This window comes from Hyperolius riggenbachi, chromosome 2 (genome assembly GCF_040937935.1).
Source record: "Hyperolius riggenbachi isolate aHypRig1 chromosome 2, aHypRig1.pri, whole genome shotgun sequence".
In the NCBI taxonomy this organism is placed as follows: Eukaryota; Metazoa; Chordata; class Amphibia; order Anura; family Hyperoliidae; genus Hyperolius; species Hyperolius riggenbachi.
Window position 1 is genome coordinate 295,245,086 of NC_090647.1, and position 144,179 is coordinate 295,389,264.

Here is a 144,179-nt window from a genome sequence, read left to right on the forward strand (position 1 = left end):
ACATTGTGATAGGGACATAATTTTAACTGTGTAATAACCGGGACATATGGGCAAATACAATACGTGAGTTTTAATTATGGGGGCATGTATTATTTTAAAACTATGATGGCTGAAAACTGAGAAATAATGAATTTTTCCATTTTTTTCTTATTCTTCCTGGTAAAATGCATTTACAGTAAAGTGGCTCTTAGCAAAATGTACCCCCCAAAGAAAGCCTAATTGGTGGCAGAAAAAACAAGATATAGATCAGTTCATTGTGATAAGTAGTGATAAAGTTACAGGCTAATGAATGAGAGGTGAACATTTCTCACGTGAAAACGACGGAACCTGAATGGGTTAATCTTTTCACCAATTGTACCACTTCTATCGCCTGAAAATTTTGAAGTACCACCAGTGTGCCTCCGCAGTAGAGAGGACTTGCTCCAGCTCAGCTGCTTCTGCCGGAGCCCGAGCGGAGAACTGCTACTGCGCATTTACAAACGCCTACAAGCCCTGACAAGGAGATCTTTGGGGGGTCCCATCACTGGATCCCCTCTACTGAGAAGGAAGGTGGAAGCCTCTTTAAGAGCAAGAGGCTTCCCCCTCCCATGGTAAGTACCACCCAGGGGCATTTTTTCTGAGGTCTGAAGTATTCAGGGCAGCACAGTAAGCATCAAACGAGGGGGAGCAGGAAAGGACCAGGACAAGAGCAGACGGGCAATTAAGTGGCAGGCAAACCTATCATGTACCACCTGGCCAAGAGCAAAGTACCAGGTTGAAAAGCCCTGCTAAGGGTACCAAAATGTGCACACAAAAAAAAATTCCGTCACAACATTACACCACCATCAGACTGAATTGTTGACACGAGGCAGGGTGGATCCATGTTTTCATGTTGTCTACACCAAATACTTTTTTAAAAATATTTTTTATTTAACACCATTTTCAAATTAAATACCAATGAATTATATTACAAAAATATTCCATATATCAACAAGTCATCTAACATTAACATTAATATAAGTCTACACCAAATTCTAACCCTATCATCTGAAGGTCACAGCTGAAATTGAGATTTAGCAGACCAGGCAATTGTTTCACAATCTTCTCCAATTTTGGATAGCCTATGCATATTGTGGCCTCAGTTTCCTGTTCTTAGCTGAACAGAGGTTCACCCGATGCATTATGCTGCTGAAACAGCAAGGTTGGATGCGTTGTGTGTTCAGAGATGGTGTTCTGCCTACATGTCATGGTCATTAATCTTTATGAGACTGGCCACACTACTCAGGGTGCACCATGATGAGGCAGTAGTGGTCACGATAAAGCAGAGGCGACACAGACTCTGCAGTGAATTGCCGAGTGGTAACCGCATCTGCCATTTGCATTGGAATCTTTGGCACTGCAACAATTATTTAGATGGCTACCGTGGCACGTACATTTGAAAAGGTCGCCTGGAAAAAAGGGCGCCTGGTGTAGCCCATATGCCAAATTCGGCTGCAAAGGGCGCCTGGTGTAGCCCATATGCCAAATTCGGCTACAAAAGGCGACTGGTGTAGGTGAAATGTCAAATTCGGCTACAAAGGGCGCCCAGTGTAGCCCATATTCCAAATTCGGCTACAAAGGGCACCTGGTGTGGACCTTATGCCAAATTTAGCTACAAAGGATGCCTGGTGTAGCCCATATGACGAATTTTGCTACAAAGGGCGCCCGGTGTAGCCCATATGCCAAATTCAGCTACAAAGGGTGCCTAGCGTAGCCCATATGCCAAATTTGGCTACAAAGGGCACCTGGTGTAGCCCATATGCCAAATTCGGCTACAAAGGGTGCCTTGTGTAGCCAAAAAGCTAGTTTTAGTTTATAAAAAGGATGCTGTTATAGGCAAAATTTGTTGGGCTATAAAAGGGCTCTGGATATAGCCGAGAAAAGTGATTACTATAACCTAACTTCTCCCTACTCTCACACAGAACCCTCCCCTGATGGTGCCTAATCCTAAGACCCCCTCCCCCTCGGTGATTACTATGACCTACAGTGGCTTGCAAAAGTATTCGGCCCCCTTGAAGTTTTCCACATTTTGTCACATTACTGCCACAAACATGAATCAATTTTACTGGAATTTCACATGACAGACCAATACAAAGTGGTGTACACGTGAGAAGTGGAACGAAAATCATACATTATTCCAAACATTTTTTACAAATCAATAACTGCAAAGTGGGGTGTGCTTAATTATTCAGCCCCCTGAGTCAATACTTTGTAGAACCACTTTTTGCTGCAATTACAGCTGCAAGTCTTTTAGGGTATGTCTCTACCAGCTTTGCACATCTAGAGACTGAAATCCTTGCCCATTCTTCTTTGCAAAACAGCTCCAGCTCAGTCAGATTAGATGGACAGCGTTTGTGAACAGCAGTTTTCAGATCTTGCTACAGATTCCTGATTGGATTTAGATCTGGGCTTTGACTGGGCAATTCTAACACATTAATATGTTCTGTTTTAAAACATTCCATTGTTGCCCTGGCTTTATGTTTAGGGTCGTTGTCCTGTTGGAAGGTGAACCTCCTCCCCAGTCTCAAGTCTTTTGCAGACTCCAAGAGGTTTTCTTCCAAGATTGCCCTGTATTTGGCTCCATCCATTTTCCCATCAACTTTGACCAGCTTCCCTGTCCCTGCTGAAGAGAAGCACCCCCAGAGCATGATGCTGCCACCACCATATTTGACAGTGGGGATGGTGTGTTCAGAGTGATGTGCAGTGTTAGTTTTCTGCCACACATAGCGTTTTGCATTTTGGCCAAAAAGTTCCATTTTGGTCTCATCCGACCAGAACACCTTCTTCCACATGTTTGCTGTGTCCCCCACATGGCATGTGGCAAACTTCTTATGCTTTTCTGTTAACAATGGCTTTCTTCTTGTAACTCTTCCATAAGAGCCAACTTTGTGCAGTGCACGACTAATAGTTGTCCTATGGACAGATTCCCCCACCTGAGCTGTAGATCTCTGCAGCTTGTCCAGAGTCACCATGGGCCTCTTGACTGCATTTCTGATCAGCGCCTTCCTTGTTCGGCCTGTGAGTTTAGGTGGACGGCCTTGTCTTGGTAGGTTTACAGTTGTGCCATACTCCTTCCATTTCTGAATGATCGCTTGAACAGTGCTCCGTGGGATGTTCAAGGCTTTGGAAATCTTTTTGTAGCCTAAGCCTGCTTTAAATTTCTCAATAACTTTTATCCCTGACCTGTCTGGAGTGTTCTTTGGACTTCATGGTGTTGTTGCTCCCAATATTCTCTTAGACAACTTCTGAGGCCGTCACAGAACAGCTGTATTTGTACTGACATTAGATTACACACAGGTGCACTTTATTTAGTCATTAGCACTCATCAGGCAATGTCTATGGGCAACTGACTGCACTCAGACCAAAGGGGGCTGAATAATTACGCACACCCCACTTTGCAGTTATTGATTTGTAAAAAATGTTTGGAATCATGTATGATTTTCGTTCCACTTCTCTCGTGTACACCACTTTGTATTGGTCTTTCATGTGGAATTCCAATAAAATGTATTCATGTTTGTGGCAGTAATGTGACAAAATGTGGAAAACATCAAGGGGCTGAATACTTTTGCAAGCCACTGTAACTTCTCCCTACTCTCACACAGAACCCTCCCTTGGTGGTACCTTACCATAAGTCCCCCCCTAGTTGTGCCTGACCCTAAGACCCCCCCCCCCCTGCTTGTGATGCCTAATCCTAACCCCTCACCCCCGATTCAAAAAAGGCAGTTGTTCCATCCAACTGCAGCGAGCACAGAGGCTGGGCAGCATCTTTTTACAAATGTTTTTCCGGGAGTGTGTTTATAGAGAATAAAGGCCATGCTGAGAGTCCCCTATGGAGAGATGGACTAGTTCAAAACCTGTCGGTAATGTCAGATTTATACTACCTACTGTAAGGCCCCATTTAAACTTAATCAGTTGCTCTCAGTTAAAACTGAAAGAAAACTGATTTTCAAAGTAATGCCCATGTTTTCCAATGGCACCTTTCACACTTAACGCGTTTTAACTGAAATCTTCCCAATGCACTGCTATGGAAAAAACGCATACTAACGCACACTAACTGATTAAGTGTAAACGGAGCCTTAGTGACAGCAACATAGGAGAAAAGTAATTCTACATTTTACTTTGGAAGACACATACTTCTTACTTGTATTTGTTTATATGTATTTTAAATTTTATGATTTTTGCGATAGTGGTCCTTTAACTGTTTGAATGCTGTCCTGCTACAATTTTTTTGTGGTAGACTAAGTTTAATGGTTGTAAGTAATCTTTTAGAGCACAGAAGAAATATTTCAGGCCACTTTAAAGGACCACTATCGCAAAAAAGTAGGCAGTTAAAATCTGACAGAACCGACAGGTTTTGGGCCAGTCTATCTCCTCATTCTCAGGGTTTTCTTTGTTTTCAACAGCATTTCCTGAAGTGCAGTTTAAAGAGAAACTGTAACCAAGAATTGAACTTCATCCCAATCAGTAGCGGATACCCCATTTCCCATGAGAAATCTTTTCATTTTCATAAATGGATCATCAGGGGGCTCTGTATGGCTGATATTGTGGTGAAACCCCTTCCACAGTGTGATGTCAGGACCATGGTCCTGACATCACACTGTGGGAACCTCATTGCATTATGGGAAATAACTGTCAAAAAAAAGCAAGCAGCATCTCCTTCCATCACCTGCCAGCAGTAAAAATGTCACCATGTGATAAATGTCAGAATGTAAATCAGGGAGATGAAAAATTTTACAATGGGCAAACACCGACTAAATCATTTATACATAATTATTGTAAGAATGAACCACTTTTTTTATTACATCATTTTCACTGGAGTTCCACTTTAAAGGACCACTATCGCGAAAAAGTAGGCAGTTAAAATCTGACAGAACCTACAGGTTTTGGGCCAGTCCATCTCTTCATGGTGAATTCTCAGGGTGTTCTTTGTTTTCAACAGCATTTCCTGAACAGTGGTTTAACTGCCAAAATAGTAAGATACCAGCCAGTCTCCGTACTCACTTGCACACTGTTTTGTCAGTTAGACTTTGCATCTACAGTTTAGGAAATGCTGTTGAAAACAAAGAAAACCCTGAGAATCCCCCATGAGGAGATGGACTGGCCCAAAACTGTCGGTTCTGTCAGATTTTACCTGCCTACTTTTTTCGTGATAGTGGTCCTTTAAGTTACGTTACACTGCATGTCTTTCGTTGGGACACTGTAGTCCGTTGGAATGCCTCGCACTGGATGCATTCTGAATGTTTTAAACTTATTACTGCAGTTTGACTTTCAGTGTTAAAGCGGACCCAAACCAAACATTTTTTTAATTAAAAATATTTAGTTGCACCACTCTGACACATACAAAGATAAATAAACACTCCTTCAAACCTATGATCATTTCAGTGCATGCTTTTCACCCTTCTCTTTTCATAGCTAGGGTTATACTGGGGGCAGTCATTAGCAATTCCTCCATTGCCAGACACCATCTACTTCACCAGTTTGCCGGAAAAATCCCGGCAATTTGAAAGGAAGGGAGGGGTTCCTCCAATAAATGTAAAATATTGTATATTTGTCATCATGCAGCTGAAAAAAGGCTGCTATTTATTACTATAAGTTGGAAAATAGATTTTATTTCTGAAATCTTGTATTTTTAGTTTGGGTCCACTTTAAGATGCCTCCATAAGGTTGCACCACAATGCCCCACCATGCCTCCCAACTGTCCCGAACCCTGCGGGACTTTCACAATTTGGGGGGGGGGGCCACTCCCGCTATCCCACGCCACCCCCCGATCATTTTGTTTTCGCCTCCTCCCATCCCACGGGCACCCTCACCCTCCTCGGGCACCCTTACCTTCCTCCCCACATTGTTTATTTAATTGTAGGGAGAAATATTAATTTAAAAAAAAATGTTTCTTAAAAAACTTTTTGGTGGGAGTGACTAGGGGTGTGGCCTAAGTGTCCCGCTTTCTGATGTAAAAATGTTGGGAGGTATGCCCCACTGTGAACTTATCCTAGTCAAACTTTCAGCTTCTGCCTAGAGGTTGCGACCGCACTGGGGCCCCTAGACCAGAGGGCCCAACTAGGGCCCTCCTTCGTCCATCCTTTATAGCTTTTCATTGAAAATTCTAAATCTCACACTGGGGCCCCTGGCTCCCTAGCTAAGCCACTGCACATAAGTGTAACGCTTCAGCACACACGAAATTCTAAGTGGTCCCCACCCACAAGCTGAATCACCACAGATATTGCATTTCAAGGACAACTGTAGCGAGAGGTATGTGGAGACTGCCATATTTATTTCCTTTAAAGAGGAACTGTAACGACAAAACATCCCCTGGGGGGTACTCACCTCGGGTGGGGGAAGCCTCCGGATCCTAATGAGGCTCCCCACGCCGTCCCTCAGGGGTCTCGCTGCAGCCCTCCGTGCAGCGGTGACGTCAATATTTACCTTCCCGGCTGCTGCGCAGGCGCTCTGACGGCTGTCGGCTCCGAAGTAGGCGGAAATACCCGATCGCTGTCGGGTCTGCTCTACTGCGCAGGCGCAAGTTTCCGGCGCCTGCGCAGTAGAGTGGACCGGACGGAGATCGGGTATTTCCGTCTATTTCCGAGCCGAAAGCAGCCACAGCGCCCCCGCTGGAGCCAGCAAAGGTAAATATTGAATCTACAGTCGGCTCTGTCGCCGGCTGTTCGGAGGGCTGCAGCAAGACCCCCGTGGGACAGAGGACGGCGTAGGAAGCCTCATTAGGATCCGGAGGCTTCCCCCACCCGAGGTGAGTACCCCCCAGGGGAGGTTTTTCATGTTACAGAGTCTCTTTAAGCAATACCAGTTGCCTGGCTGTCCTGCTGATCAACCTCCACATACCTCAGTCTCGCTACAGTTGTCCTTCAATTCAAAACAAAGCTACTGTGGGAGAAGGAAGCCTAGACAGTACACCTACTGAAGCACTGCACTGCACTAGTGCACTGCACCTTGCCTATCACTAGAGCAGAGCAGTTTCTGCTCCAGCTAATGACGTCTATGCGCTATGCGCGTGACTGTGAGACCGCGCCCCCGTCTACCGCATTGCCTTGTGGGAAGCTGGTTGCTGCGTGAGGAGATCCAGCCAAGATGGACGCGGGCTTCTTCCGCGTGAGTAAAACGGGTCACAGCGGGATAGCAGTCCACTGATATGTGGCCTGTTGTGGGCAGCTCTTATGTTGGCAGTAGCGGGCGGGTGACGGCTGTGGCTCGGGTGGAGACGGCCTGCCATAGAAGGATCAGTGTTAGGCCGCGGCCTGTGTGCCTGCAGGCTGCTGTGAGGGGCCTCGTGTAGCGTTATACTGCCCGGCTGCGTACGGGGGAAGCTCCACTCTCACAAGCCTCGGGCTCCTTCTGCAGTGGCAGAGGCGCTGGAGTCCATCCCGAGCCACCCATCACCTGTGCGCAGTGCACGTAGTCTGCATGCGTGTATTATTGTGCTGTGCACAGAGGCGTACCAGCTCGTGTAATATAGCCTTTGCATGTACACCTGTTGCAGATACATGCACAGACCGTTGTAACAAAAATGATCGTGTCAATCTACTAAGGACAACTGAGAGGTATATGGGCGCTGCCATATTTATTTCCTTTTAAACAATACATGTTGCCTGGCAGCCCTGATGATCTGTTTGGCTGCAGTAGTGTCTGAATAACGCTATAAGCAAGCATGCAGCTAATCTAGTCAGATCTAATAATCTCAGAAACTCCTGATCTGCTGCATGCTTGTTCAGGGTCTATGGCTAAAAGTATTAAAGGCAGAGTATCAGCAGAATACCCAGGTAACTGGTATTGCTAATAAATATGGTAGCCTCCGTATCCCTTCAGTTGTCCTTTGAAGGAATACTGTAATCCTGAAAAGAAAAAAAGTTTGTTACCTGCAGCTTCTACCGGCCTCCTGAAGACATCCTGTGCCGGGACAAAATGATTCCCTGCCGCGGCTTGCTTCCAGTTTTTGCAAGTTAATTGTCACAAGCCAGTGTGCCGGCACAGCTATGGCTGTGCGTGCAGCTTGCGTCGCTGAAAGAGTCCTGTGCGTAGGCGCAGTACGCTTTCAGTGATGATGCGTGAAGCATGGGCCACGCAGGCACAGTGGCTTGCGACATTAAAGTCGCAAAAAATGGACGCGAGCTGCGGTGGGGAACCGGAGGATCATTTTGTCCCAGTGTGGGCACAGGACGTCTGCGGGGGACCGGTAGAAGCCCCAGGTAAGTTAAACTTTTTTTGGGGGGGGGGGGCTTACAGTATTCCTAAAGGTGCCCACTAATGATACAATCTTGATTGTACGATTTTACCTAATCTGTGTAGTAGAAGAGTAAACTAAGTGAATATACTTTGAAAGGATACTTAAGATAGTCCTCCATTAATGCATAAACATGGTAAGGTTGTAAGTTTAAGATTGTATCATTAGTTGTCACCTTAAAGTTCTCTAAGTAGGTATTTATCAAATATGAAAAAATATGTGCTCCTGTCGTCATGCTGGCATTAATCATCTTTGGGTGACCCGCAGGTGCCATTTGTTAAAGTACCTGTGGCGATGTTGCCCATGCTGCTTGCTGGGGGATGTACTCCCGTCAAGACTACATCTCCCAACATGCACTGTGGTAAGGGGGACCCCACAGCGAGCACTACAAACTTGCAGCTGTGGGTCTCCCTGGAGAACATGGATGCCAGCACAGGAAGGTTAGTAATTCTTGCTATCCACCTCCCACAGGACGCTCCATTTACTTTATACATTTTGATAAATAGGTGCATTATTTTTTTTTATTATTATTGAATTTAATTCATTCAATGACATACAATCTGATGGTTGGCTCTCGGCAACAGTTTACTTTTTGCTTCAGCTGTCTTTGCCTATTCTTTAAAAAATTGGTACCATAGACTTTTTGGGAAATACTTTGCATCTTACCTGCACTTTCATAATTGGTTTGCCAATTGGATACTGTAAATAATCATGTGGAGGCTGTTGCTTAGGTTAAAAATTGAAGATTTCTATGAACACTGTTCAGCAGTAAAATTGGAAAGTGTTTGTGCAGAAATATGTATACAGCTATAAATGTGGATTTTAATGGTAAATGAAATGGGCAGTCATGCTTTTTGATGGCTGTATCCTGGAATGCAGTTGTTGAACATCATACATTATACCATGGATTAGTTGGCTGTTTCTAAAGGTGGCCATATATCAGGCGATTTTCCAGGCTGATCAGTGCCACTACATGGCTGCCTGATCAGACTTGCTGGAAAATCTTGGTTGCAAGTGCTCGATATTGTGGCGACCTATGTACGCGACGGACCCCTGGCTGGTGTCCCCCAAGTGTGAAATGTCTTTGACTAATGTATAGGCACCTTAAAATATGCTCTTTAGTGGTTAGACTGCACAATACAAATAGTTATGTCAATTGATCAGTCACATGCCCATAGCTTGACAGTTGTTAATTACCAATGTCTCAACAGCAGCTCAACAACCGAGTTATTAATTTCGTTTTTCGTGTTTTTTTTTTCTTCTTTTGGGGAGGGGGGGGCGACGACAATAGTGTGAGCAGACACATACTAGAAGTGGACAATTAGGGTGAGAGTTTGCCTTGCTTATATACTTAAAGGACACCCGAGGTGAAAATAAACTAATTAAACAATTGTATGTATCATCCATCTCCTAAAAATTAAGATATTCCACAGTTTTTTTTTATATTTAAATCTACTTTTTAAGTTTTTTTACTTTTTGGTTCAATGTCACATTCATTGAAGTATGCCAGAGCTAAAATCTATGAACTATTGACCCTTTTTTTCCCTCTTTCCTGCTCTCAGAAGTAGGGCTGCTCAAATCCGGATCCGGGAGACACCCGGATAGTTGCTATCCGGATATCTCCCAGTAAACATGGGCGGGGGGGGGGGGGGGGTCAAGCTTACCTGTCTGACGTCTACTTTATCCGTCCCTGGCGCCTCCCACGTTGCGGTCCACGCGCATCACGTGACTACAAACACTAACTCCTTCAACCCGGAATGAGGAAGTGTTTGTAGTCACGTGACCGCCACGTGGAACGTATCGTGGGAGGCGCCAGGGACGGACGAAGAAGACGTCAGACAGGTAAGCTTGACCCGCCCACCCTGCACAGGTTACTGGGAGATATCCGGATAGCAATTATCCGGGTGTCTCCCGAATCCGGATTTGAGCAGTCCTACTCGGAAGCCTTTTTCTCAGACAGGAACTGCCACACTTACATACCTGATGTGTAATTCTTTTAGGCCCCGTTCACACTTGCGTTTTGGCAAATAAACGGATTGGATCCTGACCAGAGACGGTTCCGATCCGGATCTGGTACGTTTGTATCAGGCATGCATCAGGCTGCCATCCGGATCCGTGGGCAAAAAAAATAGTGAAATTTGAAGAAAAAAAAAATGTTGGGGTCAGCAGAAGGTGCACGTGTAGAATCAGGTTCCTCCGCTGTAGGCCTCACCTCCACCTCCGACATTCTGCCAAACAGCTCCAGCACGTCTGTCACTGCTGCTTCTCTCCAGACATGCTTGGCCTATGTGTCCCCATCCGAAATGGCCGCTTGCATACGCATAGGAAGTGGGGTAGAACGTCAGGTTTTTGTAGGCAGTGTGTTCTGTGCCTTCCGTTCCCCATTGGTTTCTGTGTTCCTGATGGTGCTGTCAGGCTCAGGTCCGGCTCCGGTCCGGGTGCGTGGGCCGGAGATCCGGACCCAAAAAATAGTGCATGTTGGAAAAGAGTCCGGATCCGATCCGGCTCCGTACGGAACGGACGCGTGTGAACGTCCGCATAGACTTTACATTGCTATGCGGAACGTACGTTCCGTTTGTACAGTATGCGGTCCGGATCAGATCCGGATAGCGAACGCTAATGTGAACCGGGCCTTATGCTGGGAATACACGTTTCGTTTTTGCCTTCGTTTTAGCCTTCGATTCGTTCGTTAAACGAATCGAGTGTTGAAAACGTATGTGAAAATAGTCATAATCTCATTATCAACAAACCCGTAATTCCACTGCGCTCAAACGTAATCCAACCGCAAGGATGCGACAGGTCATTCACCAGCAGCTGCTCCAGTATACTCTGGGACCAAAGTATTAGGCTGATAAGGGACAAACAAAAAAAAGGAGCGCTCTCTGGTGCATTAACCCTTTTAATCTTTCTCTCTTTCGCAAGATATAAAATAAAACGTACACAATGTAAATGTCAATAAAACTTGTCACACTCTAGGTGTATATCACCATGTCCTGGAGATGGTATCTCTGCTTAATCGCCTCCACGCTATGGCCAGTAGCAGCAGGAATCCGGAATTCCGGTAGCGTCAGCGGGGCCAGGAACACAGGTGATGTCGGCAGCTGCCCTGCGCCTAGTACGTCATGACGCGTTTCGGCGCTCTACGCCTTCGTCAGATCTGACGAAGGAGCGCCGAAACGCGTCATGACGTACTAGGCGCAGGGCAGCTGCCGACATCACCTGTGTTCCTGGCCCCGCTGACGCTACCGGAATTGCGGATTCCTGCTGCTACTGGCCATAGCGTGGAGGCAATTAAGCAGAGATACCATCTCCAGGACATGGTGAGATACACCTAGAGTGTGACAAGTTTTATTGACATTTACATTGTGTACGTTTTGTTTGTCCATAATCTCATTATAGTTTCGATTAATAGACCCCAAAAACGAACGACTAGTGATCGAACATGTTTGATATTATCTCTCTTTATCCATCTAATCGAGCCATTGGTAGGCTTGATGGCTGTTCAGATCGATTATATATTCGTTTATGCCGTCCATCCCTGTACTACGTTTCGTTTCTTTGCAGCCTTCGATCATTGGAAAAACGAAACCATCTGAATCGAAAAAACCCCCGAAACCGTGGGTGGTGATATTAACCGTACGGTCGATTATTTCGGGATCGAAAAGGACAAAAGCCACAATCGAAACGAAGGTTTAAACGAAGGCAAAAACGAAACGTGTATTCCCAGCATTAGGCAGAAAAAGAAAAAAAAGGAACACAGCATATTTATTTTGTGTGCTAGGCACTGTACATACACATCCTATCTCATCATGCCACATATCACCTTGGGTATCCTTTCATTCAAATTCCATACAGCTTGGAGTTGGGCAGTTGCAGCTAATTTTGATAGGTCAATTTTCATTCTGCATGTAAGTTAGAAAAATTGGCATCTCATTGTAAATTGTCAAAATGTAAATAAAGAACAAGAGACAAAGGCCCCGTTCACACTGCACGCGTTCCCATCCGCGATTCGGGAATGCATGCAGGAGGCTGACACGCACGACATAAGACAGTGCATAGACTGCACTGTCTGATGTTCACACTGCATGCAGTCCAGGAAAGCATGCTGCACGCAGTTTTTCCAGAAACGCACGGCTGACCCATTCACTTCAGTGAATGGGATCAGCCACGCAACGCATACAAACGCAGATGGCGTGCGTTCGTATGCATTGCGTTTCCGAACGCACGGCCGTCCGCAATTGCTAATGTGAACAGGGCTAAAGAAATACATAACATTTTCTTAGCATATCAAGCATAATACACCAGCAGTGGTTATTTCTGATTTGTCAGCAACAGAATTAATTTCTGATTCACAAGCAGGTCACTCATTTGATAAGTTTGAAATTAATATTAGCCAGTGTGTAGTAGGCCAAAAGGATGCATGTTTGATACCAGGGCTGTGGAGTCAGTACATAAATCATCCGAATGCCAACCTCCATGAAGGATCGTAAGTAGTGCTGCAGTAGCGGCATCCCCAAGCCGCCCAGACCTCGTGCAGTGTTCTCCCCAGGCTCTTTTAGCCGGGTTCTCCACCCGGCTAGATTTGGTGACCACCCGGCTGTCATTGGCTCACCTCCTCACATCCTCCTATGCTGTAAGCATAGTTGCCCTGCATTTTCATCTCAACCCACCCGGCTACTTTTTCATGCCACCCGGCTACTATTTCATGCCACCCGGCTGGAAAAAAATTCTGGGGAGAACACTGTCGTCTACCGGTTTCGCCGATAGATTCGGCTCATCGGGACACAGACCGCCAAGTGTGCATGTCAGGAGCGGTCTCCATACGCCTTAAATGGCGTTTACGTCGCGGAGGCCCAGGCCGCGTGACTTCCGTGGGCGCGGCTTCTGCGCTCCAGTGTGGTCCGTCCGGCTGGAACTGACGCATGCCCAATGCGTACATCGCGCCGTTCCGGCCGGTCGCCTGGCAACAAAGTGGGCAGGGCCAGGGGCCAGACAACACCAGCCGGTCCCGCCCCTCCCCTTGCCAGGCTAAGTGCTGGGTGTAAGGGCTAAGATTGGAGCGGACCCTAAAGGAAAGACGGGGGAGGGAGAACAAAAACACACATACATTGAGGGAAGGGGAAAATAAAGAGCATGCTCCAAAAAAGACGCCCCCACCCAGCACAACGGACTCTTAACCACTTAAGCCTACAGGGTTGAAATTTTTTTTACATCCGAGCAACTTTCACCTCCCATTCATTTGCCAATAACTTTATCACTACTCATCACAATGAATTGATCTATATCTTGTTTTTTTCCGCCACCAATTAGGCTTTCTGTGGGTGGTACATTTTGCTAAGAGCCACTTTACTGTAAATGCATTTTAACAGGAAGAATAAGAAAAAATGGAAAAAAATCATTATTTCTCAGTTTTCAGCCATTATAGTTTTAAAATAATACATGCCTCCATAATTAAAACTCATGTATTGTATTTGCCCATATGCCCCAGGTATTACACCGTTAAAATTATGTCCCTATCACAATGTATGGCGACAATATTTTATTTGGAAATAAAGGTGCATTTTTTTCAATTTGCGTCCATCACTATTTAGAAGCCCATAATTTATTAAATCATATTGATATACTCCTTTGACATGCATATTTAAAAAGTTCAGACCCTTAGGTAACTATTTATATTTTTTTTTTATTATTGTATTTTTTTTTTTTATTTTTTTTAATTTAAACTTGTATGTGGGTATTTTTTGGTGTGGGAGGTAAACAGGTTTTTTTTTAATGTATTTAAATGTGTTTATTTAATACTGTGTGTTTTTGGTGTAATTTGCTATTCGGCCACAAGATGGCCACAATCAGAAAGTCCTGGGAGAGATCGATCTCGCTCCCAGGCAGAAGGAGACCAGAGCTCAGAAAAGCCACAGCGTTTGAAGAGACGCTGTCGGCTTTTCTCCGGGGGGGTCCGATCAACGAAAGGGATTTATAATCCCTTTCACTGATTGGTGGGCTAGCGGCCAGCAGCGGAGGCGCACACGGGGGGGGGGGCGCGGGAGCACGCGCGACCTGCGGGAGTGTGCGCAGCGTTAGGCTTAAGTGGTTAAAGGAGACCTGTCCTGAAACAAAAAATACTATATTAAATCAAAATATCATATTGGCCTTACGTGGATAAAGTAAGAAACATCAACATACATTGTCATTATGAACATCTCATATCAAAAAAGCGTATTTTCACTGCAATGATACTATAGAGAAAAATTTGTATATATAAAGCAAAAAGATTGACTGCAAAAATAAAAACATATATAAAGTGCAGCCCTAAATTTGGGTGCTGCAGCCGGCCCCCCCACCCAGCCAAAAAGTCCCAAACAGGAGTGGAGGGAGCGCCAAACCCACCCCGCCCACCATTCCCCACCCCCCATCACCATGGCCCCTATATGTACATACCACCTTCATAAAAATTATATATAGCTCACAAAAAAGGAGCATATTTTAAACTGTGATTAAGTCCTGGGTATTTAATTGCTTTAAGGTTGTAAATCCAACGACACTCACGTTGTGTCAGGATCTTATCAAAGTCTCCTCCTCTCAGAGGTGGATGTATCCTATCCACAGCACTGAAAGAGATTATCTTCAATAAAATCTCTTTCAGTGCTGTGGATAGGATACATCCACCTCTGAGAGGAGGAGACTTTGATAAGATCCTGACACAACGTGAGTGTCGTTGGATTTACAACCTTAAAGCAATTAAATCCCCAGGACTTAATCACAGTTTAAAATATGCTCCTTTTTTGTGAGCTATATATAATTTTTATGAAGGTGGTATGTACATATAGGGGCCATGGTGATGGGGGGGTGGGGAATGGTGGGCGGGGTGGGTTTGGCGCTCCCTCCACTCCTGTTTGGGACTCTTTGGCTGGGTGGGGGGGGCGGCTGCAGCACCCAAATTTAGGGCTGCACTTTATATATGTTTATATTTTTGCAGTCAATCTCTTTGCTTTTTTCTTTATATATACAAATTTTTCTCTATAGTATCATTGCAGTGAAAATACGCTTTTTTGATATGAGATGTTCCTAATGACAATGTATGTTGATGTTTCTTACTTAATCCACGTAAGGCCAATATGATATTTTGATTTAATATAGTATTTTTTGTTTCAGGACGGGTCTCCTTTAACCTCCTTGGCAGTCTGATTCTTTCCAGATTTTTGGGTCTAAAAGCGGTGCAATTTTTTTTCACTCTTTCAGACCCTAAAACCTGAAAAAAATCATTCTGGCAGGGAGATCTGCAGCAAAATTAAAAAAAAATTACCTTCCTGGGCTCCTGGGCTGCAGTTTTCTCTTTGCCCACAAGATGGCGCTAATATACATATAAACAAACTTCTCTATATTTCTCTAATATAGAGAAGTTCGTTTTCAATGTTAGCCCCGCCCCTGATGACGTCACGCTGCCACCACCGCTCTGCTGCCACCACCACGGCTGCGCTGCTCCAACTGGCTGCCGGGTCCCCGGAAGAATAGCGGGGACATGGGGGATCCCGGCGGCCAGGGAAAGACCCCACACTGCCGGGGAGAGAGGCTGGAGTCCCGCTGCGCAGCGAGATCGGGCGCGGGACTCCACAACTGCAGGTAAAGCTCTGCAATGCCTACCCCGACCTGAGCTCGGGATCACCGATAGCAGCTGCTTTTTTCTACCCCGAGCTCAGGTCAGGAAAACCGGCAAGGAGGTTAAGAGTCCGTTGTGCTGGGTGGGAGCGTCCTTTTTGGAGCATGCTCTTTATTTTCCCCTTCCCTCAATGTATGTGTGTTTTTGTTCTCCCTCCCCCGTCTTTCCTTTAGGGTCCGCTCCACTCTTAGCCCTTACACCCAGCACTTAGCCTGGCAAGGGGAGGGACGGGACCGGCTGGTGTTGTCTGGCCCCTGGCCCTGCCCGCTTTGTTGCCAGGCTACCGGCCAGAACGGCGCGATGTACGCATTGGGCATGCGTGTGTACGTCAGTTCCAGCCGGACGGACCACGCTGGAGCGCAGAAGCCGCGCCCATGGAAGTCACGCGGCTTGGGCCTCCTCGACGTAAACGCCATTTAAGGCGTATGGAGACCGCTCCTGACATGCACACTTGGCGGTCTGTGTCCTGATGAGCCGAATCTTTCGGCGAAACCGGTAGACGAGGTCTGGGCGGCTTGGGGATGCCTCTACTGCAGCACTACTTACGATCCTTCATGGAGGTTCGCATTCGGCATCTATACAAGGACATGTAAGCTTGCAATAGCCCCATAAACTCCATTCATCTTATGTGTTGAGGCCTATTCTATTGCCTCACATTGGGACTTTTACAAATCACTCATATTGAGCTAAAATTGATCCCATGGATGCCTTATTCCTTCTAATGGCCCATACTCATGGGCTACAATTGTCGCCGCAACACGCGGCGCGCGTGTGTTGCGGCGACAGGTCGCCCGTGAGTATGCGCCGTCGCACGGGTGTGCACCCCGAACTGTCGCCCATCGCTGATGTCGCCATGCGATTGAAAGTTTCAATCGCCTGGCGACAGTCTCCGCCGCAACTGTCGCTAGTCCGCGTGAGTACGCGGACTACCGACAGCAACCTCCATTGAGGTATACGGAGCTTCCAGCGGGGGGAGGAGGAACGTCGGCGACAGCTTCCGTCGCACCGCTGGTCTCTCTTCCGCGTGTGTACGCGGAGGGACCTGGCGAGGAGCTGTCGCCCACACGCTCACGTGTGCTGGCGACAGGCCACTTTTGCAGCCTGTGAGTATGGGCCATAAATGATGCAATGAATATATGTGCCATTGTACATTAATGGTGGATACTGTTGAAATATCCAAACCAACTACATTATCTACATCAGTTGCCTGCTTCTGGACAGGAACTCTGGATTGCCTTTTCATTGCTACAATACTGCTTTTCCAGGACACAGTGCCCCATTATTGCATCTTGAGATCCTTTTGATATACAGTTGCCTGCTTCTGGACAGGAACTTTGAGCTGAACCTTTGTTGCCATGACGCTAACTCACCATAAATCTGGGCTCCATCACGGCCTATAGGTAATCCTTGATCCTCCAAAACCATCAACGGCCTACTTGTGGATAGGAATTCTATGTACAACCAGTTTCCTGCTTTTGGTCAGGAACTCTGTGCCAACCTATTGCTGCTATTATATTTCCCTGCATCTTAGCATCCTTACATCAAGGACTCTTTAGGTTACCCCCTAATATTTGGGGTGCATTGCTATTTTTCCTTGTTTTGAATCACGTTCTATTGCTGTATACTTGCTGCTGTATATTGACTTCTTTTTCCCTCAGCTGCCCAGACACTCAGATCACCTAAAATTGTATGACCAATATTAACTGTTTTAAGTGTATTAATAAATGGTATTTTTTATCTATATATACCCCTGGTGTTTGACTCATTGAAGTACTATTTATATCTATATCTATCTATCTCTATTTATATATATATATATATATCTATATATATATATATCTATATATATATATATCTATATATATATATATATATATCTATATATATCTATATATATCTATATATATATATATATATATATATATATATATATATATATATATATATATATCATGAGGTTAAATAAGTCCTTATGAATAACCAGGAAAAAGTCCACTGTGATGGCACTTATCTAAGAAGGAATCATATGGTAATATGAAATACGCTCACCAAATTCAATTTGCGGTTAAGATCAGCAAACACAGGCTTAGTCATATATAGGATCCTTGCGACCACTTGTTCTTCCTAATAATGGCTCAAACAGACAAAAGGCATACATAGCGTAATCATGTTTCAGAAGAAAAAACTTAAAGAGAACCAGAGATGAAGCACCCTCTTGTATTTTACCTTATAAATCAGTGGGAACATGACAGTAAACACCTAATCTGCCCTTTGTTTCATTGTTCTCTGTGTAATCTGACTGTTATCACGTCTGATAAGAATCCCCGACTGAGAAGTCAGGCTGCTCTGTCTAGCTTTGCTACAGAAAGATTATAGCTAAGTCTGTATTCTGTGCTGTTATTTCAAGCCCAAGCCTGCCCCCTTGTGGCTTTGCTATAATGACTCAGCTATAATCATTCCCAGCAAAGCCAGATTTAATTGCTCAGTCTGGGATTCTTGTGACTGCTGTTAACAGACACTTTTAGCAGTGAGGAGGAAACAGAGAGCATGGTAAGTGTTTTCTCTAATGTTCTTACTGATATACATGGTAAAATACACAAGGGTGCTTCGTCTCTGGTTCCCTTTAACTTTCTCCTGCACCATTGCAAAACTCACCGTGCACACTCTGTGTAATAACCTCTCCTTAGTGCACAATGATCTGAATACACGTTCACCAAATGCAATGGCTGACCCTGCAACAGACCAACTTTATGCTCCTATAGGTGTAGTCACTATCTTCAATCCCTCAAGTGCGGTAGTCCTTTAAAAACTCAAAGTACAGGCTGCCATAGCATAATACCGTTTAATCAATAAAAGAAAAAAAAATACAACAGTGCACTCACATTTCAATAAAAGTAATGCGCATATCTTAAGTCTCAGTCGCGGTGCTGGAGACGCTGAATGAGAGTGGCAGCGGTGAGGACGTCCCATGTACTTTTAAGATATGCGCTTTAGTTTTGTAGAGTGCTGTACCACATTCCGCCATACACATTTAAATAGGGTGGCGATACCTCCCCATAGTATAGTGACCAGTCGGAATCATGTAGTCAGAGCAGTTTTTGGGTACCTGGAGTCGGGGGAAAAATGCACCGACTCCTAATGAATTTGAACTGTAATTAAAATAGAAAATATGATAAAACGTTCTATTTCTCAGATAATAGTCATCACAAATAATTTATACAGTAATAGCTCTTCTTAGTCCACAAAAATGAAATAAACCAATCAAAAAATAGTTACTTGTGCTGCTTCAATAAAACAGTCCCCGTATTTTTAAAGTCAGATATTCATATCTTATTGTGACTGTATATATGTGTACACAGAAATCGATTCAAAATCTGTGTGCAGTAATGGGCAGCCAATGTGATCAGATTCGATCAGAGTGATCTATCTGATAAGGCCGCGATGCTCCTTATCAATCGAGCCGCTGATGCGGCTCGATTGATAAGATCCGACAGGACGGATCTTGCTTCTGCCGATTCCCTGCTCGCTCCCCGCGAGGGGACAATGGCAGGGAATCGTGCGGGAGATAAGCGGGGAATCTAATGGGACGCGGCGGGCACGCAGAAGAGGCGATCCGGCGGCTAATCCAGCTGCCGGATCGCTGCAATATGGCATGGTGTAGATGGGGCTTTAGTCGATCTGGTGGCAATCGACCAGTGTATGGCTGCCCTAGTAATTCAGTCCTGTTTTAAAATACATTGTTGCCAATAGGCCTGCTTTTACACACATGAACATTGACATCCCATTTAATATGGAGTTGGTCCACCCTTTACAGCTATGACCGCTTTATCTCGTTTGGGAAGGCTTTACACAGAGATTTAGAGAATACCAAAGCAGTTCGGGGTGACCCAAAACTGCTAGGAAAGTATAGGGTACTAAAAAGCCAACACTCAGTGTAGTTTGCCTTCTTAAAACAGAAGGTATTTGTGGTAATTCAGCTTTAAGTGAGCGACTGTAGTCTCCCACAATGCATCACTACTGTATATGCAAATCATATTTTTATACCCCTAACTGTTTTAGGAGTGTTATGAGAATTTTGACCAGTCTTCCAGAAAATCATTTGTGCGGTCAGGCCTGGCTCGCAATCACTGCTCCTATTCATTCCAAAGGTGTTCTGTCTGGTTGAGGTCGGTAAAGTTTCTCCACATCAAACTCGATCATCTGTGTCTTTATGGGTCTTGCTTTGCGCACTGGTGCGGTCATGTTAGAACAGGAAGGGGAACATCCCCAAACTATTCCCACAAAGATTGTAACATGAGATTGCTCCAAACTTTGTGGCATCAGTTTATAAATGGTGCCTTCCTGTTTTGTTCAAAATGTCTTGTTAACCGTTTTCATGGTACACACCATGCAATTTCCCCTAAGACTGGTCGAAACAATTATTTCAGATAGGTCTCATCTGATTTCCCATCGTTTTTCTGATCGATTTACTGATCACTTCTATAAAAAAAAATCAGAAAAACAATCGGAAATCAGAAGTGATCAGTAAATCAATCAGAAAAACGGAAATCAAATCAGACCTGTTGGAAATAATCGATTTGACCTGTGTATCTGACGGGAAATTGCATGGTGTTGCAGGCAAAAGACAATCGGAGCTCTTTTCACTGAAGCTAAGGGGCCAAGCCCTGAAAAAAAAATCCCCACAAAATAATTCCTTTACATAGCTGTACTCTCATCCATGGACTACATCTCCTGGCATGCTATGTGGCGCATGGCTCTGCTGGGAATAACAAAAGCCAGAATCCAATGAAAATCTGTGGCAGAAATCGATTCTTCTCTGAATTGATTCCATGCGGGAATCTATTGTTTTGCCACAGCAAGTGGCAATCTGGAAGTATATGGGTACAATCGCTGTCCAGAAAAACAGAAAGGGACATTAGACAATTTCCTAGTACTGTATGTACCTTTGTTTATCTCGTCCTCCTGTCATGTCACTTCTTGTACGCTTCAAACCTGTAGCAGCTGAAAACCATAGCAACAGTAAAGAGTTGGTACTCAGAACCTCCCCAGAATTTTCATTTCTGTGCAGTGTTGTCTTGGGGTTTAACCAGAGGTGTGCAAATATTAGTAGACACATTTTTGACCATGCTCTGTGGAATGGAGTGGGTGGCAAAATAGTGAATGGGGAGAGGAACAGACAATCCGCAGAATTCTGTGGATCCAGCTTGAAAATACTTCTATCCTTAATGGCTGCAGCCAAATTGCATGTTATGTCACTATGGGGAGGGCATAAGGGATGATGGAGCAACTTCCAGCAGACAGGTCGAGGATGGGAACAATACATTTTATGAGTCACTATTTTAAAAGGACTCAGAGCTCAGGGCAAGAAAAAGATTTATACATACCCGCTTCCTCCAGCCCCATCCGCTCGGATCGTTCCCACGCCACTGTCCTCCGATGTCTGCAGCTCCGATACTGGGTCCCCGCACTTCCGTCAGTTGACTCCAGTCTACGCAGGAGAAGTATGCTTTTTGCGTATCTCTCCAGCAGCTGCTGGAGAGATACGTAGAGGGCGCACTTCTCTTACGCCATACTGGCTCCGACTGACTGAAGTGCGTGGACCTGGTACCGGAGGTGCATACAGTGGAGGACGGTGGCGTGGGAACAATCCGAGCGGATGGGGCTGGAGGAAGCCCCGGGTATGTATAAATCTTTTTCTTGGCCTGAGCTCTGGTACACTTTAAAGATCAGATGTGCCATATCTTAAAGGATACCACAACTGACATGTGACATGATGAGATAGACATGTGTATGTACAGTGCCTAGCACACAAATAACTATGCTGTGTTCCTTTTTTTCTTTCTCTGCCTGAAAGAGGTAAATATCAGGTATGTAAGTGGCTGACTCAGTCCTGACTCAGACAGGAAGTGACTACAATGTGACCTTCACTGATAAGAAATTCCAACTATAAAACACTTTCCTAGAAGAAAATGGCTTCTGAGAGCAAGAAAGAGATAAAAAAGGGGGAAATTCTTATCAGTGAGGGTCACACTGTAGTCACTTCCTGACTGAGTCAGCCACTTGCATACCTGATACTTACCTCTTTCAGGCAGAGAAAGAAAAAAAGGAACACCGCATAGTTATTTGTGTGCGAGGCACTGTACATACCCATGTCTATCTCATTATGCCACATGTCAGTTGTGGTATCCTTTGAAGTGAATGTTTACCTATTTAAAAATAAAAACTCAGATACTCCCCTAAGGGAGAGGGAAGGCTCGGTCCTAATGAGCCTTCCCTCTCCTCTCCCGGTGCCCGGTCCCGCACAGGATCCCTCGTGACAGTATTCGACCAGTTCGGTCAAATACTGCCACTTTCGCAGCCGAAGGGAGCTTTTGGAAGCCTTCGGGAGCACTCGGGCTCCCGAAGACGGGCCGCTCCATACTATGCATGCGCGAGTGCCCTCTATGATGCACTCGCGCGTGCGTAGTATGGAGCGGCCCGTCTTCGGAAGCCCGAGTGCTCCCGAAGACCTCCGAAGTCCCTGCGGCGGCGGACGCGAACGGGGGGGCCAGCGCAGCACCGAGGACACCGGGAGAGGAGAGGGAAGGCTCATTAGGACCGAGCCTTCCCTCTCATTAGGTGAATATCTGACTTTTTGGTTTTTAAATAGGTAACCACTGGCTTAAAAGAAGTTTGGGGCCACCTGTATACACACCAGATTCTGGGTTGAGAGAGCACCGAATGGCTTCCTTGGCTGAGATCTATCTAGCATGTGTACAAAACTTTAGATATGTTTTTCTATAGAATACAGTATATGTAGAAGCCAAGCTTCCGTTCATAAATATCTTAACCACTTTACCACCACAGATGCGTGTATCTAAGCCCCTTTTAACACCCTTTCCCTACCAGGGGCGTAGATACACGCACCTACGCCGATGTCCACACTCCCGCTCGCTCATGTGCACGCTGCCGCCCTCGCGCCCGGAGATCAATGAACGGGAAAAAACGTTCCCGTTTGTTGATCTATGCCCTCCAGCAATGATCGGCTGCTTCTATGATAAGCAGCACGGTCATTGTGAAAAAAAAGTTTCCCAGTCTCATTCAACTTCCTGTAAGCATACTTCCTACGCTTACAGGTCGCATGAACAAAAAATTACTGTGACCATCTTGTGGCCAAAAAGTAAAACTACACCCAAAAACATTTTTCATATATAAATACATAGTGTTGTATTATAAATTGACTCATTACCTCCCACACTCCCAATTTTTTTGATTTTTTTTTTGTAATAAAAAGGAAAAAAAATTACAATTAAAAAAAATACATAAATAGTTACCTTAGTGACTGAACTCTTTAAATATTTGTCAAGAGGGTATAACACTGTTACTTTATAAACTATAAAAACAAAATACACCAAGAGCCCCAATAGTGTAATATGTACTGGTAAATGGTTACTAGATAGAGTAAATATTAATGCTCACAAACCAGGGTTACCATTAGGCAACCACTGTAAAGGCAGGTGGGGAGATTTTCCTGACCCCACTCAGGAATAAGAAGTTGCTCTCTGTAGATGAGAAAATAGGGGGGTTCAACCCTCCACCCAGGGTGGACTCAATATTATGCAGGAGAACAGAGGCGCCAAAAGGATAAAAGGACGCTAAATGAGCTTAAAAAACAAATTCTTGGTAAATAGAGGAGGTAGTGGGGGACTTACCTCCTCCAAGTAGACACACAACGACTGTAGTAAACACAGTCAATATATTTTATTTATGAACTCCAAATATGCAACGCGTTTCGCAGGTTTGATCCCGCTTCATGTGAGGTGCCTGGCTCTTCTACTGACCACATATACTATTGCTCCGTTGTTATTGCCTGATGAAGCGGGATCAAACCTGCGAAACGCGTTGCATATTTGGAGTTCATAAATAAAATATATTGACTGTGTTTACTACAGTCGTTGTGTGTCTACTTGGAGGAGGTAAGTCCACCACTACCTCCTCTATTTACCAAGAATTTGTTTTTTAAGCTCATTTAGCTTCCTTTTATCCTTTTGGCGCCTCTGTTCTCCTGCACTTTATAAACTATGGGCTTGTAATTAGGGATGGACGCAAAACTGGAAAAAAATGCACCTTTATTTCCAAATAAAATATTGTCGCCAAACATTGTGATAGGGACATAATTTAAAGGGGAACTTCAGCCTAAACAAACATACTGTCATCAAGTTACATTAGTTATGTCAATTAGAATAGATAGGTAATATAATCTCTTACCCACCCTGTTTTAAAAGAACAGGCAAATGTTTGTGATTCATGGGGGCTGCCATCTTTGTCATGGAGGCAGCCATCTTTTTGGTTGAAAGGAGGTGACAAGGAGCAGGAGACACAGTTCCAACTGTCCTGTGTCCTGATTATCCCTCCCAGCTGCACACGCTAGGCTTCAAATGTCAAATTCAAAATGTAAAAAAAAATTTTGGGAAAAATTGCACCAAAACAGCAGAACAAGAGCAACAAAAGCAGAAATCCCATCATGATTTGCACAGCATCAGGGGAAAAAAGCCCGGGCAGTTTTCTTCTGTGCAGCTAAAAATGAGGCTTGTATAAGAGAAACAAAGTTCTGATGCTGTGAAACTGTTAAAGAAACACCAAGCGTTTTCAGTGCTGCTGAGTCGATTTTTAGTCCGGAGGTTCACTTTAAACGGTGTAATAACCGGGACAAATGGGCAAATACATTTCATGGATTTTAATTACAGTAGCATGCATTATTTAAAAACTATAATGGCCGAAAACTGAAATTTTTTCCCCACATTTTTTCCTATTTTCCCATTAACCTCCCTGGCGGTTTGTTAAAATCCGCCAGGGGGCAGCAAATACCTTTTTTTTTTTTTAATTTTTTTTTTTTTCATGTAGCGAGACAATGTCTCGCTACATGATAGCCGCTGCTGAGCGGCATCCCCCCAGCCCCTCCGATCGCCGCCGGCGAACGGAGATCAAGAGATCCCATTCAAAGAACGGGATCTCTTGGAGGGCTTCCCCCGTCGCCACGGGGGCGGGGCGGGATGACGTCACCGACGTCGTGACGTCAAAGGGGAATCCGATCCACCCCACAGCGCTGCCTGGCACTGATTGGCCAGGCAGCGCACGGGGTCTGGGGGGGGGGGGGGCGGCTGCGGCGACGGGTATAGCGGCGGATCGGCGGGAAGCGGCGGCGAGCGGAGGTTACACGCAGCTAGCAAAGTGCTAGCTGCGTGTAACAAAAAAAAAGTATGCAAATCGGCCCAGCGGGGCTTGAGCGGTGCCTCCCGGCGGCATAGCCCGAGCTCAGCTCGGGCTTACCGCCAGGGAGGTTAAAACACATTTAGAATAAATTAATTCTTGGCATAATGTCCCACCTAAAGAAAGCCTAATTGGTGGCAAAAAAACAAGATATAGTTTATTTCATTGCGATAAGTGATGGTAAAGTTATAGACAAATGAATGGGAGGAGCGCTAAAAGGTTAAAATTGCTCTGGTGCTCAAGGGGTAAAACCCCTCAGTTGTGAAGTGGTTAAAATACTGTTTGAAGGTAAGAATGGGCTTTGCTGCTGGAGCTCTCTAGCCAAGTCGCATACAATAAGGAGTATGATCACATGACAGTCCCAGATTGATTGCATGCTTCCAGCTCACACCTGGAACAGGTCTGACTACAAAGACAGTCGTCTTTGGAAGTAATGCATTGTTGAACGATGTAGCCTGAGTAAACCTATCCTGATAGGGATATGGAAAGGACAGTACCAGTTTTACCTTCTCTGGTCCCTGATGAGGGTAAGCTCTACCTAAGTGGGGGAAATGTGATGTTTTTTTGTAAATGCAATTGTATCAAACAGGGTCAGCCTGTCCCGTTTCGCAACTATGAGTTTGCAACTGGCTGTATTCTGTGTGTCGAGCATAGCACCATGGCATCTGAAAAAACATTTGTACAGTGTCCTGAATGACCATATACTGTAGCACTTTTTAAAGTTGTATGTACAGCTGCTGATTATGGAAAGACATGCTCTTTTGTTTGCTTCCATAAATATAAACTGGCATTGTTTCATTACTTTGTTTCAACTTTAATCTATTTCTAGTCAAGAGAGGTGGGCCCATCTTGCACAGAATGTGCTATTTGCAGTCATACAGGTACCTTCACCTTGGCAGGACTGTTCATTGTGGACAGTGGTCATTTTGCCAAAACGGACTTTTTAAGGAATGTTTCAGCCTCTGGTTTCATACATGTCTTTTGCAATATTTGTTATCACTGTGTTACTGTTGAATTCCATATTGCTTTAAATTTACATAGAAAAGGCAGACAAGCACTAAAACAGTAGACATTCTTTTCTGCACATCCAAGCTAATGAACAAGCTACATGCCATACTGACAGAATTTACATTGTTTTGGTTATTTTTGCAACATGTCTGTATGCAATATAAAGGCAAATTGTCAGTTACTTGGATATTTTAGTGTAAGGTGTTCTCACCATATTTCTTTCCCTTTATTCCCCTCCGTATTTTCTTCCTACATTTACTACAAATAATACATAAAAGTAAAATTACTGCTTTTTGTTAAATTCTGTTCTTTTTATGCCTTTGTTTTCTGGTTTGCAGGGCACAAGTGCAGAGCAGGATAACCGTTTTAGCAACAAACAGAAGAAGCTTTTGAAGCAACTAAAATTTGCAGAATGTCTGGAAAAGAAGGTATGGCTTGTTAAATCGGGTCACTTACGTCAGATAAAAAGGCAATTCAAAGTTTGTCATTAACTCTTAATAAAAAAAATTGCCAGCAAACAATCAGTAAAATGAATTTTCCACTTTCTTGCTTAACTTGATTTAAGGGGAAAGAAAGAGGTCAAGAAAGGTAAAGTGAGGACTATAGTGGTGCCCTCGAACAAGTTACAGTAGAATCCCTTTTATAATAAACTCCAAGGGACTGGGAAAAGGGGTTTACTATATCAGAATGGTCATACTCAAGCACATAAACTATACTATAGTACTGGATCTTAATTCAGTCAATAATTTTGAGTTGTTGTTTTTTTTTCAATACTTCAGCAAGCAAACACAGTGTCTCAATATGCTAAATATGCAGGGATTTGCATGCAATAATCACTCCACAGCTTGCACAGGAAGCATAGGTCTCATCAGTTAATGCAGGTACAGTACTGATAGTGGGCTCCTCTGTCCACAGTACTGTGCAGGCTGGATGATACTGTAATGTTGCAGCCATGCACAAGCAAGTCACGGATGATAGGCAATTCCTTTAGTAAATGAGGCAGTGCTTACACAGGAAGCATAGGTCTCACTGGCTGGTGCTTTTGAGGTAATCCACGCAGGACTAGATTAGTGTGCAGATGGCGAGCAGACTACAAGTTGCTGCCAGCCCGACCATGGCTCATTGGTCTCTGACTGATGTATGACGCATGTGTCCACCCACTTTCCACTATAATCAGATACAAAATGCTGCAGGGGCCGAGAGACAGGTTTACTATGGCAGAAATTCTATTATATCCAGGTTTACTATACTTTGCTCCCATATACTCATAATGGTGCTTGGTCATGACCTGTTTAATCGATTAAGAAATGTGTAGTGATTTTTTTTTAGTCTCCCTTCACAAATCTTTTTGTTCAAGGCCCGTTTCCACTCTCGCGGAAACGGCAGCGAATCTGCAGAGTTTCCCCGCAGGCAAATCGCGCGGGGAAACTGCAGTAGCGATTCGGCCGGAACCCCCTACAGAATTCGCGGTGGAGGCTGTGATTCCCATAGCCGTGCATGGCACGGCTCATGGGATTCGCCTGCGATCCCACCCACCCGCTCAGTGCCGGCGTGCGTCTCGTAGACGCACGCCGCACTAGTGGAAACTAGCCCTCAATCTACCAAAGACAGGGCTTGTACCTTTTTTTTTTTTTTTTCTTTTCACTGTATTCTCAATGAGCACAACAAGCAAAGTAATTTATAATTAGCAAAATAACCCTGTTTATGTTCTAGTGTAGCAAAATACCAAAATGCTTTTTTGTTTTTTTTTTTCAGGTTGAAATGAGCAAAGTAAATCTGGAAGTGATTAAGCCATGGATAACAAAGCGAGTGACTGAAATTCTTGGGTTTGAAGATGATGTTGTTATTGACTTCATTTTCAACCAGCTGGAAGTGAAGGTATTTCTCAATGAAGCTTTAGGGTGGTGTTGTTTAAATATGTGAGAGGCAATGCTTTTGTATTAGCTTGTATATTGTGTTACCTTAAAAGCCAGTGTTGGTGGTATAAGCATAGATGATGGTACATGGTATTGAGACTGCAAGTCAGAAAGAAGTTAATGTTTTGCTGTGTGAAGTGATGGGTTAGATGGCAGTTTTCTAATGATGATGTGATTTATGATTTAAAAGGCCTGAACCAAAATGGAAGTTATTCCTTGCGTGTGAAGTATAGCACCATCACCTAATTAGGGCACAGCAGAGTGAGTGTCCAATGTCGCTCTGACCCAACTCTTGATGATGCAATGTTTGTTCTGGAGGTGAGTTGTGTTACGGTGGATGAGCAAAAACAAAACAAAAAAGCACATTAAAGTAATGTATAAATAAAATAATTTGTTCTTAAGGAAATCAGCCTTTTTAACTAGCATAAAGTATGTGCTAGATAAGACAATTTAATTTATTAAGCTAAAGGAATAGGTGAAGGGAGATTATGGTATATAGAAAATTGTAAACATATGCCTCTAATGAATATTGACTTGCAATATTATAAATTCCATGGGGCTTTTCACTACACAGTACAGGCCAGGGAAAAACAGATTTCCCTAGTTAGGTCAGCTGCTGACTGAGATAAATAAATGGCTTTATAAGTATTAACTTGAAATTCATGGACAACTGCCTTAATGTGGAACTCAGAAGGTTGCATTCCCTTCAGTTATGCTCTTTATATTTCAAGGATTAATGGCAAACCTTATTTCAGCTTTCATTTAAGCATGTAAACACGGTTATTCCACAGGTTTCTCTACAAAGACTGATATGGGAATATCCATGCCTGCCAAACACTGGATTAGTCTAGCCAGAGGTGCCCACATTTTTTAGGCTTGTGAGCTACTTAAAACAATTAGCAAGTCAAAATGATCTACCTATGTACAAATTTAGGAGCACACTTGTATATACAGAATGGAAAATGTAGTGGGGTCCGGATCTACCATGAAGCCCTTCATGATCTACCTAATGGGCACCCCTGATCTAGGCGTAGTAATGGGTAGCTTCAACTCTGTGCAGTTAATTACTTTTGCAGTAAATTCTAGGCTGACCGTACGCCATAAAGGGGGTGCAGATTCCAGGCCAGCAAAGAAGAGAAATTTAAACTTCAGTCAGTTTTAGAAATGTATAATTGCCTGTAAATTAGAATTGAAAGATACTCTTATAATAGCGTTAAGTTTTCATCAAATCAAAAGCATTGGCGCTCATAGTAGTTTTTTTTTTGTGAAATTGGACTTTGTTTAATGGCTCCTCAATGACAATGGGGATCGATTAGGAGTGAATCACACCAATTGAATATTGGTAAAATAGAGCACCAAACTTGTCCTAAGGAATGAGGGTGAAGCATTCACATTGACTCAAGATTCATAGCAAAATGTACAAAATGTAGCAGTAATGTGTATATAATTCTGTTTTAAGCAGACTTGTACTAAGACAGATTGCAGAAATCTATTTTCTAAATTATAATAATAAATAGCAGCCTTTTTTCAGCTGCATGATGACAAATATAAAATATTTTACATTCATTGGAGGAACCCCTCCCTTCCTTTCATATTGCCAGGACAGAATCTGGCAAACTGGTGGAGTAGATGGTGTCCAGCAAAGGAGGAATTGCTAATGGCTGCCACCTGTATAACCCTAGTTATGAAAAGAGAAGAGTGAAAAGCAAGCACTGAAATGCTCATAGGCTTGAAGGAGTGTTTATTTATCTTTGTATGTGTCAGAGTGGTGCAACTAAATATTTTGAATTAAAAAAAATGTTTGGTTGGGGTCCGCTTTGAGAGGGCCTGCATACTGGTTATGGGAGAGGGCCTGCATACTGGTTATGGGAGAGGGCCTGCATACTGGTTATGGGAGAGGGCCTGCATACTGGTTATGGGAGAGGGCCTGCATACTGGTTATGGGAGAGGGCCTGCATACTGGTTATTGGACTGTAACTCAGTAATAAAGACCGCAGCTTTCCTAATCTCCAAGTAGTTGTGAGTATGAGGAAGTTGGAGATGTAGTTACAATAACAAAACTACATCTCACTGCGTGTTGAACCAAGTTCAGCCCCCCCCCCCCCCCCCCCCCCCAGTGGCCCACACCACTTATGAACTACCTTTTTTATATTATACTTAAAAGGCTGCTCAGATCCCTTGGGCTGGAATTACACTTGGATGCGGTGCATCCCATTGCCAAAATGGGACGCAACTCAACACAATGCATTAAGTGTACATAGGGCCTTGAGGTCATTGTAAGTGTTGCACCCTGTGATACGTCTTGAAGCCAAAGGAAACCTAGAAATCAGTTTCTTACCTGTGGCTTTCTCCAGCCCCTGGCAGCCTATGTGTCCCTTGCCGCAGCTCCGCTCTCAACCGGGGTCCCCTCCATAGCAGCGGCTGACCCAGCCAGGTCCGGGTGACTACTGCGCTTGCGCGCGCTCGTGTCACTTGTGATCACGCTGACGTGACCGGGAGCTTTGTGTACAGGCGCAGTACTTCTGTGCAGAACCCTCCAGGCTAAGGATTGCGTGCCGCGTCGGCTGCTACGGAGGGGACCTCGGGAGACCGGCTGTGAGCGGAGCGGTGGCGAGGAACATACAGGCTGCCAGAGGCTGGAGAAAGCCCCAGGTAAGTAAAACTTTGTTTTCGTCTTTCCTTTAAGGAATCTTTTAGACGAAGCTTGGTGGGCAGTTCAGTGTCCTGACTACCGGCCATGAGTGCCATTTGTGTGCAATTTAAATGCAGCCGGTTGTCAATAACTGTAACACCATGCATGTCAGTGCTAGACATGCAGTGGTGTTACCGACAGGCAGACAACAGATATGCATCTTGTCTGAGCACAGCTGCTCAGATGTGACTCCATGGGGGACCGCATGTCTGGCTCTGTTAATCTGGCTCTGTTAACAAGGACCTGGCCTTTGCAGGAGAGCAGAGTAGTCTGAAAGAGGCGTTTCTCACATCTGAGGACGTCCGTGATTCGATGCGGCATTATGCTTTTTTTTTTTTTTTGTGGCTGCTGGGTAACTGTACTGTGTATAAAATGCTGCCACACATATGGGGTTACAAATGCTTCAGTGTAAAAGAGGCCTAAAGCTCTGCTGCCTTTTATTTACTGAATGCTCATTGTGTTCTCAACATTTAAAATATTTTTATTTTACACCTCAGATCTGTAGTATTTTGTAAAAATGATTTTAAGCATATTTGCTTTTAACATTTTAATACTAATTCAGACATCTGCGTGTTTATAACAGATTGTTTAGAGACATATGAATTTACTATTTGAAACATTCTTGTTAAGAGCCCCAGGGGGTTTATAAGTATTGCATGTTTACATTTTAATTTCATTAATCCCATTGGCTTCACATGTTTATATGTATTGATAATGGTGAATAAAATACAATTGCTTAACTTAATAAGGTTAGAGACATTTTCAACAAAAATATATTCTTTATTTAGTCTAGTTGTCTGTAGGCATGGTCAATGAGATGCAAATAATTGAGTTGATGCAGGATTATTCAAATAATGTATGCAAATTTATGCAGTTTGAAAAAATGGACTTATCAAATTCCATCTCTGCAGTATTTGATGGGTCCATCTTCAAACTGCATGTACTTAGAAACAGAATTTGCCAAATGCTGCATTACTTGGAATTATTTGCATCTCTTTGACCATCCCTAGTTTTCAGTAATAGTTAGCAGTTCAGTCTGTATTTACTGTTTAAGTGCTTTTTTGAATGTGATTTGTGCTCTGTATTCCTCATTTGAGGTGTTTTTTTTCTTTAACCACTCAACTGTTCAGTGAAAAAGTTGGTCCAGAGATCATTTGGATATTTGCAAGTCTGTGTTTCAAATGTATGATTGGAGGTTATCTGCAGTATGCCAAAACAGTCAGTGTAACTGGAGATAGGCTGAAGTAGTACGCCATGATAAGTTGATGTAGTGCGCCATTTTTATTTTTTTTAATTCAAAATGTATCCTCACTGGTTATGGTTAATATACAAATCCAAGTTGATGCAGGATGGAAAGTTTGTATGCAAATTTATGCAGCTTTAAAATAGGCCAAGGTAGAATTTGGTCCATTTTCAAAATGCATACAGAATTTACATAATCCTGCGCCTACTTAATTAAATGCATCTCATTGACCATACTTGGTAAGTAGGGATGATCAATGAGATGCAAATTGTTACGAAATTATGCAAATTTTTTATGCAGATGTTTGCAGTTTGAAAATGGACCAATCAATTTATACCCAGGTTTAACCACTTCGCATCCAGACCTTGTTTTCCCCTTATTGACCAGAGCAGTTTTGACGCTTTAGCGGTGTCCCTTTTTAATCAGCAATAACTTCATCTATACTCGTGCCACTTAAATTATCTATCTTTTTTTCAAGACAAACTAAGCTTTCATTGGGGGGTATTTGGTACGAAGTACAATGTTCCTCTCTATGCATTTTAATGGGAAAAATTGGGAACATTTTAAAAAAATGCATTTTCTCAATTTTGACCAATTCCTGTTTGGAAATAAAAAGTGCGATTGACATAAAAACTGTGCCACCAGTTAAAGTCGCCCCAGTATAGTATATCCAGATGTGTCCCCAGTATCACCGCCTCCCCCAGTATAGTCAGATGTGTCCCCAATATCAGCCCCCCTAGCATAGCCACATGTGTCCCAGCGTTGACAGCCCCAGAATAGATTGACAGACGCACCCCCAGGAATAGTGCACACATATGGCTATAAAGAGGGGCACTATTCCTGGGCAGCACTAATCCTGGGGTACATCTGCCATAATGGGGTTAATCTAGATGTACCCCCAGGATTAGTGCTGCCGCGCCCCCCCCCCCCCCCCATTATAGCCAAATGTGCCCCCAGTATATGATTACTGCCCCCCCCCCCCCCCCCCAGTTGCCCAGATGCACCAAATTAGTAAATCCCCCGCCCCCTCCCCTTAGTCAATTAGATGCTCCCAACAAATATGTAACCCTCCCCTTTTATTTATCCTACCCCCACCCCCCAGGATCGATAGCCTGATGCCCCCCCCCCCCACCCCATGAGGCAGCCCCCTCCGTGCAGAAATCCTAAAAAAATCCAACAGCAAGCAGCCTCACTCGCCTTACCTCGGTCCTGCGACTGTCCTGAAGCCCGATCCTCTGTTCTCCGCTCTGCAATCAAGCCGGGACCCGGGGTCCGGCAATATGCGGCTGAATGCAGAGCGGTGATCGGAGGATCAGGCTTCAGGATCGTCGCAGGAAGGAGGTAGGTGAGTGAGGCTGCTTGCTGGATGATTTTTTTTTTTTTTTTTTTTTTTTTTACTATTTGTGCGCCGAGGGGACAGATGAAGGATGGCTGCAGTAGTGAACTGCAGCGATCCTTCATGGGAGGGGGGTGGACTAATTGGCCAAAAGGGAACATGTTCCCTTCCACCAATTAGTATTGCAGCTGACCGTGCGGAGGGTGCGCTCTGAAGCGCACCCGATCGTGCACAGCAGGGCTGCAAGGAGGTCAGTATATCTAACGTGACTGTGGCTTGGAGGGTGCCACAGCTGACGTAGATATACTGTAGTGGTGGGGAAAGTGGTTAAATTGATTGGTCCATTTTCAAGCTACATATATTTGTATAAAAATGTGCATCAACTCGGAACAATTTGCATATCTGTGATCGTCCCTATTGGTAAGGATCAGTGTAGGTTTTTCTTCGCATGTCTACTTCTACCGCGATTTTTCTGTTTTTTTCCATTGATTTATTCTTTTCTTTGCAATTTTGTGTTTTGTGCGTGTTTTGTTTGTGATTTTTCAGATTGAGAGTTCCTTGCATACTAATGAAGTTAATTTACATTGAAAATGTATATAATTAACTTCAAAACTGGATGCTACTTTTCTGCATTTTCAGGAACTGACATTACATGCAAATCATACACAGAAAAAAAGTAACACTGCAGCGCAAGTAATCGCAGAAAATTTGCAAACCACATAATAAACAAGGGGCAAATGAAATTCCATTGAAATGCATAGATGTGCATCAAATGCAAATTCTAAGAAGTGTGAATGGCCCCTTAGTGTTTATGACCTCATTAAAGAGTACCTAAGGTAAAAATGGTAGAGCCTTGCATGATGGTCTGTCTCAATATGGGGGGGGGGCGGGGGGGGGGGGGGGGGGGGGGGGGGGGGGGGGGGGGCTAGGTTAAAGTGTATCCAAGATAAATACTTTTTGTTTTGTTTTAATACTCTAATTCCCTATAAACTAAACAAGCCTCGCCCACAGCTTCTCCAGAGTGCCTTGGCACTCTAAACCTTATGCTGCATACACACTTGAGATAAAAGTCTCTGGAAAAGGCAAGATCACAGGACCCAATTTTTACCCATTCCATGTAGTATGAGAGCCATACTCTACACAGTCTATTCTATGGAGCTGCACTCCCCATCAGATAAAATCTTTGCAAGATGCTGCACACAAAGATGCCCTTACACATTCAAAAGATCATTATCTGCAAAAGATCTCTTCCTGCAATAGATCCATTCCTGCAAAATGCATGCATAGTCTATGAGATCTGCAGATCCTCATAACCACACCTTGTTTAACAGACTTCATCTGCATATCTGGCAATCATCTGCAGATCTGAAAATCCATCCTGGTGGATCTGATCTGCAGATGATATGCAAATGATTGCCTGCTAAACAAGTGTGTATATGATGATCTGCAGATCTCATAGACTATGAATGCATTTTGAAGGAATGGATCTATTGCAGGAAGAGATCTTTTGCAGATAATGATCTTTTGAATGTGTACTGGCATCTTTGTGTGCAGCATCTTGCAAAGATTTTATCTGATGGGGAGTGCAGCTCCATAGAATAGACTGTGAAGGTATGGCTCTCATACTACATGAATGGGGTATAATTGGTCTGTGATCTTGCCTTTTTCCAGAGACTTTTATCTCAAGTGTGTATGCAGCATTAGTAGCAAGGGCTTATGGGAGCTCAGTCTGGCAGGAGGAGGTGTTCCTAGCCAGATATTTCAGAGGAGGGAGGAGGAGAGGTTAGTGAAGTTTTCAAGGCTGAGGGCAGGAGATACAGATCAGCTTGCCTGTGTGTATGTAAACTTTAGATAAGATATATACACAAGTTACTTGTTATGGTGAGTTTTTCATCTCGGGTCCGCTTTAAATACTTACCTGTTCTCCAGGGAGGTGATTGCTCCACCCCTCTTGGAGAGTTGGTCCTGCCTATTTTTTTTTCTTTAAATCGATGGTGTGACTCTTGCCACCCCATCTGTGTTGCTGTAACCCACCCCTAGCTTACCAGGCACTACCTAATTGGTGGGCTACGGCAATGCAGGTGGAGGTTCTTGAAGAGCTTCAGCAGACTTTGTAACAAGTCAATCTGTTATCCTTAAGGCGTATGTATGTATGCGTCGCCGGTAAGTTGGGCGGGTGGGTGAGCTTAATTACGGCTGTCCTTGCTGCTGCAAAACTCCCCGGCGGCGTTAAATACCATTCCCACCTCTGAGTCGTCGCAACTCGAGGGGAGATGTAATTTGGGGTCCGAATTACCCCTACTTGCTCGGTGCAGTATATCATTGCTGTTATGGGGAGCCCAGGTTCGGTACATGAGCGCCGTGGCCTGAAACAACGTGATCGTTAGAGACTCTGTAACAAAATTTTCAGCCTAGTTCTTCTATCCTATAAGTTCCTTTGCCTGTTCTAATGTGCTCCTGGCTTACTGCTGCCTTTCCTAGTTGCACAGTAGCTGTGTTATCTGTGTCTTATGATCTAATCTTCTCTCATCTGTCATCTGAGGCTGGAATGTGTGGAATGTGCTGCACTGCTTGTCATTGGCAGAAGCTATACACACCCCCTTCAGACCCCCTGCAGGCTCTGTATGACTCACACACTCTGCTTATGTGAGCCTATCACAAGCAGGTTAGTTTGTTTGTAAACCCTGCCTAAAACTGGCAATTACAAGTCAGGTTTGCAGCAGAGAGTGGGCAGAAACAGCACAGAGGGGCCCAGGAGAACATAATCAATAGAATGGTATGCTTTTTGCTGTAAAAAGTTTTAGAGTACAGATTCTCTTTAAGGCAGACCCTGTCATTTTTACCTTAAGCACTCTTTAAAAGGCAATCTCAGGAGTTGAGTTCAACTTAACGGTACTTTCAAAGTCATTACCTGTAAATCTATGGGCCCGTTTCCACTCTCGCGGAAACGGGCCGCGAATCCGCAGCGTTTCCCCGCAGGCAAATCGCGCGGGGAAACTCTGCCATAGGGGACAACGGCGCCGCCGGCCGAAATCGCTTGCAGTAGCGATTCGGCCGGAAACCCCCACAGAATTCGCCGGCGGAGGCTGCGATTCCCATAGCCGTGCATGGCACGGCTGATGGGAATCGCCTGCGATCCCCGCCCACCCGCTCAGTGCCGGCGTGCGTCTACGAGACGCACGCCGCACTAGTGGAAACGAGCCCCTATGGGATGTTTTGACATGCAGATTTCTAAAAAAAAAAAAAAAAAAAAAAAAACTCAGACCTTGGTGTAGTTTTTTTTCTCCATAATAGGATCAATTTACACAGGACTGTGACAGGTTTGTTTTAAAGTAAAGCATGAGTTTAAAGAGTAGATTTTTGCTAATCTTTACCTTTGTGGCTGTGTACTCATTATTGCTTGTTCATTTTTTGCAATTTAGATAAATGATATAACATTAAACTCAAGGTGGTTGAGAGTTGCTGTAGGCAGTCGGAAGCAAGCCAAGCGAACACCTTTCTCTCCAGAGATACTTGGAGATACCCCAAACCTCCCCCAAGGTTCCAAGAAGAAGCTGAAGACTGCTGGAATGTGTACTTTGTGCTCTTGCATTGGGCTTGTCACAAGGGTCAATATGCCTGACTACGTACATAATGATTCTCACAACCTATTAAGCCTTTGTGGACTATACCACTTTTCAGTATGTTGTCAACTATGATAATCATTCAGCTTAACACACTGTAGGGTCATACATACAAGAAATCTGTAGTCTGAAAAGTTTTTAGTGAGTTAGTATAAAATGTATACTGTTATAAATGAGTATGTAGAATAGACTTCACAAATCCAGTTGAGCAGGATGCAAACCTTACGGAAACATCCACAAAGGATTAACAGGCTCTTTTCAGTAAGGCAGTATATTTGGCAAAATGTGCAAGTTTAATGAAGCTTAGTTTTTCATACTGCAAGAAATAGATTATCTATAGAAAATAACACAGAAAAAACACAAACCTCAAAAAATATAGGTTTCAGTATTCACCTGTATGTCTTTCTGTGGTCTTTTTTTCAGAACCCAGACTCCAAAATGATGCAGATCAATCTGACTGGCTTTCTAAATGGCAAAAATGCTCGAGAGTTCATGGGAGAGTTGTGGCCACTTCTTTTGAGTGCCCAAGAAAATATTGCTGGCATCCCAACACCATTCCTTGAACTAAAGAAAGAAGAAATCAAGCAGAGACAGGTTAGGTTTTTTTAATTTGCGGACAAGTACGTATTTGTTTTTTTTGGACATATTGAATAAAACTGTTCCTAGAATATAGAACACTATTACATCATATTAAATTATGCCCTTTATGACTTTGAGAGAAGTGTGCATAGAGGTACGGATAACACCACCACCTCTTCCATTCGTTTAAAAATGTTATTACCACCGTAAACTCCCTTCTTACAACTATTCCTTGTAAACAATGCATACAAATTGCCAACTGCAAAATGATAAATTTAGAGCTGGGCAGTTAACACTAGTTCACGTTTTATAAATAGCAGCATGTTGAAGCTGCCTTTAGAAACTGATGCTCTAATTGACTGAAACATTGCAGCAAATAAAGATTTGTTGCCTGAATCTTATCTGATATTCAATGATGCAATGTATAGACCAGGAAAAAATAAATATGGAATAAAAATGTATACTGGAGGTGGGGACTATTTGGAAATGGCATTTTCAAAGGAAACAGTGAGTGAGAATAAATGTTACTATTTGCTTTACCATTTATATATGCTTTGCTTGCATGTCTTGCTGATGCTTAAAGGGAAGGTTCAGGGACTGTTTAAAAAAAAATAAAAATCTGCATCCACTTGCCTGGGGCTTCCTCCAGCCCGTGGCAGGCAGGTGGTGCCCTCGGCGCCGCTCCGCAGGCTGCCGGTAGCCGACCCGACCTGGCCAGGTCGGGCTCCTTCCGCGTTCCAAAATGTGCCTCACGGCGGCGCGCTGACATCATCGGACGTCCTCCGGGCTTTACTGCGCAGGCTCAGTAGTTCTGAGCCTGCGCAGTAAAGCCCGGAGGACGTCCGATGATGTCAGCGCGCCGCCGTGAGGCACATTTTGGAATGCGGAAGAAGCCCGACCTGGCCGCCGGCCTGGCCAGGTCGCGTCGGCCACCGGAGACCACCGGCAGCCTGCGGAGCGACGCCGAGGGCACCTCCTGCCTGCCACGGGCTGGAGGAAGCCCCAGGTAAGTGGATGCGGATTTTTATTTTTTTTAAAAAATCCCTGAACCTTCTCTTTAAGCTTCAGGATATCTGGCTGGCTTTCTAGTACTGAGTCATAGAAGCGACTTGGGCCACCTGCAGTTTCCTCTTTGGTAGAGGCAAGGTGCAATGACTAGTTTAGTAGTGTCAACACTGTTCATGCTGATATTTTTCATAATTTAGGGGGTGATTGCTCTGCCTTTTCAGACACTTAGCAGTAACTTTGGAGAGAATGGAGCTGCTGCTCTCTAGTTTAAGCAGGTCGTAACTTCCATTGACTGTTTGGCAGTGCATGCCATGTTTCTTTTGTGAGCTATAGAACCTTGGGAACTAGGGAACAGCAACATTGCCCTAGCTCTAAATTTATTGCTTAGCACTTTAGAGTATAAGATGCTGCACTCCCAGCTATTCAGAGTGGACTTTAACAGCAGGGATCAACCAAGCAAATGGCATAAAAAGGAAATCAGGAGTGCTCACCACACTCCCATGGCTGGTATATTCATGTTTTTGCTTACAGATTGAATATTTTAACTGCTTTCTTACTTTAACAAACATTAGTTTGCTGTTTAGCAACATAAAATGAAAATATTATTTTAGATAGAGCAAGAGAAGTTGGCATCCCTGAAAAAGCAAGATGATGACAAAGAAAGAAGGGACAAAGATGACAGAGACAAAAGAGATCGATCCAGAACTCCAAGAAGGTATTTGCTCTTTAATATTTGCATTTCAGGCTCTTGGAATAATACATTCCGCTAACCATTTTATGTATTTTCTAACTAGTGCACTTTGTGTCTAACCATCTGATAAGGACCATAACAAATGGAAATTCAGACGCATATATCATTTTAAACACCTAATTTATCAGCAGTTTATTTACTGGGCCATGTACCTTATTTTTAATTGCAATGCAAACTTCATTCAGAACACAGTGTGGGATATTAAGACAATAGTTATTATAGCTGCACAATATGTTTTACAAGCAAATAATCCACATTGTTTTATCTGGCTGTAACCCACACACTTTCTTGCAGCCTAAGCACCTCATTTGGGGTGGGGTGGGGTGGGGGGGGGCGCGCATTTGTTTAGTTACCAACTGGGGTCTTCTCTGTAGCTCTCTGTGTATGAGCAGGAATCCCTTTTGCTTGTTACTGCCTGAGAACCGCAGGTTTGAAGTGCTTATGGTGATGATGTGCATCCCCCATAGCAGTGCATGCTGGGAGATGTATTCCACTAATGTTTTAAAAGCTCCTCGTCTGGAGATGTAATCACCTTAATGACTACATCTTCCACCATGCACTAGTGGCTGAGGATGTCACTGCTCCGCATCACTGCAGGCGTTTCAAACTTGCGGTTCTGCAGCACCAACAGCAGCAAGATAGATGTCCTCATATAGACGGGGCTACAGAGCGGCTCCCTGAAAGAAAGTACTGCCCTACCACAAAAGCCCACATCATTCATGGACCTCCCTTAGAGAAAAGTTTATTTATTTTTACATATTTTCAAAATGAGGTGCTTTACATGGCTTGGTTTCAGTACTTATCCTAGTATATTGGTTAAACGCAGTGAGGGGAGTGTCTGTTATTGACACTATCTCAACTGCAGTCTGTGCTGGGACTGAAAGAAACATGACAAGTGCTCAGAAAAGTCAGAGATGCTTCAAACTGGAATTCACTTTTTGCGCCATAGTTTGTAAACGCTATAACTTTTACCCAAACAAAAAAAATCTGATAAGTGTCTATTGATCAGACATGTAGCACAATAAATTTAGACACAAATTTATATAGAAATTTAACTTTATTTGAAAAATGTCATTACAGAAAGTTTTAAAAAAAATCATTTGTTGACAATTCATGTCGTTTTTGATTTAATTAAACATAGCAGCAGCAATCAAATAGCACCAAAAGAAAGCTGTATTAGTGACAAGAAAGGGAGGTAAAATTCATTTAGATAGTAGGTTGTATGACCGAGCAATAAACCGTTAAAGCTGCAGTGGTCTGAATGGAAAAAAAAGTGTCTGGTCCTTAAGGGGTTTTAAGACTGCAGTCCTTAAGTGGTTAAAGTAATGGTCCAAGGTATTTGAAAAAAAAAGATCCACTTACCCAGGGCTTCTTCCAGCCCGTGGCAGCCGTCCTGTGCCCTCGCCGCAGCTCTGGAGGCTCCCGGTCTTCTCTGTTGCAGAACCCGACCTCGCCAGGTCGGGTTCTGGGTCGGCCTCTTCTGCGCTCCACAGCGCGAATCATGTGGTCCCTGTGACATCATCAGGACGGTACTGCGCAGGCGCAGTAGTTCTACGCCTGCGCAGTGCCGTCCTGATGATGTCGCAGGGACCGTGTGACCCGCACTGTGGAGCACAGAAGAGGCCGACCCGGAACCCGACCTGGCTAGGTCGGGTTCTGTAACGGATAAGACCGGGAGCCTCCAGAGCTGCGGCGAGGGCACAGGACGGCTGCCACGGGCTGGAGGAAGCCCTGGTTAATTGGATTTTTTTTTTCAAATACCTTGGATGTTTCCTTTAAGCCGTTTTGACTGCCATATATACAAGGTTTATTTTTTTCTTTAACCTCCTTGGCGGTAACCCCGTGTGTGACACGGGGTAAGCCGCCGGAGGGTGCCGCTCAGGCCCTGCTGGGCCGATTTACTTAATTTTTTTTTTGCTGGACGCAGCTAGCACTGTGCTAGCTGCGCCAGCACCCCGATCGCCGCCGCCGCGCGCCCGATCGCCGCTATCCGGTGCGGCGCGCGGCCCCCCCCAGACCCCGAGCGCTGCCTGGCCAATCAGTGCCAGGCAGCACCGAGGGGTGGATCGGGTCTCCCAATGACGTCCCGACGTCGGTGACGTCATCCCGCCCCGTCGCCATGGCGACGGGGGAAGCCCTCCAGGAAATCCCGTTCTTTGAACGGGATTTCCTGATCGGTGATCGCCGAAGGCGATCGAAGCGGGCGGGGGGATGCCGCTGAGCAGCGGCTATCATGTAGCGAGCCCTCGGCTCGCTACATGATAAAAAAAAAATAATTTTTAAAAAAAACTGTTGCGCTTCCCCCTGGCGGTATTTTTCATACCGCCAAGGGGGTTAAAAAAAAAAAAAAAGCTGTCAAGCCATACTATCTCAGAAAACACACACATCTATAAGTAGATAAATACCTGCTCTACTTACATAACATACGTATTGCACTGTCCACATTTTGATTTTAGTGATATTTTTTTTTCTATAGTAAAGATTCCCCATTTTAAGGGCTCGTTTCCACTATTGCGTTGCGAAATCGCTGCGGCAAAATTCGCATGCAGATGCGAATTTTGCATGCGTGTGCATGCGAATTTTCGTGCGAATTCGCATGCGAATTCGCACGGATGATGATGCATGCGAATTTAACCATGGCAATGCCGGTGTGCTTTTCCATTGATTTCATGCGAATTCGCATGCGAATTCGCATGAAAATTCGCATACCAAAACAGCATGCGAATTTCCTATTAAATACATTAGCGGCGATTCGCATGCGTTCCACTCTCAGGCGAATTCGTTGGCTCTTTTGTGCGTTTTTTCACCGCTGAAAAAAACGCACCTCAACAACGCTACAGTGGAAACAGGCCCATCCACTTGCATTACATGTGCGAATCTGCATGCGTTGGACGCATGCAGATTCGCGATAGTGGAAACGAGCCCTGACTGTCTGTCTTAAAGCCAATCATGATGTCATTTCCTCCCTTACTCTCCTCTGCCTGATTGTGTATGCAGTGCCCGCCCTCCTCCCAGTCTTCAGGCACTCCCACCCAGCTCTGCAATAGACAGTGCATTGTCTCAGCATGGGAAATATTGACAAATCGGAGAGGAACAGGGATGTGGGAGGGTAAAACAGGAGGGAAAGAAGCTTCAGCCAGTCGGGCTCCATTAGTTAAGTATGAGAGGAAAGAAGCAAAAAATGACAGCCCAATATGCCCTGCAACTTCCTTTGTGCGGCAATGTACCAAATAAGTCGGGTAAACTGGGGAATAATAATTTATCAACAAGAAAAGTAATAGTGATTTTTAACTTTTGGATTGCCTGGTTAGCATCCTTATTACCTTTTTTTACCAGATAAAAATAAAGAATTGATTTTTTTATTTTATGCCCGAAAGTTACACTTTAAATGGCACTATGTTGAAATCATCATTTTTAAATTTGAATAATGCAGTCTGTCATTTATTTTAAAGGCTCATACACACATCCAACATAATTCATGACTAACTGCAAGACAAGTTGTTTACACTACAAATATTGTTGGTTTTGGTTAGGAAATGGAGACTCGTGAGAATCCTCATACCTATTACATTTTCATTGGGCTACTGAGGATGTTACTACAGCTTCAATAAATTGTCCTGTTTGGGTTTTAATTGAGAAGTCTTAGTAGATATCTGTTCAAATATTTACATATGACTTTGTTGTGTTTTTTGTTGTTGTTTTTTTTAAGACGCAAATCCAGGTCATCCTCTCCCCGGCGAAGATCTCCAAGCAGGAGAGAAAGGAAGAGAAGCCACTCACATTCGCCCAGGCATTCGCCCAGGCATTCACCCAGGCATTCACCCAAGCATTCACCCAGACATTCACCTAGACATTCACCTAAACATTCACCCAGACACAAGACTAAAAGCCCAAGCCCTTCTCCTCCAGTTTTTGAGAAGATTGAGGTAGAAGTTCAAGAACCAGAGCCCTCTCTTCCAGTGAAGGAGCCATCTGTTCAAGAAGCAACGTCTTCAAGGTGATTGACAGAAACTATTCTGTAGTTAGCTAGTTTAGATTTTACAGAAGTGTGCGCTGGTGCTCCCACTGTTGCTGGCCTGCTCTGTAGTGATTTAGCAGAAGCTAGCAACTTTCAACTGAGAGCTACTGTTTGTGCAGGAACTGAATTGGCTCACATGTTTTTCTCCTTCTCTCTGTATAGCCAAGAGCCAAGCAGTGTGTCTTTACAGTGCGTTTTCCCTAAACTGCCATTTCTAATGAAACAATAGTTTCAGGCAAGATTTACATAAAGTATATAAATATCTATGATCGGGTGCCTGAGTAAAAAGTTCATCCATCTACCTAGACTCAAATGGTATACAATAGGGTATGTATAACCTGTTTGTCTACATAGATGAACTTATATGCATGAGTATAAGTGGAGTATATGCCAAGTGGTAACAGGTTCTGCAGAAAGAGAGGAGATGTGCATACTTTAGCCTGTTTAGCTGGTCTGTACCGCGGTCAGCCACGTTCTCTGGTGAGCGTGCATGATTATTCCTTGGAGTGATGGGACTGGGGAAAGTGTGTGCAGATCAAACATCGACATAACATCTTGCATAAAGCACTAGTGGTGCAGTGAAGGACTTGCACATAAAAAGAATAATGCATTACAGTATAATCCCTTTATATTAAACTCAAAGGAACCAAGAAAAGTAGTTTACTATATCAAGTGTACTATATCAGAATTGGTCATACATTGTATATTTATACAGATGCATTTGCTGTGACTTGAGGACTGAGTTTACTATATCCAGAGGTTTACTATAACGCGGTTTACTGTATTGCATTTATTCTGTTTCCTTTTGAGGGATATAAGAAGTGTTGAAGCCAAAGAGGATTCTGAATTGAAGAATATATAGGAAATAATGTGGTATATATGGCCAAAAGCATAGGTAAAGCTGGCGTAAAGAAGATGCCAAAAAGACTGGGCTCTGTGGTACTCCAATAGAGTTAGGATGAAGAGTAGGAGATTGTTTCAAAATGGGCAACGCAGAGCATCTGAATTTTAATGTGTAGTCAAAGCTTAACCTCCTGAGCGTTACACTGCTCAGGAGGTGATGCAACTTTGTGCCCTTCTGCTAGCACTAGGCTAGCTAATAAATGTGTACTGCACCCTCTGATCCCCGCCGCTCCCCCGTTTATACATTACCCCGCCTGGATCCAGTGATCGGCGCAGCCTCCATGGACAGCTCCGGTCTTCACTATGGGGAGGATCGCACATGACGTCACCGACGTCATGCGCAAACCCGATCCTCCCCATAGAGAGACCGGAGCTGTGCAGAGAGGCTGCGTGATTGCTGGATCCGGGGGGGGGGGGGGGGGGGGGGGTGTTTATGTATAAACGGGCGGATCGCAGGGGACCGGAGGGTGGAGGACACATTTACTAGCTAGCCTAGTGCTGTGTTCTCCCTAGAATTTTTTTCCAGCCGGGTGGCATGAAATAGTAGGCGGGTGCCATGAAAAAGTAGCCGGGTGGGTCGAGATGAAAATGCAGGGTAACTCTGCTTACAGCATAGGAGGAGGTGAGCTGATGACAGCCGGGTCGTCACCAAATCTAGCTAAAAGAGCCTGGGGAGAACACTGTGCTAGCAGAAGGTTTTGCAGGTATTACAGCACATTTATTCAGCGGGGGGCACTCAGGAGGACAGATAGCGGTATGCCCGACACAGTGTCGGACATACCTCTAAAGTGGTTAAAGGAAATATCCGAGCTGGGGAAAAAATAACCTCTACTTACCAGGGGCTTCCTCCAGCCCCTGGCAGCTGGCATGTCCCTTGCCACAGCTCCGGTGTCCTGGGATCTCCTCCGTTCGCGATGACGACCTCGCCAGGTCGGGATCTTCTGTACCTGCGCAGTACACTCCAGACCATGTGGACGTGATTGACAGCGGCTCTAGCGCAGGCACAGAAGATCCCAACCTGGTTGCCATCATGGACAGAGGAGACCCTGGGCCACCGGCTGGGTATAGAGCTGTGGTGAGGGACAAGTTGGTTGTCAAGGGCTGGAGGGAGCCCCGGGTAAGTAGATGTAATTTTTTTTTAACCCAACTCAGACATTTCCTTTGACAGGTCAAGCAGAATGAGAATAGTAGCCTTAATATTTAGTAAGTTATTAGTTACTTTAGTGAACAAATCATGCAGTCACTGTTTGCCCATTGTAAAATCTTACCAGCCTGGATGCACATTCTTAAATTTTATTAGTGGTGCCAGCATCTTTACTGCTGGCAAGGTGGGAGAGGATGGGATCTACCGAGCAGGTAGAAAAGTGTACAAAGGATAGTTTTTGATTGCACGGTTGAAACTAGTTTGGTGGAGATTGGGAGAAGAAGTTGAGAAGGAGATTGGGTTATACAGTGACATTACTTCTAACGTTGTGAATTTTGTGTTTGAAGTACCTTGTAAAATTGTCAGAGGCACAGGTTGTCCTAGAATATTGACAATACTGAAAAGCATTATGGGGTTATGAGAGTGTGATGTTATACAGTAAAATACCCTTATAGTAAACGTCAAAGGAACCTGGCCAAATAGTTTACTGTATCTGGATTGATCATACATTGTATGAAATCATACAGGTGCAAGGTCAGGACCTAGGGACTGGGTTTACATATCAGTTTCTCATAACAAGATTCTACTGATACTCTGCTATAAAGAGATTGCATTTTGCATATTTGGAAATCACTTGAGGGATTGGTGTTGTAATGAATTTATGCTTGTTCAAGGTTGGAGGAAGAGTGCATAACTGAATAAAGGGTGTAAAGAACTTGAATGACTGCAGGTCTTGAGTGCATAGTTTTCTGCTTGTGTGTGTGCTTTGACATTGAAGGACAAGCAGGAAGGGATGTAAGGGAAGTATTTAAGGAAAATCTGGTCAGATAGTGGGAAAGGACAGTTAGAGAATTTGGATAGGGAAGAGTGATGTGTAAAGAACAGGTCAGATGGGTGGCTGTAGCAGTAAGGACCAGCTGAGACACACCAAAGGTAAAATTGAGACAGGAGTTTGGTAATAGCCCCATTTGTGTTAAAGTGGACCTGAACTCAGAACTTCCTCTCTGCTCTAAAAGATGAGCAACAGCATAACAACCTTTTAACGTGGACCCGAGCTCTTGCAAATAACAAACTGAAAAGTGTTCATTCCACATAGAACTGCTGTAGAAATAAGCTGTACAAGCTGTGTTTATTTAGTTATAGTAGAGTTTAACAAGTGTGTAATCAGTAGGCATGACTCTCACCCCTAGACATCAGCTGTACAGGAAAGACAGATGCTTTATCCCTTCCTTTGCTCCCTGAAAGTTCATCCTGTACATTTTAAGGGCTTTTTTTAATCATTGTAACAAATACATATTTTCCCTGATTTTCATACTGCCCCTAATCTTTTAGAGCAGAAAGGAAGTTCTGAGCTCAGATCCACGTTAAAGAAAAGCATTTCTTTCTTACAGCTCATAGAAATTCTGCAATAAATCTGCAGTGTCTTCTTCCTGAACATAAAAGCTGTTCCCATATCTCAAACTGTACTGAGAACACAAATGTTTTAATCTGAGTAGTCAGTGCTGTGAACCCTGCTTTAATCTTGCTGTCACTTTCTTATGTAAACCTTTCAGCCCAGAGAAGTTTAGAGACAAAGATCAACTGTTCAGAGTCAGATGCAGGTAATATCATTTTTAGAATTTGCAGAAAGCAAGATGGTGGACCCTATTACTCATACGATGCATTCAGTAGTAGTTGCCAGCTAGGTTGATGTCAGTGTGCATTTGGCATCTTTATCTGAAAGGTTTATTGTCATGTCTGAAGTCAAAATTCATAAGCTGCTGTACATGTTTATACAGTATTTCACAAGTGACTACACCTCAAACATTTTTGTTTATAATTTATCATATCTTTGCATGGATCAACACTGAAGAAATTACATTTTGATATAATGTAGTCTGTGTATTGCTTGTATACAGTGTAAAGTTGCTGTCTCATCAAAATAACGCACAACATAGCTAGTCTTGTCTAAACTGCTGGCAACGAAAGTGAGTACACATTCTGCCCAATTAGACATTTTCCCTTGCCAGGTCATGATGCTCATTAGTGTTACGACATCTCACGTGTGTTAAATTTGGTGTTATCGCTCTCACACGCCTCATACTGGTCACTGGTAGTTTAACATGGCACCTCATGGCCGAAAACTGTAGGGATTTTTAAAGTAAAGAATTGTTGCTCTACATCAAGGGTTTTAAACTCGCGGCCCGCGGGCCATTTGCGGCCCTCAGTACAATATTTTGTGTCCCGCGCTGGCAAAAGCAAAAGAGACACAGAAGCGAACTATTTTACCTTACAGTTTGCTTCAGTGCTCCCAAGTAATCCGCCGCATCCCCGCCGCTAAACGAGGGCTGCAGAGCCCCCAAATCCCCCGGGCAAACATCCGCGGCTGCGCTGAGGGGCAGAGCTTCCAGATGTAGCTCTGCCCCTCCTGACGTCAATCGTCGCACGGATCGCCGCCTCTCCCCGCCTCTCTCTGTGTAGGAAGAATGAGAGGGGCAGGCAGAGGCGGTGATCCGCCACGATTGACGTCAGGAGGGGCAGAGCTGAAGCTGAAAGCTCTGCCCCTTCCAAGAAATGCCGGCGGATTACCCCCCGGGTGATTTGGGGGCTCTACAGCCCTCGTTTTGCGGCGGGGACAGGGCAGATTACTTGTAATGGAAGCACTGAAGCGAACTATAAGGTAGGACACTTCATGTTCAGAAGAAATAATTAAAACTGTTAATGACATTTGAGGACTTTTTTTTGTAAAATCCCTTATGCGGCCCAGCCTCATCCTGACTTTGCATCCTGCGGCCCCCAGGTAAATTGAGCTTGAGACCCCTGCTCTACATAATGGTGGCCTATGCTATAAGAACACCCTGAAACTGAGCTGCAGCACAGTGGCCAAGACCTTACAGCGGTTTAACAGGACAGGTTCAAAACAGTACAAGCCTCGCCATGGTCTACCAATGAAGATGAGTGCACATGCTCCGCTTCCTATCCAGAGGTTGTCTTTTTCAAATAGACATATGAGCAGGACTGTGGAGTCAAGGAGTCAGAGACATTGTTGGGTACCATGAGTCTAAATTGAGGGTTTTATGAATTGAGTCAGATGATTTTTGTAGCCACTCCATAGTCCTGCAAGGGCTACGGAGTATGAGCAAGTGTTGGGTACCTTGAGTCAGAGGTTTCATAAACTGAGAAGTTGCAGTCGGAAGATTTATGTACCGACTCCACAGCCCTGCATATGAGTACTGACAGCATTGATGCAGAGCTTGAAGGGGTGGGGGTGTTCAGCCTGTCAGTGCTCAGACTATATGGTGCACACTGCATCAAATTGGTCTGCATGGTTGTTGTCCCAGAAGGAAGCCTCTTTTAAAGTTAATGCATGAGAAAGCCTACAAGCAGTTTGCTAAAGACTAGCAGAAAAGGACATGGGTTACTGGAACCATGTCCTTTGGTCTAAAGAGACCAAGATAAACATATTTGGTGGTTTAGACGGTGTCAAGCGTGTGGTGGCAGTTAGATGAGAAGCACAAAGATGTGTCTTGCCTTCAGGCCAGCATGTTGGTGGCAGTTTCATGGTTTGGGGCTGTATGAGTGCTGCCTGCACTAGGTTTCTAATGTCCATTAGCTTTGTGATGGCATGGAGGAGTGAAAGAGGATTCCAGTGGCAACCTGCTAAGCTCTAGTGAACTCCATGCCTAAGAGAGTTAAGGCCATGCTGAAAAATAATGGTGTGCACACAAAATGTTGACTCTTTGGGAACAATTTTGACATTCTTCACTTAGGAGTGTCACTTAGGAGTGTTATTTTGATGAGATATCAAATTTACAATGTTATACAAGCTGTGCACTGACTACTATACATTGTATCAGTGTTGTCCCATGAAAAGATGTAATAAAATATTTACAAAAATTTGAGTTTTACCGACTTTTATAATGTGTTTATAAAACATTTTTTTCCTGTTTTTAATCACGCTGGTTGTAAATCTGTTGACCACAATATCTCATCACGTGATTGCCACATAAAGTGCAATGTTTTTCATTGCAGATTGTAAAGATTCACTTTGTGATTTTTATAAAATTCCAGTATAGTAGCTGTGTGAGACATTTACATGTTTTTATTTTTTTCTCCCCTTCAGTGACATAGTGACCGTTGTCAAACCAGAACCTGTAGAAGAATTAAAGGAAACCTCGCCAGAACCAAATTCTCGTAAACTAAAAGAGAAAGAAAGACATCGCCACAGGACTCGTTCACACAGCAAATCAAAGTCTCATTCGCCTTCCCATTCTAGAGCACGGAGGCGTCATCGATCGAGGTCTAGGTACTTATGGCATTACAATTGTGTTTTTATTCATCAACTTCAAGGACTGGCACCACACAGTGTATTTATAGCTCAATGCTCTTTTATTGTGTCATGAAAAAAGTGACAGGCAACAGTTGCCTGTCACTTTATTTTCATGACACAATAAAAAAAGCATTGAGCTATAAATACACTGTGTGGTGCCGTTCCTTGAAGTTGAGGCATGTTTGTGACCCCTTGGTACTGGTGAGAGGACCTGGGCACGCCACTAAATACTTTTTGGATTTTTTGGGCGCTCCTGGATCCATGTTTTTGAATTGTGTTTTTATTATAATTCATACCATCTTTTTTTTTAAAACTATAACTGAAAATGTGGCAGATATTGTGGTAAACAAATGTTTTTATATAACCGTTTCCTCTGGGGCACAGCCCATGACATGCAGTGGAAATGGGTATGGTAAGCAGACAGAAGGCATTGTAGGACAGGTGGGGGGTGGGGGGGGGGGGGGGGAGTGAGCAGTAGTTGTGGAGGTTGGGACTCAGGATTGTAGAAAGGGATAGAAGACATAGAAAGTGGGTTGATAGAGAAAGTGTGAAGGGAATGTAAAAACATTGGGGGTGGAAAGTGCAATAGTGTGGACAAGTTTAAAGGGATCTGAGCAGTATTAAAAAAAAATTAAAAAAAAAAATTGGACAAACAACTGTTCATGCGGTGGGGAATAACACAAGCATTTCCTTACCTATGGGGGCTATATCTAGTGGGGCTGCTCTATAGCCCATATAAAAGCCTCCATCTTCTCTCTCCCCTGCTGCACAGCCGCATGTTCCAGCTGGTTGTTAGTATGTCACCAGGCATGCAATGCATGCCGAGAGATACCATTCTCATTTATGTGAAGCAATGAGCAAGGGGTTGGGTATAGTAAGGTGATGGTATAGGTGAAGAATGCATAGGCTGTTGTATGAGTCAGCACCATATATTAGGATGAGTGAGGGTTAGGAGAGGTGGCATGATTTGAAAGGAAGAGGAAGGTTAAATGTTGTAGAAGTGAGGTAGGAGAGTTGACCTGGCAATGGAAGGGTAGTTAGGGGTCAGGAAAGGTAAAAGGAGGCGTGGGGGTTTTGAAGGATAAGCAAGAGGTGAATAGGTGGTACAGAAGTGACATGGGAGGTGGAAGAATAGAAGATGTGTGGGTGGCGATAACAAGTAGATGCTGTGGTAGGTGATAACAAGTAGTTGTTGATAGTGTAAAGATGATTGGTGAGTAGGTGAAGGTCATAAGGGGTAACTTTGGGTGAAAGGTGGGCCGGAGCCAGTGACATGGAAGGATATGATTGTTGTATTTATAAAATGCCAGCATATTACAATAGGCGAGGGAGAGGTTGGGGTTTAGCACGGCAACATGTGGGCTATGTTTGATGGCGTTGAATGAGAAAGTAGTGAAATGGTAGGTGAGTGTAATGGGAGTTGACATTACATTAGGTGGTAGCCAAGATGATGACATTTGTAATGAGGAAAATGTGATTTAAAAAAAAATGTAAAGTCTTAATTCTAAAAGGTCTTTCCAAATGCGGTTTATGTATTTTTAGGTCTTACAGTCCAAGGAGACGACCCAGTCCCCGCCATAGACCTTCTCCAAGGAGGAGGAGCCCCCCTCGTCGTATGCCTCCACCGCCTAGGCACAAGAGAAGCAGAAGTCCTGTTAGAAGGTATGCTACCAGTGGAGACCTCAATAGAAATGTCATAATAATGTGAAACTCCTTTGCCCATATGCAATTAACTTTTCCTCTTAAAGCGGAATATAACCCTGCATTTCAACTTTGCTCTAAAACATTATTTACAGTATATTATATGCAACCAGCATTTTTTTTTTAATAGACCAGCATTGGAAGGGTTACACAGGGCTTTAAAGTTCCTGGAGATTTCTGCAGAAGCTGAAATAGATACATTTTGTTTACATAAATGTATCTAAGTGTTGAATGTTACACACTTTGGCTGTCCTCCAGATCAGTCAGAGAGAGTGAGTCACATTCAACACTTAGTTACATTTTGTTTACATAAATGTATCTATCTGAGCTTCGGATGCGTCTGCAGAAATCTCCAGGAACTTTAAAGCCCTGTGTAACCCTTCCAATGCTGGTCTAGTAAAAAAAAAATGCTGGTTGCATATAATATACTGTAAATAATGTTTTAGAGCAAAGTTGAAATGCAGGGTTATATTCCGCTTTAAGTTTTCTCTACTTTTTGGTAGTCTTTTAGTTGCAGAGTGCTGAAAGTTCTTTTAAAAAGTTGAAAAATTTTCTCCTATGAGAAAAAGTTAATTTCATATGGGGCCGTGTGTTTATAGGTGTAGCTAAGAGACCTTTTATTTTGGAGAAATTGACTTTTTTTCTTTTGCACTGATGACAATGGTAGATGGGGCCTGCCTGAAGGATTTCTGTACTTCAGATTAAATCATTATAGACTTAGTGAGGGCCCACAGTTTATATATTTTATGTTTTCTCACCTGGACTATTTTTGCTTGAAGCACCAACAGGATAAAAAACAATAAAAGAACTTTAAAACCCATCTTGGTAATAGAGGAGGTAGTGGTGAACTTAACTCCTCCAAGCAGAACATACGACTGTGGATTTTCAGTCAAAACAATTTTATTGGATACTCCAAATAAAGTGCAACACATTTCGCGGGGTACAAACCCGCTTCACCAGGCAATAACAGATAGGAGCAAACAGCATCTGCCAGTATCAATGCTGAGGCGCCTACCTGTTATTGCCTGGTGAGGCGGGTTTGTACCTTGCGAAACGTGTTACACTTTATTTGGAGTATCCAATAAAATTGTTTTGACTGAAAATCCACAGTCGTATGTTATGCTTGGAGGAGGTAAGTCCACCACTACCTCCTCTATTACCAAGATGGTTTTTTAAGTTTTAGGGCTCGTTTCCACTATCGCGAATCTGCATGCGTCCAACGCATGCAGATCCGCACATGTAATACAAGTGGATGGGCCTGTTTCCACTGTAGCGTTGTTGAGGTGCGTTTTTTTCAGCGTGAAAAAAACGCACAAAAGAGCCAACGATTTCGCCTGCGTCGGGAATCCGTGCGAATCGCCGCTAATGTATTTAATAGTAAAAACGCATGCGTTTGTTACATGCGTTTTTACCCGCGATTTCGCGTGCGATTTCGCACCTTTTTCAATTTTATTTAGCCCTGGCAGTGTCATGGTTAATTTCGCATGGCACCCTGCCATGCGAAATCGCATGCGAAATCGCGGGTAAAAACGCATGTGGAAACGCATCCGCATGCGTTTTTACAAGCGTCGGAATGCGGCCGAAAACGCGTCGCAACAGTGGAAACAAGCCCTTAGTGTTTTTTTATCCTGTTGGCGCCTCTATTATCCTATTATTTACATCAAGTTCACCCTTGGTGGAGGGTTGTACCCTTCCTTCTTCTACTACAGAGAGCGACTTTTTAATCCTAAGTGGGGTCAGGACAATTGATAACTTTGGTTTGTGAGTATTAAATTAATATAATTACTCTTCCAATTATACATTATCAGTACATACTACACTATATTGGGCTCTTGGTGTCCTCTCTTTTTCTTATTTCTGCTTGAAATTAAAAAAATAAATAAAAGGTACTTACCTTGGCAGGGGAAAGCCTCTGCATCTTGATGAGGCTTTCTTCAGCCTCCTCTGCAGCCCCGATTCAGCACTAGCATCCCCAAAGAAAGGGGAAAAACAGCTCCAGTACCCAGTGTGTGCAGACAAATCATTGGTTTCCCGATCGGGCTCTGGCGGAAGTAGCAGAGTCCGATCGGGTTCATTCTACTGAGCAGACGGCTTGCATCTGCCCAGTAGATCAGACTATCGGGCTTTGCTATTTCTGCTGGAACCTATTGGAAAGCCGCTATTGCGTCTCTTCGCACCACTGGCAAACCCTTGTCGGTATATCTTCTGGGGTCCTAGCACTGGAGCCCCACTGGTGAGGAGGATATGAAAGCCTCTTTAGGATCCTGCGGCTTCCCACTCCCGAGGCAAGTATTCCCTAGGGGCACATTTTTCCCACCTTTAGGGACACTTTGAGCTTGTTCACCTTGACACATTGTTCGCCTTGACACTATTTAGACCTGATCCCTATTGTTCCCGGTGTTCAGATTAACTTTATACAAATGTTAATGTGTAATAATTGCTTCCGTCATAGTAAAGTGTAGTGCTGGACATAGCATACCCCTTTATTACCCTGGTAGACCACATATAATAAGAAGCACTCTGTTGTTTCACTTACTCTGCTCCTTCTAGTCTAGTACATGGGTTTATTAACTTGTAGATCTTTGAACAGAAGGAGGTACACCAAATGGCATGAACTTGCATTCAATTTAGTAGCACATCTGCACACTACGTTTCGAGACAGGCCCTTCATCAAGTGTCATACACAACCACCATTCTTAACTTATTCCTTTGCAACAGGAAGTACTATTGACCACTCCTCCCCACTAAAGGTGGAGTTGCATGGTAACCTTTCATATGTAGTTTTATTTATAATTACAATTGGAAAACTAAATTAAATTACATCTCTAACACAGGGAATTACCTATGGTCTACACTGCGATGACTTGTGATAGTCCCGTGATTTCTGTTTGTACTATCTATCAGCATCACTGCCGTTTTTTGTTTTACTTCCTCCTGAAAGATAACTCATCAGACGAAACATTATAAGTCATTTTTCGCATACGTTTTCTCCTAAGAGATAATTTTCGCCTTCTGTTCAAAATAACGTATCAGCACTCTACTTTAATAAGTACCAAAAAGTAGGTGAAAAGTACTGTCAAAATTATTCTGAGTATTTTCTTGCTTGCTGGTGGCTTAACCACTTGAGGACCACAGTCTTTTCGCCCCTTAACCCCCTTGGCGGTATGAAAAATACCGCCAGGGGGAAGCGCAGCAGTTTTTTTTTTATTTATTTTTTTAATCATGTAGCGAGCCGCGCGCCGCACCGGATAGCGGCGATCGGGCGCACGGCGGCGGCGATCGGGGTGCTGGCGCAGCTAGCAAAGTGCTAGCTGCGTCCAGCAAAAAAAAAATTACGTAAATCGGCCCAGCAGGGCCTGAGCGGCACCCTCCGGCGGCTTACCCCGTGTCACACACGGGGTTACCGCCAAGGAGGTTAAAGTGGACCCAAATTCAAAATACAAGATTTCAGAAATAAAATCTATTTTCTAAATTATATTAATAAATAGCAGTTTTTTTTCAGCTGCATGATGACAAATATAAAATATTTTACATTTATTGGAGGAACCCCTCCCTTCCTTTCAAATTGCCGGGATTTTTCCGGCAAACTGGTGGAGTAGATGGTGTCCGGCAATGGAGGAATTGCTAATGGCTGCCCCCAGTATAATCCTTGTTATGAAAAGAGAAGGGTGAAAAGCATGCACTGAAATGCTCATAGGTTTGAAGGAGTGTTTATTTATCTTTGTATGTGTCAGAGTGGAGCAACTAAATTTTTTTTATTAAAAAAATGTTTGGTTTGGGTCCGCTTTAAGGACCAGAGCCTTTTTTTTCCATTCAGATCACTGCAGCTTTCACAGTTTATTGCTCGGTCATACAACCTACCACCTAAATGAATTTTACCTCCTTTTCTTGTCACTAATGCAGCTTTCTTTTGGTGCTATTTGATTACTGCTGCGAGTTTTACTTTTTAGTATATTCATCAAAAAAGACATGAATTTTGTCAAAAAAATGACTTTTTTAACTTTCTGTGCTGACATTTTTCAAATAAAGTTAAATTTCCTATACATTTGAGCGCGAAAGTTAGTCTGCTACATGTCTTTGATTAAAAAAAAACATTGTGTATGTATATTGGATTGGGTAAAAGTTATAGCTTTTACAAACTATGGTGCCAAAAGTGAATTTTCCCATTTTGAAGCATCTTTGCCTTTTCTAACCACCTGTCATGTTTCATGAGGTGCTAAAATTCCAGGATAGTATAAATACCCCCCAAATGACCCCATTTTGGAAAGAAGACATCCCAAAGTATTCAGTGAGAGGCATGGTGAGTTCATAGATTTTATTTTTTGTCACAAGTTAGCGGAAAATGACACTATGTGACAAAAAAAAAAAAAAAGTTTCCATTTCTTCTAACTTGCGACAAAAAAAAAAATAACATTTGCCACGGACTCACTATGCTCCTCTCTGAATACCTTGAAGTGTCTACTTTCCAAAATGGGGTCATTTGTGGGGTGTGTTCACTGTCCTGGCATTTTGGGGGGTGCCTAATTGTAAGCACCCCCTGTAAAGCCTAAAAATGCTCATTGGACTTTGGGCCCCTTAGCGCAGTTAGGTTGCAAAAAAGTGCCACACATGTGGTATTGCCGTACTCAGGAGTAGTAGTATAATGTGTTTTGGGGTGTATTTGTACACATACCCATGCTGGGTTGTAGAAATATCTCCGTAAATGACAATTTTTTATTTTTTTTACACACAATTGTCTATTTACAGAGATATTTCTCCCACTCAGCATGGGTATGTGTAAAAATACACCCCAAAACACATTATACTACTTCTCCTGAGTACGGCGACACCACGTGTGGCACTTTTTTGCACCCTAACTGCGCTAAGGGGCCCAAAGTCCAATGAGTACCTTTAGGATTTCACAGGTCATTTTGCGACATTTGGTTTCAAGACTACTCACGGTTTAGGGCCCCTAAAATTCCAGGGCAGTATAGGAACCCCACAAATGACCCCATTTTAGAAAGAAGACACCCAAAGGTATTCTGTTAGGAGTATGGTGAGTTCATAGATTTTTTTTTTTGTCACAAGTTAGCGGAAAATGACACTTTGTGGAAAAAATACAAATCAATTTCCGCTAACTTGTGACAAAAAATAAAATCTTCTATGAACTCATCATACACCTAACAGAATACCTTGGAGTGTCTTCTTTCTAAATTGGGGTCACTTGTGGGGTTCCTATACTGCACTGGCATTTTAGGGGCCCTAAACCGCAAGGAGTAGTCTGGAAACCAAATGCCGCAAAATGACCCTTGAAATCCTAAAGGTACTCATTGGACTTTGGGCCCCTTAGCGCAGTTAGGGTGCAAAAAAGTGTCACATGTGGTATCGCCGTACTCAGGAGAAGTAGTATAATGTGTTTTGTGGTGTATTTTTACATATAACCATGCTGGGTGGGAGATATATCTCTGTAAATGACAAATTTTTGATTTTTTTTAACCACTTGAGGACCCACCCTTTACCCCCTCCTTAAGGACCAGCGCTGTTTTAGCTGATCTGTGCTGGGTGGGCTGTGCAGCCATTAGCACAGATCAGGCTGCAGGCAGAGTGACCAGATCGCCCCCCTTTTTTCCCCACTAGGGGGATGATGTGCTGGGGGGGTCTGATCGCTCCTGCCTGCACCTCAAAGCCCCCCTCCGCGGCGAAATTCCCTCCCTTCCCCAGAGATCGGAGGCTGCACAGGAACGTATCTGTCCTGTGCAGCCTCTAACAGGCTCCTGCCTGTCATGTGACAGCGATCCCCGGCCGCTGATTGGCCGGGGATCGCTGATCTGGTACAACGCTGCTACTGTTAGCAGCGTTGTACGGATGTAAACAAAGCGGATTATTTCCGCTTGTGTTTACATTTAGCCTGCGAGCCGCGATCGGCGGCCCGCAGGCTATTCACGGAGCCCCCGAGCGGCTGCTTCCTGATTAATTAGCTTGCAGCCGGCGACGCAGAACTGCGTCGCTGGTCCTGCAGCTGCCACTTTGCTGACGCGCGGTATGAGTGCGTGGTCGGGAAGTGGTTAAACACATTTGTCCATTTACAGAGAGATTTCTCCCACCCAGCATTGGTATGTGTAAAAATACACCACAAAACACATTATACTACTTCTCCTGAGTACGGCGATACCACATGTGTGACACTTTTTTGCAGCCTAGGTGCACTAAGGGGCCCAACGTCCTATTCACAGGTCATTTTGAGGCATTTGTTTTCTAGACTGCTCCTCACGGTTTAGGGCCCCTAAAATGCCAGGGCAGTATAGGAACCCCACAAGTGACCCCATTTTAGAAAGAAGACACCCCAAGGTATTCCATTAGGTGTATGGTGAGTTCATAGAAGATTTTATTTTTTTTGTCACAAGTTAGTGAAAAATGACACTTTGTGAAAAAAACAATAAAAATCAATTTCCGCTAACTGTTGACAAAAAATAAAATCTTCTATGAACTCGTCATACACCTAACAGAATACCTTGGGGAGTCTTCTTTCTAAAATGGGGTCACTTGTGGGGTTCCTATACTGCCCTGGCATTTGACGGGCCCAAAACCGTGAGTAGTCTGGAAACCAAATTTCTCAAAATGACTGTTCAGGGGTATAAGCATCTGCAAATTTTGATGACAGGTGGTCTATGAGGGGGCAAATTTTGTGGAACCGGTCATAAGCAGGGTGGCCTCTTAGATGACAGGTTGTATTGGGCCTGATCTGATGGATAGGAGTGCTAGGGGGGTTACAGGAGGTGATTGATTGGTGTCTCAGGGGGTGGTTAGAGGGGAAAATAGATGCAATCAATGCACTGTGGAGGTGATCGGAAAGGGGGTCTGGGGGGGGTCTGAGGGTTTGGCCGAGTGATCAAGAGCCCACACGGGGCAAATTAGGGCCTGATCTGATGGGTAGGTGTGCTAGGGGGTGACAGGTGGTGACAGGAGGTGATTGATGGGTGTCTCAAGGTGTGATTAGAGGGGGGAAATGCAAGCAATGCACTGGCGAGGTGATCAGGGCTGGGGTCTGAGGGCGTTCTGAGGGTGTGGGCGGGTGATTGGGTGCCCTAGGGGCAGATAGGGGTCTAATCTGATGGGTATCAGTGACAGGGGCTGATTGATGGGTGATCAGTGGGTGATTAGATGGCAGAACAGATGTAAAAAATGCACTTTGGAGGTGATCTGAGGGTAGGTCTGGGGCAATCTGATGGTGTGGGTGGGTGATCAGGTTGCCCGCAAGGGGCAGGCTAGGGGCTGATTGATTGGGTGGCAGTGACAGGGGGTGATTGATGGGCGGCAGTGACAGGGGGTGATTGATGGGTGGCAGTGACAGGGGGTGATTGATGGGTGGCAGTGACAGGGGGTGATTGATGGGTGGCAGTGACAGGGGGTGATTGATGGGTGGCAGTGACAGGGGGTGATTGACAGGTGATCAGTGGGTTATTACAGGGAAGAACAGATGTAAATAATGCACTGGCGAATTGATAAGGGGGGGGTCTGAGGGCAATCTGAGCGTGTGGGAGGGTGATTGGGTGCCCGCAAGGGGCAGATTAGGGTCTAATCTGATGGGTAACAGTGATAGGGGGTGATTGATGGGTAATTAGTGGGTGTTTTAAAATAGAGAACAGATGTAAACACTGCACTTGGGAGGTGATCAGATGTCTGATCTGCGGGCGATCTATTGGTGTGGGTGGGTGATCAGATTGCCTGCAAGGGGCAGGTTAGGGGCTGATTGATGGGTGGCAGTGACAAGGGGTGATTGACAGGTGATCAGTGGGTTATTACAGGGGGGATAGAGACATACTGTACATGGGGGGGGGGAGTCTGGGGAGAATCTGAGGGGTGGGGGGGTGATCAGGAAGGAGCAGGGGGCAGTTTGGGGTTAAAAAAAAAATAGCGTTGACAGAAAGTGACAGGGAGTGATTGATGGGTGATGAGGGGAGTGATTGGGTGCTAACAGTGGTCTGGGGGGTGGGGGTCTGAGGGGTGCTGTGGGCAATCAGGCGGCAGGGGGGCGGAAATCAGTGTGCTTGGGTGCAGACTAGGGTGGCTGCAGCCTGCCCTGGTGGTCCCTCGGACACTGGGACCACCAGGGCAGGAGACAGCCTGTATAATAGGCTTTGTATACATTACAAAGCCTATTATACATACGTGCAGCGGTGATCCAGGTGCTAGTAACCCGCCGGCGCTTCCGAACAGCCGGCGGGTTACAGCGCGAGGGGGCGGAGCCAGTCACCGGCAGCTGATCGCGTCACGAATGACGCGATCGCCGCATAACCACGCCTGCCGCCGCCGATGGGCGTATTGCGGTCGTTTAGGCCCAGTCGTTGCCACCGCCCATCAGCTGGGGGCGGTCGGCAAGTGGTTAAAAGGCATTTTATTGATAAGATCTGAAATATCACCTAGGAGAAAACTTAGAAGAAAAGTGAATTGGATCAGGCCCAAAGTGTTCATTCAGGCATCTTGGGGGAGTCCAGAATTTCCCTTTGTAATAGAAGCCTATCACAGTATGCTCATCTTTTCAACTTCTCTTTCTTTTCTAATACCATCCACCTAACCTAAGCTGCCAAATGGCCTACAGCTTTAAAAAGTCTGGCTACCAGAAAGTCCCTAAAGGCAGTACCCGTCATGAGTCCCTTTATGTAATTCTTATGCTCTTGTATCCGTGATTTCACTTTCCTGTTGTTTTTACCCACATACATCATTTACATCGTAGATGACAAAGATAATGGCACTTGATTGGAATTCTCTCTCTGGTATAAGGGTGTGGGCATATATCCTTTTTGACGTGGTACTTGGACCAAGATCCTTCTTGCCTACATGTTCCCCCACAATGCCAACTTGCGTGTAACAAACACTGCAAGTTCTTGAGAATAAATGTTCTCTTGGTCACCCTGCAGACAATCTTAACATCTTTAGACTGGTTGTCTAACTGTAAAATGTGCAAGATTCTTTTAGACATTCATCTATCCCTGCTTTGGAATATTAAAGAGATCCTGTTTAGTTGATCTACCTGATCTCTGATGGTTAGGAGACTGGAATGTTTATAGTTCTGCTTCAGAAATTTGACTAATTTTGGTGCAAAGTGTATTGAGTTAAATATAATTGTACGTGGTTTTGCATTCTTAAATGCTTTACTTTACAGAAAACTTTGCTAATTAGGAAATCTCAAACAACTAATATATATTCACAGGAGAAGACGGTCTTCAGCTTCTGTGTCTGGAAGCAGCAGCTCCTCTTCCTCATCACATTCACCCCCTCCTCCAAAGAAGCAGCCTAAAAGAATGTCTTCTAGCCCACCGCGCAAGCCTCGTCGTTCTACCCCATCTGCAAGTCCACCACGAAGGCGATATAGACAGTCTCCTCCACCAAGCCCACCTCCAAAAAGGCGTTCTCCTTCCCCACAGTCCTCTCGGCCTAGAAAAATTCATGGATCAATTTCCCCTTCTCGGTTTCAAGGTATCTGAGTTTTATTTATTTTTATTTTTTTTTTCCTTACTATCAACTCTCATTTACAGGTAACCCGATATGAGAGGATCATGAAGGCTGCCATCTTCATTTTCTAGAAAACAATGCAAATTGCCCAACTTTGGTACTGATGCTCTGCCTCTAGTACTGTAATGCTAGGTACACACCATACAATTTTCTGTTAGATTCTTCTGTTAGATTTACCTACAACATGGAAAAAAGTTATCTGGCAGGTAAATCTAAGAGAAAATCTAACAGAAAATTGTATGGTGTGTACCTAGCATATGTCACTGGTCCAAATTGAGCATGTAGATACTTGGACTCTGGTCTGACTCCACTGGCTGCATGCTTGTTGCAGGTGTGGGCTCAAAAACCGCTAAAGCCAACAGCTGGGAATAACAGGCAACTGGCATTGTTTATAAGGAAATGAATATGGCAGACTGTATTCCTCTCTGTTCACAATGTTTCACTGATGTCCTAGTATTTTCGGGAATGTTATATCAGCTCAAGGATGTATCTTCTCTTACAGCAGCTTCGGTATGCAGAGTACGTTCTGTTTTAAAGACAGAGCCTTTCATGTAAAGTTCTGTCTTAATGCTGCCAGGATCGGTGGGTCTTAGATGGGTCTTATGCTGGATACACACGTTGCGTTTCCGTGTGCGACGCGGCCGTCGATACGCGTCGATTCGATTATTTCCGACATGTCCGATTCAAGCTTCGATGGATCATTAGGTCGATTTGCCATACTTTACATGGCATTCGACCTAAAAATCATCGAAGTTCGTTCGGAAATGTTCGGAAATAATCGAATCGACGCGTATCGACGGCCGCGTCGCACGCGGAAACGCAACGTGTGTATCCAGCATTAGATGCTTGGCAGTATTTCATTAGAGAGGTGACACCCTCTTCAGAAAAGCCACTGTGGATTTTTTTTTTTTTAAATTGCTGAAACCCTGGGCACCCCCACCTGCATTAACGCTGCCTGCCTCAGCTTAAAGTGGACACAAATTAAAAATACAAGATTTCAGAAATAAAATCTATTTTCTAAATTATAATAGCCTTTTTTCAGCTGCATGATGACAAATATAAAATATTTTACATTTATTGGAGGAACCACTCCCTTCCTTTCATATTGCCAGGACAGAATTCGGCAGACTGGTGGAGGAGATAAAAACAAAACACAGGCTGCTACTGATGTCACAGGGGAGGTGATCTCAGCTTGTGTGAGATTTCACATAGACGACGCCACTGTGAGGGAGGGTAGCTGATGACAAACACATCCATGATCTAAAACCTCCTACTAAGCTCAGAAGTAATGGCTGCCACCTGTACAACCCTAGTTATGAAAATAGAGGGTGAAAAGCATGCGCTGAAATGTTCTTAGGCTTGACGGAGTGTTTATTTATCTTTGTATGGGTCAGAGTGGTGCAAATAAATATTCTGAATTAAAAAAACGTTTGGTTTGGGTCCGCTTTAACAGCTGTGTCCTAATCAGTGGCTGCCAAGCTGGAGGCAGGCTGCGGTAACGAGGGTGGGGGTGGCCACAGCGTGTCGAAAGACTTTGGAAATTGACTACAGCTATCCTGCCGCTGGAGGTGATGGAGCTTTGCCTGTTTCATGAAGCACAGACGAGCAGGTAAGTTGTTAACCCTGAGACCGCGAAACTGCAGCATTAAGGACAGAGCCTTACATGACAGGCTCTGTCTTTTACACTAGAAGTACTCTTTACATTTATCTTTCACACTGATCCCATATCATGCAACCAGATACATTTTGTTAAAAAAAGTATGCCTTATTAACCACTTCACACCATGCATTGACAGGTTAAAATCAACATGTGCACACATACTCTCCCACGGTGCACATGCATTTTGGCCGAATGGACATTTATTAAACAACCTATTTGCACTAATATGTGCACAAATAGAATGTTTATAAATGTCCATTTTCCATGAAGTGGTTAAAGAAAAACTTCAGTGTGGGCTTTTTCAGTTTTTTAAAATGGTATCTTTAAAGGAATCAGGGAAAAAATAAAAAAATCAGCTTTACTCACCTGGGGCTTTCTCCAGCCTTTTGCAGCCGACTTTCCCACGCTGACCTTCGCCGCCGGCACGGTGCAGAGGTTAACCTCGAGGTTGTCCTTACAGTAGTTCTGCGCCTGCACAGTGCGCCGCGGATGACGTGGCCGTGATTGACAGCTGCACTTCACGCAGGCACAGAAAGGACGACCTTGGGGTCCTCCTCTGCACCGTGTGGGGAGCCCAGGACGGCGGCGGAGCGCCTCAGCGTGGGACAGTCTGCTGCAAGGGGCTGGCGAAAGCCCCAGGTGAGTAAAACTGATTTTGTTTTATTTTTTCCCTGATGATTCCTTTAAAGGAACAATATCTATCAACATGTTTTTTTTTTTTCAATTGAGGTAGGAAATGTTTGGGAAGTGCTGCTAAGTACTGGTGTATACATTTGAATCCTTATCTCTTAGTTTACTGTGATCTACTTCCTTTCACATTTTTCTGATGGTATTCTGCTGTAATCCAGACAGGAGAATGAGCCATGAGAGGAGGGGGAATGACCTTACAGTGTATCGGTTAACCCTGTGTGCAGAGAGCTCAGTTAGAGACAGGCAGAGCTTTCTCTCACAGAGAGCAGAGGAACTGTATCTTATGTGCAACATAAACATTTGTAATTGTATGTGTGAAACCTGATGGGCTTTTTTCATATAACTCCGCTTCAATATTATACTGTTCTTAGCATGTCAGACTGCAGAGATTCACCCATGCAAATGACATTCCAAACGTAGCTAAAATGTACTCGCAATGAATTACAGCTTTTGCCTCTGATATTTAACATGTATTAAAGGGACTCCGAGCAGTGCAGAAACTATGGAAAGATGCACATCATTTTAAAGCTCTCTTTCTCTCATCATACTCCAGGACAGCTCCCCTGAGATTACCATTGAGTCCCTCCCCTATGGAAACAAATGCAAATTAATTCAATTAATCGATCCGCCCTTGGTCTCGCCCTATATAGCCAGTCCCCTCCTTCCCATCATCAGTTCTTCATTTGTTTCCACTCACCCATGGACTAGTGCAGTAGTTTATTATTTTATACACTGTAGGGGAGCGTGCTATAGCACCTATGGTGGAGATAGGGCTTTTTTTTCCCCATGAGGGAGCAGTCTATGCTTGTGTGGGCAGGACGGATGGAGGTGTTGGAACGCCTGGGGAGGCAGAAAAACACTACCTGTCGGCGCTGAAAGCTCTGGAGGAGAGCCGGAGGTGTCCTCTCTCATGGCCGCCTGTTTAAAAGCTAGGTGCGGCGTCTTCCTGGCCGAGGCTGGAGGTCACGTAGGCGCGTTCCGGAATCCGGAAGGGAAAGCGGAATGACACGCGCGGAAGCTCCGCCCACCGCAGTACGAGTGGTGGTTCAGCCGGAAGGGTTTCTTTGACCTCGGGAGGCGGGGCTGAGAGCGGAGATCAGCTTTTAAGCTGCGGAGTACACGTGGACGCTGACACGCTGTCTGTGCGGACATGGAACAAGCGGAGGCCACCGCAGACAGCAGAGTACCAGCTGCGGATGAGACAACTCAGCAGACTCAGGTACAAGACAGCTCTGATCCCTGCACAGGTTACAAGAAATGGTTTGGCAGGGTGGAACTGACAGAGATTGTTTGTGTTTTTTTCTCTTACAGAAGCATGCAAAGTCAGCTCAGAAAACAAACAAGTGCTCTAAATGTGGAGATGTTTTACCACCTACTTGTTCTAGATCCTCATGTGACAAGTGTAGGCATAAGGGGGATTCTAGCACAGATACTAATGTGGTAATGATAGATTTAATGAGGTCAATGAAGAGAGAATTGACAACCACATTTGCAGCCTTCAGAGCTGCTTTCCCCACGCAGCCACAGCCCCAGCCTCAGGTGCAGGTACAGCCCCAGGCCCTCCCCCCACCCCAGGCAGTAGTGGTCAGCACTGATTCAGTACCAATACAGGGTCGGACACAGGCTGAGGAGCAACCACTGGTACAGGGTCCGCAGCAGCCGTCACAGGTGTTGCCTACGGTTTTTGGACTTGTTGAGCCTGACTCTCCCAATGAATCTTTGGAGGAGGGTTCGGGGGAATCGTTTGAGGATGGGGAGGCTAGAGATGCAGAGGGCCAGACAGCCTCCACATCTAAAATGGCCAGGTATCTGTTTAGTGTGGAGGATACAGCAGAGCTTTTAAAGGCTGTATACGAGTCCGAGAATATCCAGGACTCTACTCCAGCCACATCGGTTCAGGATGATATTTACAGGGGACTGGAGGAAACTGGTACCAGAACGTTTCCGGTGCACAAATCTATTAAAAGTGTGATATCAGCTCAGTGGAAGCAGCCTGAAAAAAGATTATTCATACCAAAGTCGTTTAAGAGAAGGTTTCCCTTTAAGCAGGAGGATCAGGATGTATGGGGAAAGTGCCCTAAATTAGATGCACCATTAGCCCAGTACTCTAAATCAGCAGACTTATCCTTTGAGGACGCAGGCAGTTTAAAGGATCCAATGGATCGTAAAGCAGAAATTCTTCTGAAAAGGGCATGGCAGGCAGCGGCCTTTGGGTTTAAACCCGCCATTGCAGCCATCTGCCTGACGCGCAATTTGGAAAAGTGGATGCGGGGGTTAAAGGCACACTTAGTGGCAGGTACCCCACATGAAAAGATCTTGGAATCCCTACCAGTCATGTCCAGGACAGTAGCTTTTTTGGCCGACGGGGCCACTGAATCTTTAAGGTCCACAGCCAAATCAACTGCTCTCATAAACTCAGCTAGGCGCGCAGTGTGGTTGAACACGTGGGAGGGCGATGTATCCTCCAAACATCGGTTATGCGCTATGGAGTTTGAGGGGCAGTTATTGTTTGGCATGGACTTAACTGACATACTTGAGAGGTCCTCAGATAAAGCCAAAAAGTTCCCAGACAAAAGGAAAAGGGGTACAAATAGGTCCTTTCAGGGGAAACGTTATTTTCCCAGACGAGATGGAGGCAGACAGAGCTCGCAGCAACCACAGCACCAAAGAACAAGGAGATGGACTTATAATGCAGGCAGGGGAAAGTCTACCTTCCTGTTCAATAAGCCACAGCCAGCCTCTGCAAAGCCTGACAAATGACGGAGACTTACAGGTGGGGGGAAGGCTTCTTTATTTTTTTCAAGCCTGGCAGAAGATAACAGGGAACAGTTTTATTTTAGAGTTAATAAGGAATGGATACAAAATAGAATTCCGGGCCCAGCCCCCCAGAAATTTTGTAATTACAGGAACTCCCAGGGACCCAGAAAGGGCGGTAGCTATTCAATCCTCTGTGATAAAGTTGTTACAACAGAGGGTAATTCAGAGGGTTCCGGTTCAGGAATATTGCAAAGGGTTTTATTCCCGAGTATTTGTAATTCAAAAACCGTCAGGGAAATACAGAATGATCCTCAACTTGAAACCTCTGAACCCTTACATTCTGGAGAAAAGATTTCGGATGGAGAGCGTCGCATCGATCCGCAATTTGGTTTGGCCAGAAGCGTTCATGGCCACCTTGGATTTGGAGGACGCTTACCTCCACATCCCTATCCATCCACAATTTCAGAAATTCCTGAGATTCGCGGTAATTATAGGGGACGCGGTATGTCATTATCAATATCGCGCCCTACCATTCGGAATATCCTCGGCTCCGAGGATATTTACGAAGGTGGTAGCGGAAGCCGTCGGTCATCTCCATCTCCAGAATGTAAGGGTCCTGCCATACCTAGACGACTTTTTGGTTCTGGCAAATACAGAACAAGCGTTAAAAGAAAGTTTACAGCTCTGCATCCAAACCCTGGAGACTCTAGGATGGATAGTCAGCAGAGAGAAGTCATGCTTACAACCCACTCAAACAGCTCTATTCCTGGGGTTAATATGGGACTCAAGGCAGGAAAAGATTCTGCTACCAGAGTCAAAGGTAGACAAGTTGATGACGATGGTGAGAGACTACGAATTAGCCCCGACAGTTTCCTTACGACAGACAATGACCCTGTTAGGTCAGATGACGGCAGTAATCCCGGCGGTAGAGTGGGCGCAAGCTCATATGCGGGAATTACAGTCATGGCTGCTACAGACATGGGACAAACAGAAGGCCTCCTTGGACAATCACTTTGTCCCCCCACAGCCAGTATTACAGTCACTCCATTGGTGGTTGGATGCAGACCGGCTAGCCAGGGGGCGTCCCTGGATGCAAAAAGATCCAGTAAAAGTTTATACGGATGCCAGCGCATGGGGTTGGGGAGCTCACTGTCAGGGGCATCAAGTGCAGGGGCAGTGGTCTCCGCAGCTCAGTCAGAAGTCATCAAATTTCAGAGAGCTGATGGCTGTCAAATTGGCACTACAGTCGTTTCAACCTCAGTTACACAACAGAGAAGTAACGTTGTTTTCAGACAATATGGTCACAGTTTCCTATATCAGAAAGCAGGGGGGAACCAGAGTACAGAGTCTCAGAGAGTTAACCATGGAGATCTTAGTCTGGGCAGAGGAACAGGTGACGTCACTGACGGCAACTCACATACAAGGGACCCAGAATCGTTGGGCAGATGCGCTCAGCAGGTCAACCCTGACGGAGGCAGAGTGGCAACTGAATCAGGAAGTGTTCGATCAGATAGTAGCCCAGTGGGGCAGACCAATATTGGATCTGTTTGCCACTCCACAGAACGCAAAGACAACAGATTTCTGTTCCCTACATCCTTCCTCTTCAACAGACCGGTTGGACGCACTAACAGTAGAATGGCCGACAGGCCTATTGTACGCCTTTCCTCCGTTCAACCTGATCCCAAGAGCCCTCAACAAGTTGAGACACTCACGTTCAGAGGTGATATTCATAGCACCCTGGTGGCCGAGAAGAGCCTGGTTCCCGTTTCTACAGACCCTAAGGATAAGGAGCCCTTGGCACTTAGGAGCCAGGCCAGACTTATTAATGCAGAACAGTCAGCTACATCCAGACCCGGGGTTTTTCCAGCTCACAGCCTGGATCCTGAAAGGCAGACTTTGAGCGGTTTAGGATTTTCACAGAGGGTGATTAACACTCTGTTAAGATGTAGAAAAGAAAACACACGAAGAATTTATTCCAAGGTATGGAAGGTTTTTTGTTCTTGGAAAGAGAAAAATAGTGTCAGATCAAATGACACGAGGTTTATTTTAGAATTTTTACAGGATGGCGTGGACATGGGGTTGGCAGTCAGCACCCTCAGAGTCCAGGTGTCAGCATTATCAGTTTTTTTGGACAGGCAGTTGTCCACGGAGTTGCATATAAAGAACTTTCTAAAGGCAGTGGCCAGATCACAACCTATACCAGTAAAAGTGGTACCTCCCTGGAGCCTATCACTGGTTCTTGATTTCCTGATGTCAGATGTTTTTCAACCAGCAGATACAATACCTATTAAGCTGCTAACATTAAAGGTAGCCTTCTTAGTCGCCATTACAACAGCAAGGAGAGTGGGAGACATACAGTCCTTATCAATAAAAGATCCTTATATGATAATCCACCCAGACAGAATAGTCTTCCGGCCAGACCCAACATACCTACCAAAGGTAGTCACAGGGTTCCATAGAACTCAGGAAATTATTTTACCATCTTTTTCCACAGATCCTAAGAATAAGGAAAGGAGGTTGGCAAATCTAGACGTAAGACAGGCGATTATTACCTACTTACAGAGAACACGGCAGTGGAGAAGGTCCAGCCATCTGTTGGTTTTATTTTCAGGTAGCCGTAAGGGGTTACAGGCTTCAAGAAGTTCCATAGCCAGATGGATCAGGGAAGTTATAGCTTTAGCTTATAAGGAGTCAGGTAGTGATATACCCACAAACATAAGAGCACACTCTACGAGGTCCTTGGCAGCCTCCTGGGCAGAAAGATCAGGAGCAACATTAGACCAGATATGCAAGGCAGCTACATGGTCGGGACATTCGACATTTGTGAAGCACTATCGTGTGGAGTTGCTATCCAGCCAGGATCAGGCATTTGGACGCAAGGTGCTTCAGGCAGTCATCCCACCCTAAGGTAAAGAGTTCTCGCTGGTCTCAGGGGAGCTGTCCTGGAGTATGATGAGAGAAAGGCCGTCCTACTTACCGGTAGTAGTGTTTCGGCGAATACTCCAGGACAGCTGCCTTAGTACCCAGCCCTAATTTTGCGTATGTCAGAGAAATAAATAATTAAAGACAGAATGGGTTGAGCTAGATACTCTTCTATTGAACTGATGATGGGAAGGAGGGGACTGGCTATATAGGGCGAGACCAAGGGCGGATCGATTAATTGAATTAATTTGCATTTGTTTCCATAGGGGAGGGACTCAATGGTAATCTCAGGGGAGCTGTCCTGGAGTATTCGCCGAAACACTACTACCGGTAAGTAGGACGGCCTTTCTCCTCTTTCCAATGATATATAAACCACCACCCTACGCCTTTTAGTTTTCGCTATTTTCGCGATTGAATTTGCCGCGGCCGCGATTTCGATCGCGAAAATAGAGAAAACTAAAAGGCGTAGGGCAACGATTTAGGTGTCGTCAGAAAGAGGAGAAAGAGAGCTTTAAAATGATATCCATCAAGCCATAGTTATATTGTATTACACAGGGCGACTTTTTGTCAAAGTCAGCATCTGCATTCAGCAGAATGGAGCTGCTGACACTGGGGAAAGTGTCGTCCTCTGTAATACAATATAACTATGGCTTGATGGATATCATTTTAAAGCTCTCTTTCTCCTCTTTCTGACGACACCTAAATCGTTGTCCTACACCTTTTAATTTTCTCTATTTTCGCGATCGAAATCGCGGCCGCGGCAATTTCAATCGCGAAAATAGCGAAAACTAAAAGACGTAGGGGGGTGGTTTATATATCATTGAAAAGAGGAGAAAGAGAGCTTTAAAATGATATGCATCTTTCCATAGTTTCTGCACTGCTCGGAGTCCCTTTAAAAGTAGGAAAATGTTTACACAGCTACATTTGTATATTGTCATTTTAGAACATTTAGGCATTGATAGTGTTTCTTTACCATGCTTTGCCATATTGCAGAAAATGGCATTTCTGCTTTCGAAAATGGTTTCATTAAGTATGTTTAGCAGTTTGCACGTGAGTAATGAGTACTGTACATACTCGCAAGCAAGCCGACCCGCATATAAGCCGGGGGTAGGAAATGCTGGCCGTGTGATCCCCCCCCCCCCCCAGTGTGTCCCAGTATAGTTAGTATAGTGGCCAGTATCGGTAGGTAGTGCCCAGTATAGCTAGTATAGTGCCCAGTATAGCTAGTATAGTGCCCAGTATTGCTAGTATAGTGCTCAGTATAGCTAGTATAGTGCCCAGTATAGCTAGTATAGTGCCCAGTATAGCTAGTATAGTGCTCAATATAGCGCTCAGTATAGCTAGTATAGTGCCCAAGTATAGCTAGTTTAGTGCCCAAGTATAGCTAGTTTAGTGCCCAAGTATAGCTAGTTTAGTGCCCAAGTATAGCTAGTTTAGTGCCCAAGTATAGCTAGTTTAGTGCCCAAGTATAGCTAGTTTAGTGCCCAAGTATAGCTAGTATAGTGCCCCCCGCCTCACCCAACTGCCCCTCCTGGGCATGTAAATAGTTAACAGCAGCTAACTCCACGGCGGCTGCTGCGTGATGACAGGAAGCTGTAGGCAGAGCGGCTTCCTGTATCGGCGATGTGTATCGCCGTTACTATGGAAACCGCTCTGCCTCCAGCTTCCTGTCATCACACAGCAGCCGCCGTGGAGCGAGCTGCTGTGAACTATTTACATGCCCAGGAGACGGAGAGGGGAATAGATGAAGCCGCACAGTAAGCTAATAGCAGCGGCGGGGTAGGGGGGGGGGGGGGAGGAGGCGGCCTTCCACCAACGAGACTCGCAAGCAAGCCGACCCCCCAACTTTTGGCCCACTTTTGGGGGGGGGTCAAAAATTCGGCTTGCTTGCGAGTATATACGGTATTTAATCTTCTGTGGTTCCAGACATTTTTAATCTGTAGAGATAACGTCACTGCACTTGAAGCTGTAATGCACATAATTTGTGTCTGTATTTCTCTCCAGATTCAATTAGGGCTGGTTCAGACGGGCGTTTTTGTGGCGTTTAACGCAGCGTTTCAGACGCAGCGTTTTTTGGGATCTACTGCCATCCCATGCAAGTGAATGGGAGCGTTTAGAGCTGGCTTTTGCAGGCTTTCATGAAAGCCTGGCAGTAGATCCCAGCGTTGCGTCTAGTCTCAAAAGCAACATGCTGCTTTCAGAGGCAGTAAACGCGAGGAAACAATAGCGGAGACCAGAACTGCTAGCCTTGAACGCTTTTCAAAAGCTTTCAAAAGCTAGCTTTTAAACGCTGGCGTTTAAACACTGGCGTTTGAACGCAATGCCAAGCAAAAGCTCAGCAGACGCCCGTGTGAACCAGCCCTTATACAAGTCAGTGAGCCAGCTATCTATAAAGCATTTTCAAAACTATTGAAGAGAACAGCTTTGTTTTTTTTTTTTTTTTTTTGGCATAAGCTCATAACTATTGTCAGCTCTCCGAATTAAACAGGAGTATAAAAGTTTCTTTTAATTCATTAAATAAATGTATTTGATAAGCTTTTAAAATTGGGGTTTAGTGTTAGTATAATTTAATCAGAATAATATAGTACTGCTGTACTATATGTATACATTTCCTGCAGATCTGTTGTGAAGTATGTTGTGCACATCGAATGCTGAGATGTTGTCTATCACTCGCAACCCTGTTTAGATGCATGAAGAATGTATAATATAGGAAGATTGAACTCTTTTCCTCTGCCTACTTAAATGAAGTTTAACTGAACTTAAAGAGAAACCGTAACCAAGAATTGAATTTCATCCCAATCAGTAGCCGATTTACATGAGAAATCTTTTACTTTTCACACACTCCTCATCAGGGCTCTGTATGGCTTATAATGTGGTGAAACCCCTCCCACAGGAAACTGAGTACTATGGTCCTGACAGTTTCCTGTCTGTGAACCTCTTTGTGGCATTGTGGGAAATAGCGGTTTACAGCTGTTTCCAACTGCCAAAAAAATCAAGCAGCAGCTACTTCCAGTGACATCACCTGCCAGGAGTAAAAATGTCACCATGTGATAAATGTCAGAATGTAAATTGAGAGAAAAGCTCGTACAATGGGCAAACACTGACTAAATCATTTATATATAATAATTATTGTAAAAATGAAGCACTTTTTTATTACATTATTTTTACCGGAGTTCCTCTTTAACTCTCATAATAGGTTCATCCCTAGTGCCTGACTGGTTATCAGAATATAACCATATGGTTTCCTTGTTTTTGTCTTTTGTGTAAACTTTAGTGTTAATAATTGCTTGTAGTCTCTTATAATTCAATAAAAACCATGATGGGCTTAGCTCTCAGACTCAGATTTTAACAATATCCTCATTTATGTTGACAGTGACAGGCTTGAATGACGAATAGTGTACTGCGTCCTCTTCATAGCCAATAGTTGCTTGTTTTGTTACCAAAAGCAGCTATCATCTTCGTATAGATTTAATATTGCTGGGCTCTAGCAGTGGGGAAACACCATATTTCTGTTTTCTCAATAAGGATAAATAATACGTTAGTATCTGAAATAGAGCAGTGGGCGTTGAAAGTACCATAAACTGAATCAAAGGATTTACTTGTCGACTCCACAACCCTAGTACTCACACTAGATTTTTATCTAAAATTAGGAAGAATGAGTATTGCAGGTGACTCAAAAACATGGCTTAAAATGAACAGCTGTTTACAGCAACAACTTTTAGCTTTTAGGACTTTGTGTGCATAATGAAGTCCTGTTCATACACAAAGTAATTTTTTTTGTTTCGTTTGCTATATGCTGGCTGCCTTGTTCATTGTTCCCCACAATTATTTTTGCATGTTCAATTTGCTTTATTATAGTTCCAAAACACAAAATGATAGAAAAGCGAAAGACTCCATCACCTCCCCCAAGACCTCGCAAAAGAGACCTGTCCGATTCAGGTAAGTTTCTAGTTGATTACACAGACTATTTTATGCTAAAGCCAGTTTCGTTATTGATGAAATGATTCCAAATTGCCCCTATTGGAAACGAGCCTTTATAAGAAAAGCATGTCCATGTGGAAATAACGACTTGTGTGTTTTTATTGAAAATATATATATTTGTTTTCGTAGATGATGATAAAGGAGGCAAAATGGGGGTCTCAGATTCGGTACAGCAACGTCGCCAGTACAGAAGACAAAACCAGCAGTCATCTTCGGGTATAAAGGGCATTTTCATTAAATATTTACAATTGTTTTTGTAATCTATACTTTTTCTTATTGTTGATGCATCGGGCATTTTTAGTCTGGTGTACAATCCAGATACATGCTTTGATGTTATTACATTGACTTGCATTCGATCCTAGTTCCATTCTTGCCTGATTTAGGGTATTGAGCTAGTTTATTTTGAAGAGATTCATCCACTTCTAGTTACAACAGGAAGAAAACAACTGTTATTTAAAACCTAGGATAAATTGTGTAGCTCAGGACTGCAATAAAGACAGGACGTTTCGGCTTTTAAAGGCTGACCGAAGCAGTTGATGTTTTTTTTTTTTTTTTTTGGTAAATAAAATGAAACTGGTTTATATTACAATGCTTCATTAACACCCATGTTTGACTATGTTTAATGCCTAGACTCTGGGTCTTCCTCTTCTTCTGAGGATGAAAGGCCAAAGCGTACTACAGTGAAGAATGGAGAGGTTGGTAGAAGGCGAAGACATTCAGCATCAAGAAGCCCCTCTCCAAAAAAAAGACCCAAGGAACCCTCTCCACGGTATCTAATTTGTTTTCTTTTTCCTGATGCACTTGCTCTCCAAATTGAAAAATGTAGTAAATCATTAGGTTGTAATGAATTTGAAACTGTTTTTCCTTCTTGCTGTCAGGATGCAGACTGTGAAAAGGTGGCAATCACCTCTTCTTAAAAGGTTGGTTTGGGCATAACTGTTGTGCTGTTATGTTTTAGTACTTTCAAAGAATGGATTGTGGGCAGTTTAGAGTCATTCTATGAACAGTACTACAGTATAATTTATTTTTCTACCTGGCAAATTCTGTTGGTCTGCACAGTGGGATGTGAAAGTTTGAGCAACGTTGTTAACCTCCTTAGCGGTAACCCCGTGCTGGACACTGGGTAAGCCGCCGGAGAGTGCCGCTCAGGCCCTTCTGGGCCGATTTACATAATTTTTTTTTTTGCTGGACGCAGCTAGCACTTTGCTAGCTGCGCCAGCACACTGATCGCCGCCGGCCCGCGCCCGATCGCCGCTATCTGTTGCGGCGCGCGGGCCCCAACCCCCCACCCCGCCCAGACCCCGTGCGCTGCCTGGCCAATCAGTGCCAGGCAGCGCCGAGGGGTGGATCGGGACTCCCAATGACGTCGCTGACGTCATCCCGCCATGGCGACTGGGGAAGCCCTCCAGGAAATCCCGTTCTTTGAACGGGATTTCCTGATCGGAGATCGCCGAAGGCGATCGAATTGGGCGGGGGGATGCCGCTGAGCAGCGGCTATCATGTAGCGAGCCCTGGGCTCGCTACATGATTTAAAAAAAATTAAAAAAACTGCTGCTCTGCCCCCTGGCGGAATTTTTCATACCGCCAGGGGGGTTAAAGGGAACCAGAGATGAACCTAGAAGGGAAAATGAAAAAGGTTTCATACATACCTGGGGCTTCCTCCAGCCCTATACGCTCTGATCGATCCCACGCCGTCGTCCTCCGCTGCCTGCATCTACGAGAACCGGCTCCCGTCACTGACGTCATCGGAGCCAGCTACGCAGGAGAAGTGTGCCCTCTACGTATCTCTCCAGCGGCTGCTGCAGAGATGCGCAAACAGCGCACTTCCCTTACGCTTAGACTGGTTCCGACGGGACAACGGGGAGCCGGTCCTCGTAGCTGTGGGCAGAGGAGGATGGCGGCGTGGGAGCGATCCGAGCGTATGGGGCTGGAGGAAGCTCCAGGTATATGAATAGAATCTTTGTTTTTCATCTATGGTTCCCTTTAAGCGTCATGATTTTCCTACATAAATTGTTCGTTGTTACGATAAAAAATGTCAGTTAAATATATCATATAGGAGACTAACACAGTGATATTTGAGAAGTGAAATGAAGTTTATTGGATTTACAGAAAGTGCGCAATAATTGTTTAAACAAAATTAGGCAGGTGCTCAAATTTGGGCACCACAAAAATGAAATTAAATCCGTATTTAGTAGATCCTCCTTTTGCAGCAATTACAGCCTCTAAATGCTTCCTGTAGGTTCCAATGAGAGCCTGGATTCTGGTTGTAGGTATTTTGGACCATTCCTCTTTACAAAACCTCTCTAGTTCCTACAGTTTTGATGGCTTCCGAGCATGGGCAGCTCTCTTGAACTCACACCACAGATTTTTAATTATATTCAGGTCTGGGGACTGAGATGGCCATTCCAGAACATTGTACTTGTTCCTCTGCATGAATGCCTTAGTGGATTTTGAGCAGTGTTTAGGGTCATTATCTTGTTGAAAGATCCAGCCCCGACGCAGCTTCAGCTTTGTCACAGATTCCAGGACATTGGTCTCCAGAATCTGCTGATACTGAGTGGAATCCATGCGTCCCTCAACTTTGGCAAGATTCCCAGTCCCTGCACTGGCCACACAGCCCCACAGCATGATGGAACCACCACCATATTTAACTGTAGGTAGCCGGTGTTTTTCTTGAAATGCTGTGTTGTTTTTCCTTCATGCATAACGCCCCGTTTTATTCCCAAATAACTTAATTTTAGTTTCATCAGTCCACATCTTATTCACAAATGAAGCTGGCTTGTTTAAATGTGCTTTAGCATACACTAAGCGGCTCTGTTTGTGCTGTGGGTGGAGACGAGGCTTCTTCTGCATCACTCTCACATACAACATCTCCTTATGTAAAGTGTGCCGAATGGTTGAACGATGCATAGTGACTCCATCTGCAGCAAAATGATGCTGTAGGCCTTTGGTGCTGGTCTGTGGGTTGACTCTGACTGTTCCCACCATTAGCCGCTTCTGTTTATCTGAGATTTTTCTTGGTCTGCCACTTCCAGCCTTAACTTGAACTGAGCCTGTGGTCTTTTATTTCCTCAATATGTTCCTCACTGTGGAAACAGACAGCTAAAATCTGAGACAGCTTTCTGTATCCTTCCCCTAAACCATGATGGTGAACAATCTTTGTCTTCAGGTCATTTGAGAGTTGTTTTCAGACCCCCATGTTGCTACTTTTCAGAGATTTAAAACAGGAGGGAAACGTACAATTTACCCCCTTAAATACTTTCTTATAATTGGATTCGCCTGTGTATGTAGGTCAGGGGTCACTGAGCTTACCAAGCCAATTTGATTTCCAATAGTTAGTTCTAAAGGTTTCGGAATCAATAAAATGACAACAGTGCCCACATTTATGCACCTGCCTAATTTTATTTAAACAATATTTGCACACTTTCTGTAAATCCAATAAACCTCACTTCTCAAATATCATTGTGTGTCTCCTATATGATATTTAATTGACATATCAGTCCCCAGACCTGAATATAATTGAAAATCTGTGGTGAGAGTTAGAGAGCTGCCTATGCTCGGAAGCCTTCAAACCTGTAGGAACTAGAGATGTTTTGTAAAGAGGAATAGTCCAAAATACCTTCAACCAGAATCCAGACTCTTATTGAAACCTGAAATTTCTGCAAAAGGAGGATCTACTAAATATTGATTTCATTTTTGTGGTGCCCAAATGTATGCACCTGCCTAATATTGTTTAAACCATTATTGCGTACTTTTTGTAAATCCAATAAACTTCATTTCACTACTCAAATATCACTGTGTGTCTCCTATGATATATTTAACTGACATTTTTTTATCGTAACAACCAACGATTTTTGCAGGAAAACCATGACGATTAACAAGGTTGCCCAAACTTTCGCATCTTACTGTATATAAGGGCTAATACACACTGGCAGCGGTTTTTGCGCTGCATTTGCAGTTTGAAAAATGCACTCTCATTCAAGCATCTGGGCTGCCTTTTTCTGCCTGATCAAGTTTACCATCCAGGTATGAAAGTGGCACCGGACTGGGACCTAGTCAGACTATAGGATAATCCTCACTGTTAAGGAATTAAAACCATAAAACTTGGCTGCATAGAAAAGCTTCTTTGTGCAGGAGATAGAGAAAAAAGTTTAATAGTCCATATCAGTATAGCTCTGGGACACTTGAAAGACTGTCATTGAGCAGAGAAAATAAAACATTAAATGTTTTTAAGGTTTTTTTTGTTTTGTTTTGTTTTTTTTTGTAGATGTTTTATTACACTAAACATAATTTTCCAGCTTACTGCACCTTGATAGATATGGTCACAGGAGGATGATTCTCATCATTAAATCAATTGTCATCAATCAATCGTCTCATCTGTTTATTGTTCACTTATTTATTTTAAGTATTTATGTAGCACTGACATATTATGCAGCTCTGTACAGAGTATATTGTCTTGTCACTAACTGTCCCTCAGAGGGGCTCACAGTCTCTAGTCCCTACTATAGTCATATGTCTTTGTATCATGTAGTGCATGTATCGTAGTCTAGGGCCAATTTAGGGGAAGTCAATTAACTTACAGTAATTGTATGCTTTTTTTGGGATGTGGGAGGAAACCCGGAGTGCCCGGAGGAAAACGCGCAGTTCAGCCACCAATTTTTTTGAAATTCATATGATAGTAAATTTGCATTCTTCATTACATTGCGCACCTGTGCATTTTGCAGTAAATGGCGAGCTGGCTGGGTCCTGTAGGTTCTTGCTGTCTGCGGTGTGAGGGATCCATTCACAGCCCAACCAAAATGTATGATTATGATTTTGCCTGCACTGTCTGATGAAGGGGACCACCCATTGGCCCCAAAACAATTGTCACTTTTATGTGCTGATGTAGCAATAAAGACTATTGCAACTTGAATGGTGTGCTAGCCTGGATTCATACTTGGCTTATGTGATTTGGTGCTTGGGCTCAGCACCTACAGGCTATGCACCCACCTTACGGGCAAGGTGTGCCACTCCCACTTCTCTTCTTTCTTAAAATGTATGATTGTGTACATTAGAAAATGGGATGCTGAACTAGGATTTTAAATACACACAATGAATTTAAAACTGTAAAAGTATAATAAGCAAATACAAGAAACTGTGATCTGAGTGCTATTGAAAGGGGTTTGCAATTATGAACTTATTGTTCAGTTTTTCAGTTTGTTGCTAAGTTGTTTTTGTTTTGTTTTTTGTTTTGTTTTTAAACCAAAGCTTTATTGGAAAAGTAATGCAAAGTCCCTTTACTGTTTTTAGTAGAAGGAGGAGAAGTCCAACTCCACCTCCAGCAAGAAGGCGGCGCAGTCCTTCTCCTCCTCCACCTCCCAGGAGGCGTCGAACTCCATCTCCACAAAGGCGAAGGTAATGAACTGATTGCACAAAAACTAGTTGGGGAAAAATGGAAGTAACTCATATGGACATTGAGCATTCAGTGAAAGATGATGATACCCTGTAACTGTTTGTTGTTGTTTTTTTTTTCTTTTGCTCAGTAAACAAAGCACTATTAACCACTTCAGGATTCTGCGTACGCATATGTACGCCCCTGAATCCTGAAGCGGTTTCCATGGAAACGGCCGCTCGAATGAGCGGCCGTTCCATGTCAGTTCACGGAGGGTGTCTCCGTGAACACCCTGCGAGCCTCCGATCGTGGCTCGCAGGGTAAATGTAAACAGGCGGGGAAGATCTTCCCCGCTGTTTACATACATACGGCGCTGCTGCGCAGCAGCGCCGTGACGGAGATCGGCGATCCCCGGCCTCTGATTGGCCGGGGATCGCCGGCATCTGATAGGCTAAAGCCTATCCTATCCGGCGCAGGACGGCTTTCCGTCCTGCGCCGCATACAGGGGACGGGAGAGGGAGGGAAGGCGGCAGAGGGAGGACTAGCGCTGCGGAGGGGGGCTTTGAGGAGCCCCCCCCGCTAGGCACAGCAGCGCGGCGGCGATCAGACCCCCCCAGCAGCACATCCCCCTAGTGGGGAAAAAAGGGGGGAAGTCTGATCGCCCTGCACGATTTCTGATCTGTGCTGCGGGCTGAAGAGCCCCCGCAGCACAGATCAGCCAAACCACCCGGTATCCGGAAGTGGTTAATTCCAGTTTAGCTGCTCCATAATATTGATCGGAACACCACCATAGCTAATACCTATGCAGTCAAAGATCACGCACAACTTATTGGCTCTGCTCATCCTCCCTCTTCCACTGAATAGACACATTGCCACGGCAATGGCTGAGTCACTTGAGGAGGGGAGCAGAGTGCAGAGAGCTTCTAGCCGACTTTGATTACATTTGTTGATTAGCATGCTATTGCAAACTTGTACTGCTCTCTGCATTTAAAGTTAACATTTTTACACACAGAATGCTTTCAGTTTTTTTTTCACGTATGTAGGAGTAGGTACTTTAGTTTAAGGAGTTCAATCTTTAATGATATAGAATATAATGTTTGGTCAGGCAGAAAGTGATTGGAAACTCTCCTATGTGCTTAAAGAGGAGCTGTTAGGTATAGGGTCTCAGAGAAAATAAACACACATATATCAGTAGCTAAACATTGGCTGTACTTACATTACATATGCATTTCACTGTCCACGTTTGGATTTCACAGAATCTTTATATAGTATTTGCAGAGAATGATGCTCCTGACAGCTCATGGCAGGCTCCATGTTTGTCTGTCTCCTATGAAGCCAATTGTGATGTCATAACCTCCCTGCTTCCTGATGATTCCACTCACAAAAAAGCTCGTAATGAATAAAGGTCCGTACACACGCCGGACTTTAGGCAACGACGGGTCCGTCGTTGCCTCCCGCTGGGTGGGCGTGCCAGCGACAGTCCGGCGTGTGTACGCTCTGTCGTCAGACTGATACGGCTGTTTCTGAGCGATCCGCCGGGCATTTCTGCCTGCGCGCTAATTCAACACGGAGGAAACATCCAGGAGTAGCAGAGCTGATAGACTAACAATTACACGCTGCGCTGACACAGGCACAGGAGGAGGGCCATGGTGAGGAAGGGATGGGGAAGAACATCTATAGCAGCGTCGCTGTAGGATCGGATGTCAGGTACTTTAGCTGCAGCCCCTGACTATCCCTTCAGCTTTTATTGCTCCCCATCCTGACTTCTCAAACCCCCCTACTCTGAATGACCCTTTCCTCACCCTCATGCTGCAAGCTGTCAAACGGGATTTCAGAGGCAAGGGGAGGAGGGGGGAGTGGAGTTATCACAGGCTGAGGCGTGGAGATGCAAATAAGCTTGGCTGTGTAATGATGACAATCATAACATGGCCGCTCTCATTGTATCACAGGAAGAAATAACCATAAACTGTTAAGGCTGTGTGCAGCTAGATATGCTGTGTAAACCATCTAAACTTTAGATAAGATATAAAGACGTGTTACTTGTTATAGTTAGTTTTTCACCTCGGATCCACTTTAAAGGGAAGGTTCAGGGTGTCTGTTAAAAAAATAAAAATGCCCATCCACTTACCTGGGGCTTCCTCCAGCCCGTGGCAGCCAGGACGTGCCCTCGGCGCCGCTCCGCAGGCTCCCGGTCCCGGTGCTAAAAAAAAATCTGGCATAATCGTTTCTAAGCTGTAAGCAATCTTTTAAAGCAAAGTTGAAATGCTGGGTGTTAGACCACTTTAACACAGGAGAATAGAGGTTTAAATTAGCTTTTGCAGCCTGACAGTTACTCTTTAATCCTATCAAACTTGTTGAGTTAAAGCAGGGAAAAAAATGTTAAGGTGCCGACACTCAATACAATTTTTTTAATATTTGTATTCAAGAATTAAGGTACTGGCCACTATTCTGATTGTAATGTTTGAAAAATCTGACCATCCTATTAAACGTGTTCAAGTTTTCCTATAGAGCCTTCCCGCTCCTCTCCTGGTCCCGTCGTTCCAGTGCTGGCTCGCCCAGTAGCAGTATTTGACTAAATTAGTCAAATACTGCTTTACCTGGCCGAAGGAGGCTTTAGAAGTCTTCAGGGAGCCCGAGTGCTCCTGAAGAAGGGCGGCCCTGTACTGCACCTCACGCCTGTGCAAGATGGAGCCGCACTTCTTTGGGAGGACACGGCTCCAGAATACTTCCAAATACCCTTTCGGCGGGGGATTAAAACGGGGGGGGGGGGGAGCCAGCACAGGATAGAGAGCACCGAGAGAGGAGACGGAAGGCTCTATATGACCCAGAGCCTTCCCTCTCCTTAGGTAAGTATTTGCTTCATTTTTTTTTTTTTTTCAAATGCGGTTCCCATTAATCACTTTAAAGCGGACCTGAACTCAACTTCCTCTCTGCTCTAAAAGATACGCAACAGCATAATAACCCTAACTCTTGCACAGGACAGAAGGAAAATGGAGAAATGCACCCTGTATGTATTTAGAGAGTTTAGCCTGTCTAATTCCCCCTCATTTGTGTCTAACCTCAAGCTGTAATTTGACCCCTTAGCTGTGTCGGCTAACTGCCAAGGCAGAGAGGCTAATTGGAAAGCACAGGATGTTAACAATATGTCTGCTTCCATGAAAGCAGATTTATTGCAGGATTTGTATCAGCTGTAACAAACAAAAAGGTTTTTAAAAAAAATTATGCTATTGCGTATTTTTTAGAGCAGAGAAGTTCTGAGTTCAGGTCCACTTTAACTCTCTGCTGTGGCAGGCAGCTGACGCAGCTGAGGGATCAAATTACAACTTGTGATTAGAAATAGATGAGGGGGAATCGGACAGGCTAAACTCTCTAAATACATACAGGGTCATTTCTCTGTTTCTGTTTTTGTTCCTGTGCAAGAGTTCAGGTCCCCTTTAACTACTTTCGGACCGAGCGAGTACGAATCTACGTCGGGCAGGGGGCGCTGCGGTCCTGACCGGACGTAAACTCTACGTCCCATTGATCGCGCGCCCCAGCCCGTCCGCGTCGCTCGGTCCGCTCTGCCCCCGCCGCAATGTGATGCCCTGCCGCCTCTATGACGGCAGAGCACTGTGAGCCGGGCAGGAGCCGTTTTCATTGGCTCCTGGCCCTGTCACTCATGTAAGCCGTTCTCATTGGCTTACATGGAGTGACAGGGTCAGGAGCCAATGAAAGCGGCTCCTGACCGGCGCACAGCGCTCTGCCGTCATAGCGACAGCGGGGACAGAGCGGCGTGTCCGGCGGGAGCGACGGTAACTTGCGGCGGGAAGCGGCGGTTTGCTGGACCAGCACCCTCTGGTCCTTAAGGGGGCAGAGGGTGCTGGTCCAGAAAGGGTTAAAAGACCATGTACACGTTACACTGTTGTCGTCCAGAACTATCTACACACACGCTCAGTTTCTGCTGCCCTTTATAATCATTAATCGATCACTAGAGTGTTTTAGAAATGAACGTTGTACAGACACAGTTCTGCTTAATAGTAGCTAAACAGGACAGGAAAGACAAGGAGTTGAAAGACAACTATTGAGCGGTATCCTGCAGCAATTTCTGGGAAGTTGTACATAGTCTATTCTTAAAACAATTGTCTTAATGTGTGTAGGAGATTTTAGAGTGAGAAATGAACTGTGAAGAGTCAGAAAAAGTGTGAGTGTTATGTCATTTGCAGAGTACGATGGCATCTACATTCTGCAGCTCTTGTAAACTGGGTTGGATAGCCATGTGCATGTTGTTTAATGCTAAACATACACAATACGTTTATGCGCCGGTATCGAGCCAGCACGACACCGCTCGTGTGCACGGATCGATTCCAGCTCGTCCCCACGGGTATTCCTTATCAGCCGCTCGATTCCCCGCTATTGTCCGCCTGCGGGGAATCTATCCGGTGGGTCATCGGACCTGTTGAATATTATCAATCGAGCCATCAGCGGCTCGATTGATAAGGAATAAATGCACCGTGTATGTTTTGCATAATGCCTAGTACACCCCATACAATTTTCTGTAAAGTACTGGTAGAGACTGGTCATTATCTCTGGTGCATTGTCTTCTGGTTATCTCCTGCTGAGAAGAACAATGCCTAATTGCTCGGCAGATAGATGGTTAGATAGATAATTTCCAACATGTTGGAAATTATCTGGCAGGTAGATCTAAAGCCCCATCTACACGATACAATTCTTTGTGTGATTAGATTGCGTTTCTATTTACGATCTGATTAAATCCGACATGTCCGATCAGAATTCGATTCAATTCGATTTGCCATTGTTTTGCAATGGCGAATCAAATTGAATCCAATACCGAACGGACATGTCAGATTTAATCGGATCGTAAATACAATCGTAATCAAATCGCACAAAGAATCGTATCGTGTAGATTAAGCTTAAAGCCCCATCTGCACCATACAATTTTGTTTTGTTCGATTCAATCCGACATGTCCGATCGGGATTAAATTCAACTTGCCATTGTTTTGCAATGACAAATTGAATCGAATCCCGATCGGACATGTCGGATTGATATGAATCGAATCGGACAAAAAATTGTTTGGTGTAGATGGGACTTAACAGAAAATCTAACAGAAAATTGTATGGTGTGTACCTAGCTTAAGTATTTAGAACATGGCAGAGATTATGCTAAGTGGAGGAAAGTTAAGTTCTGCTTTAAACCTTAATAAAGGCACCTGAAGTGAGAGACATGGAGGCTGCCATATTTATTTCCTTTCAAAAAATACCAGTTGCCTGGCAACTCTGCTGATCTTCTGGTCAGTAGTGCCTGAATCACACACCTAAAACAAGCATGCGGCTAATCCATTCAGATTTTAGTCAGATACATCTGATCTACATATGCTTGTTCAAGATCTGTGGCTGAAAGTATAATAGTCCGAAAATTAGCATAAACAGCCAGGCAACTTGTATTGATTCAAAGGAAATAAATTTCATCCTACTTACGTCTCTCGCCTCGGGTTTCCTTTAACTACATTCATCAGTTGTGTGGTTTTTGAAACAAGCTGAGTAACCAAGCAGCTCGGTGTGACCCAAACCACTAAGACTGTATAGGGGGATAAAAGAGACCGAAAAGCCCGAATAAGCAATGCTTGATGAAATTTGACTTCTTAAAACAGAAGGAAACTTGCAATAATTCAGCTATAAGTAAACATTTGTGGCTACCTACAATGCACCACTACTGCATATGCAAATTATCTCTTTTCGCCACGGTAAGCCAGGCCAGAAATGAGCAGAAAACCCAAATGAGTGTCTGATTTAAAAAAAAAAAAAAAAAGTTCACTTGTGTGTTTGTGAGAGCAAGGATCATTTTAAGGCTTACATAATTTCAAATCTTTTTTTTTTTTTAGATCTCCATCGCCACATAGGCATTCTTCTCAAAGACGATACTCTCCACCAATTCAAAGAAGATACTCCCCCTCTCCACCTCCCAAAAGAAGAACTTCTTCACCTCTTCCCCAGCCACCTATGAAACGTAGACTTTCTCAATCTCCTCCACCATCAAAGCGTAGAGTATCCCATTCTCCTCCACCAAAACGTAAAGGATCTCCTGTGGGTAAAAGACGTTCTCCATCACTGCAGTCTAAACACAGAAAGGGATCTCCTAGCAGATTGGGACGGGAAACCCACTCTCCACCACCAGTTAAACGTTCTTCACCCTCTCCACGCCCACGAGCACCTCGAAGCCCTGAGAGTCCTCCAGCTCACAGGAGAGGAGAATCTTCATCTCCTCCCAGGAGACAGCAGTCACCTTCACCCAGCGCTAGACCTATTAGACGAGTATCTAGGACCCCAGAGCTGAAGAAACCTAAAAAGTAATTATTTTTTTTTCCTGCCATCCTGTTTTCTAAATAAATTGCGTGTCTGACATGTATACTAACATATCATATTTTCTTAAGGGAATCTCCTAGTCCTCAACCTGCAAGACGTTCATCCTCACGATCGGTCTCCAGATCCCCTGAACCAGCTCCCAAAAAACAAGTAGCTCCTCCATCTCGTTCTAGATCTCGTTCTCCATCTGGCAACTGGTCTCCAGCTCCAGCACCTGCTAAGAAGGCGAAGAGTGCTACACCTAGTCCATCTCCAGCTCAGGTATGTGATCTACGAGTAAACCTTTCATATGATGTGATCCATGAGTAAACCTTTCATATGATTGAGGTTAACAAATTTAACTATAGTACAGTGAGTATAGAAAAAAATGACACACCCTCCCCCCTCAAAATATTCACATTTTGCTGGGGAGAAAAAAAAACGACTCAAATGGAGAAAAGATCACCAATCCTGATTACCCCCAAATGGTACATGTGAACTCAGTGCTGCTACATTGCACACCAATCTAATAGGCTTTTTGATTTGTTCAGTCTGTTCATAAAAACAGGTATTTCTATATTTGGTTGAGCAGCTAAAGGAAAACATCAAACTATGGGTGGCAAAGCACTGTCAAAAGATTAATTTGTAGACAGCCACAAGTCAAAAGATGTATACTAACAAAACAAAGGCTTTTTGAATCACTAAGAAGATGTTAACCTCTGTGTTTGGTACTTGTAAAGGTAGCCATACATCTAGCGATGTATGGGCAGATTTGACCAAGAGACGAATCTGATGAAAGAGAGATCTTTCAGCTGCCCGTACAACACAGGCGGATGCCAGATCAATTTCAGCATGAAATCTCCTGGGAATCGGCCTTGTGCGCCGCATACGTCCACCTCGCCACCCTGACACTGTCCCCTAAAGTCAATGTCCCTGCAGTGCCTCGTGTAAAGTGTGTACATTACCTCTCTGCGACCTCTGCTTGTCCCCCGCTGGCTTCCGGGATACGTCCTCTGCATACACACATGCCCCACGTGGATTCCTAGTAAGGGCGCGTGTGTGTGACGTCCCACGCGTGCCCTTGCTAAGAAACCACATGGGGCATGCGTGTATGGAGAGGAGAATGCGCCCGGAGCAGCGGAGGGACAAGCGGAGGCTGCGGACAGGTTATGTATACACTTTTTAAGGGAGACAGCGTCGGGGGGATTCGTCGGGAAATTGCACTCTTTTACCGCCACGATTTTCCGTTCACTTCAATGGAAAATCGAATTTGACATGTTGAAAAACGATCTGGCAGGAAATCTGCCTGAAAATCTCATCATATGTACTAGGCATTAGGGAGATGTGTAAACACCCCACCCCACTGGCTGCTATTAATGTTACAACACTTCTGGCTATCTGAAGCATCTCCTGTTACTTTGGTTGGCTGTGGCTGCAGTCCAGTGTTCTGGAAGAGGGAAGACAGTGATAAAGGGCAATGCCTTTGTGAACAGTGTGAGGAGTCAAGACCATAAACGTCACATTGTTGGGGGCCTTTAATTGTTTTCCACCAACTTTAGAAATGATGGAAATTTCTTACTGCAAGGTGATTAGTGTGTAAAATGAATTTTCTACAGACCTAAAACAGGATGATAATTGGCGAACACAGTGAATCCAGCGCAGGAGACTTGGGTGCAGCCGGCGCCACCATAGGCCGTAATAGGAAGTACGGCTATATAGGAATTTTGGCTATAGCAGCGCACAGGGAGTAACTTCGGCGCCGTCAAAAGACGAAGCTGAAGTTTCTTTTAGGCTGCTTTCACAGTGGGACGTTACAGGCGCACGTTAGAGCAGCCTGTAACGCAGCCCAACTCACAGTAATGAAAAATCAATGGGCTGTTCACAGTGCCCACGTTGCGTTACAGTGTAACGCTGCAGCTGCACGTTCAATGAAAGTGCAGCATGCTGTGCGTTATACGCGGTTTTAGCCGCGTTAGACTGTTTGCACATGCTCAGTGCAGGAGAGGAGGAGGGGAGAGTCCGCTATTGTCCCTAGCTACATTGCTAATTAATATTCACTGCACTGTGTGACGTGCAGTGTTTATTTCCTGGAGCGGCTGCTTTGTGCGGCGATTGGCTGGCGGGACCACGTGATGCGGAGTGTTCCGATCACGTGGTCTCCACAGTCTTTGGACGCATGCGCCGTTTTTGTTCTACCAGTATCGAACAAAAACGGCGCGCCAAGAGACTCATAGCGCGTCTCTATGTAGCGTCTGAGTTTAGCACCACCATGGTTGCATTAAGGGAGCATTATGCGACCTTAAAGGGACACTTAAGTCATCCCCAAAAAAATTCGTTTTACTCACCTGGGGCTTCCAGCAGCCACCTGCAGCTGTCCGGTGCCCACGCAGTCTCCATCAGATCCTTCCGGCCCCGCCAGCAGCCACTTCTGGTTTTGGCGACAGGAGCTGACAGGCAGGGAACGCGAGTGATTCTTTGCGTTCCCGGCCACAATAGCGTCATCTATGCTGCTATATGATATATACTCTATGCTATAGCGGCATAGAAGGCGCTATTGTGGCCGGTAACGCGAAGAATCACTCACATTCCCTGCCTGTCGGCTCCTGTCGCCAAAACCGGAAGTGGCTGCCAGCGGGGACAGTAGGCTCAGAGGGAGTCTGCATGAGCACAATACAGCTGCAGGGGGCTGCTGGAAGCCCCAGGTGAGTAAAACTCATTTTTTTGGGATGACTTAAGTGTCCCTTTAACGTCCCCTCTAACGCAACGTCTCTGTGTTAGAGGCCTTAAAACACAATAATTCGGCTTTCAGCAATTGCTGGAAGCCAAATTATTTCATTCCCCACCACCCATGTTGGCCTGGAGGGGGAATAGTATTTAACACGACTGGGAACTTGTGCAGCAGCAGGATCAGCAATATACCATCTGTATCCTGCGCCCAAGTTTCCCACGCTGATTCCTCTCATACTCTATAATTAAGTTACCGCAATGCCTGTTGCATGCAGAACTATGTCACTACAGTGTGCTCCTAAATTTCAAATGATTATGAAATGAGACAGAACAATATAAATTTTTATGGGTAATGATGAAATTAATTATAGTTAAATTATACCACATCTGCAGTATTCCTTTACTAGTATGAGGTTCTTTTGAAAACACCTCCACTTAAGCACTCTCCAGCTTATGCATTAGTGCAAATGTTAACCCTTTGCACTCGTATGTCCCTCTATGCGGGACATAATTTCAGCAGCGGTTTGCAGGCACATCTGCGGGGGGCAAAGTCCGATCTCTCTCCCCTTGTATAGTTAGCATGTAAGAGTACCCCCCCTGCCCCAAACCAGAAGTGCGCGATCAGCGCTACTAGGAAGTGACCAATGCATTGAATTTTCCTTGCTGATTCCTTGCACACTCCTTACTGATTCCTTCGTGCAGATTCCTTTCTGCAGTTTCCTTGCAGATTCCATTGCAGATTTCTTGCAAAGTTGCATTGAGGAGCAATGGCATCCTATGCAATGGACGTGGAGGAGCGTCTAAATAGTAGCCAGCATTTCATTGCTCTAATTCCCAATCCAAATACTAAAGATTGCATCGTATGTAGTGACCTGAAGACACCAGGTGGCAGGCATAAAACCACCTATTATTGCACAACTTGCTCACGCAAGCCAGGATTACACCCAGGAAATTGCTGTAAAATTTACCATACCTTACCATACCTTAGCTTTCTTCTCTGCTACCAGCCAATAGAAGATGCCAAACTGGCCAAATAAGGTATTAAATTAAACGTTGTGTTCTTTAAAATAAGATATACCACGTTGCTATGTTATGTTCCATGTTAAAATTAGAGAGAGTAAGAGGGAGAGTGCATTTCTGTAAAAAAAAAAAACTCAGCAGAAAGACTCCCTTTAGGAAAAAAAACTCAGTGGAAAGGGTTAAGCATGATATGCCAGGGCTGTGGCTATGCTTTCATAACACAAAGCAAAACTTGCTCCAGAGGTAACATTGGGACTCAATAGGTTTGTGTAAATTGCTCTTAGTGTCAAATGACAATGTGTAGGTTGTCAAGGGAACAAACTGGCATAATGTTGGCATCACACTGAGGGTTTGAATGCTGGAGGTCAGTTGCCTACTGCCAAACCTGGACTTAAAGGGGCACTATGGCGAAAAATTATGTTTTATAGCCACTGTACTATGCCTAGCTGTTTGTAGAGCATAGTAGCTTACATGTAGTGAGGCACAGGGGCTTTTTTTTTTTAAACACTGACATCACCTTGTATACATTATCAGTCACGTCGGCAGAAGTACCTTTCCGACGCCACTTAGCCTGTTCCATGTAGTTGTAGGGAGGCAACTTTCCCTGTTGCTGTAACTGACGTTACAGTTTTCCCCTCTCTGCAGCGCTGGAAGGTTTGTTCTAAATTTCAACTGCACGATCGTGCAGTTATAGTGATCCCCCATGAGCCGTAAAGAGTAGCAGCTGATGTGCTGTGAGGGGAGTGGAACGCACCCTCCCTTTTACGTGAGACGCAACTGCATGTGAGGAGGACTGTGGAGGAACGCATCATCATTACTGATGACGCTGCCCGGCAAGGACCCCTGTAGCTGAAGCTGGCATGTGCTGCGCAGACAGAGCGGCAGCTTGCAGAGCAGACACAAGCGCTGTAGCTGTGTCCTGCTAATTGTACAGTAGTTGTGATTGTTGTTTTTTTTTGTGGTGAATTTTTTTTTTTACCCAATCGTTTTTTCAGTATTTTTTTTCTAAAGCAAATTGCAGGTAGTTATTCATTTTTTTTTTATTACTCTGGCTTAATAACTACCTGCAATTTGCTTTAGAAAAAAAATACTGAAAAAACGATTGGGTAAAAAAAAAATTCACCACAAAAAAAACAACAATCACAACTACTGTACAATTAGCTGGACACAGCTACAGCGCTTGCGTCTGCTCTGCAAGCTGCCGCTCTGTCTGCGCAGCACATGCCAGCTTCAGCTACAGGGGTCCTTGCCGGGCAGCGTCATCAGTAATGATGATGCATTCCTCCACAGTCCTCCTCACATGCAGTTGCGTCTCACGGAAGAGGGAGGGTGCGTTCCACTCCCCTCACAGCACATCAGCTGCTACTCTTTACGGCTCATGGGGGATCACTATAACTGCACGATCGTGCAGTTGAAATTTAGAACAAACCTTCCAGCGCTGCAGAGAGGGGAAAACTGTAACGTCAGTTACAGCAACAGGGAAAGTTGCCTCCCTACAACTACATGGAACAGGCTAAGTGGCGTCGGAAAGGTACTTCTGCCGACGTGACTGATAATGTATACAAGGTGATGTCAGTGTTTAAAAAAAAAAAGCCTCTGTGCCTCACTACATGTAAGCCACTATGCTCTACAAACAGCTAGGCATAGTACAGTGGCTATAAAACATAATTTTTCACCATAGTGCCCCTTTAAATTTTGAGCAGGTAAGCTAGATCAAGTTTTTGTTGCTTAGATCACATGAGGAAATAGCCTGGTTATTGTAGTAGTTTCTACTGTTGCACTCAAATGTGCACATTCACGTCGGTAACTCCTTAATAAATCCAGGACAGTTGTAATTGATTTGTATAATTTATTTACTTTACTTTGCTTTATTTACTTTTCCTGTGCAGCACCATCTTTGTTAGCTCTGTACGGGCTGCAGTGATGTGAAAAACTATTTGCCCCCTGCCTGATTTCTTATTCTTTTGCATGTTTGTCACACTCAAATGTTTCTGCTCATCAAAAACTGTTAACTATTAGTCAAAGATAACATAATTGAACACAAAATGCAGTTTTAAATGATGTTTTTTATTATTTAAGCGAGGAAAAAAAACTCCAAATCTACATGGCCCTGTGTGAAAAAGTGATTGCCCCCCTTGTTAAAAAATAACTTAACTGTGGTTTATCACACCTGAGTTCAATTTCTGTAGTCACCCCCAGGCCTGATTACTGCCACACCTGTTTCAATCAAGAAATCACTTAAATAGGAGCTATCTGACACAGAGAAGTAGACCAAAAGCACCTCACATCATGCCAAGATCCAAAGAAATTCAGGAACAAATGAGAACAAAAGTAATTGAGATCTATCAGTCTGGTAAAGGTTATAAAGCCATTTCTAAAGCTTTGGGACTCCAGCGAACCACAGTGAGAGCCATTATCCACAAATGGCAAAAACATGGAACAGTGATGAACCTTCCCAGGAGTGGCCGGCCAACCAAAATTACCCTAAGAGCGCAGAGAAAACTCATCCGAGAGGCCACAAAACACACCAGGACAACATCTAAAGAACTGCAGGCCTCACTTGCCTCAATTAAGGTCAGTGTTCACGACTCCACCATAAGTAAGAGACTGGGCAAAAACGGCCTGCGTGGCAGATATCCAAGGCGCAAACCACTTTTAAGCAAAAAGAACATTAAGGCTCGTCTCAACTTTGCTAAAAAAAAAATCTCAATGATTGCCAAGACTTTTGGGAAAATACCTTGTGGACCGACGAGACAAAAGTTGAACTTTTTGGAAGGTGCATGTCCCGTTACATCTGGCGTAGAAGTAACACAGCATTTCAGCAAAAGAACATCATACCAACAGTAAAATATGGTGGTGGTAGTGTGATGGTCTGGGGTTGTTTTGCAGCTTCAGGACCTGGAAGGCTTGCTGTGATAGATGGAACCATGAATTCTACTGTCTACCAAAAAATCCTGAAGGAGAATGTCCGGCCATCTGTTCGTCAACTCAAGCTGAAGCGATCTTGGGTGCTGCAGCAGGACAATGACCCAAAACACACCAGCAAATCCACCTCTGAATGGCTGAAGAAAAACAAAATGAAGACTTTGGAGTGGCCTAGTCAAAGCCCTGACCTGAATCCTATTGAGATGTTGTGGCATGACCTTAAAAAGGCGGTTCATGCTAGAAAACCCTCAAATAAAGCTGAATTACAACAATTCTGCTAAGATGAGTGGGCCAAAATTCCTCCAGAGCGCTGTAAAAGATTCGTTGCAAGTTATCGCAAATGCTTGATTGCAGTTATTGCTGCTAAGGGTGGCCCAACCAGTTATTAGGTTCAGGGGGCAATTTCTTTTTCACACAGGGCCATATGGGTTTTGAGTTTTTTTTTTCTCACTAAATAATAAAAAACATCATTTAAAATTGCATTTTGTGTTCAATTATGTTATCTTTGACTAATAGTTAACGGTTTTTGATGAGCAGAAACATTTAAGTGTAACAAACGTGCAAAAGAGTAAGAATTCAGGAAGGGGGCAAATAGTTTTTCACATCACTGTACTTAACAAACAATAGTGGGGACCATAGATGCATAAATAGTTCATTGAAACATCCGGCAACACAAGTACAGAACATATGTTTGTGTGGTATAAAAACGTCCAGCAGAACAGGTGCATATTCATTTGATGGAATAGGAGAACCAGAAACACTATGGAGACGATCCTGCCATTGCAAGTTTACTATCTAGAATCTAAATTGTAGAGTTGCAAGGGCTGGGTTGTTCCCATAGTGTTTCTGGTTCTCTACTGGGAAAATAGGGTGAAGAGATGAAGGGCTAAGCAAATGAGACATTGATATTCACATCTTTATCAGATGTTGAGGCTCACTGTACGGGAACCTATGATGGGCTATATACTTGTCTGGAAAGGTGCTGTTGAAGGATTCCAGGCTTGAAGCCTGGTAAGTAAAGTGTGGAAGAGAGTTTCTAAGGACAGGTACATTTGTGAGATGTCCTGCAAAAGTGAGAAGAGATGACTAAATTAGAGCAAGGGAAGGATCAGAGGTTGCTGGTGGGGTGGAAATTGGTAAGAAAATGTATGAAGGCAACAATTTAGCTAGAGAGGGTTTGGAGTTTTAACAGGGCTCTTTGGGTAGTTGGCACGCAGTGAAGGGATTGGCAATGAGGGACAGAATCAGTGGAGTGAGAGGTGGATAAGACCAGCAGCACAGTTCAGTGGGGACTGGAGAGATGTCAATCTATGTTTTTGGAGGTTACAGAGTAGGATGTTGCAATAGAGATGGCCAATGAATAGGGCAAGCACAGGCATTTTAATAGCTTCTTCTGTGAGGAAGGGACAAATCTGAGAAATTTTGAAGTGGAATCAACAGGAGGGTATTAATGAGGTAATATTTGGCTTAAAGGGAACCTTAACTGAACGGGGGGGTAAAGAGTTTCACTTACCTGGGGCTATTATCAGCCCCCTGCAGCAGTCCTCTGCCCTCGGAGCCACTCTGCAATCCTCCGGTCCTCCGCTGTCACTTAGTTTCGTTTTTGACGACTCGCCAGTCGGCCGGCCGCCATGCGTATTATTGGACGCATTCCCTACTGCAATTAGCGTTGTTGCGGCCTGCAATGCATAGATATGTGGCAATGCGTATCTTTGTTAATATACTGATGGACGCAAATTTGGTCGTTCCTGGAGGCAGGGCTAACGGCTGCATCCCTGCCTCCAGTCGTTTCTATCAGTGGCGCATCGCCGCCTCTCCCCCGCCCCTCTCAGTGAAGGAAGATTGAGAGGGGCGGGGGAGAGGCGGAGATATGCGCTGACAGACGCGCGTGGGGCAGGGCTGCGGCGGTTAGCCCTGCCCCAACCAGGAAGAGATCCCCGCTGCACCGAGGGGATTTGGGGGTAAAGGGACCCCCGTTATGCGGCGGGATAGCGGCGTTTTAGCAGGGGCACACATGCCCCTGCTAACTATGAGCTCTGAAGCGAGATTTATTCTCGCTTCAGAGTCTCTTTAAATGTCCCTAAATCTGATGAAAAAGTGTTTTTAAACTCATTATACAAATAGGGAGATTGGCCTTTGTATTTTGCAAGCAGGATGTCAGTGTTGGTACATGCATGACTGCAACAATGTTTATTACTAATTTACTAACCAGCCAGTTAGGCCTACAATTTTTTTGCTACATAACCACACTTTTAGGCCAGCATTGGACAATATTTAGACTTTCGCTTTGTTTTAGCAAAAGAAAGCAAATGGGCAAATAAACAACCCTTGATTGCATAATGACTTAAGGGCTTATCTAGGTAATCTTTGACAGAAATTTTCTGAGGGCATGTATTTTATAAACTCCGTTTTCTTGTAGACTTCTGACCAGGATGTGGGTGGAGGAAAAAAGAAAAAGAAGAAAAAGGACAAGAAACACAAGAAGGAGAAGAAGCACAAGAAGCACAAAAAACACAAGAAAGAAAAAGCGGCAGCTGCTGCATCTCCAGAGCCAGGTGAACCCGATGCAGACACTGAAGCAAAGAAGGTGAGGCAGGCGCATATTTGCTAAGCCTCGGCATTTTGTCCACTTCCATTAAGAACCCATCCAGCTCCCGAAACTTGCATTTCCTCAAATTTCTAAACTCTAAGGCTGCGTCTGCATATCGGCACACGCTGTCCCTTAAAGTTCAGTTCTATGGGTGGGAAGCAAAGGGAGCCCCATTATCAAGTTTCGGTAGCAAATCACTGTTCTGCCTCCTTTTCTGTCTTCTGCTGCAGTGTAATAAAAATTCTGCTAATACAGGGCGTGTACCACCCTAAACAAAAATCCTTACATTTCCCCCCTCACCAGGTAACCGAGAGTGATGGTGAAGGAAATCTTGACGATTTGGAGAAGCATTTACGAGAGAAGGCTCTGCGTTCAATGAGAAAAGCGCAGGTGTCCCCTCAATCCTAGTGGTGGTCAATTTTCAATTTTCACCGTGTAAATTTTATAATTTTTTTTTTTTTTTTGGTTTGTTTTTTGTTTTTGTCACTTTTTTCCCTCCCATTTTTCAAATGGCTTAAGGCAAGAAGATTTAGTGTATTCCAATTGATACTAGGTTGAAGTTTTGATATGTAATTCCAGTTAATAATCCACACAATGACTTAATTTTGGCAGCTGCATCTGTGAGATCTGCAGTTCAAGTGTCCAATCTTTAGCCCTTTACTATATTAACTCATTCCTGTACTGTCAGGAATGAAATTCTAATTTGCTTTTTTCTTACAGTATGCCTTTAACACCTTCCATTGTCCTGCCATGTACTTCCCAGATAAAATAAATTGTACAGATAGTTGTTTTATTTTCATAACCATTCTGTGAAGGGCATACTGACTGGTAATGGTTGTGAAGAAGGCAGCCCGTGCAGAAAGTCGGTGCATTGGGGGGTTACCATTCTGCAGCAACTGTAGTGTAATACCGCTGTGTTGTTCTATATACCTTTTTGTATGAGGCTACAAAAGCAAGTTGAACAAGTTTACCTCTGGTCTGTTGTATTCATCATCTGTCCTTTTCACCACAGTGTTGTGGATTCTTTTTTGATTTAAAAAACAACTTGGAACACTGGAATTTCATTATTATGTATTAAAGTTTTTTTTTAAGGGTTGGGGTCTTGACTCAGTTTCTGCTACACTAAATCTGTTCCCACTTATGTAGACGTGCCACTTATTTAACATTGAAGTGGTAGAAGTTCAGCTGTTAACAGTTCAATTCCAGTAAAATCTGTTTTGTTAGTTCTGGTTAGAATAAACATGGAATATGCCTTCTGTCATGTTGCTATTTATGTCCACGTCCGAATTAGGGATTACTACCCTCACTTAGGGCTGGTTCACACTATAAGACTTTTTCTAAGCGCTTTGAGATTTTAAAAACTCTTGCTAATGTTATCCTATGTGTGTGTTCTCACTGGAGCAATGTGATTTGTAAAAATCCCCCATAGCATTGCACTAGCAAGAGCTTTTCAAATCACTAGTGCCTTGCGGTGTGCGATTTGCATACAATGTATTTAATAGGAAATTTGCATGCGTTTTCGTATGCGAATTTTACCGCGAATTTGCGGGCGTTTTAGCATAAAATCAATGTAAAAGCACATACGGGAGGCAATGACTTGGTTAAATTTGCATACTCATTAACATATGGGAAAATGCCTGCGAATTTGCAGTAAAATTCGCATCTGCGTGCAAATTCGTTTTTGCGTTTTACGCGACTAATTCGCACCACACAAGTGGAAACGGGCCCTGAAACGTGTCAGTCTTGGGAAACGCAAATGGACAACCTTAAAAGTTGGAATTCAGCTTGAGTATACAAGTTCAACACATGTACAGGAAACATGCTTCTCAAACAAGTGTTCCGCAAGGAGACAGAGTAACCTCTTCACATTTCTGATTGAGTGTTTATGATATGTGGGAATATTAATCTACATGGAAACACAGATGTGCTTGGAGTAAAGCTATATACACATACTGGATTAAGCTCGCCTGGGGTGAATGATAAAGACTGCAATGGGTGAGTATCGAGTGTGTGCACAGTGATTGCCCAACATTGCCTAAAGAACTGGAATTTGTGCACCCTGATGGCCAAGTGATTCCTGAGTGCATTGTTCTCTCCACTCTGTGATGACTGTCTCAGGTACCAGTCTGCAAGGCAATCCATATTTGGATAGGCATGAAGCAGGTGGTCTCTGGGAATACAATAGCAATTGCACAAAAAGATTCAACAGGGCCAGTTGCTTCTCCCTGAGCAGGGTTAGGTTTTATAAGACATGAGGACACCTGTGCGGAATAAGAAACACAATCGTTGCAGGCCACAGATTTTTAAAATCTGTACCAGCCTTAGTGAAGACTGAGCATCCAATGAACCCCAGCTAATGCACTTAACAGCTTTTGGTGCCACAGATTCCTGTCTGGAACCACCCGGATCTCCAGGACTATAGTACCGTGGGTAAGTAATTATAGACGTTAGTCACAGTACAGAGAAATAGAGACAGCACTCTGCAGAGTTCTAGTAATTTGCTGTAATTTTGCAAGATGTGAGCTCACTGCACGTTTCAAGCAAAGCCCTTCCTCAGGTGGACCACAATATTTTCACAATGCACATACAAACCCACTACCTGGAAGAGGCATAATCAATTAATGATATGAAGTCAATACTGGAAGCAGGAAAGCCAGGGTCAAGAAGTTGGCAGTTTCTTTTTACTTCACCCTTATTTTTATAATTACATTTTATTTAGTGTTTTTTTAAAAAATAAAAGTTGCAGATTTTAAGTTTTTGTCTAGTAACATCCAGGACCTAATGGCAGTAGACCATGTGTTTCTTCCAAGACAAAGCAGATCACCTGATCACTTCCTTCCAGTGCTTTGACAGAAGAGCTTTGTGTCCAACGCTAAAGCTCTCCTTAGTATATAGTGAAGCATTGAACATTTCCAGTGTGTTTGAGAAGTATTTGTTGCTTTGCTGCTCTACGTGCAATAAGAAACCATTTCTCAGAGCTCATTAAGTTTTATAATTTAGGTACAATGGGAAGGTTGTGGGAACGACAGCAGAGAGAAGGTACGGAGGGCCTAGGTATCAGCTCTGTGTTTACAGTAAATGAGTAGCTGGTACCCCCTCCTAGTTACTCTTCATTACTCTGAATTGCAATTACAAAATAAACAAAGGTAAACAAGAGCTAACCTAAAGTACACACCCTAGCTAGCCTGCAGTCGTTGGAAAGCAAGCAATGCCCGGCGTTTAGCGACAAGTGAAAGATGGCACCCATTTGACTGTCTCCTGATTGGATGATTACTGGAATAACGAACATAAGGACCTGGATGTGTGAGATTTAGAATTTTAATGGGTCGATTGTTTGCCATCATGTGTTACGAACAGTTAACACTGATTATTGTCCGAACTGATGGGTCTACATGGATGATAATTGATGTCTTTTACTGTCTTGTGTACTAGCATGTGTACAGAGCTTACAATTGACGAAAAAAAAAAAGCATAAAGCAGGTTACTCTAGTGAGGTTAGGACCTGCTGAAACTAGACAGTGATGGCAGTGTGTGTATGATGAGGCTGTACAACTTGCTACAAATAGTGATGGTGAGCTGCTTAGTAGCAGACCTGCTCTTGGCTTAATTTTAGGCTTAGTACGGCTTTGGACAAATGTGGTACAGTACTTGCGACATATGGTTTAAGGATAACTAAAGTGAGAGGTATATGTAGGCAGCCATATTTATCTCCTTTTAAACAAAACCAGTTGGCAGCCTCCATATACCTCTCACTTCAGTCGCACTCCCGCTCGTAAACACGCCGCCGGCCGCTTGCCCGGAGATCAATGAATGGGAAAATCCATTCCCGTTCGTTGATCTAAGCCCCACAATGATCCGCTGCTTCTCCGATAAGCAGCGTGATCGTGAAAAAAAAAAAAAACTTTCCCAGCCTCCTAGTACTTCCTGCAAGCGTCCGGAAGTTACTGAAGTTACTGTTGCCATCTTGTGGCAAAATAGTAAAACTACACCCTAAAGCATTTTTCACATACAAATAAATTAGTTTTACACAAAAAAAATAACTCCTTACCTCCCACACTCCCCAATATTTTTATTTTTTATAATAAAAAAAAAATTACAATAAAAAAAATACATAAATAGTTACCTTAGGGACTGAACTTTTTAAATATTTATGTCAAGAGGGTATAACACTGTTACTTTATAAACTAAGGGCTTGTAATTAGGGATGGACGCAAAACTGAAAAAAATGCACCTTTTATTTCCAATTAAAATATTGGCGCCAAACATTGTGATAGGGACATAATTTAAACGGTATTATAACCGGGACAAATGGGCAAATACATTTCATGGGTTTTACTTACAGTAGCATGCATTATTTAAAAACTATAAAGGCAGAAAACTGAAAAATACATTTTTTCCCCACATTTTTTCCTATTTTTCCCATTAAAACACATTTAGAATAAAATAATTATTGGCATAATGTCCCACCTAAAGAAAGCCTAATTGGTGGCGAAAAAAACAAGATCTAGTTCATTTCATTGTGATAAGTAATGATAAAGTTATAGAGGAATGAATGGAAGGAGCGCTGAAAGGTAAAAATTGCTCTGGTGGTCAAGGGGTAAAAACCCTCAGTTGGGAAGTGGTTAAACATCCCTATTGACTAGAACTTACAACCAATGTAAGCTCATTCACATCCAAATACAATTTTCTCATGTGGGGAAAAACAATCTTTCTCAGACACTAAGGGCTTGTTCACACTACAAGAGCTTTGTGATTTTAAAAGCTCTTGCTAATGTTATCCTATGTGGGTGTTCACACTGGAACGATGTGACTTTGTAAAAATCCCCCATAGCATTGCATTAGCAAAAGCTCTTAAAGTCTCTAGTGCAGATTTTCACTGAGCCCGGATACCCGCGGAGGCAATTAAAGGCAACACCAAAAATGGATCTCCCTATGCACAGAGAACGTTTGCACACAAAGCAGAATGCCTGCTCCCTCTCCTCAGCCTCATCTCTGCGGACCTCTTTTTCCAATATAAACACACAGGAGGGAAGAACACATTTTTGACCTGTTTAAACGGACTGGAAACCTATGCTGCAAAAGCTCAACATATTGAAAAACTGATCCATTTAAAACTTATTCCAATCTGCAACCTGACAAGTGAGGACCGAGGGAGAAGCCAAGAACAGAAGATGACTCAGAGACTGAGGCTAAGTGGCCAGAGCAGGTAAATAGCTCTGCCTGATGAATTACGACAGTGGGGGTGAGAACGAAATCCAGATCACCTCAGCATAGATGGATTACCCTAGCAATGTGCCTGTTTACCAACCTCTCGTCAATTAGTGTACAGCCTTTTTACATTTGCAGCATGGCAGACAAATACCTCCTACAAATATTTTAAGGAATGGCAAACTGTATTCATAGCTAAATTACAATAGCTGAAATTGCTAAGATACATATATTTAACACAGCCTAGATTTGTCCCTTAAAATAAGTAACATTTATATTGTTTAAATTTAATTATTGCTCTTTGCATTCTTATGAAAACTTTTGATTGTAAACAAGAAAAAAAAATCAAGCATAACCAGTGGATTTGTCATAGATAACCCTTTATGGCACATGAACCTATACTGTGGAAAATGTAATACTCTCAGCCTGCTTATCAAGCAGACCACAAGATGGCTCCACTGCATCATAGACTTGAAGTTGAAACCCCTAATTGCTGCTTTGCTTTCTACTTAGTTATACATATTGTATGTCATGGTGTTACGCCTGTGGAAAGCATTAGATTGTTCTACAGTCATACACTACCTTTATACATAGTGTGTCATGCCTTCGTTATTTCTGGAAGGTACATATGATAAATCCACATCAAAATCATACAACCTACCTTCCACTATATATCTCAAACCTGAGGCCTTATTCAGTCATGAGGGGTGGATCTGGACTCCCTCTGATGTCACGACGGGGGGCAGCCAAACCGGAAATCCCGTTTTGAACGGTATTTCCTGTTTGCTCTGATCGCCTGAGGCGATCGGAGGGGGTGGGGGGATGCCGCTGCACAGTGGCTATCATGTAGCTAGCGCTAGGCTAGCTACATGATTAAAAAAAATAATGTGTTGCGCCGCCCCCTGGCGATATTGTATTGCCCAGGAGGTTAAGCTGTATTTGTGAGTTGTTGTTTTTTTGTATGTGTGTGTGCAGGTGTAATGTTACTATTTGGCCACAAGATGTCCTTGCGCATCACTTCCTACTGGATAGGTATAGTACGCTAATTAGGAAGTAATACGTCGACGTGTTATGTCAGAAGTAAACAATTGATCACGCCACCTCTTTGATGCCTGCGACCATTCATACGGGGACAGAGATTAATGAATGGGAACTGCACAGAGCGCTCCCGGATGTGGTTGTGTACTTTAGAACGCGCACAGCCGGGCCAAAGCAGGCGCCCTGATGCCCGGCCGACCGAAAGAGGGTACCTAAGGGCAATTAATTACAGGCAGCGGAGGGGGCAGAATGGAGAACGGAGTGGTGAGCATCAGGACAGCTCACCATACAGGCCTGCTTCCTCCGTTTTTCATATTCATTTGGGCGCTGGTATCCTTTAACCACTGAAGGACCACAGGCTTACACCCCCCTAGTAATCAGGCTATTTTTTACAATTCAAGCCACTTCAGCTTTAACTGTGTGCTGCAGGGCCTTACAACTTGCCACCCAAACAAATCTGTTCCCCTGTTCTGCCCACCAACAGAGATTTCTGTTGGTGGGCACTGATTGCTGCTGCAGGCTGTGTTTCCCACCCCCCCCCCCTTTCTCCCCCCTGAGATCCAATCATTGAGACCGTCTTTCCTATGAGAGCGATCCTTATTCTTTTCCCTCCAGGGAACAGCCAAGTGACAGGGCTGTACCTAGTACAGCGCTGCAGTAGATCACAGAGCTGTACAACGAAAAGAGATGGCCTTTTCCTTTCAGTCTGCTAGCGGCAGCTGCCACTGGCAGACTGTTAAAGGAGCTGAGCTCCGTCACTCAAGCAAGGATGCACAATTTGTTCGGCAGACCTGGTGAAGCCACCTTGTGGCCGCCAATGGGCGTTAGGCGGTCGTAACGTGATGAGACTATTTAGTATAAAATAAACATTCTATGGATCCTCTTCTCAGATAAAGTTATAATCACTTGCCGGGTCATTTTCCTGTAATTCACTTCCTGCCTTCCCTTGTAGCGCCACCCGCTTTCAGAGAAATGCTGTGGCGCTTCCCTGGCACTTTCTCTAATTCGGATAGAGAAAGGCCATGGTATTCTTCTGAAAGTGGGCAGGGCTATATACCAGAAGCCGGCAGCCACGGGGATTGAGCTAGAGGAAATAGACCCGTCAAGTGATTATAACTTTATAAGACAGACATTAATATAACGTGTTAATTGCATGTCCCAGTTGTAATCCTCGGGTCTTTTAAAATCTTGATCCACGGTCTTGGTCCAAGTTCACTGGACCAATGCTAGCCCAGGCGGTATACTGAAAAGAAGCTTTAAGGTGATAGGCAGGGAACACACAACCGAATAGCAGGAGTTTTCCCCATAGCACATAGTGGAAAACGCATTTTATTCTGCTAAGTGTGTTCCCTAACTAAGGGTAATTAAGTCTGTTCTGCAAATACATGAGAAATTATCCAGCAATATGACTAAAAACAACTTTTTTATGTTGAAGTAAAAAATCTAACTGGTTTTGGTCCTATTCAACGCCTTATGGGGAATTTTCAGGGTTTTCTTTTATTTTCAGAAGCATTTGCTGAATGTCAGGTACTCCATTTACTGCCAAAGAAGTGTGCATTGAGTAGGCCGGCTGGCCTGCATCTCTCTCTAAATCCTTCCCAGGGAGTGCTTTTGTAAAGAATAAAGGAAATACTGAGAATCCCCAATGAGAAGATGATCTTGGCCAAAACTCGTCACATCTCAAATGTGTACTACCTAGTGTAAGTGACAAGTAATTCCTAGTGCTTTTTACTAAGGCTAGGCAAAGTGGGCTATTGCGGTTGTAACAGCCACAACTTTTCTTTCTTCCATTTTTTTATGATGGATTTGAAATTAATTTTACATAGGTATATATTTAAATGTATGATGCTTACATTATGGAGCCTTGAGAGAAACCAGCTGTGGAATTTCAGCTCCATTCTGATTTCTCCTCCATTCCAGCAGTGAAAGCTCACACAAGCACCACTCCAGCTCCTTTCCATACAGCCAGTTCCATGCTCCGGAGCCCTGCTAGCCTTAGTGCAGCGTAAGCAGTCAGAAAATTAGTGCATGCTGGGAACCTGTCAACTACCCTGATCCAAGAGATCTTCCACTTAAAAATGAGTTTGTTTGTCATTGTCTCAATGTACTAAATATAGCAACATAAAATTGATTTTTAAAGAAAAATGCTGGCATCCATTCAGAATATGCTAAACTTCTCTTGCAAAAATGTGTCATTCATTCCTTACAGTCACTAACAGATAAGTCAGTATTTTCCATTCTGATGGTGGCTGTAACACATTAGAGGTCTCTTTCACCACATTTTTTTCTTTGGTAGAACAACTAGACAGGATTCATGGTCCATTCTTTCTAAGCTCTTTGAAATTTTCCTTTGATGAAAAAGTGTCTGTTTCACAGATTTACTGAAAATGTTATTAATGCTCTTTATTCTTCTGCTGAATGAAACAAACATCACAGAAATGTTTTCCTAAGTAAACTGTTTCATACTGGGATTTGGAATATTATTCAGTAGATATATGATGTAACAAGCTGAAAGTTAGAGGTAGATTCCTTGGCTTGTGAGTTCCTCCCTAATGAGAATGGATGAAGCCATAGTGAATTCCACAAGTATTCTGAACACCTGCAGATGTGTAACCTCTAGGAAGAGAAACTGGAAACCAGAGGTTTTTGCTTCTAAAGTGAATGCTTTCAACAAGCCTGCTTCATAGAGCAATTAACTGGAAAATGCTTAAAGGGAACCAGAGAAGAAGACAACCTGCAAAATTTGAAAAAGATGTTATACATACCTGGGGCTTCCTCCAGCCCCATAAACCTGGATCGCTCCCATGCCGCACTTCTCCGCTGCCTCTATCGACAGTACCGGGTCCCATCACTTCCGCCGGATGCGACCAGTTGTATGCATGCGCCTGTGCAGTACGAAGGGAGCGCACTGCACCTGCGTCGACTGGCCGAAATGCTGGGACCCGGTACTGGCGGGCGGAGGACAGCGGCGTGGGAGTGATCCAGGCTGATGGGGCTGGAGGAAGCCCCAGGTATGTATAAATCTATTATTTATTTCATCTCTGGTTCTCTTCAAAAATAAAAAATAGAACGCAGAACGGATGTCATTGTTTCAAGATGCTAACCCAATGATGTAGTTGTTGAAATTATATACTGTATACGGACAGTAACCGAGATAGGAAAGGAGTATGTACTCACTACCACGTTGTTACTAATGAGACTGAGCAGAGAGAGATGGGGAAAGGGACAGTAAAGCATGGTACACATCCAATTTTGATTGGCCAATGACTTGCCAATTTTACCACCTTCATGTAGCATGAGGTTTCACTATGCAATCTGCTCATAGTATTCAAGATCTGTTGACCCTCATACCACATAGAGGAGGTAAAAGTGGTCAGTGATCGGCAAATTATAATTAAGTGTGTACCAGGCTTAAAGGAAATCCGAGGTGAGAGGGATATGGAGGCTGCCATATTTATTTCCTTTTAAACAATGCACATTGCCTGGCAGTCCTCCTGGTCCTGTGGCTTTACTACTTTTAGCCATAGACCCTGAACCAAGCATGCAGCAGATCAGATACGCGAACTCAGGTTTTACTGGATTAGCCATATGCTTGTTCCAGGGTTTTGAATCAGACCCTACTTATGCCAGAAGCTGAACAGGGCTGTCAGGCAACTGGCATTGTTTGCAAGGAAATAAATATGGCAGCCTCCGTATCGCTCTCACCTTGGGTTCTCTTTAACCATTTATGCAGCGCGGACGAGAATCCCCTGTGCCAATCCGAACATGTCCCCCGAGAATAAACACAGTTTTTGTTTAAAAATAGTGTTTATTCTTAAATAGCCACCGCGCTATGTCCCGCCGTGATTTCTACCGATTCCCGCCGCCCGATTGTTAAATTTATGAATGGGAACTTTGTTCCCATTCATTAATCTCCCCGTCGGCACTGTGATCGCAGGCTTCCAATGGAAGCCTGAGTCACTTCCCTAGTTACAATGTACAACACATTGTATCCTATATAGCATACAAAGTACGCTAATAGTATTTTTGCTCAGCGAGGACATCTTGTGGCCAAATAATAAAATACATCTACTCACTTTAAGGAGGGGGGGATATCTATGTCAAGAGGGCATATAATTATTAAATAGTGGGATAAAAATTAGTGATGGATGTAAAACTGAAAAAATGCACCTTTATTTCCAAATAAAATATTGTCACCATACATTACACTAGGGATATAATTTTTAACGTTGCAATAACTGGGACAAATGGCCAAATAAAATGTGTGGCTTTTAATTATGGTAGCATGAATGATTTTAAAACTATAATGGCTGAAAACTGAATTTTTTCATTTTTTTCTTATTATTCCCATTATAATGCATTTAGAATAAAATAATTCTTAGCATAATGTAAGAAAGAAAGCCTAACTGGTGGCCTAAAAAACAAGGTATAGGTAATTTTGTTGTGACAAGTAGTGATAAAGTTATTGGGGAATGAATGGGAGGAGCGCTGAAATGTGAAAATTCCTCTCATCCATAAGGTGAAAAATACCCGCGAGCTGAAAAGGTTAAAGCAGGAGATCCCATGAAAAAATGTATGAGCAGCTTTGCTTTTTATGTTATGCAATATGTTTCTTAATAAATATTTTTTACTTCAAGTGCAAAGGTTGAAATTCCAAAAGTACTAAAATATATTGCAGCGCTCACATATAATTAAAGTGGGAAATCTAGTTCGATAAAAAGCATTTCTTTTCCTTTTCTATTTTCCTGCTTAGGGCTATTACTATATCGGTACCTTGGGCGTAAGATCCTTACAACAGCAACATGGTGGCCTATAAATTGCTTTAAATAGACACATCACTCGATCCAAAAGTGCACTTTGGATCCTTTGCAACTCTTATTTAATGTGTTTATTCTCTCTGAATAGGGCTGTGCTGAAAATGTGCTAGTTATAGACACAGTGGAAAGTTTCAGCCAGTGTTTCCTTACAGCTGCTTTACTTAGTACAGAGCAGATGCTGCGTTAAAATGACAGTTTCTTATATAACAACAAGAAAGTGAACATTTAGAAAGAAAAAAAAGTATGGCTGATGTATTCATTTTTGAAGAATGGATTTCATACAGTGTAAATGATTATACAACAAGAAAATGCTATGAGAAATGTGTGTCTGAATGTGATGTTAGGCTGAAAGTGATTATCCAGCCTTGCTTCAAAGTGCCATATTGTTAATACCCTGCAGTTAGAGAAAACAGTAGGAAACTCAGTGCTTTGTATTAGTTTTGGCAAAGTCATTTTCTTGTGAATATTTATGGAACAATTGTGTTCCAAACAGGCAGTATTTTTCAAGAGACTTAGGCTAGGTACACAGTGGTTCGTTGCATAACGTACGCATTGTGATGTGTGAACTGCAGAGGAGACTGGACATAGACTTTAATACAGATCCTGCATGCAGAGAGTTAGAATAACGCTATCTGTTACAATGCTGTGAACAGCCCCATAGAATTGTATGGGCAAAGAGTTGACTTCAGAAACGGGCGTAACTCGAGCGTAGCTGCACCTGCAACCACAGCGGGCCCTGAGCTGTGGGTGGTGCCAACTACCAACCTTTCCATCCTCTTATCCAGAGGTCCATCTTCCAGATCAGGTGTTTTCGTGGCTACACTTATGGGTGTGAAGATCATGATTGCCACACTTGTTTTATGATCCTTGTGAGATGGGTCCAAGGCCCATGAAGGGCGTCAAGGGAAGCGGTGTGAACATTGGAGGGCCCTCATCAAAGTTTTGCTGGGGGAGGGTGGGCATTAATTGTAGTTATGCCACTGTTCAGAATCACCTTTATTTGTTCAGTACAATGATTGTCGTGCCTGGCATTATTTGTGGATTACATAGCAACAGCAATAAACATATGACAGACATAGCATTGACAAGCATGGAGATATACTACTGAGACAAGCAAATAATGAGGAATGTACATTTAGAATACAGGGGGCAAGCATAAGCCTCTAAACTAGTGTGTGGGGCAGTACTGTATTGCCCAGTGGTTCTAGGAAGATCAGAGTGGGCAGCTAGGGAGTTATACTGTCCAAGGGACTAGAGTGCCACAGGAGGGCTGGCCTAACGGTCCTTCTGCTGGGGGGGAGGGGCTCCTGTGCCTGGTAGTTCTTGAGGGGATGGTTCTGTAACAGCACTGTGAACTAGCCCTTAGGCTCCTTTTCCACTTGCAATCACAAAAAGTGCAAAGCGACTGGTTTGCGATGTGATTGTGGTTTTTAGCTACTTTTCCCCCCTATGCGTTCCGATTCAATTTCTATGCGTTTTGAATGCGCTCGAAAAAGTAGTGTGTTTGATTTTGATGCTGTTTGAATTCTATCAGTGTGGCAAAGATTTCGATTGGACTAGAGAAAAATACAGCAGTTGTGTGTTCTGTTTGCTGCAATGGTGTTTTTTTTTTCGGTGTTTGATTTCAGTGGAAATGATTGGTTAATGGTTTGAAAAAAATAAAGCTCACCAGTATATATAGACATGTTTCAGTCAATCTGTGTGTGTTTGGTTTTTTTTGAATATCATAAATGTTTATTCAAAATTTTTAAAGAGATAGAAACATACAAAACAAAAGTAAGAGCGAACAGTGGCCAACATGGCCTTACCATACTATCCGAACATAATGCAATATAACAAAGTATGGGTCTAAGACCCTGCAAGCTTATAAAAAAGCAAGAATACAGTTTGTACTATTATACATAATAATGATTCATCCTTCATCATGGATCTAGGTGAGTTATGGTCAATAGTAATAATTGTGCTGCCCGTTATGCTCTTCTGTCTAATAAATCCATGTTTGACACCATAACATAAAGAGGAAAGAAGACAAAAACAAAAAGAGAGAAAAAAGAAGAGAGGCATAAGTGAAAGAAGAGGGGAAAAAGAGGGCTCCTAAGACCCCCCCACCCCCCCAGAGGCACTACAGGCATATCCGTTATTCCCCGAAACATCCCCAACAGGAATTAGACTTCGGATTCAAGTAAAAGTTTCCCCTCCTCGGAAAGAATAAACACCTCCCACCTCCTCCATATCAGTTTATATTTCTCCTCCCTATCTGAGGCTAAGTGGATCAATAAATCTGTATGTTTCAAAGCTGAGAGTTCCTGCAACCAATCTTTGATCGTCGGGGCCTGAGTGGTTTTTCCAAAATTTGGGGATGGTTAATTTAGCTGCTGCCAGGATATGACGAACTATAGATCTTTTGTAGGCTCTGATGGGGCAGTCTATTTTAAGGAGCAACAGGGAAAGTGGCTCATTGGGTACCTTAATCTCGCTTATACTTTCTATAATTTTACAAATTGTTTCCCAGAAATGGGTAAGTTTAAGTACATGTATGCCATATATGGATCATATCTCCGACTGCCGTACCGCATCGCCAACATAAATCTGGGATAGCAGGGTTGAAGCTGTGAAGTCTTACTGTTGTTCTATACCAGTTAGAAATAATTTTATAAGCATTCTCCTCGGCCCTGATTAAAAATGGAAGATTTATGTGCAAAAAGAAAGCATTTAGTCCACTCAGACTCCGAGAGATCTCCATTGAGCTTAGAATTCCACTCCAGCATAAATTTGAGAGTCTTGTCACAGAGATATGGAAATACCATCGAGTATGAGCAAGAGATTCTATGTTCTAGCGGAGGGTGTTCAAAACAGAGGTCTTCTACATCTGTGAGGTCTCTACAGGAGAGGTCAGTATCTACATTCTTCTGCAGAAAATGTACTAGTTGCCTATATTCAAATAGAATACGAGGGGACATATGTTGGGCCTCAACAAGGTCCCCAAAGGGGGCTAGTTTTCCGTTTTGCCATACTTTTTTAAGCGTGAGGCCTGGAGTGAGCTTTTTCAGTGAGTTGGAGGATTCTTTTCCTGGTAGAAACATAGGGTTATCCCATATGGGCATGTTGGGGCCCACATATGCTGTGTGGGTTTTTTAGTGAGAGGATTTTCAATCAGACTGTGTAGGGCCTGACGTGTTGTCAAATGCCCATTCCGCATAATAGCCAACAAATGGGGTATATATCATACAGCAATAAACTTAAAACCTTCTAATGCTATTGCTGTAGTCAAAAATGCATGCGTGCTGCACAACTACGTCATCAAGATGAAAGAAGATGAAAGAATGCAATTTATCTGAACCTTAGGAAGACTTGCCTGGACCTAGGCCCAGTGTAGAAGGACCAACATCATGGTCAAAAATGTTTGCCCTTACTTACAGGGAATGGCTCAGTGATTGCTTTGTTTTAACAGGCTCAGTTCCTTGGCAAGATGGCAAACTTTAAATATGTTCTTATCATGTTGTTTGCTGACATGACTGTATATTCAAATTTATAATAGTGTTGTTATGTAGATGACATACTGTATCTGCTTTCTTGAAAACTTTTTTGTTTAAAGGGAACCTAAACTGAGAAGAATATGGGTTTTTCCTTTTAAAATACCAGTTCCCTGACTCTCTTGCTGATCCTGTGCCTCTAATACTTTTAGCTACAGCCCCTCAACAAGCATGCAGATCAGGTGCTCTGACTGAAGTCTGACTGGATTAGCTGCATGCTTGTTCAGGTGTGTGTTTTAGCCACCACTGCAGCCAAAGAGATCAGCAGAACTGGTATTGTTTAAAAGGAAACATCCATATCTTTTTTTAGTTTAGGTTTCCTTTAGGTAAATTCCTTCTTTTGAGTTGTTTGATGCAATACACACACAAAGTAAAAATATGGCCATGAGGTATTTCATATTTTACTATTGGTCTCTTCTCCCTCCCACGTGAGTAAGCTTTCGCCATAGCCGATATCCCCTTATTTTAATAAGAGCGCCTATGGTGGTGTCCAAATTTCCCTGACGCAGATCACACTCACATTTTAACTTTCATTTTAATACCCATATCTTCTTCGAACTGATTATAGGCATTGTGGCTGCTTGTAGAATAAGCTTTATAAAGAGTGGGTTCATTTTCTATCCCATGAAGATTTTCATTTCTTTTTAACCACAGGCAATTGTATTGTATTGCATTCTCCTCTCTGCACTTTGTAGAATGTGAACAGAGGCGCCAAAAGGATAAAATATGCTAAAATTGTTAGAGAGGCAGTGGGGGATCTACCATCCCCAAACAGACACAAAGCTGCCGATTATCAGCAAGAAAAATGTATTTACATACTCCAAATATAACAGGCAACATGTTTCGCAGGTATATTCCCGCTTCCTGAGGCAATAAGAGGAATATCACACAGCAAGAAGTCTAGTATATGCCTAGCGCCTTTGGCGCAGAGGTGCTAGGCATATACTAGACTTCTTGCTGTGTGCTGCTTTTTAGATTTGTGTGCAATCTAGCCCCGCGATCCCGGTCTAAATGACGTTAAAAGACCGGTTGCTGGATCGTCAGAAGGTAGTAATGTGACAGTGTGCCAATCCTGTCTAATCTGCTCCCGTTACTAATCGGGGAATAGTCACGGTTGGAAGTACGGTGAACAGGCTGACGCTAAAGATTGGTCGCAATGCTGTCGACAATATGTAATGTGACAATCACTCACCAATCCCGTATTACTAGGCCACTGTTGCCATGCAGTTCTCATGCACTAGAGACTTCTGGAGGCAGATTCACTGTGTGCGTAGTAAACGGTTAAGATTGGTTGGAGGTGCCCATACATCTACAATCGGTAAAGTAAAAATATCGATTTCACATTGGAAATCTGGTAATTTCACTTCCACCACTCTCTCGTGTTAGGGAGGAGAGAGACTCCCGTTAGCAGCTATTCCTAGAAGGAAGAAAACTGTTATTTACAACCTAACTAGTAAACGGCACTTTATAAGAAAATAATAAAACAATGCGGTAGAATAACCCCTCAGAGGGTAGATCCTTTGTAGCGACAATCAGATGACCAGAACAGGCACAAGACTGAACGATAAAATCGTTAATTTTATTTTAAAACTACATTCACATAGTATACTTTAACCCACAGATAAATATACCTGTCCGGCAGAACAGGTTGGTTTGATAGAAAAAGGGGAGAGATGAAAGAGAATGTCTTAATATACATTTCAAATACCATGTTTGGTAGTCCATGCGGCAATCGCAAGTCTTTTGAGAAAGTTCAAGATGGCCGATTGCCAAGCCTTTGTGAGAAATAATCCAAGTGATTTTGCCAGTGTCCAGCTGGCTGCTGGTTGATGTTAACTCGACGTCAGATTTTAGCAATTAGACTTTGGACAGCCAGGCCCAGTGTCATTGGGGTTTTAAACCTCACTGTAGATAGGAAGGGTAATGACACGTACAAGTCCAGCCTTGAGAAATTTGAATAGGGGCAGTGCCCCCTTAGACAGGGAGAGATTTTGGCCCATTTCCTGTTTTGCCCGCTTTCTCTGTGCCCAAAGGTCACATCAAGAAACAGAATGCATATTCACAATCAGAATACTTTTATGAATCTTCTGATACTAAACATGGACCATGTGTGACTCATAACACCATTTTTTACTTCCACCCTTTGTAGCACTGGTACTGGAAGATCCAGATGGTTGTAAATCTCTCAGAACCAGTGTCACATGAAGTCCAACACACTCTGCGAATTTGAAGGACCTGGTATCTTTGTAACACCAGAAATATTACAAATACAGAGGTCCATGGATTATCATAGACATTTAAGGGTTACATCAGGTCAGTTCTAGTTGAAGAACTCAGCTGGGGGTTACCAGATCAGATAAGGGATCTTTGAAGCTAGGACAGCAGGGCTAAGTGTCAGATTCTCTGTTGAGATCGGGGCCGAGCGGTCCCCACTCTATCCTTTAAATTGGTTCTGTCAAGCTCATATCTGACTTCATCTGATGGATGAGCCTGTAAACCCTTTAGGGTGTCTTGGGAACCGCTTTTTACACTTACGTGAAAGGTGTCAGGAACCGGCCAGCGGCACGCCTGCGTATACAGTTCCCAACTGCGGGTTTGACCAGATCAAGCGGGGAACAGCCTTATTCAAGCTACAAACAAGGCTGTGACCCCTAAAAAGCTTCTTACTGCCACCACTAGCGGTTTGCTAGACACGTCCACTCGGCTGTCGAGTGCTCAGCACGCAATCCGCATTTTCGTATTCGGGTCAGCTTTGCGCTTTAGGCCGAATACGGGAACGCCACGCACACACACGCACAGTTGCAATCTTACACTGTAGTGAAGCAAAACCACTAACAGTCGTTCCGAACGATACTGTTAGTCACTCTGCTGTCAAGCTACTCGCACTGGCGTTTTCATACGTTGGGTCAGCTGCGCGCTTTAGGCCAACATATGACAAACGCCCCCACACATAATGCAATTACAATCTCATACGGTAGGGTTGCTCAAACGTACAATTAGGCATGGATTTATACACAGTTGCACTTCAGTCTCTTCTAGGCTATGAGTGTTAGTTTAGTACAGCAGAAGTCAAACTTATTTAAATAACAATTTAATATTCAAGAAAAATCATGGAACAATGCAGAACTTAATATATACAACAGATGTACAAAAACAAAGTAAAAAAGTACAAAGTAAAAGTTACAAAAATACACACAAGGATATTTGCGCAAAAATAAACGGGGGAAAAAAAGAACGTTACCAGCTTAGGTTAGAACGTTGTTTGACGGGTGGATGCCGTTTTTTCGACCAGGAGTCGATCATCCCTAGCTATGCGCTACCTCCAGGAGAAGATACCTGTGACTGTCCTGGACCAACTTAAAGAGAACCCGAGGTGTGTTTAAAGAATGTTATCTGCATACAGAGGCTGGATCTGCCTATACAGCCCAGCCTCTGTTGCTATCCCAAACCCCACTAAGGTCCCCCTGCACTCTGCAATTCCTCATAAATCACAGCCATGCTGTGAGGCTGTGTTTACATCTGTAGTGTCAGTCTCAGCTGCTCCCCCGCCTCCTGCACAGCTCCGGTCCCTGCCCCCGTCCCTTCCCTCCAATCAGCAGGGAGGGAAGGGATGCAGGCGGGGACTGGAGTTCTGCAGGAGGCGGGGAGAGCAGAAGACTGACACTATAGAGATAAACACAGCCAGCTCTGACAAGCTGTTTGTCAGCAGCGTGGCTGTGATTTATGAGGGATTGCAGAGTGCAGGGGGACCTTAGGGTGGTTTGGGATAGCAACAGAGGCTGGGCTGTATAGGCAGATCCAGCCTCTGTATGCAGATAATATTCTTCAAACCCACCTCGGGTTCTCTTTAAATAGTCTGAAGTGTCCCCTGGGGCATTTAATGTCCAGCCCCCAGGAACTAATGCAATTTCCCCATTTGTGACATCACCGAACGCTTGTCCTAGTCTTCCTGTGATATGCGAACTTTAAAGGGTTCCTGTTTTAGCTTTTTGAAGGTTGCAGAATTCAACAGGTAAGATTGAATCCTAACAGACATCAAAGGGCTTCCTCAACATTATTTCCTAGCATCAAAGTTTTCCTGTCTCCGTTTTTAAAGTCTGCAGAGATTTCCAACCCCTTCCAGCCGGCTGTCATGTACATTTCAAACCTTCAGGTGTCAACTTCTCCTGTCCCCAAGACTCTGGTAGTCTTGCTTTGTATAATGGGACAGTGGCTGACTCTAGAGTTCAGAAGCCAGGCCGACCAGCCTATTCTTCCTCAATTGGCAGCTAATTAGCAGTAGACACCTCTTCCCCTGCTGGACAATGAGGGCAGAGGTAATGTACATTTACATACAGAATTTACATGTACATACAGGCTCCCATTAACCGTTTCCTGGGGCCAGGTGGCACCTTCAAGAGCCAGACTAGCTTTTAGCAGACATAGTAGACAGAAAAATGACAGAAATATGTTCCTGTATTCCCTAACATCATCAGCACCCCAATATATCACCACAAAAGGTTTTGTAATTAGAAGCTATCAAAGAGCCAGTGAGAAGAGAAAAAGGTTGATTTAAAAAAATGACATTTGGGTATTCTGAATGTGCATTTGAGACTCCATGATGCATTTGATATGTCCTATCGAAGGCGTCATTTTCAAGGATCTGCCTGCATATTGTTACCACATGAAGCTGGTCATTGTTGCGCACCAGGAGGATTCAAGAACCAACTGCATCAGTGTTGGGTCTGACAATGGCTCCAATGATTTCATACCAGTTTCTAGTGATAGCCAAGGAGCCATTGTCTAACCTAGCCATTGTCTACAGTTTTTTATTTTTAAATCTGCTTTTTAAGTTTTTACTGTTTCTTTGTCTCTGCTCAATGACACCGATTGAAACATGCCAGCGCTAAAATCTATGAACTGTTGACCCTTTTTATCTCTTTCCTGCTCTCAGAAGCCATTTTTTTTGCCAGGAAAGTATTTTATGGCTGTAATTCCTTATCAGTGAGGGTTACGCTATAACCCAACCTCCAGACAAAAAACTGTCACTCGCATACCTGATTTTTAACTTTCAGGTAGAGAAATTAAAAAGAACACAGTATAGTTATTTGTGTGCTTGGCGCTATATACACGTCTATATCATCATGTCACATGTCATCTCGTGTATCCTTGAACAATGTTACAGGCAGAGTAACATTCTCCACAGATTCCTTCAGAACTGTTCACATCTGTTGTTTGCTTAGTTTGAACTTGCTCTCATTTGTGAAAAACAGGTTGCTAGTGGAAGACCTAGTAATTTTTGTATTCTATGGCAAATCCCAATTGAGCTCCATGGTGTATTCAGAGAGCACAGGGCCCACTAGAGGAGGTCGGGACCTCAGGTTCCGCTTATGAGGTCTGTTTCTAATTATTGAGACATTTACACCTGTGGCCTGCTGGAAGTGTTTTGGTGGGGCTGTTGCAGTGTTAATCCTGTTCCTCCTGACCTCCTTGTCCAAAGGAGCAGATGTTGTCCAGCTGATGGGTATAATGACCTTCTACAGCCCTGTTCAACTTTCCTAGAGTAACTGCACGTCTCCTGGTATCTTCTAAACCCATTGAGACTGCTGGGAGACACAGCAAAACCTTCTGACAATGGTATTTATTGATGTGCCATCCTAGAGGAGTTGGACTACCTGTGCAACTTCTGTAGGCTCTACAGTAGGTATAGCCTCAAGCTACCAGTAGTGACACTGGCCTTGGCCAAATGCGAATCAATTGAAAAAAAAAGAAAATCAGAAAAGATGAGTAAAATGTCAGTGGCCTCCACCTGTTAAGTTATTCCTGTTTTGGTGGTCATTTTATTGATGTCCCTCTAGTGTACCTGTTGTTAATTTCAATAACACCAAAGCAGCTGAAATAGATTGGCAAACCCCTCTGCTACTTGAAGTGGATCCGAGATAAACTTTTACTCGTTGCATAATTTTGTTTCTTGCATATAGTTTATAGGGCATTCCTCAAGCCAAATACTTTTTTTGTTTTGTTTTAATACTCTAATCCCCTATAAACTAAACAAGCCTCGCCCTCAGCTCCTTTTGTGCCTTGGCACTGTAGCAAGGGCTTATGGGAGCTCAGTCTGGGCAGGAGGAGGAGGAGGTTACTAGCCATTGAGTTCAGAGGAATGAGGAGGAGAGGGAACTGAATTTACACACAGGCAAGCTGATAGCATCTCCAGCACTCAGCCTGCGACAAACAGAACATGGCTGCCCTCATTGTATCACAGGAATAAATAATCATAAACTTTTGAAGCTGCTTGCAGCTAGATATGCTAAACTTTAGATAACATATATAGACAAGTTATTTTTTATACTTAGTTTTTCATCTCGGATCCGCTTTAAAGAGAACCCGAGGCGGGGTTCTAACAACGAAATCCCCATAAAGAGGCTGGCTCTGCCTATAGAGCCCAGCCTCTGTTGCTAATCAGATCCCCCCCCCCCTAAATCCCCCCTGCGCTCTGCCAGACCCCATAAATTACAGTCGCGCTATGCGGCTGTGTTTACCTTCCTAACGTCAGTCTCGGCGCTCCCCCCGCCTCCTGCAGAGCTCCGTCCCCGCCCGCGTCCCTTCCCTCCAATAAGCGGGGAGGGAAGGGACGTGGGCGGGACCGGAGCGATGCAGGAGGCGGGGGAGCGCCGAGACTGACGTTAGGAAGGTAAACATAGCCGCTGCTGACACGCTGCGTGTCGGCAGCGCGGCTCTCATTTATGGGGTCTCGCTGAGGGAGATCTGATTAGCAACAGAGGCTGGGCTCTATAGGCAGAGCCAGCCTCTGTATGGGAATTTAGTTGTTAGAACCCCGCCTCGGGTTCTCTTTAAAGGAAATGTAAAGTGAAGAAATGTAATTTACCTAGGGCTTCTTCTAGCCCGCAGTAGTTGTTCTGGTCCCTCGCCATCCTTCTGCTCTGATCGCTGCATTAGCTGTGCTCCTCCTCAATCCTCCTGCGGTTGTGCAGTTTCTGAGGGGCGCAGCAGGGATCAGAGTGGAACGATGTTGAGGGAGCAGAACGACAACAGCGGGCTAGAAGAAGCCCTAGGTAAGTTAAACTGGGGACATTTTTTCCTTACCATATGCTTTAACTGACCACATCAATATTGCCCGGTTTGAATCCCAGCCAGGTCAGCATCTGCAAGGAGATGGTATGTTCTCCCCGTGCCTGTGTGGGTTTCCTCCAGGCATTCCAATTTCCTCCCACATCCCAAAAAACATACAGATAAGCTAATTGGCTTCCCCCTAAATTGGCCCTAGACTATGATACATGCACTACACGATACATAGACATATGACAATGGTAGGGACTAGATTGTGTGCTCCTTTGACGAACAGTTAGTGACAAGACTATATACTCTACAGCACTGCAGAAGATGTCGGCGCTATATAAATAATTAAATAAAAAGTCCAGAAGTTTCACTGATTTGATACTATACTCAGATTAAAAAGTGATCCTTTAAATGTTATTTTGGGGGGTAGGGGGGGAACGGGGTCTACTACTGTTGCGGGGGGAGGGGGGGGGATGCATGTCATTGTTGCCCAGAGCCCCATTAAAGAGACACTGAAGCGAAAAAAAAATGATATTATGATTTGTATGTGTAGCACAGCTAAGAAATAAAACATTAAGATCAGAGTGTAATTGTTTCCAGTACAGGAAGAGTTGAGAAACTCCAGTTGTTATCTCTATGCAAACAAGCCATTAAGCTCTCCGACTAAAGGTAGCCATTTACACTGGTCGATTTGCCATCAGATTCGACCAACAGATAGATCCCTCTCTGATCGAATCTGATCAGAGAGGGATCGTATGGCTACCTTTACTGCAAACAGATTGTGAACCGATTTCAGCCTTAAACCGTTCACAATCTGTTGTGGTGGTGGTGGTGCTGCCGCCGCTCCCCCCGCCCGCGTACATTACCTACTCCGCCGACGCGACTCCAGTCCCCAGGTCCCCACTGCTCCGTCTCCGCTCTGGTCTCCAGGTCCAGCATGCTTTACTTCTTCCTGCCCGGCAGGAAGTTTAAACAGTAGAGCGCCCTCTACTGTTTAAACTTCCTGGCGGGCAGGGGGAACTGAAGCATGCCGGAGACCAGCGCGGACACGAAGCAGCGGTGACCGGGGGTAGTCGCGCCGGCGGAGCAGGTAATGTATGCGGCTCTATTGCGTTGGTCGTCGGGTACTCGAACGCCGGTAATTTTCCGCACGGAGCGATCGACGGGATCGGACGAAATGGATCGCAATTCGGCGTGTAGCGAGAACGATTGGCAGCAGATTCGATCCCAGTGATCGAATCTGCTGTCGAAACGGCGGCAAATCGGGCCAGTGTATGGCCAGCTTAAGTTAGTCGTGGAGAGGGCTGTTATCTGACTTTTATTATCTCAACTGTTCCTGGACTATTTACTTTTCCTCTGCTAGAGGAGAGGTCATTACTTCACAGACTGCTCTGAAAGACTCATTTTGAATGCTGAGTGTTGTGTAATCTGCACATATTATAGAATGATGCAATGTTAGAAAAAACACTATATACCTGAAAATAAAAGTATGAGAATATTTTCTTTGCTGCTAATCTTCTAGTAATTATTCATAGTACACAACCAATTCACTATATCATTTTTTTTTTTCGCTTCAGTGTCTCTTTAAGCCTAGCACCAACCCTGACATCAGTTGTTGCTTAATTCCCACACCTACAAACTGAGTGACTGACAAGAAGCTGAGACATTCAGTCTTAAGAGTCTGTTCTGATTTGGGGTATTGATGTGTGCCCTTTAGTCTGTTAAGTGTAAAGCTGAACTGAAGCGTTTGCTTGTCTCTCAACAAAGGTGACATTTCACTTTAAGTGTAGAAGAAGCCAAGGCATGAGTCAGAGTGACCAGGAAGTCTTTGAATCCTCCCTAAAAGAATGAGCATGCATTTAGTCACCAAACCACTTCAGCCTGTGGACATCATTACTATAGTTAGGTCTACTTTTTTATTTTTAAAGAAGCCAGCGATTAACTATATAAAGAAAGCAGGGTTACATTTAGTTAAAAAGTGATAGATTGCACAATGCCATGGTAATCTTTTTATAAATATATTTTCCATAAAAATGATCTATGGTGCAATTTTATAGTAGTGTGTGTGCACAGAGATCATAAACTGCTATGTTATCCAGTAAAGGCATGTCAGAAAGCAAAGACTTCTTAAGAACAATATTCACTATATGAAGCTTGTGCTCATAATTTCAGAAGGTCCCCATTGTGTAACCCTGCTTCATTATATAAATGTGACCTGTAAAGTATATGCCACAATATGTGCGTGTTATAGATCTTAAAACACAACTGGTGCTACTTTCTTTCTGTGTATAGAAGATCTCGTATATAATAATCAAGTGTCTCTGCGTCCCCTGTCCCTGTGTCCGTGCGTTTGCGCCAGGGGCGTCTCTAGCCATTTTGTCACTCCAGGCGAGAAATCCTGTGGCTCCCCCCCCCCCCCCCCCGTGATTGTCCCCTGCCCCAAACCCCCCCCCCCTCCCCCGCCCACCACTCCTGTGGTGAACCCCACCCCCAAGACCCCCGAAAATATAATGCAGCAGCGTTTCACCAGAAGATACACTTATTGCGGCATGGGTTCACCAGAAGATAGTTGTAATGCAGCAGAGCGTTTCACCTTAAAATATACTTATTGCGGCATGCACTCACACACACACACACACACACACACACACACACACACACACACACACACACACACACACACTATACACACGCACACACTATACACACGCACACAGTACACACACACTATACACGCGCACACACACCGCACACAACATACACACACACACACACACTTTACACACGCACAGTACACATGCACACGCACACACACACTATACACACTATACACATGCACACACAGAGCACACTATACACAGCACACAGTAGACATACACTATACACACACACACACACACTACACTATACACACACACACTACACTATACACGCACACACTATACACACGACTCCCTCCCTCCAAGTCCTGCCCAGACCCACACAGCAGCATGCTATATGCCTGTATTATTTAATATCCATCCATCCCAGGAGCCACTGCCTGCAGCGATATGGGCGAGCGGGGGGGGGGGGGGATTGGGGTGGAATCAGGGCCACTGGGCCAGCCAGGATGCATATATAAAAAATTATCAAGAGCAGCAGATCTGCAGATGGCACTCACTATGAGGTGTGTGTGTCGCCTCTGCTGCTGCCTGCTCTGCAGATAGTTTGTGCGCACACTGCGCACGCAGTCATGTGTAGCCAGCCGGCGGTACCACGGCGTTGGTCCCTGCGTCACACACGGTGCCTTCAAGCACGTGTGACAGGCGTAGTGTTGCCAACCTTTCAATTTAGTTTTTACTGACAAAAGTCTAAAAATTTACTGACAAAGGCAATTTTTTACTGACACTTTTTTTTTTTAAGGCTACGTTCACAGTGGGGCATTGTGGTGATGTATAATGGTCACATTGTGATGCTGCTTGTTGTACTGCAACACTCCATATATGCAACATTCACAATGTGGCAGGTGCATTGCAGTATACAGTAACAGCATGTGCCATTGTAACCCACTACATGTAGTGTGTTACAGCAAAATGTGCATGTTAACAGTGAAGCATACTTTTCATTAACTGTATGCTTCACTGCATGTGACAATACTCAGATAACGTGAGGCGCCGCTTTCCCGATCCATTGCGTTCACCCACTGTGAACCTTGTTTTCTGCTGCCAGGCAAAGACACTAGAGAGAGGCAGTTAAAAGAGACAGCTAAGAAGACAGCTGGGTGAGCTGGCAGAGAGAGACGGCACAGAGCAACAGCCGAGGGACAGAGAGAGATAGACACCATAGCCTTAGAGACAGAGAAAGACAGCTGGTGGATAGAGACAGCAGAGAGAGACAAAGTTTGTGCAGAGAGAGAGAGACAGCTTGGGGATGCAGAGGGGCACAGAGAGAGAGAGACAGCAGAGGCAGCTGGTGGATGGAGATGGCAGAGAGAGAGAGGAGAGAGAGAAGAGGCAGATAGACAGCTGAGAGACAGCGTGTAGATATAGATGGCAGAGAGAGACAGCTGAAGGGCAGAGAGACAACTAGAAGCAAAGAGAGACAGCAGAGAGGCTGATAGACAGCTGAGAGAGAAACAGCTGGTAGATAAAGACGACAGAGAGAGACAGCTGAAGGGTCAAGAGACAGTTAGAGGTAGAGAGAGAGCGAGCGCAGAGAGGCAAAAATACAGCTGGGAGAAAGAAAGGATATTCAGGGTGAGAAGAGGCAGGCAAAAAGGAGAGCTAACTAGACCGCTGGCTGCTACAGACTATCTTAGCAACCTCTCTGTGTCTGGACACAGATCAGAGGTTCTCCTCCCCCAATGTTTGTGCAGAGAGAGAGCAACAACAAGTGTCCCAGCTCACTGCACAGTCCTGTCAGCGTTAGATGTCAGCATAGTACTTACAGCTTGCAGACATTGCAGGCTGCAGACTGTCAGGCAGTGGGCACATGTCCGTGGCAGAAGCAGAGCCCCTCTCTCTCTCAGCAGCAGCAGTGTACACACGGGACAGTGCACTGCTTGCTGAATATGTGCTGAACATGGCTCTGTTCCTCCGGGAAGCTGTGGCAGCAGGACCGTACTGCGTACTATCCCATCCTTACTCCCCAGTTCCCACATGAAACTGGCGCGCCTTAGTTCTAATGAGTGGAAGCCCGATTGGGCTGATGCGGCTGTAAAGGGGCGGAGCAACAAGAAAAGTAGTCGCTTGTGAAGAGGCTAGTGAAAGGAGGCTGACATGCAGGGAAAACTAATGTGCGTGGTGCTTACTCGGTGGAGAGGAGAGGAGAGGAGGGGGCGGACCAGTAGGCGGCGCCAGGCACAGGCTGAGCTGCCTGTCACAGCCAGCGCCGACCTGGCTGGCTGAAAGAAGAAAAAAATAAGATAAATAAACAAACACGCACAGAGAGAGCTGCGAGAGGGCGCCCACTTCCACCCAGGGCGCCATAGGCAAAAATTTATAGTTGCCTAGTGACTCAGACGCCCCTGGTTTGCGCTACTGCGCGTGTGCAGCACGGACAGCCGTTGGGACAGGAGGAGGATGGGGCTAGGGTGCCGGGCGGGCGGTTGTGTGCATGCACGTGCGGCAGGTGGGCGCTGACGTGGCGGTTACAGGGGCAGGAGGTGAGGGGGGTTGTGAGACGGACCTAGAGCCACTTATATTAACAGGCTTAGGCAGTGCTGATCGTAATGGAAAAAGCTACGCTTACGGATCATTACGCGTAATTTTACGCTATTACGCATTACGAAATTACGCTTACGGCATAGACATTCAATTTCGGTACATGTCTGTAATTACGCATTGCCCTTACGCAATTACGCGTAAGAATACCGTAATTCAAGTTGTTACGTTATAGGCTTACGCGTAAATTCCTACTAGCAATTAATGCGTAAGGTCATGCTGCCAAGCGGAAAAGTTGACGCATGGATCAATGTTAGGTAGCCGCCGACTTTAAGGGTTAATAGCAAAGCCCCCTTAAGTGCTAAGAGCCTCAAATTTGGAGAATATATTAAGGAGATCAGAAGGAATAAGAGGGAAAATTTTTTTTTCAAAAAGACCTTATAGTTTTTGAGAAAATCGATGTTAAAGTTTCAAAGGAAAAATAGATACATTTAAAAACCCACCGACTTTAACGGTTAATAGCAAAGCCTGCTTAAAATTTAGAAACACCAAATTTACAGGGTATATTAAGGGGATCAGTGGGAATAAGAGGAAAAAAAATTTTTTTCAAAAAGACCTTATAGTTTTTGAGAAAATCGATTTTTAAGTTTCAAGGGCAAAAATGTCTTTTAAATGCGGAAAATGTCAGTTTTTTTTGCACAGGTAACAATAGTGTTTTATTTTCATAGATTCCCCCAAGTGGGAAGAGTTTTACTTACTTCGTTCTGAGTGTGGGAAATATTAAAAAAAAAACGACGTGGGGTCCCCCCTCCCAGACCTCTTTAACCCCTTGTCCCCCATGCAGACTGGGATAGCCAGAATGCGGAGCACCGGCCGCGTGGGGCTCCGCACCCTGACTATACCAGCCCGCATGGTCCATGGATTGGGGGGTCTCGGAAGGGGAGGGGCAGCCAAGCTTTCCCCTCCCCCTCCGAGCCCTTGTCCAATCCAAGGACAAGGGGCTCTTCTCCACCTCCGATGGGCGGTGGAGGTGGAGGCCGCGATTTCCTGGGGGGGAGGTTCATGGTGGCATCTGGGAGTCCCCTTTAAAAAGGGGTCCCCCAGATGCCCACCCCCCCTCCCAGGAGAAATGAGTATAGAGGTACTTGTACCCCTTACCCATTTCCTTTAAGAGTTAAAAGTAAATAAACACACAGACACTTTGAAAAAGTATTTTAATTGAACAAAAAACATAACCACGAAAAAAGTCCTTTAATATTCTTAATTAACCATTAATACTTACCTGTCCCTTTAAAAGCCAGTTCCCACGCAATATCCTCGGAAATATACTAATCAGTTACAATGTAACAAAGCTATTACAATGTAACAACTTTGTTACTTTGTAACACCACCGCACCCGACGTCACTCGCCGCCACCGCCGCGTCTGCGCTGACCCGACAGAGCTCTGAGCTATATAGCTCAGAGCTCCCTAAGCATCTTTGTATTTGGGCTCCAAGGAGCCCCATTGGTCCTTAGCAGACCAATGGGGTTCCTTTAAATCAGAAGGAACCCCATTGGTCTGCTAAGGACCAATGGGGCTCCTTGGAGCCCAAATACAAAGATGCTAAGAGAGCTCTGAGCTATATAGCTCAGAGCTCTGTCGGGTCCGTGCGGGACGCTAAGTCCCCGCCGCCTCCCGCTGTCCTCCCCGCCTCTTCCACATGTCACCCACATGTCACCCACATGTGGGTGACATGTGGGTGACAGATGTGGGCGGGGCTGACAGCGGGACGCTGTCCGTGCGGGACGCTAAGTCCCCGCCGCCTCCCGCTGTCCTCCCCGCCTCTTCCACATGTCACCCACATGTCACCCACATGTGGGTGACATGTGGGTGACAGATGTGGGCGGGGCTGACAGCGGGAGGCGGCGGGGACTTAGCGTCCAGCACTGACCCGACAGAGCTCTGAGCTATATAGCTCAGAGCTCTCTTAGCATCTTTGTATTTGGGCTCCAAGGAGCCCCATTGGTCCTTAGCAGACCAATGGGGTTCCTTCTGATTTAAAGGAACCCCATTGGTCTGCTAAGGACCAATGGGGCTCCTTGGAGCCCAAATACAAAGATGCTTAGGGAGCTCTGAGCTATATAGCTCAGAGCTCTGTCGGGTCAGCGCAGACGCGGCGGTGGCGGCGAGTGACGTCGGGTGCGGTGGTGTTACAAAGTAACAAAGTTGTTACATTGTAATAACTTTGTTACATTGTAACTGATTAGTATATTTCCGAGGATATTGCGTGGGAACTGGCTTTTAAAGGGACAGGTAAGTATTAATGGTTAATTAAGAATATTAAAGGACTTTTTTCGTGGTTATGTTTTTTGTTCAATTAAAATACTTTTTCAAAGTGTCTGTGTGTTTATTTACTTTTAACTCTTAAAGGAAATGGGTAAGGGGTACAAGTACCTCTATACTCATTTCTCCGGGGAGGGGGGGTGGGCATCTGGGGGACCCCTTTTTAAAGGGGACTCCCAGATGCCACCATGAACCTCCCCCCCAGGAAATCGCGGCCTCCACCTCCACCGCCCATCGGAGGTGGAGAAGAGCCCCTTGTCCTTGGATTGGACAAGGGCTCGGAGGGGGAGGGGAAAGCTTGGCTGCCCCTCCCCTTCCGAGACCCCCCAATCCATGGACCATGCGGGCTGGTATAGTCAGGGTGCGGAGCCCCACGCGGCCGGTGCTCCGCATTCTGGCTATCCCAGTCTGCATGGGGACAAGGGGTTAAAGAGGTCTGGGAGGGGGGACCCCACGTCGTTTTTTTTTTAATATTTCCCACACTCAGAACGAAGTAAGTAAAACTCTTCCCACTTGGGGGAATCTATGAAAATAAAACACTATTGTTACCTGTGCAAAAAAAACTGACATTTTCCGCATTTAAAAGACATTTTTGCCCTTGAAACTTAAAAATCGATTTTCTCAAAAACTATAAGGTCTTTTTGAAAAAAATTTTTTTTCCTCTTATTCCCACTGATCCCCTTAATATACCCTGTAAATTTGGTGTTTCTAAATTTTAAGCAGGCTTTGCTATTAACCGTTAAAGTCGGCGGGTTTTTAAATGTATCTATTTTTCCTTTGAAACTTTAACATCGATTTTCTCAAAAACTATAAAGTCTTTTTGAAAAAAATTTTTTTCCTCTTATTCCTTCTGATCTCCTTAATATATTCTCCAAATTTGAGGCTCTTAGCACTTAAGGGGGCTTTGCTATTAACCCTTAAAGTCGGCGGCTTTTTTATATTATACGGGAGCGTAATATTACGAGATTACGGCAGACTGTGTAATTTCAATGGGAGTTTACTGTCTTACGCGTAATTTGTTACGCGTAAAACGTAACCCACGGTCTACGCGTAATTAATTACGCGTAATACCGTAACCTTACACGTAACACTTACGGTGCATTTGTAGTGAATTACGATGCGTAATTACGCTAATGCGTAGTTTCGGCCCAGCACTGGGCTTAGGTCTACTAGTAGAAAGAATAATATAGATATTTATATAACTATTGCAAGATTTGTCAGTCTTTGAGAGGTATCTATAAAAAGCAGTGCAGAGGTCCTGAAACTAGTAGCAACCAGGGAAAATTGCTTTGATTTTTCAAACAGCATTAGTAAAAAGCCATGAGCATTATAATAGGTTATTGGTTAACTGTAACTGAAATTAGTTGAGATGAGTAATCTTTCCATTACAGGTGGTGGAAACAATGTTTTTTTTAATTACAGCAGAATAGGGTCTGATTTATCAATAAGAGAGGATATGGAGGATGACATCTTTATTTCCTTTTAAAAAATACTAGTTGCCTGGCCCTTTTGCTGATCTATTTTGCTCTAGTAATGTCTAAATCACACGCCTGAAACAAGCATGCATTTAATCCAGTCACACTACAGTCACAAATACCTGATCTGCATGTTTGCTCATGGTCTATGACTATAAGTATTTGCAGAGGATCAACAGGACAGCCAGGGAATGTGCATTGTTTAAAAGAAAATAAATGTCAGCCTCCATATCCCTCTCACTTCAGGCATGCTTTAACCATTTAAGCTTTTTGGACGTAGCTTCTCACGTCTAAAAGGCTGCTTCCCCACTGCTGTGTGCTCCCGCGCGGCTGCCCGTTAGCCCGGAGATCAATAAATGAGAAAGCAGTTCCCATTCATTGATCTAAGTCCCCATTAGTAAGGCCGACGGCTTCTATGAGAAGCCGCAATATTTCTCTAGAAAAAAAAAATTCACGTCCTCCCTTCGCTTCCTGTAAGCATGATCGCCATCTTGTGGCCAAATAGTAAAATTTCAGCTAAATACATTTCATTTAATAAAAATACACACACTTACATAAAATTAATTGCTTCCCTCCCACACTCTACCATAGTAACAATTTTTTTGGTACTATTCCGTTAGCCGGGCACAACCACCAGGTGGCGTTAATTACTATTCACCCTCCAGGCCGCCATGGATAGCAGGGAAAGCTGTAACTCTGGAGTTTTATCGCCACCTAGTGGATGCACCCGGTTAATGGAAAAGAACCTTTTTTTTTTGCATTAAAAAAATTACATAAAAAATACATAAATAGTTACCTTAGGAAGTGAACTTTTTTTTAATATGTATGTCAAAAGGGTATATTAATGTTGTTTTTTAAATTATGGGCTTGTAAATAGTGATGGACACAAAACTGAAAAAATGCACCTTTATTTCCAAATAACATATTGGCGCCATACATTGTGATATGGACATAATTTAAACTGTGCATAAACTGGGACAAATGGGCAAACAAAATACGTGGGTTTTAATTATGGTAGCATGTATTATTTTAAAACTATAATGGACGAAAACTGAGATATATTGAATAATTTTTTTCTTAATTTTCCCATTAAAATGCATTTAGGATAAAATAATTCTTAGCAAAATGCACCACCCAAAGAAAGCCTAAATGGTGGCGGAAAAAAAAAGATATAGATCATTCCGTTGTGATAAGTAGTGATAAACTTACTGGCGATTGAATGGGAGGTGAAAGTTGCTCAGATGGATAAGGTGAAAAAACACTGAAGGCTGAAGTGGTTAAGGTATCTGCAGAGATCTTAAGCATCTCCAGGGGTGATAACATAAGTAATACAACAAAGACTGTGGTGAAAGATTGCAGCCCTTTCTGGGATTATGTTGAAATAGGGTGGGGGGTTCTAAAAGGTTAGTAAATATGCAAATATGTGACTGCAATTTCATACAGATGCTCACAGTGAGAACTTTTTTTGTAATAAGGTTTTTGTACATTAATTTTGAAAAAAATCCCCTCCTGTTGTGGATGCTGTATACAATTACAGTCACACAACCACTAATTCACACACCTATTGTCAACCCTGATTGTGGTCTGTTATGATCGATCTGAGGGTGGTACCACTAATCACTTAATAGCATAAAAAACAGAAGTGATGACACAAATGTCTTTTGCCAGTTTGTTAGAACCCTATAGTCCCCAGCATTTTCATAATCCAAAGCACTGGCCGGTCCTGTTCAGGCTCAGTTTCCAGCTTTCTCCTTCTCATTTTGTTTGTTTCCTAGACTGGCCCCCAGATTTGACCAACAGATAGGTCCCAATCTGATCAGAGAGGGATCTATTACTGCTACACACTACAAATATTTTTTAAGAGATTTCATCTAGAAATGTATTAATCTATGGAACTGCTGCCCTCACACTGCAGGGCCAGCTGGCAGGCCTCCTAGATCTCCTCCATCTAATCCGGGCCCGTGCAGAGTTTTGGCAGCAGAGCCCACTCACCTGTTCGCCAGCGTGCTCCACCCTTTTTCTCTCTCCATCCCCACTGTTGGCCTGCACCCTGTGACCCGGTAGCATGTACGCTACTTGCAGGGCTGAATTTGTACTTTTTCCCGACCACCTCTCTCCCTCCTTATAGGGCGCCTGAAGCAAAATTGGAAATAAATACCTTTGCAGACACTCTAAAAATATTTTGACCCAACCACTGCTGCCTGCGACTCTTCTTCCTTGTAGCTGCGCCCCTGTCTGTGAACAATCACAACCGTACAGAGCATGTACCAATACAGTCCACACATGCCCAGTAGCATGAAGCCATTCGTGCATGGCTGTTTCCTCTGTGCATGAGCGGCATCGTTACTGGGCATGTGCAGGCCGTATTTGTGCATGCCCAGTTCAGTTGCCAGATGGAAGCGCAATTACAAGGAAGAGGGTCCCAGGCAGCAGTGATGAAGTCTGAATATTTTCATGCCCCCTTAGTATAGCTAGCCGGATGACCATCCCCCCCCCTGCTTTAATATGGGTAGCCAGCAGCTTCCCCCCCTCCCCTTCCTTTTCATTTTAGGTAGCAGATGATCCCTCCCCCTTTCAGCACAGGTAGCCAACTGCCTTCCCTTCTTTCTTTTCAGTAAAGGGTTCCCAGGATGCACACCTCTTCAGTACTTCAGTATAGGTATAGGAGCAGGCTAAATCTCCCCACCCCCTTTTCAGTATAGGTAGCCAGGTGACATATGCACCTTTCCCTTTTTAGTATAGATAGGCAGATAACAATTCTCCCCTTCAGTTTAGGAAGCCAAATGCCAACCAGCCCCTAATAGTCTGACCCCTGGGGGTTAGCAGCCCGATATGCTGGCCAGTGCACAGACCAGGTCCAAGCCGCATGATAATCGCGGCAACGGACTCACGGGCCGCCTGCAGACTTGCGAGTGGAGCAGTCAGACTAAGAGGCTACAGGCATGACTCACCTCTCCAGGCTCAGGCTCCAATCCAGCGCCAAAGCTTCGTTTCAACCCCATTTCATGGCCACTGTACTTGTGATCTTTTTCCAGCCGGTGCCTCTCTCTCTCTCTCCCTCCACGTGGCGCATCAGGACGTTTCCGGCAAGTCACGTGGAGGGAGAAAGAGGGAGAAGTGCCGGCTGGAGAAAGATCACAAGTACAGTGGCTATGGAAGGGGAGGGTTATGAAAAGAAGCTTAGGCGCTGGAGCGGAGCCTGAGCCTTGAGAGGTGAGTCATGCCTGTAGCCTGATCTCTTAGTCTGACTGGCGTACCTATAAGATCACTGCCGGGAGACTTGAGCGCAGGATACAGCCGAAATATGGCTTACCCTGCTCCTGCACAAGTCCCGGCGGCGTTTATTACTATTCCCCCTCCAGGTGAACGTGGATGGTATGGAATAATGTAATTCTGCTTCCATCTTTATATCATCCAAGATGGCGCCGGACTCGGACGCCTCGGACACAGGGCTCCGGCCTTTTTTTGCTCTTTTAGGGGCTTTTTCTCTCTCCACTCACCTCGGAGCTTCACCTCTTGCTGAGGTAGGAGGCGGAGGATATGGGCACTGTCGGTCTGGCCCGGCATCATCCACGGATCACCATGGATCGCGGGTCGGCGAGAGGATCAGCTGTTCGGAGGCCCACGTGCAGTGCGCAGGCATGGTGAGGCAGCACGGAGCTCTGCTGATCTGCTGCCGCTGCCCCCAGGCCATCAGCGCAACCATCCGTGCTGACCCCATCACAGCATTGAAGCCTGGGAACCAGGAATCTAGGATGGCTCCCAGCGGGAGGCCCCTGTCCCCCTCTTGTTTCCAGCCACGGAGGATGATGCCGTCACTGGCCACCCTGCCGGTCGGGAGACCTCAGCTTCACATGCTGGTTGCAGGCCGACAGCTGAACAGCTGTTCGAGCGCCCGTGCTCTGGCTCTGTCATCGCTGCCCGACTGCTGCCCTGAGCCAGCCCCCTCCAGCCACCGCCATGACTAGGGAAGGCACCCCATCGGCAAGCCACCTCCGGAGCTGCATCAGCTGAGGCCGCCACCCACGTGGTCCAGACCTCCGCATCGGGTACAACACCGCCGCCGCTACCAGGGTAGTTAGAGAGCCAGCCACCTCGAGCACACGCAGGGACACTAACCGGGGACACTGCAATCCTAAGGGGACTCCCAAGGAACCGCCTGCCCTCCACCACCGGGTCCCCCCCTGCTCAAAATGCCGCTAGGCCGCAGCTGGGGGATAGATTTGTGCAGCCATGGGAACCTCCAGTCACACCATCAACCAGCTGGATAGCAGGACTATTTGAACTCTGTGTCTCTCTCTAGCCTAATAATCCTTCTCCTCTCTCTCTCTCTCTCTTTTCTTTATTCCTTCTCTCTCCCTTTCTTCCTTCTGTCCTCTCCTTCTCTACGTACTGTCAGACATTACGGGGGCATCCGAGTTGCTGTGGAGATGGTGAGCGCCGCCAAGGAGGCAGGCAGCTCCGCTCACACAGCACTAGGACCCCTCCAGGTTTTGTTGCTTTGTATATGCCTTGTTGCCTTGTATATGCCTACTCTTGTATACTATGCTGCATGTGTACGCCTCTCAATCTACTGCATGTCTCATACTGTACCATACCATCACCGACCCTGTATGTGCCAAAAATAATTCCAGGTACAACTCCCGTTGTACTTGGCGAAATAAATTGATTCTGATTCTGATCTATTGCTGGGGCCAAATTACAGTGTTTTAACAGTAACTTAAGATCTGTCTTCTGACGGCACCGAGGTTACTCACTATGCGCTGCTATAGCCGTAATTTCTATGATGAGGTCGGCTGCCCCCATTTAACTGCACTCAGTCTGACTGCTCTGCCCGCAAGTTTGCGATGACCCGTGAGTCCGTAGCCGCAATTATCATGTGGCTGCAGACCCGGTCTGTGCCCTGGCCGGCATATCGGGCTGCTAACTGCCTTAGTTACCTAGTGGTCCTTGGCCCTCTTGTTCCCTAGGCCACGGCGCAAATCTGGCCCAGACTACATGACCACATGCATGCTGCAAAGTCACGGTATAGGCTGCCAGTGGGTATGGTGGGAGGACACGAGAGGAGCGAGCCAGTAGTCAGGTGAGTGCGTACTCTGCTGTCAACACTGCACGAGCCAGGAGCAGCACTATTTGAAATGGGGGTAGAACAGCCCAGGTGTCCATAGATCAACTGTGAATCTACTGCCATTACTGCCATGTACCTGACCACCCCCTTTCAAGTAACATTTGTCCATCTGAAGTGAGCGATAGTTTTGATCGATTTCGGACAGAAATGAATCAAAACTATCATACAGTGGCCATGTTGGGGCAGCAATCTCTGGCAGATTTGATCACAGTTATTGAATCTGCCACGGAAAATATACAATTGTATGGGTACTTTATGTGCAGGGTATAGTAAACTGTCAAAGCCAGGATACACCCTCACAAAATGCTGCATAATCAGTTTAAGAACAAGTAGAAAATATCACACATAAGTGAAATGTCCTTGGTGAAATGCAGACAGGCTCTTGCTACCATTGTAACACTGCATTCCCAGGTGTGAGCTGGCATTGGGTCAGCCCCTGTCCTCTTGTCCCTGTAAGGAACTCACAATCTCTGTGCTTGTGTGACTTATTTTTTGCCAGGTACAGCATCTGTAGGTAAGGGGACATTAGACCGGGAGCCCAGGGCACTGCAGATGAGCAAAAGTAGAGAGAAGCAAACGACTGGTTGGTGGTGTGCAGTAATAAAATATATATATTATACACAGGTCCATCCAGGGGCGTTTCTAGGGTCCTAAGAGATCCGGGGCACTTTTGGGCACTCCAGCCAAAAAATGGGTGTAGCCATGCACCAGAATGTGGGTGTGGCCAAATTTACATGAACTTAAAAGCAGTCTAAGTAGGCCTGCCCAAAAAAATGTTGGATGGAGCTCCCTTTTCCATTAATATAAAAAAAAAAAAACACTAGGGTGAGAAGCCCAGAAGAGAATATGTTCTGGACTCTCCCTGGGGGACATCCAGGGCACCCCAGAGTAGATCCATGGCACGTGCCACTGATCTCTGGGGCTAGCAACAACCCTGAGTCCATCTGTGATAACCACTCCTTAACTACTTAAGGACTGCAGTCTTAAAACCCCTTAAGGACCAGACACTTTTTTCCCATTCAGACCACTGCAGCTTTAACGGTTTATTGCTCGGTCATACAACCTATTATCTAAATGAATTTTACCTCCTTTTCTTGTCACTAATACAGCTTTCTTTTGGTGCTATTTGATTGCGTTTGTGATTTTTAGTTTTTATTATATTCATCAAAAAGACATGAATTTTTTTTTAACTTTCTGTGCTGACATTTTTCAATTAAAGTAAAATTTCTAGATACAGTTTTGTCTAAATTTATTGTGCTACATGCCATTGATCAATAAATAGACACTTATTGGATTTTTTTTTTTTTTTTTGGGTAAAAGTTATAGCGTTTACAAACTGTGGTGCAAAAAGTGAATTTCCTCAGTTTGAAGCCTCTCTGACTTTTCTGAGCACCTGTCATGTTTCATGAGGTGCTAGAATTCCAGGATAATATAAATACCCCCAAATGACCACATTTGGGAAAGAAGATATCCCAAAGTATTCACTAAGAGGCATGGTGAGTTTATAGAAGATTTTATTTTTTGTCACAAGTTATCGGAAAATGACACTTTGTGACAAAAAAAAAGTTTCCATTTCTGCTAACTTGTGACAAAAAAAATTAAATCTGCCACGGACTCACCATGCCCCTTTCTGAATACTTTGGGATGTCTACTTTCCAAAATGGGGTCGTATGTGGGGTGTGTTACTGTCCTGGCATTTTGGGGGTGCTAAATTGTAAGCACCCCTGTAAAGCCTAAAGGTGCTCGTGTGACACTTTTTTGCTGCCTAGGTGCGCTAAGGGGCCCAAAGTCCTATGAGTACCTTTAGGATTTCACAGGTCATTTTGAGGCATTTGAATTCCAGACTAGTCCTCACGGTTTAGGGCCCCTAAAATGCCAGGGCAGTATAGGAACCCCACAAGTGACCCCATTTTAGAAAGACGACACCCCAAGGTATTCCGTTAGGAGTATGGTGAGTTCCTGGAAGATTTTACTTTTTGTCACAAGTTAGCGGAAATTGATTTTTATTGTTTTTTTTCACAAAGTGTCATTTTCCACTAACTTGTGACAAAAAATTAAATCTTCTATCAACTCATCATACACCTAACGGAATACCTTGGGGTGTCTTCTTTCTAAAATGGGGTTACTTGTGGGGTTCCTATACTGCCCTGGCATTTTAGGGCCCAAAACCATGAGGAGTAGTCTGGAAACCAAATGCCTCAAAATGACTGTTCAGGGGTATAAGCATCTGCAAATTTTGATGACAGGTGGTCTATGAGGGGCCAAATTTTGTGGAACCGGTAATAAGCAGGGTGGCCTCTTAGATGACAGGTTGTATTGGCACTGAAGTGCAGGAAGCGCAGGATGTTCTTAAATCGTGACCTGGACATGGCAGCAGAGAACATGGGCATGTGATGTATTGGGTGCGTAGACCAATAAGACCGCAATACATTTTTTTTTACTAGACTCATGTTAAGGAGAAGGCCCCAAAAAATGTTACGTTTGGAAACTTGGAGTGGTTTCCACCGAAAAGGCTGGGCATGGTAGCTTCTCGGATTGGTGGTTGCGTATTGTGTGGCATAACGGTTGGTCTCAGCCACAATTAAGTCGTAGAGATCCACGGTGCAGAACAGATGAAAAAAGTCTAGGGCCAATCCTAGGTTATCTGGCTCCACCTGGACTCCAGACTGGGTGGTGAAAGGGGGCAGTACGGGTGCGGCGGAACCAGGGGATTGCCAATTGGGATTTGCTAGCACCTCTGGCAGACTTTGGGTAGTACAGGCCCGTTTTGCTGGTGGCTGCGACTCAGGTTTTAATGCACATGTGTGATGATTTGCTCAGCTACCTGTGCAGGCAGGCAGCTTTTTGACCATTGTGTAGGTTTGCATGCTGCAGGACTCTGGAAAGAAGAGCTTCTGTCAGTTTTGCAGCTTGTGCTTGCTGAGGAATTTGCATACGTTGTCATGCAAATTGCCTGGCCACATTCATTGGAGGCATGTACTATAAGTACTATGTGTTTCCCACAATGCTTTGCTGTTCATATGGATTCCTTCCTGTGAAACACTCTGGAGAGTGTCAGCCATGCTCTTTGTTTGAAGTTCAGCTTAGAGTAATTCCTGGAAAATTGCACTAGGCAGGTTCCCTAGTGCAGTTAGGATTGTTTATCTGTTTGTTTGTTCTGTTGCCATTGTCCTGTCCCAACGGTGGTCGACAGGAAATGGTTCTGATCTCTGTTCTTGGAGTATAGCTGGTGCAGCGGTTGCTACCAGCTATCTCTTCTGATCTGTCTCCTGGGATCGCGCTAGCCACTTTTCGCTAGCGCTGTGGATCCTTCTGTTCTGTCTCCTGGGATTGCGCTAGCCACTTTTTGCTAGCGCTGTGGATCCTTCTATTCTGTCTCCTGGGATCGCGCTAGCCACTTTTCGCTAGCACTGTGGATCCTTCTGTTCTGTCTCCTGGGATCGCGCTAGCCACTTTCCGCTAGTGATGTGGATCCTTCTGTTCTGCTACTCTGTACCTGGATCACGCTAGCCACTTTCACTAGTGCTGTGGATCCTATCTCTCGCTTGTCCCTGTTTTCGTGTGTCTGTCTTGTCTGCTACGACCGCTTGCTGGAGGCTCGGTGAGGTAACCGTTAAGCAAGCGTTCGCGTCCTCTGTTTCATGTTTGTCTGTCAATGGTTAGTTAGGCGTGCTTGTCTCTATTGTGCTTATCACGTGGAGACCGCGCATAACAGCGTGCACTGTTGCGAATGAGTGCGGTGTTCGCGGTTAGCTAGCGTTTGTTATTTTTCGCATCTCCTCATTGTATGATTTGCTGTGCCTTTGCTATCCTCATATTCTGTTCTGATCTGCCTTGTGTCACTTCTGGCAATCGCCTTTCTTGCGGTTGCGTTTGTGTTTCGTATCTGCTGTTGTGTGTGCGCGGTCGCGGGGTGGCGACTAGATTGGCGCACACACATACAATCTGTCCCTTTGCTCGTTCTCATTCGCAATCGCTTCTCTTGCGATTGCGTTCTGCGCTTCGTACAATTCCTGTCTGGCATTTGTGGAGGTACAGAGGATTGGTTCCTCTGCACTCCTCAGCGCCATCTGCCGACAGGAATTTCCCTCTACGGGTGCGTAGCACCTTTTGCTGGGTGCCTGCAATTATACGCTTGTGGAGGATTTCCACCGTATCAGCGCACGCGTTGTGCGCTGATCACGGAGAAAGTTCCACAATCGTTACAGTATGAACAGCCCAAGCCAAAACCCCAGTGTAGACGGAATTTCCGATTTGTACAATTTTGTCGAATATGGCTCTTGTACCTTTAAGAGATTTAAAAAACTTGAACCTGAATCAGCAGACGAATTTTTGTCTGAGTGTACGAAACTGTTAGCGAACCCTGAATTCCAATGCACCCCAGTGTCTACCTGGGCCCCCCAAATGGTCTACATTCTGTTGGGGGGCGAAATGTCAATGTGGGGTTATGATGTGTTAGATCATACCACCCTGAGTCAAAGACCCCTGGAATTCTTGGCCTTTTTAATTCACAATTGGCTGAGATTACCTCAATTACCATACCCCCTTAATGAGTTGTTGTAAGCAGCTCAATCAGCTGTTCCATCTACTCTTTCATCCATAAAGCAGCCATCCAAAGCCTCTAAGTCTAAACGTAAAAGATCTAGGAAGGCTTCCCAGCGGAAAGATCCGTTGCCCATAGCAACCACAAATAAAGAGGTTATTTCTGTCAAGTCTGAAATGGGCAAAACCATGCAGTATGATAATGATGTTTATAATGCATCTGCTGATCAGTTTCCAGGTTTTTTGCCCCAATCCAAAGCTTATGTGGATCCTGCTATAGGTAGGATCGCACACTACATTAAAGCAGTTAAAAAAATCTGTTCTTGTTCCTGAACTGCACCCCTATGGAGATTATCTGGATACTGGCCTGTTTGAACCCCCATTTGCTTCCTGGGATGTTGGGGCCTTGCTGGAGGAATTCGATTTTGATTGGAAAGCCTTTTGCGATTTCTACATCGCAAAAAGCGAAGATGTCTTGAATGATTGTCTCGATTCTATGTACCTTTTTATTGATTCCGATGAATGTGACGAGGGTGATGTGGATCTGGTGATCTATGTATGGCAAACGATTTTGGATGAGTTGCACACACACCAACCAATTGATTCCAATAAAGAGACATCGTTGTCGGATGATTGTTCCTGCCTTTCTGGGGTAATGCATGAGAGTCTTGACTTTGTGCAATCTGAAATGAATGAGTATGCCGCTGTGGTTGATTCCTGTGCGAATCCTGAAGGATTCTCTCCTGACAGTGTGCAGTTTGAATCTGTGCGATCTGATACCTGTTTCTCGGATGTTCCTGCAGATTGTGATCGGCACGAGTCTGCCGGTTTCCTCAAGGATGTGTGGGATCCTTTTTCATTTAAAAACAGATCTTTGAGATCTTCCGTCTGTGACCCTGCCATGGGGAAAATTCCTCGACTATGCAGCGTCAAAAGTAAAATTAATATGCCTATGCCTATTTCTTCTGCAAATGAGTCTCTGTCTCACTCTGTTCACACCTGTAAGGGCCCGTTGCCTGGGGACAGTTGCTCCAGTGTTTCGGTCCTAGATGCCTTGCAGTCTGCTTCGCAGATCGCTGAGGTTTGCGCTATGGAAGCGTCAGTTTCACAACCTAAAGCGATTTTTGATTCGCAGGTTTTGCGTTCTGGCTCCTCGGATTTGACATTATTAGCCGAATCTAAGAGTGAGACAGCGCTTCGGTTTTGCGAATCTGACTCTGAAACAGCTCTGCTGGGTCCAGAGAAAGTTTCTCTGAGCCTGCCCTGTACCATGAATAACAAAATGATGTCCAATCACACTGACATTTGGGAGTCCCTTTCTTGCTTTGAAGAAAGTTCTGACTCTCCACCCTGTACTCTGGATGAGTCAATATTGCCTTGTACAATATCTCCTGCCCTGCCCCTAGAGGCTCGTCTAGGTATTGCTGCTATTTTTACCTGTTTTTCTGCAGTTTTGGAGTTGCAAGCTAGTTTGACTGCTACGCAGAATTCTGGGTGCAGCGAGATTAAAGTTAGGGAGTCAGTGTGTGGTCCAGTGAATATTCCTGTACGTTCCACTCATGATGATGAAATTCAGTCTCAGTTTATGGTGGAACCTTCCCTGGGACATCTGCCCTGTTCACAAAATAAAGTTCCAGTTTTGCCCTGTAACATGGATAGTACAGAATCCTTCTTAGAAAACTTGAAAAATAATGTTCCTGAGGTCTTGTTTGATGTTCTGGAGGTCTCCGAGTTCCTCCCAAAGGGTGCAGAACTTGTAGATGTCTCCTGCCCCCCAAGTCCTTCTGAGGTGTTGCCCTCTTCCGTAGGCATTGCTGCCTTGCTGGCTACCTTTTCAGCTCTGGTGGAGCTTCAGTCATGTGTAGTCAATGATGATATTGCAGTCACAGAAATTTCCGAATTTGAATCCGAGTCTTCTTTTGAAAGTCCAGTGCTTGAGACCATTGCTCATGATGATTCTCTGCCCGGTCCTGGTTTTGGTTTCCTCGTGTCGGACTCTGAGGTTGGCAGTTCCCCAACATGTCCTGAGGTTTCTCCTGTGCTGGTGTACCCCAATGTGCTCTGTGACCCAGAAAGCCAAAGTGTGCCTCGGTTACCAGCATACTCAGATGCTTCCTCGGTGGAGACATGTTCTGATTTAGCCTGCCTGCTTGCATGCCCAGAAGTGGTCCCTGAAAGTCTTGATCTTGATGGGTGTCCTCGTAATTCTGAGTCTGGAATTGTCATTGGTTCCATAGGGGTTCTTGATAGTTCTCCATGTGAGCCTGGTGATTGTTCTGCCCTCTTGGGATCTTGCTTGGTACCCTGGATAAGATCAACGGTGGCTTTTGTGTTGTAAGGGACACTTCAAACAGGTTTTGTGGCAGATTTGGTATTTTCGGACGCTCCTTGGAAGGTGGTGGGTATTGTCTGGAGGGTTTCGGTGGCTTCTTCTCTGGTATCCACAGTCCTGATGGGTGTTACGCTGAGACTTGTAGTGCTGATGGGCATGTTTCGGTGGCTTCTGTTTCCGATGAGGTCGGTTTCGGGTGGACTGACTCTGGAATTGGACTTTGTCGGGCTGTCCCGACCTTCATGAGTCTTCAGTTTGAGTCTGTTGCTAATAGCACTTTTGAGGGTCGTCTGGAATTCGACCCTGGAGGGGGGGGGGGGGGTACTGTGATGATTTGCTCAGCTGCCTGTGCAGGCAGGCAGCTTTTTGACCATTGTGTAGGTTTGCATGCTGTGGGACTCTGGAAAGAAGAGCTTCTGTCAGTTTTGCAGCTTGTGCTTGCTGAGGAATTTGCATACGTTGTCATGCAAATTGCCTGGCCACATTCATTGGAGGCGTGTACTATAAGTACTATGTGTTTCCCACAATGCTTTGCTGTTCATATGGATTCCTTCCTGTGAAACACTCTGGAGAGTGTCAGCCATGCTCTTTGTTTGAAGTTCAGCTTAGAGTAATTCCTGGAAAACTGCACTAGGCAGGTTACCTAGTGCAGTTAGGATTGTTTATCTGTTTGTTTGTTCTGTTGCCATTGTCCTGTCCCAACGGTGGTCGACAGGAAATGGTTCTGATCTCTGTTCTTGGAGTATAGCTGGTGCAGCGGTTGCTACCAGCTATCTCTTCTGATCTGTCTCCTGGGATCGCGCTAGCCACTTTTTTCGCTAGCGCTGTGGATCCTTCTGTTCTGTCTCCTGGGATTGCGCTAGCCACTTTTTGCTAGCGCTGTGGATCCTTCTGTTCTGTCTCCTGGGATCGCGCTAGCCACTTTTCGCTAGCGCTGTGGATCCTTCTGTTCTTTCTCCTGGGATCGCGCTAGCCACTTTCCGCTAGTGCTGTGGATCCTTCTGTTCTGCTACTCTGTACCTGGATCACGCTAGCCACTTTCGCTAGTGCTGTGGATCCTATCTCTCGCTTGTCCCTGTTTTCGTGTGTCTGTCTTGTCTGCTACGACCGCTTGCTGGAGGCTCGGTGAGGTAACCGTTAAGCAAGCGTTCGCGTCCTCTGTTTCATGTTTGTCTGTCGATGGTTAGTTAGGCGTGCTTGTCTCTATTGTGCTTATCACGTGGAGACCACGCATAACAGCGTGCACTGTTGCGAATGAGTGCGGTGTTCACGGTTAGCTAGCGTTTGTTATTTTCTGCATCTCCTCATTGTATGATTTGCTGTGCCTTTGCTATCCTCATATTCTGTTCTGATCTGCCTTGTGTCACTTCTGGCAATCACCTTTCTTGCGGTTGCGTTTCTGTTTCGTATCTGCTGTTGTGTGTGCGCGGTCGCGGGGTGGCGACTAGATTGGCGCACACACATACAATCTGTCCCTTTGCTCGTTCTCATTCGCAATCGCTTCTCTTGCGATTGCGTTCTGCACTTCGTACAATTCCTGTCTGGCATTTGTGGAGGTACAGAGGATTGGTTCCTCTGCACTCCTCAGCGCCATCTGCCGACAGGAATTTCCCTCTACGGGTGCGTAGCACCTTTTGCTGGGTGCCTGCAATTATACGCTTGTGGAGGATTTCCACCGTATCAGCGCACGCATTGTGCGCTGATCACGGAGAAAGTTCCACAATCGTTACAACATGCCACCGAACCAGTTTCTACTACCATGCTGGTGCTCGCCACTTCACCAGGGTCTACGGTTGTACTGGTGCTAGGTCCAGGAGATGCTACGCTGCTGGTGCATGCCTCACCAAGAAAACTTGGATCAGCGCTAGCACCATTCTGCTGCCCTTGAGTCTGATCCTGCGGTCCAGTGACATGGGGTGTGGTACGCCTGGCTCTAGCCGGGACCTCAACCTCATCATTGCTATCGGTCAGAGAGCCACTGCTGTTCACCGGTTTGTATTCTGACCCGGATGATACGTCGGATGAGGCTTCCCAATCGCACTCACCCCACTGGGCCAGAATCTCGGCGGCCTCTTCAGCGGAGTACCCCTTTTTTGCCATGGTGGACTGCTAACTTTAGGGGGTATTCCTCTGAGACTACCCAGGAAAAAGAGCACCTACCTAGCAAAAGGTAGTATTTATGAAGTAGAAAGCTGTGGTCACTGAGTTTTGATTAAAAACATTTTTTAAACTGATCTTTACAGCGCCACAGTTATTGTACAGTGTTTTTAGCAGTGATCAGAAAAAAAAATTCTGTCACTGCAGTGGGGCGGGTGAGGGTTTGGCCGGGTGATCAGAAGCCCGCAGGGGGCAGATTAGGGCCTGATCTGATGGGGTAGGAGTGCTAGGGGGTGACAGGTGGTGACAGGAGGTGATTGATGGGTGTCTCATGATGTGATTAGAGGGGGGAATAGATGCAATCAATGCACTGGGGAGGTGATTAGGGGGGGTCTGAGGGCGATCTGAGGGTGTGGGCGGCTAATTGGGTGCTTGCAAGGGGCAGGTGAGGGTCTGATCTGATGGGTATGATGGGTAGCAGTGACAGGGGGTGATTGATTGGTAATCAGTGGGTGATTAGAGGGGAGAACAGATGTAAATAATGCACTGGGGAGGTGATCAGGGGGGGGTCTGAGGGCGATCTGAGGGTGTGGGCGGGTGTTTGGGTGCCCGCAAGGGGCAGATTAGGGTCTGATCTGATGGGTAGCAGTGACAGGGGGTGACGGGGTGTTTGATAGGTGATCAGGGTGTGATTAGAGGGGAGAATAGATGCAAGAAATGCACTGGCGAGGTGATCGGGGGGGTCTGAGGGTGATCTGAGGGTGTGGGCAGGTGATTGGGTGCCCGCAAGGGGCAGATGAGGGTCTGATCTGATGGGTAGTAGTGACGGGGGGTGATTGATGGGTGATCAGTGGGTGATTAGAGGGGAGAACAGATGTAAACAATGCACTTGGGAGGTGATCTGAGGGTGTGGGCGGGTGATCAGGTGCCCGCAAGGGGCAGGTTAGGGTCTGATCTGATGGGTGGCAGTGACAGGGGGTGATTGATGGGTGATTGACAGGTGAGCAGTGGGTGATTACAGGGGGGAATAGATGTATACAGTACACAGGTGGGGGGGTCTGGGGAGGATCTGAGGGTGTGGGGGGGAGATCAGGAGCCTCCAGGGGGCAGTTTAGGACCTAATCTAAAATATAGCGTTGACAGATAGTGACAGGGGGTGATTAGGGGGGTGATTGGGTGCAAACATTGGCCTGAGGGGGTGATCAGGAGGGGGGGGGGGGGGTCTGAGGGGTGCTGTGGGCGATCGGGGGCAGGATCAGTGTGCTGGTGTTTTTACTACAAGGGCTGCCTCCTCCCCTGGTGGTCCCTCGATCACTGGGACCACCAGGGGAGGAGGCAGCCTGTATAATCCACTTTGTATACATTACAAAGTGTATTATACACTTTGTACGCGGCAGATCGGGGGTTAACAACCCACAGCTGCTAATTGGCCGGCGGGTTGACGTCGCGGGTGGGCGGAGCCTAATGCCGGCGGAATGCATACATGCGCGCGATCCCCGGCTAATCAGTCCCCTAGGTACCGCCACGGATCGGCATTACGCGGTCCGGTGGGTGCCATTTGCCGCCGCCAATTGGTAGTGGGCGGTCTGCAGGTGGTTAAAGGATACCCGAGGTGACGTGACATGATGAGATAGACATGGGTATGTACAGTGCCTAGCACACAAATAACTATGCTGTGTTCCTTTTTTTATTTCTCTGCCTGAAAGAGTTAAATATCAGGTATGTAAGTGGCTGACTCAGTCCTGACTAGTGTTGGGCGAACACCTGGATGTTCGGGTTCGGGCCGAACAGGCCGAACATAGGCCAGATGTTCGGCATGTTCGGCCCGAACCCCGAACTCAATGCAAGTCAATGGGGACCCGAACATGCCGCAATACGACCCCCCTATGGGGTCGCAGGCATAACCAGGGAGCATGCCCCGATCGCGGGGGGGGGGGGGGTGGTCGGAAATTCCCCCCACCCTCTCCGCTAGCGCTCCCCCCTCTGCCCGCTTCCCCATAAAAAAGTTGGCGTAAAGTTAAATAGTACCGGTGGTGGCTGCTGCAGTGGCTGGCTGGCAGTGGTGTGAGTGAGGAGGAGGAGTCCGAGTACCCTCACGCGTACCCTCGTATGCGTCATCACGTAGAGGACGTGAGGTCAGAGAAAGGGCGGAAGTACCACAAGGGTACTACCGCTGAACCGCCCGCTGCCCGGCCTCAACGCGTCATACTCGGACTCCTCCTCCTCACTCACACCACTGCCAGCCAGCCACTGCAGCAGCCACCACCGGTACTATTTAACTTTACGCCAACTTTTTTATGGGGAAGCGGGCAGAGGGGGGAGCGCTGGCGGAGGGGGTGGGGGGGTTTCCGACCCCCCCCCGCGATCGGGGCATGCTCCCCCTTATGCCTGCGACCCCATAGGGGGGCCGTATCGGCCGAACAGCGCCCTGTTCGGCCGGGCATTGAGCAGTTCGGGCGAACCCGAACAGTTTGGCCGAACACCATCAGGTGTTCGGCCGAACTCGAACATCACCCGAACAGGGTGATGTTCTGCAGAACCCGAACAGTGGCGAACACTGTTCGCCCAACACTAGTCCTGACTCAGACTGGAAGTGACTACAGTGTGACCCTCACCGATAAGAAATTCCAACTATACTGACACACTGCTTTATTAACACTTTCTCTGGCTGAACAGCAAACACAAACTTGCTCAAACCTACTACTTAATTTTGGCAACCGCTGCAGCCCTGGCATCTGAAAATTCTGACTATATACATGGGCGTCCGCAGAATATTTTCTCGGGGGGAGGGGGGGTTGGTTTTTGGAGGGGGGGGGGGTACGTTGTTACGCGTGCCGCGCCGACAAATGGGTGTAAACATGGACCAAAATGTGGATGTGGTCACGGGTGGAGACAAATTTACATGAACTTAGCAATGTTGAGACATTAGCTTAGGACAGTGGTGGCGAACCTTTTGGAGGTCGAGTGCCCAAACTGCAACCCAAAAGTCACTTATCTATCGCAAAGTGCCAACAGCAATTTAAACTAAATACAAACGTTTTAACTCATACATGAACATTATTTAAAATCCAAGTAAACTGTGAAGATAAACAATTTCCTCCATCCTACTCCTGAACAATGTATTCATTTTTTTTGTTTTAAAAAGCTAAATAAGTAGGTATAATGCTAATGTCTCATATGGTGATAATTTTTCCATAGTCTCGCAGTTAGCAATCATGTGACCCCTAACAAGACAAATTCAGCAATCATGAGGCCCCCAACATGACAAATTCAGCAATCATGAGGCCTCCAACATGACAAATTCAGCAATCATGAGGCCCCCAACAAGACAAATTCAGTAACCATGAGGCCCCCGACAAGACAAATTCAGCAGTCATGAGGCACATAAATAGACAGCATTTTACATAAATAGGCAGAATGCCCCTTTAATATGGTAGACACCTCTCACCTGGCTTCTGAATTCTCCTCTACTGGCTGCTGTGCCTGGCTGGCCTGGCAATACAGTTTTTGGCTGGATTGGAGATGATGTGTGGGCTGAAAGGCCTGGCAGTGATGCTGTGGCCGAGCTGGCGATGATGCTGTGGCCTTTTTGACAGTGATTTTGGGCTGGTTGGCTGGTGGTGATGCTGGGCTGGCTGGCCTGGATAGTTTAGGTAGTGACAGGTGCCCCCTAGTTTAGGTAGCGCCAGGAGCCTCCCAGTTTAGGTAGTGACTGAGCCCCCCAGTTCAGATAGTGACAGGAGCCCCCCAGTTCAGGTAGTGACAGGAGCCCCCTAATTCAGGTAGTGACAGGAGTCCCTCAGTGTATGTAGTGACAGGTGACCCCCAGTTCAGGTAGTGATAGGGACCCCCAGTGTATGTAGTGACAGGTGCCCCCCAGTTTAGGTAGTGACAGGGACCTCCCAGTGTATGTAGTGACAGGTGCCCCCCAGTTCAGGTAGTGAGAGGGACCCCCCAGTGTATGTAGTGACAGGAGCCCCCCAGTTTAGGTAGTGACAGGTGCCCCCCAGGTTAGGTAGTGACAGGGACCCCCTGTGTATGTAGTGACAGGAGCCCCCCAGGTTAGTTAGTGACAGTAGCAAAAAAGAAGAAAAAAGCAATCCCAGGAGCAGCTCATCCAATATTAAAGGCAACTTTTAAATTATCTTCATTAAAATAAACAAGGCTTAATGGTGGCATAAAAATAGCATAGAAAAACGACATCAAGGTTACTTATCCAGTCACTGCAGCAGCAAGGAGGTGCGGAGGTAAAGTCGACGGCCGTTTCGCCCCTAAATCAGGGCTTTCTCGAGTCTCGAGAAAGCCCTGATTTAGGGGCGAAACGGCCGTCGACTTTACCTCCGCACCTCCTTGCTGCTGCAGTGACTGGATAAGTAACCTTGATGTCGTTTTTCTATGCTATTTTTATGCCACCATTAAGCCTTGTTTATTTTAATGAAGATAATTAAAAGTTGCCTTTAATATTGGATGAGCTGCTCCTGGGATTGCTTTTGTCTTCTTTTTTGCTACTATTGAATGGACTTTAATTGAATACCGGATGTTGCACCACCCACTGTGTATGGCTTATGGCATATCAACTAGTGCACTCGCCACAGTTTTCTCTCCCTGTTTTTGAGTTAGTGACAGTGACCCCAGTTTAGGTAGTGACAGGCGCCCTCCAGGTTAGGTAGTGACAGGCGCCCCCCAGGTTAGGTAGTGACAGGGACCCCCCAGGTTAGGTAGTGGCAGAGCTCCCCAGGTTAGCTAGTGACAGGGACCCTCCAGGTTAGGTAGTGACAGGGACCCCCCAGGTTAGGTAGTGACAGGGACCCCCCAGGTTAGGTAGTGATAGGCGCCCCCAGGTTAGGTAGTGACAGGAACCCCCTCAGGTTAGGTAGTGACACGGACCCCCCAGGTTAGGTAGTGACACAGACCCCCCAGGTTAGGTAGTGACAGGGACCCCCCAGGTTAGGTAGTAGTGACAGGGACCTCCTAGGTTAGGTAGTGACAGTGACCCCAGTTTAGGTAGTGACAGGCGCCCCCCAGGTTAGGTAGTGACAGGGACCCCCCAGGTTAGGTAGTGGCAGAGCTCCCCAGGTTAGCTAGTGACAGGGACCCCCAGGTTAGGTAGAGACAGGTGCCCCCCAGGTTAGGTAGTGACAGGGACCCCCCAGGTTAGGTAGTGACAGGGACCCCCCTGGTTAGGTAGTGACAGGGACCCCCCAGGTTAGGTAGTGACAGGGACCCCCCAGGTTAGGTAGTGACACAGACCCCCCAGGTTAGGTAGTGACAGGCGCCCCCAGGTTAGGTAGTGACAGGAACCCCCTCAGGTTAGGTAGTGACACGGACCCCCCAGGTTAGGTAGTGACACAGACCCCCCAGGTTAGGTAGTGACACAGACCCCCCAGGTTAGGTAGTGACAGGGACCGCCCAGGTTAGGTAGTAGTGACAGGGACCTCCCAGGTTAGGTAGTGACAGGGACCTCCCAGGTTAGGTAGTGACAGGGACTCCCAGGTTAGGTAGTGACAGGGACCCCCCAGGTTAGCTAGTGACAGGGACCCCCCAGGTTAGGTAGTAGTGACAGGGACCCCCCAGGTTAGGTAGTAGTGACAGGGACCCCCCAGGTTAGGTAGTAGTGACAGGGACCCCC

General features: G+C 44.8%; 1 protein-coding gene across 12 annotated transcripts; it reads left to right on the top strand.

Moving 5' to 3' along the window:
- Nucleotides 1-7,017: 7,017 nt before the first annotated feature.
- SRRM1 (serine and arginine repetitive matrix 1) lies at nucleotides 7,018-94,953 on the top strand. Of its 12 annotated transcripts, none has more exons than XM_068268962.1 (19): nucleotides 7,018-7,122; nucleotides 26,501-26,590; nucleotides 27,918-28,040; nucleotides 37,396-37,566; nucleotides 39,171-39,274; nucleotides 43,020-43,307; nucleotides 46,929-46,976; nucleotides 49,478-49,660; nucleotides 51,227-51,346; nucleotides 60,576-60,841; nucleotides 72,765-72,845; nucleotides 73,017-73,103; nucleotides 73,518-73,656; nucleotides 73,766-73,807; nucleotides 78,177-78,281; nucleotides 84,138-84,602; nucleotides 84,687-84,879; nucleotides 93,689-93,856; nucleotides 94,163-94,953. In XM_068268962.1, the coding sequence occupies exons 1-19, from the start codon at nucleotides 7,102-7,104 to the stop codon at nucleotides 94,265-94,267; spliced, it is 2,799 nt and encodes a 932-aa protein (XP_068125063.1). In that variant the 5' UTR covers nucleotides 7,018-7,101; the 3' UTR covers nucleotides 94,268-94,953. The 12 variants fall into 12 exon arrangements, with proteins under 12 accessions (XP_068125063.1, XP_068125071.1, XP_068125073.1 ...); XM_068268960.1 differs by lacking the exons at nucleotides 7,018-7,122; nucleotides 26,501-26,590 and adding exons at nucleotides 28,269-28,396; nucleotides 36,772-37,029 and having other exon boundaries at nucleotides 27,952-28,040; XM_068268967.1 differs by lacking the exons at nucleotides 7,018-7,122; nucleotides 26,501-26,590 and adding exons at nucleotides 28,269-28,396; nucleotides 36,772-37,029 and having other exon boundaries at nucleotides 27,952-28,040; nucleotides 93,689-93,824.
- Nucleotides 94,954-144,179: the final 49,226 nt, after the last annotated feature.

Bases quoted from the DNA above. Each gene is read 5' to 3' on its own strand.
- SRRM1 (XM_068268960.1), top strand. The intron at 73,808-78,176 runs GTTGGTTTGGGC...TACTGTTTTTAG, and splicing joins CAATCACCTCTTCTTAAAAG to TAGAAGGAGGAGAAGTCCAA. The intron at 84,603-84,686 runs GTAATTATTTTT...TATTTTCTTAAG, and splicing joins GAGCTGAAGAAACCTAAAAA to GGAATCTCCTAGTCCTCAAC.